The following is a 144,179-nucleotide window of genomic DNA, read 5'->3' as shown; positions in this document are numbered from 1 at the left end:
ATCAATCATCCTCCTTTTAGCATCTTTAAGCTCTGCAGAATATTCACCAGTTTGGAAGATAGCAGCCCTGAGATCATTAATTCTAGCTTTCCTTATGTCCTGATCCAGTCTGATCAAATATGCCTTGTCAGACTCAAGTTTGAATTCTAAAGCCTTATAACCTAGAAAGGTAGTTATAATCTTAGCAGAGTTCATCTCAACAATATCACCCTTGTGATCTCTGTACTTTGGAAGATATGTGTTGTCAGACTTTACAGAATAAAGCCTTTTCTGTCTCTAAATTTGAGACTTCAAATAGTTTGCAGCACTTTCTGTTATTCTGTCATTCACTTGAAGTAAAAATAAAACATGTTCCAGTTCTTCAAAATACTTCAGTGGAATAGAATTTTCCCTTATGTGGTAAACCCTACCATCTGTGATGAAGTATAACAAGATGTGTTCTTTCAAGTAGGTATGGTAAACCATCTGTACAGATTCTAGTTGATTCAATCTTTCAAGAGTTGCGCCAACACCTAGTTCACTTAAGGAAGTTGGATCATTGGTTGTGTTATGTACTCTTCTTTCATCAACACTACCCAATCCAGATTTATCTCTTGCTTCCTTTCCAGTAACTACTCTTGCTTCAAAACCACTTGCAGCAGTATTTAAAGGTTGAGTCTGTTTGGCTTTGGTGAAACCTGGTAGGAGTAACTTTGAGGATTCAACATGAGCAATGTCAGAGGTTTCCTCTGCTTTATCTTCTGATATCAAGTCAACTTGAGCTATGTCAGAGGTTACTTGCTTCTTTGTAATATCAGAACTAACTAAATCTTGACTCTGAACAACTTGAGCCATGTCAGAGGTTGTCTTAGAAATCTTTCTTGAAGTCAGAGTAAGATCAGTATCTTCAACAGTAATTTCTTCATCCACAGGAGGCACATAAACCTATATAGGTTCACCAAATTTTTCTTTTCCTTTAGACCTTCGATCTATCTGCAATTGTGATTTAGCCTTGGTTGCCTCAAGATTTGTCCTTTCTCTTATCACAATGCCTTTGACCTTAGGAAGTTTCTTTTTACCAACAGAAGCTTCAGATTTAGAATTGACTTTTTCTGACTTAAGTCTAGCTTCTTCTTCCAATAGACTCTCAAAGTCCATCCCTGGATTTTCTTTCAAAAATAACTGTCTTGAAATTTCTTCATCAAGATCCAAAAGTTCATCAGAACTTATTCTTTTACCAGTATCAGAACTTGTTCTATGACTTGTAGTTCCAGCTTTTTTTGATGAGAGACTACTACCTTGACCATGACCTCCACCCATTCCAGAGTTTCCCTGGTCATCTTTTTCATCATCCTTCCCCTTCAGAGTCTTACCAGTTTTGCATTTGGACTTAAGTACCTTCTCCCCCTTTTTGGCATTAGCAGGTAAGAGAAGAGAGACAAGCAATTCCACTGAGGATTGGATTTCATCGAGTTGAGATTGCTGAGAAGCTTGATTTTTCAAAATTTCATCAATCTGAGATTGTTGCTTCTCCTGGGTCTTCTCAATGTAAGCAACTCTGTCAAAGGTAGGTTTGAAAAAGTTTTTTCTTGTTCAGCTTGACAAGTGTATCTTGCTGCATTAAGAGTTCTTGAACCCTGTTCAACTTGTCTTGAGTGACAGACTGTTGACCTTGAAGGTGCCTTGTAGTAAGTGCAGTAACTCTTAGCTGTGTCTTGAAATCATCATTAATTAGCATCTCATAAGCTTTTGCCAAGTGCTCAGCAAATTTTTTTCAGATGGAACAAAGGTAACTGTGTTCCACTCCTGTCCTCTAGGAGTTTCACTCCAAGGTACTGGTGCTTCCCCTGTAACAAACTTCTTGACTATCTCACTTTTGTGAATAGTTTGTTGAGGTCCATGTCCTGATGGACCACCTGTAGTAGCATCTTCATTTATAGCAGCATCACCAGTAGCATCAGTATTTGCAGCATCAGAACTTACAGAGTCAGCATCTTCTGATAAAAGAACAGTATGAGAAGCAATTGAGGCTTCAACATCATCCTCTAAGTGTTGATTTGCTTCCAAGTTCTTATCAACAGCCATAGTATGATGCTCACCTATAATCTGATCATCAACATCTAAATGTAAAGAAGGTGTTGTAGACAATTTTGGAGTTTCATTAGCATCAGTAATTGGTGTTGTTGATGGATTAATTGGAGTTGTTGGAGCTTCTAAGTAGAGAACCTCAGGCACAACATGGTTGTGAATATCAATTTCAGCACTTGTGCCTGGGTCTGCAGTAGATACTGGTTCATGTACAGGAGACACAGGTGGTGTAGATGCTTTATCTGTAGCAGTAGCTTCAGGAATTTCTGGCTCTTGTGAGATCAGAGATTCCTGATCTCCTTCCTTAGCTGCTGCTTGCTCATCATCTGAAACTGGCATGTAAGCTCTCTGTTTTTTTCTTTTCTTTGAAGATGGAGATTCCTTGGGAGTTTCAGCATAAGACATTCTTCTAAGCCTTTTGAGAAGCTTAGATCCCCCAATTCCAGTATCCTTCTGAGAAGGGACCTTCTCAACTTCTTTAAAAACAGGTTCTGATACAGAAACATGTTCCTCACTTTCTGACTCATCTCTCAGAACAATCCTCCTTCTCTTCTGTAGTGTCTGAGGTACAGTCTTTGTCCTCTTGGGATTGGAAGATGAAGGCTTCACAGTATGTGCTGATGATGAAGGTTGAGTTATATGTGAAGGTTTGAGATGTGTTCTGATAGAGGGTTGAGTAGGTTGAGGAGTCTGTGTGGTATGTCTTGATGGTTGTTGTGGTGTCTGGGCTGTGGTGGTGGGTTGAACATCAGGGTAAACAGATCTGTAGGTTAGAGGATCAGCATTTACCAAGATCTGTTTTACAGACTGAGGTATCTGTAAGGGTCTACCCACCTTTTTCTTAAGGTCAACATTTACCAAGTCATTAAAAGCCCGTTTTGCAAGTTTAAAGGGTGGAAATAAAGAACTGGATGGTTGAGGTTCATTAGTACAACAAAAAGTATATATAAGCTGACAGAATCTAGCAAAGTATACTACATTCCTATCCTCTGTCATCTTATCCCTTATAAAGCCTAGCACAACACTTGCAAAATCAAAATGAGTTTGGTGAATAACAGCATACCCGATGTGCTGACTCATAATAGGAATGGCATCAAAGTTGGAACACTTATTGCCGAATGCTTTAGTGATGCAGTCGAAGAAAAAACTCCATTCCTTTCTAATATGTGCTCTTTTCAACTGTCCAAGCTCGGGGAAACTCTTCTCATACCCCAAATTGGCCATGAGCTGCTGTAGAATGGGTTCCTCCGGTGTTGAGAAAACGCAGCCTTCTGGTAAGTGTAGAGCTTTACGAACTGCTCCTGGAGTTACCATACTCAACATCATTTATTTCGAAAATAAAGCTTGGAGTACCAGTAGCACCATCATTATCAAAATGCCCAGTCCGCCGGAATGTCAGGACTTGTTGGCTGGAAATGACTTGAGGCTGGGTTAATGCATACCCAATCTCACTGTGTGCTAGAAGATCTTGCACAAAGTGCAAATCAGATGGAGCTTCATCATGGTTTAAGATTGCAGCATAGTTGTTGGGTACAAACTTGGCTCCATCTATAATCAAATCCTTAGGTGCCATGACAAAAAAAAGGAGAAATAAGATTGCCTGTAAGGTGTTTGATAAAATGTCTGTAAGAAAAAAAACGTCAGGAGATGAGAGAGAATAGAAGTAAAGAAAGAGAGATAAAGTGTGAAAGTAAATAAAAGATTTTACAATCGTCTCTCTCTTTTACTTATACACGGTAGAAAAAGTAATCGTTGGACACCTGTCAGACATGCAGCAGTAAAGAATAATTAATAGGCAAGGGGAAAACAGTAATCATTACTTATCACATGCAGATTTTCAAGGAAAAACCGTTCCACTTACCAAGTAATCTCATTAATTAAGGTAGTTTAGTTTTAATTTAAAATTTAAACTGTTCCCACTTAAAAAAAATTATTTTTACTGCGAGACCAATATTCTGTATAAATACACTAAGTGAGAGAATGACCAAAAAAAATAAATCAAGTAAATAGGTACTGCCACGTCAGAATCAGAACTTGATTTATATCAGATATAAAAACGGTCATCAGAATATGGGTAAATCAGGATTTAAAAATGCATCAGAATTTCAAACAACTCAGAGACAAAATCTTACAAAAATATAAAATTTCATTAATATATTGAGAAAATACATTCATGAAATTGAAATTACAGCACAAAATTACAATATTATCCTAAGCTAAAAATCCTATTTCTTCTTCCTACTTTCAATAAAAAGAACAGTGAGACGAATGATTCGTTCCTGCTGTCGGTAAAGTTTGTATTCAACCCCCTTTTCTACAAACATATTGAGACCTAACATCCTTGATGAAAAAGAAACGGCTCATCCCATATATACCACTTCACTTCATATAGAAACTTCTTCCTTTAAGCATAAGATAAATCGGGAGGCATGATATTACTCACCAGGTAGTTCATAATGTCTGCAAACCACGGTTCTTCTTCTTGCACTCCAAACAGCTGCTCGTCGGGAAAAGATTCATTTATCAATGTCTTATCCAATGAAGTAACATTTTGATTTTCTAACCGTGAGAGATGATCAGTGACTTGATTTTCAGTTCCCTTTCTGTCCTTGATCTCTAGTTCAAATTCTTGAAGTAAAAGAACCCATCTAATCAATCTAGGCTTCGAGTCCTTCTTTGAGGCGAGATATTGAATTACAGCGTGATCAGTGAAAACTGTCACCTTAGTCCCAAGTAGATAAGATCGAAATTTCTCAAAACCATAGACAATAGCCAAAAGTTCTTTCTCCGTAGTAGTGTAATTTAGTTGAGTGCCATTTAGGGTCTTACTAGCATAGTAGACCACATGAAATATGCTATTATTCCTCTGTCCAAGAACTGCTCTAACTGCATAGTCACTTGCATCGCACATCATCTCAAAAGGTTCATTCCAATCAGGTGCAGTTATGACCGGTGCCGTGATTAAACTCTTCTTCAAAGTCTCAAAAGCTGCAAGGCACTCGTCATCAAACTTGAAATGAACATCTTTCTCTAGCAAACTGCACAATGGCTTTAAAATTTTCGAGAAGTCTTTGATGAAACGCCTATAGAAATCCGCATGACCAAGAAAACTGCGAATTCCTTTAACATAAATAGGTGGAGGCATATTCTCAATAACCCCCACCTTGGCCATGTCCACCTATAGACCCTTACTAGAAACCTTGTGCCCGAGAATAATGCCCTGTCGCACTATAAAGTGACAATTCTCCCAATTGAGAACCAGATTGGTCTCAACACACCTTTTGAGAACATGTCCAAGATTTTGCAAGCATTCATCAAAAGAATCGCCAAATACAGAGAAGTCGTCCATGAACACCTCCACATTCTGGCCAATCATATCAGAAAAGATGGTCATCATACATCTCTGAAATGTAGCTGGTGCACCATACAGACCAAAAGAAACTCGTCTGAAGACGAAAGTACCAAATGGACAAGTGAAGGTAGTTTTCTCTTGATCTTCTGGAGTGATACAAATCTGATTGTAACCCGAATAGCCTTCCAACAGACAGTAGTACTCATGACCAGCCAATCTATCGAGCATCTGGTCAATAAAGGGAAAAGGGAAGTGATCTTTCCTAGTGGCTTTGTTTAGCTTCCTGTAGTCCATGCAAACTCTCCACCCCGTGACTGTTCTAGTAGGAATAAGCTCATTCTTCTCATTTTCTACCATAGTAATACCACCTTTCTTTGGCACACATTGAACCAGACTTACCCATGAACTGTCAGAAATAGTGTAGATGATCCCTGCATGTAACGCCCCTAAATCCGGGGTCAGAGGATTTGGTCGTCACTATAAAACTTCAATCCAAATTAACCTGTTTAATCAAGAAATAAATGCCAGCGGAAGATATTTATCATTTATGACCCCAAACTAATCCAAGATCTTTTAAGGTTACAGTTCTAGAAACAAGATATCCAAATTCCACAAATAAATTTTCACATTGTTTTAAAACTCTTTTCAACAAATTCCAATTCAATACTAACCCGCTAGTATAACTTCGAAAAGAAGTATACTAGGCCCAACTATAAAATAACACAATTATAATATAATATAATACAAACAACTTTATACAATAGAACTTACACCAGTTCGCAACCTAGGACCAACCACCTTCCTAAAGTTTCTTCTTTGCTTCCTCGAATTACGCGGCTAAACAGCGCAAGTTAATCCTCACTGAAGGTTAAATTTGAAAACAGGAAAGTTTGAGCGAAAGAAATGCTCAGCAAGATCACTATACCATACATATGGTCGTTTTGATATAAAACCGACATCTGCATTAGAGCTGAACATTTTAAAATCATAGTTGCTGAATCAGAAATTTAGTTAAGGAATCCTAGAATTGATTCCTCCTCTGTATTCAAAATCCTTTTGATATTTTTGAGCGAAATACTTCAGCAATACTTTGAATCTTGACGAGAATAAAACTCGTAAAACTGTATTTACGGAAATATCGTAAACAACATCAACATGAAACAATGATTATGGAATGAATCATTAACTTTACTCAAAATAGAACTCTTGATATTAATACTCATGTTGTTGTCATATCAAATTAGATATCAATATGAGCTTTGATGCTCACAACATCTCATACTGAAGTCAACATTAATCATCTATACTAATACCACCTTTGATATTTAACAACAACCTAAATATCCACATCAAGTGGAAACTGAATCAAAATGGCATTTTACCTTTTATCCAGAACGGAAAACAGTTGATAAATCATTTATTCTATGAATATCAAAAATGATATGATAATTTAGATTGGGATCATTCTCCGACGGACGTACTATCACATGCTGATCAGCCCGTGTGATAGCACTGGTTCATGATTTGTAGAAACATGTCCCCAAAAACACGAGTACTCAAATAAAAAGGCAATATATTCGCCTGTGTCAAAAATTGTGTCATAATATTCCATATGACACTTAGAAATAGCTCTCCGCTAGACCATCCGTCCCGGTCACTTATGCAATTATGATCCGATCTTAAAACTTTTTATTGAGAGGGGTCATAATACTCGACACCCTTATAAATAATTTTATTTCCCCATTTACTTGGGTATGAATACTCACAACCAAATCATCTTTCTCAAAATCCAAAACATTTATAAATCCAGTAATTTGATAAGTAAAATCACTTAGCTATTCTGAACATAGAATAACAGAAGAGTACTTGCATAAACAGAATCATATTATTCAGCGATATGTAAAACATTTATCTATTCTAAACTGAGAATAGGGAAAGCAATACTTGCATGATAAGATTAAAAATAAATATCACTTGAATAATAAGTGATGATAGGGATACTTGCCTTTGGTTTTTAGCAGTTAGTCACACTCGCAATGACACATCTATCTTAGTCTGGCATCTCAAGGCATCAACGTCTTTTACTTCGCTAAATCTCTGGTCTGCTGCTCATGCAGTGCTGCAACCCAAGATTCCATACTATTCAATTCAACTCTTCATCTATTCCATCTGGTCCTGATCGTCTTCAAAGACTCGTATCCAAAATAAATTATGATCACCCCGAGGAGAATATCTGATGTCCGGAAAATATCTTCAGAAAAATCTGAGATTAATAGTGATAGATATATACACGTTGAGATGCCATGTGGAGTAATCAACACCGTTAACCTCCTTTTCTATGCCCCGAAAATAAATTAAAATGGAATATATGTTCCAAAAATTTTCTTCTCAAAACCTCGAAATATATATACCTATGCGTAGATATCGAATCGCTGATCGTTTATATATATAACAATTAAAATTTGGACAGACGGTTGAGGAGATATGAATTTTTGAAAATTAAAAGTATATAAATATACGATAGAGAGAAGAGACAGAAGAGGAAAGGGAGTACTCTGTTTACCAAAACTAACAAATGGGGAAAGGGAGTATAATGGGTGGCCGGGGTGCGTGGCACGTTTTTCTTTTTTTCTTTCTTTTTTTTTTCTTTTACCTAAAAATTAATACGACATTATTAAAATTAACCCAAAATTAATAAATAGCGTGGAATAATATTAAATCAAATAAATATAAAATCTATATCAAAATTTTCCAAAAATTATGAATATTTCAAAAATGAGAAAATATAAAATATTTGAAAATCCCACGATTTTATAAAAATAAAAGTCTGATTTTTGTAGGGTTTTACGTCCCGAGAGGGGCCCGGTCCAATAATTTTTATGAAACTGAAATATTTCTGAAATTCTCGGAATATTTAAAAACTAATAAAATAAAATTTCATAATTTTTAAAACATTTATAAATCGTGCGTCATATCTGCATTTTACGATTTAATGAACAAACATTATTACTTATTTAAATATAAGTTTAAATACTATATCCGATTTATAATTCTCGAAATATTGAAATACAAATAAAATATAAGTTTCATGATTTTTGAAATATTCTGGAATTTAATACTGAATTTACACTTATATATCGGATCCAAAAATAGATTACTTAGCCGATAAGTAACTATAAATTATGATACAATTTAATACCAGATTTGGATAATTATCAAAACCCAGCTTCTTATAAAACACGCTATGAGAAAATAATGTAAAAATATCTCGTCTCCCGAGAATACATGTTTTATTGATCTACCAAAATGATTATGGTATCAAAAATTTTGCGTCGGGACGCGCACAGGTCAAACCGTAGTCCGGATCGAAAAATTTAAAACACGGAAAATGTCCGGAATTATCGGATTAGGTTAGGAAGGAGTTTTCGGAAGAGTTTCGGGTTGTAAAAATGTAAAAACAGTTGAGGTTGGACGATTCCTGATTTTATAAAATAGTTTTATAAATACTAAGAAAATAATTATTAAATCTAAAAATCCTTATAAAATCATATAACAATCCAAAAATTACCAGAAAAATACCATAATTATCTATACTTTATTCTGGACATATTAAAATAAAATACTTACACTATATCACATATTAACACCCAAATATAAATATCAATCATCAGATAATTCACCAAAACTCCCATAATAATCACAAAAAAATTATTTATTAATAAAAATAATTGCATGATATTTCCCGGATATTACAAAATAATTCAATTTATCGATATCAATAAGATCGGCTTTCAATAACTTTTAAAAAAATAATACATTTAAATAAATATTTTCAAAAATTAATAAGGATCAATAGAACACCTAACAATTAGTACATTACCATTTAATTACACCAACTCGTCAAACAAGAATAAAATATCCACCATTTTATTCCTTTTAAATTATAAAATCACATAAGTATATTAAAATAAAAGTTATAATAATTCTGAAAAATACGGGATATCACACTGCATCTAGCCACTTAAGAATTTCCTTCTTCACTACTTCCTTCATAATTGGATTAAGTCTTCTTTGCTGCTCGACCGTAGTCTTGCTACTTTCCTCTAGCAGAATTTTATGCATGCAATAAGAATGGATGATTCCCTTGATATCTGCTATAGTCCAGCCAATTGCCGATTTGAACTCTCTCAGAATCCTCAGAAGCTTTTCCTCATCACTACCTGAAAGTTCAGATGCAATAATAACAGACAAAGTAGATGTATTACCTAAAAATGCATACCTCAAATGCTCGGGTAAAGGCTTAAGCTCGTGAGTGGGAGCTTCCTTAGTAGATGGCTTGAGGCGTTTAGGAGCTTTGTTCAATTCCTCCATTCCAAGAGATTCGAAAGGCATATCTATCTTCCTCTTCCAGGGAGAAGCATTCAAATACTGCAATTGTTCTTCACCTTCGTCATCTTCACTATCAGAATTCCCCAATAAGGCCTTCTCTAAGGCATCAGACCTTAGCAAACGATCGAGTTCAGAATTAACCACATTATCGACCACTTCCACCTTAAAACACTCCTCATTTTATGTAGGGAATTTCATGGCATTGAGCACATTAAAAGTCACATCCTGATCCATCACTCACATTGTAAGCTCACCTTTCTCCACATCTATCAAGGTTCGACCAGTAGCCAAGAAAGGTCTTCCCAAGATTATGAGAATCTTCTTATTCTCCTCGAAATCAAGAATTACAAAATCAGCAGGGAAAATGAGTTTATCCACCTTGACCAAGACATCCTCCACAATACCTCACGGATATATAATAGAACGATCGTCCAACTGCAAAGTCATGTATGTAGGCTTTGGATCAGGCAAGTCCAACTTTTTGAAGATTGACAATGGCATCAGATTGATGCTAGCTCCCAAGTCGCATAGACATTTATCAAATGACACATTTCCAATGGTGCGAGGAATAATGAAGCTTCCAGGATCTTTAAGCCTCGGAGGTAATTTTTGTTACAACACTGCATTTCTCCGTGAGAGCGACTGTCTCTAAATCATCTAGCTTCACTTTCCGAGAGAGAATACCTTTCATAAACTTTGCATAACTAGACATCTGCTCAAGAGCCTCAATGAAAGGTATGTTGATATGAAGTTTCTTGAACAGCTCCAGAAACTTCTAAAATTGCTTGTCCAGCTTTTTCTTCAGCAGCCTCTTAGGAAAAGGCGGTGGAGAATAGATCTGTTTCTCCCCTGTATTACCCTCAAGAGTGTGCTTAACAGTAGTCTTCCTTGGTTCCACTTCTACTTCCTGCTGCTCTACTTCTTTCTCAGCCTCAACTTCTTCAGTCAACACTTGAGTTTGTTCGGGATTCGCAACCTTTCCAAACCTTAAAGTGATTGTCTTTACCTGCTCCCTAGCTTCCCTCTTTCCTGGAACTTCAGTGTCACTATGTAGTGTACCAGGATGATGATTAAGTAAGGCATTGGCAATTTGCCCAATTTGATTTTTTAAGGTCTTAATAGAAACGGCTTGACTCTTGCATATAAGTTTCGACTCCCTTAATTCAGATTTTTCGTTGGCTTGTTGCAGCTGGAGTTGTTGTCTTGGTGCATATTGCGGTTGCTGAAAACCAGGGGGGTTATACTGCTTAGCTAGATACTGCTGATAAGGATGTTGAACCGCATTCTGAGTGTTGCTCCAACTGAAATTAGGATGATTGCGGTTGTTGGGATGATAAGTGGCTGGCACAGGTTGCTGCGAACACTGAAAGTTGCTCACGAACTGAGCTGATTCACTAGAAATTGTGCACTGATCAGTCTCATGGGCACCAGCACAAAGCTCACAGACACTAGCGATTTGATTAACTTCATAATTAGCCAGAGTGTCCACCTTCATCGTCAAATCCTTAAGTTGGGCAGCTGTAGCAGTTGCTGCATCCAACTCCAGTATTTCTGCTACCTTTCCCTGAGTCAGTCTCTGGGAAGGATTCTGGTACTCATTAGCAGCCATCAGTTCAATAAGTTCATAAACTTCATCGTAGCTTTTAGCCCACAAGGCTCCTCCTGATGCTGCATCAAGCATGGGTCTAGAAGTAGCACCCAATCCATTATAGAAACAGTTAATAATCATCCACTTAGGCATGCCATGGTGTGGGCACTTCCTTAGAATCTCCTTATATTAATCCCAAGCCTCACACAGAGATTCTCCAGTTTGCTGAGCAAACTGAGTAAGAGCATTCCTGATTGCAGTAGTCTTCGCCATAGGGAAGAATTTAGTGAGAAACTTTTGAGCAAGATCTTCCCAAGTGGTGATAGACCCTGCTGGTAGAGAATGTAACAAGCACTTAGCTTTGTGCCTCAGAGAGAATGGGAAGAGTCGCAGCTTGATAGCATCTTCAATCACATCATTAAATTTGAAAGTGTCGCAGATTTTGATGAAATCCCTGATGTGCATGTTGGGGTCTTCAATAGGAGAACCCCCAAACTGAACTGAGTTCTGTATCATCTGAATTGTGCTTGACTTAATCTCAAAAGTGTTAGCCCTGATGGCTGGCCTGATGATGCTTGACTGAATGTCATTGATCTTAGGCTGAGAATAGTCCATCAAAGCCTTTGGATCTTATGCTTGATCACCCATCTCTACTAAAGCTGGTTCCTCGACTTTCTCTTCTTCTTCTACCTTCTTTTCTTCCTCAAAACTTCTCTTCGAACCACCACAAGTTCTTCCTCGGCTTTATCCAATGTTCTCTTACGAGTACGTGAACGCGTATGCATTCACCCTCGCTAGAGTACCTGAAATAAGACAAGGAAACAAATAAGTAAAAATGTTCGAGTCAATGAACTTTAACGACCACTGATGCAAAGCACATAAACTATAAATTAACACTGCAGTCCCCGGCAGCGGCGCCAAAAACTTGTTAGTCACTAAACACGCGCTAATAATACACGCAAGTATACGAGTTCGCAAGTAGTATGGAATCTTTTCTAGTTCGTTCCCACGGAGACTGACTTTGGTTAACTATGTAATTTATGCACCTATGCACCGATGATATGGTTATTATTCAATGCTAAGACGATAACAAATAGAGGTTGTTTATTAACTAAGAATTAAACTAACAATTATAACTAAGAGAATAAGATTGGTTGAATTAATATATATAACAAACATAGGTATCTAACTTCATTAAATACTTCATTCAATAGCCTTATTGTTCTTAACTTTAGCATGCAATGGTGATGAAACTAATCAGATAACACGAAACTGCTAAATGCCAACTTTCGTTGCACGAATAACATACTACCAGACATCCATAAAAGAGATAGAATCTGAATAGACACCAATTATATTGAGACCCTATATGTTTATAGAATTTGACAACATACCGGTTTAAAGCACAAGTTATCTATCATGATTATACAGGGCAAGTAAGATGGGTAAAATTACCTACGAATCATGCATAACAATAACACATAAACCTATGCTAGCAAGGTAAGTTCTAAATCCTTAAATTCACTATCGCTTTATTAAGAATTAACACACTATCTTATAAGTTCGTGACGCTCATAAGACGAATACGCACAACCAATACTAGGTTATCATACACTAAGGCATCAAAACAATTTAACTAAAGAAATCTATAAATAAATCCGCTAGAACCCCACGATAACGATTAGCCCATAATCGGACTCATCATCAACATGGGTTCCGATGAAAATATGGTATAATAAACATAGTCTTTATACTTAAATAACAAAACCAAGTACAAAAAAAGAGTAAAGGTTCACAAGTAAGAAAACTAGCATCCAAATTACAACTTAGAATACAGATTCATAAGTAAAAACAAGATTTTCTTCGTCTTTATTGAATCCATGCTAAACAGTCTTCTTACGGCTCTTCTTGCGCTCTGGTACGTCTCTTCTATGAAAACGTTATTATTTAAATATATATAGCAGCCCTAATCAATCTAGAAGTCTCCTAATTAGAATTACATTGGAATCAGGATTCAAAATTTTTGCACTAGCGCGGGCACGCGCTATCACAGCGCGGGCGTGCTGTCATTCTGGAATCCTGGCATGGTCGCATGCTATCACAGCGCGGGCACGCCGTCCTTCTAGGGAAAACTCAGATTTCATCTTTTTCCTTGCTGCTTCGAGCCGGCTTTCCACGAGCTTTTATTCCAACACCACCTTGACACCAAATTAGCACTAAAACAATGTTAATTCACCTGATTACCTAGATAATGCCTGAAATGCAAAAATACTAGAAAATACATTAAAACACTTAACAACTTGAGTACAAATGCATCAATTCAAAGCTTATTAGAGCATAATAAAGTGTCATAAATGCCACTCATCAGTTTTTTCTTTTTTCTTTTTTCCAACTGCTCATCCTGCTCCATCTCGAGCTCATAGTTTTTTAAGATGCCATAGAGTCTTTCTAAAGTAAACTCTTTATACTCTTGAGAGTTTCTAAGAGAGACTGTCATAGGCTTCCATTCTTTTGGCAGAGATCTAAGGAATTTCAGGTTCGAATCTTTTGTTTGGTAGACTCTCCTATGCAGCTTCAGTGCATTTAGTAATTTTTGAAAGCTGCGAAAAATTTCACTTAGAGATTCACCTTCTTCAAAGTGAAAGTGCTCATATTATTGTATTAAGAGTTGCATCTTGTTTTCCCTCACTTGTTCAGTTCCATCACATATGATTTGAATAATATCCCAAATATCCTTGGTTATCTTACAGTTGATAACATTATCAAATATATCACCATCAAGACCATTGAACAGAATGTTCATGGCCTTCTTATCCTTATGAATTGCTTCAATATCTTCATCAGTCCATTCTGACCTTGGCTTTGGGATAGTCTGTTCATTACCAGTAGCATTCTCAACATCAGTTACTACCCTTCTAGGAACATGAGGACCATTTTCTATGCATCTTACATAGCTTTCATCTTGTAAGAGTAGATGAAGGTGCATCTTCACCTTCCACTGGTGATAGTTGTCTTTATCCAGAAAAAGGATCTTCACTCCAACATCCTTTCTGCTCATATTGTTAGTCTGTTTTTGAAAGAGATGTGTCCTAAGTCCAATCATGTATGATGATTTAGGAATAACTTTTATGTAATCTGTTTTGATTTCATTTATATTAATAAAATACTTGTTTTGTTTTTATTGCGGGCTTTATCTATTTTAAGTGTTTAAATAAGATATACCACAGTTTAGAGTAAAGCTTTTTATGGATTGTGATGAGATCAAATAATGAGACCTAAAAGATGATAACTCTAAACTTAAATAGTTCCTAGTCGTAAAATTACTAACTGGTAATTAATAATTCACAAAGATCGGTACATACTATGTTTTCTTCATTATGAAGGTCGTCTGTTCTCATAGACATTTGTGTGGTGACACTATAGCTAGTATGTAGGTGCTTATTATAGAATAAGTTCACTGAATATGACTCACACAGCTGAACAACTGATGAAGTTCACTCACGTGTCAGCAGTTGTTCACATAGTGATAGTTGTACAAGTATCATTAGACTTGAGGTCATCATAGTCATCTTATGTACACTGAACTATGCTTTGGTTTAGTTCTTAGTCTCCAGGGAAAATTATAAGGGCTCTACTGGGTATAGGAATTTGTACACGAAGATAGTGTATGATCAATAAAGGATTTACCCCTTCCAGTGAAGGAAGAGAATGTTCAATGCTGATCCACTTATGCTAGTTCAGGAATCTCTGGCCAGAGTGAATAATATTAGAAAGGAGTTTCTAATTTACATTAATTAGAACTAAGCATAGTGAATGGGAAATCATATGATTAAATAAGGTAGGCTTGACACAAGTTCCATGCCTTGTATTTAATCGTGACATTGCAGGGTAGAAGGAATTGATTGTACGGTAACTATTCACTGAATGGGTTCTTGGTATTCTAAGCAGTGAATTCGTATTATCCGGATAGTCGCGATATGCTGAGAAGTATTCCTCACGATGTAGAATAAATTTGATTAATTAATTAATCATATTTAATGAATTAGAGAATTTATATAAATAATGATAAAATAATTTTATTATTATTTATTTCTACTACCGGCTTAATATTGAACCTACAGGGTCACACCATAAAAGAAAATGATTTAATGGTGGAGGAATTAATTAATAATGGCTGATAATTATTTATTTATGTAATAAATAATTAATTGGCAAATTTAATAATTGATTAAATGAGATTTAATTGATTATAAATTAATTAAGAAAAAGTTCTTAATATTATTAATTAAGAATTTAATTTTTAGAAATTAAATCAAGTGAGAGAATTATTTTTAAAGTGTTTAGAAAAAGGATTAATAATTAAAAGGTGTTTTAATTATTAGTTAATTGGTTAATAAGAATAAAGGGTTAAGAATAATAATATTTTATGGGAAAATTTTCAGCTGAAAATTTTGCCTATAAATATACTATTATAAACCCTAATTTTGCCTCAACCTAAAAAAGTTAAGCAAACCCTAATTCTCCCACCCCTTCTTCCTCCATTATATTGATCTCTTGGTGGATACCTGTGGAGTACTTCACACTTGAGTAGCAGCTGCTAGGGATCTCCGCTCATCGTTCTTGGATCGCTTTTAAAGGTTAGAAATCGATCCCATATGATTTAATCACGATTTGTATGCCTTTATTTGGATTTTGTATCAAGAAAATTGTTTTACCATGCTTCTGTGATGTATAAATTCCTACAATCATGTGGATTTCTTTGAAGAACACTGTGAAGTTGTAAGCAATTCTATAGGCAAAGTGGTTATGAAAGGTTACAGGCATGGTAACATTTATGAAGCCAGACTTTCAACAAGTTCTGATGGTTCTGCAATCTGTCTGTTGAGTAGAGCATCAATTGAAGAAAGATGGAATTGGCACAAAAGACTCTCTCATTTAAACTTTAACAACATAAATGAGCTTGTAAAGAAAGATTTTGTGAGAGGTCTGTCAAAATCAGTATTTGCTTCTGAAGGCCTTTGTGATTCATGTTAAAAGGCAAAACAAAGAAAATCTTCTTTCAAGAGAAAAACCGAGTCATCAATTCTTGAGCCTTATCACCTACTGCATGTTGATCTATTTGGTCCAGTCAATGTCATGTCTATTGCAAAGAAGAAATATACTATGGTTATAGTGGATGAGTTCACAAGGTACATTTGGGTGTACTTCTTGCACAAGAAGAATGAAACTGCATCTATTCTAACTGATCATGTCAGACAGCTGGATAAGTTGGTCAAAGATTCGGTTAAAATTATAAGAAGTGATAATGGCACTGAATTCAAGAATTCAATCATGGATGAGTTCTGCAAAGAGTATGGAATCAAACAGGAATTTTCTGCACCTAGAACTCCACAGCAAAATGGAGTTGTAGAAAGAAAGTACATGACTCTCATTGAAGCTGCACGAAGTATGCTTGATGAAGCAAAGCTACCAAACTACTTTTGGGCTGAAGCTGTGCAGACTGCTTGTTTTACACATAATGCTACACTTATAAACAAGCATGGAAAAACACCATATGAGATGGTGAAGAAAAAGAAGCCAAATCTGAAATACTTTCATGTATTTGGTTGCAAGTGTTTTGTTCTTAAGACTCATCCTGAATAGCTGTCAAAATTTGATCTAAAAGCTTATGAAGGAATCTTTGTTGGATATCCACTTTCCACAAAAGCCTTCAGTGTCTACAATTTAAGAACAAGGGTTGTCATGGAATCTATCAATATATCTTTTGATGATAAGAAGATTACTGGACTTGAAGATTTCAATGATCACGATCAGCTGAGATTTGAAAAGGAAGACTTAAATTCTGATTCTGTAAATTCTGATGACTTGTACTCTGATTCTGTAAGTACTGATGTCATTGAATCTGTGGTAACAACTCCAAAGGAAAATGCACCTGTCCAAAGGGAGCAAGCTAAAGATCCTACCACATCTCAAGACTCTCAAGAAGCATCAGAACCTGTCACTGGCTCTTCAAGTTCTGATTCATCTAGTTCTGATGAGCCAAATTCTGATAATTCTGAAAACTCTGATACTTCAAATCCTAAAGGATCCAAGTCATATTCTGAAGTCTCAGAGAGCATAACTACAGGGGAGCATCAGAAAATGCTGATGGAGACAACATGGATCATGGGGGAGGATCCAGTTCTAGAAGTCAAATTCAATCTGCAAGAAAGTGGACCAAATCACATACACCTGACTTAATAATTGGAGATCCTGAAGCAGGTGTCAGAACTAGAACTGCAACATCAAATAAATGTCTCTATCATTCTTTTCTATCTCAGACTGAACCAAAGAAAGTGGAAGAAGCTCTTGAAGATGTTGATTGGGTGCAAGCAATGCAGGAAGAGTTAAATGAATTTGAAAGAAATAAAGTCTAGACCCTAGTGCCAAGACCAAAGAACAAATCAGTAGTTGGCACAAAATGGGTGTTCAGAAACAAAACTGACAGTGATGGCATAATAATAAGAAATAAAGCAAGGCTGGTTGTTAAGGGTTACTCTCAACAGGAGGGTATTAATTATGATGAAACATTTGCACCAGTTGCTAGAATAGAATCCATTAGAATCTTTTTGGCTTATGCTGCTCACAAAAAGTTTAAAGTCTTTCAAATGGATGTGAAAAGTACTTTTCTTAATGGAGAAGTGGAAGCTGCCAATTTCTTGGAGGCAGATTGGTTTCTTGGTTTAGTAAGAAACAGAAGTCAATTTCCACATCAACTGTAGAAGCAGAATATATTGCTGCAGGAAGCGGTTGTGCACATTTCTTTGGATGAAGAATCAGTTGCTAGATTATGGGTTAGAATTTTCTAAAATACCTATTTACTGTGATAATTAAAGTGCTATTGTTATGACAGGTAATCTAGTTCAACACTCAATGATAAAGCACATCAGCATTAGGTACCATTTCATAAGAGAACATATGATGGAAGGTACAGTGGAATTGCATTTTGTTCCAACAGATCAACAACTAGCAGATATCTTCACAAAACCACTATGTGAAGCTACATTTACAAGACTGGTAAATGAACTTGGAATGGTTTCAGGTTCTTTCTCTAAATCTGCTAAGTTTTTGTACTCATGCATCAGACTTTATGATCAGTGTTTACAGATTGTTTTACTTTCATATAATCTGTGCTTAAATTGAAATTCATTAAATGCTGATTGTTATCTGATGTGGATCTATAAACTCTGATAGTGTTTTGAATGTTCTGTGACTATTCAATCTAATGAGGATAACTGTGTTAGATGCTGACCTAGTAGTCTTTAATATACTAGACATCCCATGTTTGAATTAGTTATTTATGTGGAAACTCATTAACATAAGCAAATTCTGATTTTGAGCTTAGTCAAGTTTACTTTGTGTATCTTATTACTAAGTCACAAACTAGATTCTTGCTTCTTATCTATCAGATTCTGATGTCAGTAAATCTTAAGGATGAACTAAATGCTGATAAGCCTCACTTATCAAAAGAAAAGAAAATAAAATAAAAGTCATGTACTCCTTTAAGATCTAGAGAAAATAATGTGGAAGGGAAGACCCAAGTGCATTGCTGGTATTAAGTAATATGCATTAGAAAACCAAATAAATTTTTCTTGGTGACTTTTCACAATCTCTGATTACTGGAGAAATACTTTGATAATAGCATAAATTTTGATAAGCAGTCGTGACTCACTTACAATGAGAAGCCACTGTAAAAAGGAATTTCAAAAGATGCATAAAATGAGCACAAACAATTGAGGTGGACTCTTGCATAAATTTGTTCTCAAGTAGACTTCATGATTGATGACAGATTTTAAGCACTTTTCTTAGTTATGCCTTATTTCTAAGATGTACTGAAGTTTATCAGACTTTAATCTTTATCTGATATTCTGCTGAATGCACACACTTTCACTCCATATGAATGATGAAAATTACTGTGGTGATTAAGTTGTTTTTGAAAAACAGTTAAGTGTCAATTGCATAAGTTCTAAGGACAAGTTCTGATGGAAGTTCTGATGATTAAACTCTGAAGAAAACAAGTCAGTATTTGTATGAAGAATCACATAAAAAGATATTCACTTTTTTGAGTTCAAAAGCCATATTCTGATGACTGTTAAAATCTGATATAAGTTAAGTTCTGATATTAAATCCTGATGGAATCCTTGATGCTTACGTGGCATTATTCTTTCCTTGACTTATTTGTGGTAAAAACTGAAACAGTCATATTTAATCAAAATATAATTAGGTGAGATAAAAGCAGTCATAATCATTATGGGTTAGTGGTAAACGTGTCTGTCCTAAAAACTGCATGTCCACTGTTATTATTGCTTATTGTATGTGCCCATTAACTCCTACTTTAACTTTTTACTGACTGTTCACACGTTTCCAGGTGTAAAGTGTATCCCATGCTTCAAAAATATAACTGTTGAGTGGAGAGAGTATATATATGGGAGTTAAAAGATTTTTTAATCTTTTACTTACTTTTCTATTCTTAATCTCTTTTATTCTCTCTCTCTCTCTCTAATATTCTCTGAAGCGTTTTCTTACAGGACTTTTATCAAACACCTTGCAAACACTATCTTTCTCACTTAATTTCTTACAGAGATGGCACCAAAAGACTTGATTTTCAATGGAGCTAAGTTTGTTCCTAAAAATTGGTATAGGGAGACGAGGCATCATTATTTCTACTCTTAATCGTTAAATAGTCCCGAGTCCATTGGTATTCCGATGGCTATTTAAACCGACAATTCATGTCAGCCAAATCATCTTCCATTTTCTCACAAACTCACTCTTCCTCTTAATTCTCATCATTATTATTCTTCATAAACAAAAATGGTTCTTTTTAACTTGTTCATGAACTATGAAACTTTCAATGTAGAGTTGAGTTGTAATGACTGGCAACAGGAGTGGCATGTCACCGCCATTCCTGAAGAGATCTGGAACTCTATTCCACAAGAGGTTCACACAGACCTCTTGTTCTTTTCGATGAACTATCAGCTCCATCTTGATCAATTGGAAGAAGAAAGGAGAGAGGCTCTCCTTCAGCAAGAATGAATCATCCGTCGTGCAGTGCTCTTTGTCAGCAGCAGGAGGAACTAATCGATAGGTTTTCTTCTAGGACTAAGGCTGTTGATGTTAAACTTCTTAGACTAGGACTATCTTGTAATTTTTGCATGTTATCTATAAATTTCATGAAATGTACTTGTTTGATATATTAATGAAATTTCCTTTAATTGCAAGATTTAGTCTCTATTTCTCTCATATTATGTGAATGTTAATGTTCTAATTGTAATTTGTTAATCTTGACTTCATCTATTTGAACTATATCTTTTGATGAATGTTTTGATTAAAATTATAGTCAATAATAAATTATGATGATTTGAGACACAATTTAAGCACATGTTCATGCATCAGAACCTGTGACAGTTGGAGCTGAGAATGTTACTTCTCAGAAAGAAACTGCAGCTCAAAGTTCTGATACTTTAAAGAGGAAATCTGTAAGTTCTGAAGTTGCTAAAGCAACTCCTTCACTGGCAAGGAGACTAAAGAAAATGAGGACAGAAAGGTACAAGGCCAAGCCTATATCTGAGGATTCAACTGAAGCTGAGGAAGGGGATCAAGAATCTCTGATCTCATCAGAACCTATAGTAATTGAAGCTCTGCCATTCCCTACTCAAGCTCAGGATACTGTGTCAACACCTTCTGTCTCTTCTATTAAAGCTACAGATAATGCTGAAGAACAAGCTAAAACTTCTGAAATAGATGTTCACAATTTGAATATACCAAATGTTCTTTATCTGGAAGCTCCATCTACAGAAGCTCAGCCATTTACAGTCAACTCTCCAATTTTAAATGCTGAGATACCATCTACACCAACCACACCAGCTCTGGAGATAAATTCTGAAGCTCATAATTTAGATAATGTTATTCCTGAATCTCCAGTAGCATCATACACTATTGTGCTATCAGAACATAATGAGTCTTCCTCAAGTTCTGAAGACAGTATTTCTGTTGAGACTCAAGTTCCCATACTAGGCAAGGAAGCATTGGTGAAGAAATTTGTTGAAAAGGAAGCACCTATTTCTTTGGAGGATACACACAGAGGTGTGGAGTGGATCAAGAAGTGGAATGACACTGATTTCATTCCAAGCCCTAAAATTCTAACAGAGCATATTGCTAAAGATGATGAGTTGCTCACAAATACTGATTTCAAGACACAATTCAAGATCACTGCTCTATCTACCAAACATCTTCAAGGTCTACATTCTTCTACTCATGAAAAGGTTGATACACTAAAGGAACATGCTGATAAGCTAGATCTACAGCTTAAGCTTGACAAGAACAGATATGTCAGACCAACTCTTGAGAAAATTGAAGCCATTGAGAAGATTCAAGAGAAGCAACATGCCCAAATTGATGTGGTCCTGGCTAACCAAGCTTCTCAGAAAGCTCAAATGGATGAAATCCAATCTTCAGTTGAACTTCTTCTCTCTCTCTCTTACTTCCTGATGATTCCAAAAAGAGGGAGAAAGTAGTTAAGTCCAAATGCTCACCTACTCAAATACTGAAGAAAAAGAATGATAAAGGTGATGACCAGGGAAACTCTGATAAGAGCAGAGGTCAAGGAAAAGTTCAAGGAAAATCTTCTAAACTGAACAAGTCAAGTTCTGATGCTGTGAATGCTAAAAGTGAAAAGTCAAGTTCTGATAAACAAAGTCTGATGTCAAGTTCTGATATTCTGATTCAGTCAGGATCTAAAGACTCTCAGAAGTTTTTACAAACTCTGAAGCTAAAGGGGAAGCAAACTACTGTTTATTACAAAGATCCTAAAATCTAGACACTTGATGAGGAGATAGCTAGAAGATTATTTCTGAAACAAAATCCAGGAATGGATTTGGAAACTCTCAAGGAGGAAGAAGCTAGATTTGCAGCTGAGAAGAAAAATCTTAAGTCTAAAGCTTCTGATGCAAAGAAATCTCCAAGGCCTAAGGAAAAAGGCATTGTGATCAAGGAAAAGTCAAATTCTGAGACTTCAAAGTCCAAGACTAGATCACAAACTGAGATTGATCCTAAGTCAAAAGAAAAAGAAAAGGTTGGCGAACCTTTAAAGATTGATAAAAAGATAAGTTCTTCCGTTCCAGTCTATCAAACTATAATGCATGATGATGATTTGATAGAAGATAAAACTGTTCAAATTTTGAAGAGAAGAAAGACAATTGAAGAATCTAAAATAACCTCTGACATTGCTGAAGTTGTTCAGAATGAAGAACAGCAAGTTACAGAAGAAACAGCAAATTCTGATCAAGTTGATTTGGAAAAGATGACATTGCTGATAAGAAGAAGCTGTTATGGAAGAAAGCTACTCCAGTTGAACCAAAATCCAATCTTATGATAAATCAACTCGCAACATTTGGGTTGAGATCCAAGCAACCTAGAGATAGAGCTGGATAAGGTTCTGATGAAGAGAAGATACAAACAGGAGTAGAAGTTACTCTAAGAGATCCTTTCATGTTGACAGACAAACCATATGAATAAATCAAACAAAAGCACCTTGACAAAGTGTTGTCTGCTCAAATTGTGATAGATGCTCATGATAAGGATAATCTAAAGGAGAAATTAATTTTATTTCTCAATGATGGACTAACTTACAGACTAGATGATACTGATGTGCTAAAGAAGTCTTTCAGAGAGCTTCAACATATTCACTATCTTCTGGAAGTAAAATCTGATGTTACAAGAAGATGTTCAGAATACATTTTGAAGGCTATAAGAGATCTACTTAGAATCTCTGGTACAAAGACTTCTCAGTATATACCAATGATTACTGAAGGTGATGGAAGAGAAATTCCTATGTTGAAGAACTCTGCTAAGGTGGAAGTTATTCTGAAAGGAAGATGCTTATGTTATAATGAAAACTCTTCACATCCTAGAGTTATCAGACTTAGTGATGGATTTGAAAGAACATCAATTTAAGCTCTCAGAACAGCCATTTATCAAATTGGTGATAGTAAAGATGATGAACTGATGCAGGTCAAAGCACAGTTAGTTGAAGTTCTGAGAAAAGCTGAAGATTAGCTGGTAAAAAATTTTGTTAAGAATCATTATGGATTCATATTGATCCATTGATATTGGTAAAGCTACAAGGACTGTAAGTTGTAGTTAATAGTCTTATTAAACTCTTATTGCATTTGAACTTAAATGTTTTTGACATCATCAAATCTATTAACTTGTATAATTTTGCACAATTTACAAGTTGGGGGAGATTGTTAGATATATTTGAGATGTCATGTCTAATATGTTATATGTTTAGTTTTCAGATCTTAACAAACAGGAAATATCAGTACTTACTGAAATCAGTACTTACTGAAATCAGTACTTACTGGAAGTCAGAACTTAAGGATATCAAAACTTAGTTATCAGAAGATAAATATCAGAAGATAGATATTAGAACTTAAGTACGGGAGGACTTATAGTTAAGGAAGGAAGCTGATTTACAGGAAAGAAAATCGAGACTAATACAAAAGAAGATTTGCATGGAAAGAGTTAGAGGACTGAAAGAATTGTATAAGATATCTGATTGATATATTTTAGGAGACGGAATTATATTCCATATCAATTAGAAGTTATCTTGTAACTGTGTACTATATAAAAACAGACATACACTATATGTGTTATCATTATCGAGAAGATCATATATTGTAACCTAGCAGCTCTCGTGATATTTGTTCATCACTGAGAGAGAACAGTTCCATTGTAACAGAGTTTATTATATTGAATATATCTGTTTACTATACTTGTGTTCGAAATCGATTTGATTGTATTAAATAATGTATTCAACCCCCTTCTACAGTGTTATGTGACCTAACAGGTTATAAACACTAATTTCAAAATTCAAAAATTAAACTCAATTTTGAGCATGTTATTGAACTCCAAATCATTCATATAATATATCAAAATTATCAAGGAGAAAAGCTCTACAACATGCAATCATCAAATCATTCAAACAATTACTCGAACAAAAATTCATAATTTAAATCAAATTAATTCGAAAATAAATAAAAATATAGAAAATAAACCTTTGATTCTGCAGTTCTGAAACTTGAAGAATCTGATAATACTCCTTAAACTCTTCATTTTGATTACCAGAGCTTTCCAAACAGAAGTCACCAACACCTTGAATTGTTGGTTTGATTCTCAGAAAGTTTTATGAATATAAGTATTTTCTCTGTAAAATTATATAATTACTGGTTGCAAATGATTTTCTGTACAAAATAAAATACGGTAAGGGCTATTTATATTTACGGAAAATTAGTACCCCGTTGGATCATTCCGAATATAAAATAGTACGTTTATTTATAAAAACAGAACCAAACGGTACCGGTTTTCGAGATAATTATCCAAATTTGTACAATTTGTATTGCGGTCTTGGTCTCAGCACCTGGTTAGACGCATTACGAGGTGATAATTATAATAGTTTAATAAAAAGATCCTGTTTATCGAAAATATGAGTTTTATTGATTTACCGAAACGAATTTTGTATCGAAAATATTACGCCGGGACCCGCACAGGACAAACCGTACGCCGAATCGAAAAAGTCAAAACATGGAAAATACTCTGAATATTACAATTAGGTTAGGAAGGAGTTCTCAGAAGAGTTTCGGGTTATAAAAACATAAAAACAGGTGAAGTCGGCTGGATCCTGATTATGCAAAATAGTTTATAAATACTCGGAAAAAGAATTTATTAAATCCGTAAATTTCCTATAAAATCATAAATCAACATAAAAATAAATAGGAAGATATGACAATTATCTATATTTTATTTTGGACATATAAAAATTAAAATACTCAATTTATATTATTTTTTAAACATCCAATCACATATACCACCTAACACATAATTTACGAAATAAATACTGAACATGCATAATATTTATTTATTCGTAAAAATAATTACATGATACATCCCGGATATTACAGCTTAGTTTCAGAGTTTTGCCAAAATATAGCTCGTAAGGAGTCTTTTGTTTTATAGGTCACAGCAAAACCCGATTAAGAATATGGCAAACGGTTGACATAGCTTCGGCCATAAATATTTAGGTCAACGATATTCATTTAGCATTGTGCTAGCCATTTCTTGGAGTGTTCTATTTTTCCGTTCAACTACTCCGTTGGATTGAGGAGTGTATGGAGCGGAAAAATTATGTTTGATGCCATGTTCATCACAAAAGTTGGTGAAACTAGAATTCTCAAATTCTTTACCATGATCAGTCCTTATATAGGCTATGGTTTTATTTTGTTGATTTTGAATCCTTTTACATAAAGATGAGAAGGATTCAAAAGCATCACTTTTGGCTTTGAGAAATTCAGTCCATGTAAATCGTGAATAATCATCCACAACTACCAACGTATATGAGCAACCTCCGAGACTTTGTATTGAAACCAGACCAATAAGATCCATATGTAATAGTTCGAGAGGTCTCGAGGTAGATACCATAAACTTTGTTTTGTGAGAAGCTCGAATTTGTTTACCAACTTCGCAAGCTTCAGAAGTATGATCTTTATGATAGTTTAGTTTTGGTATACCTCGGACATGGTCTTTAGTTGATATATTTTTTATCAACTTCATGTTGGCATGTCCTAATCTTCGATGTCATAGCCATGGATCATCATTTATAGTGATTAGGCACACGTTCACTTGCTTGCTCATGTCACATGTATAAACATATTTATTTCTGGGGCAAGTTGTAACAACCCAAATCCGGGGTCAAGATTTGGTGTCACTAAACAATCTTTACATAAAATAAAAGAATATTCAATTAACCCCTTAAATCCGGATCGTTTACAGGTTATGGTATGAAACAAGAATCTAACCTTCTACAACTCACAACAACTAGAATACAAGTGTAAATACCTTTGTACTAACGCTCTTGTCATATTCTTCTAACTTCTTCAACCTCTCGCAGCGAAGATTTCTCTAACTTCTGCTGTCTGTCAAAGTTATTCACTTTTATCCTTATCTGTTTCTGGCAGAAATAAGAATTTACAAAGCAAGAGTGAGCAAAAAATGCCCAACAAGTATATAATTTGTGTTTCAAGCATTAGTACCAAAAGAAAACTTCCGGACAAAATCTTAAAGCAATTTTAAACTATTTTATTTATTTGAGTGAGTGAGCGAATAAACGTTGGCCGTCACCAGCCTTCGATTATAAATCTAAAAGTGACAAGCGATTCCCAGATTCATCTCCTGAATCAGGGTTTTATCCGGTTTTGGGATCATAAAACCTTTCGAGAGAGAGTGCCATTAATGGCGATCAACAACAAATTAGACTGGATACTAGTTCGCATCTATATCCTGCTGATCAGTCAGGATACAGTGCAGATTTATACCTACCTGTATAGATCCAGTCGGGTCCCCAGGCACTACGGCCCATCTCAAGGCACCAGTTATGTTTCGGTCCTTAGGATTAAGTAAAACTTAATCCCCAAAGTATCACTATCCATCCCGTGGAGTATTTTGATATCAAATCATTTTGAATTCAAAACATCCCAATTCAGGGTTCGCAAATAACCCGAAAAAATGGGTATTTGCTCAAAAGAGCAATCGAATTATAGAAAAAATAATGAAAGGAACATGCATAATTAGAGTAATTGCAGCGAAATATAAAACATTTAACTATTCTGAACTTAGAATAGGAACGAGGAAATAATTGCATTATTTAAAAGAAAGTTCGGGAATACTTGCAGTATTTAAAAGAAAAATCAAGAATACTTGCCTCAATAAGCTTTAACCGCTATTACTGGTTGACTTTGGTTCGACTTGATCGTTCGGCTTTATCGTCAAACTACTATCTCATTTTGGATACGATCCCGACATTCAGGTTCTTCGATTGGAACTTCATTGATCTCAACGTCTAATCACTAGATCATTCCTAGTCCAACGTAAAATCTCGGGTCTTCCGACTAGGACCGTGAACAACCGAGGAAAAGAAGAACAAGGAAGGAGAGCAGAGTTCGAGAAGAAAGAAAGAGAAGAGAGGAAAGAGTTGTGAGAGAGAGAAGAGAATTGAGAGAGGTTAAGGAGAGAGATTGATGTAGAGAGATGGGATAAAAACTGGAGCATGAATTTGGGGAAAAAGAGGATAAACACAGTCATGTTTATCCGATTTTTTTATTCGTATCTTTTGTTTTCCCGAACCCAAATTTATTCCATATTTCGCGATTAAACGAATAATTATGTGGGTAAAATAACCTGGAAATTTATGAGGACAACCGAACATCCTCGGGAATAATTTAAAATTGATATTATAAAATTCTCAAAATTTTTAAATCACGAAAATAGTCTTAAATGTTGTATTTCTCCCGAAGTTAATAAAATATAAATTTCAAAATTTTAGGACAATTTTTTTGAAACGCAATTTATGCCCGTTTTTAACAATTAAACGAATCTAAGCGCGGGTGAAATTAATGCCTAAAATTTCCACAATAATTTTAAAATTCTTGAAACATTCAAAAGTTAATAAAATCAAATTTTCATGATTTTTGAAATATTTTGGAATTAAATACTGATTTTATGATTTAATAAAATCAAAAAAAATTATTTAAAATTCAATAATTGATGAAATATTGAAATCTAAATTTTATAAATTCCTACAAATAATAAATAAAATTATAAAGCAACAAAAATAATGTGATAAATACTTTTAGCATTTATAAGAATGAATATCAAATAAAATTACTTTAAAAATGAATTAAATTCATATAGCTCAATAATTAATTATAAAATTAACCTTCGCATCCAACAAATCACAAACAATTAATAATACCGCAACACATCACTGACAGAACCATCACATATCTTATTTATTTATTAGTTCAATAATTATATTTATATATCGGATCCAAAAATAGGTTACTTAGCCGCTAAGTAACTGAAAAGACGATACGATTTTAATATCAAATTTGGATAATTATCAAAACAGAGCTTCCTATAAAATAATTTATACGAAAATAAGATAATAATATCTCGTCTTTTGAGAATATGGATTCTTATCGATATATAAAATGATTTGCGTATCGAAAATTTCACACCGGGACTCGTACAGGTCAAACCATACCCCGGATCGAAAAATTCAAAACACGAAAAGTGTTCAGAATTATCAGATTAGGTTAGGAAGGAGTTTTCGGAAGAGTTTCAGGTTGTAAAAACGTAAAAACGATTGAAGTGGGACGATTTCTGATTCTAAAAATTAATTTTATAATTATGTAAAATAATCAATATTAATTCTATAAATCCTTATAAAATCATATGGTAATCCAAAAATTAACAGAAAAATACCAAAATTATCTATATTTAATTATGGATAATTAAAAATTAAAATATCTACATTTTTATCAGAAATAAACATCCAAACATTAATATCAATTATCAAATAATTCACCAAAATTCATATAATAATCACATAATAATTATTTATTGATAAAAATAATTACATAATATTTCCCAGACGTTACACAAGTGAGAACCAACTTTCCAAATTTATCTGATATAGAACAATGAGTAGTGTAGAAAATTACCTTGTAATCATTGTCGCGTAATTGACTAATGGAGAGAAGATTGTACTTTAACCCGGTGACCAATTGAACATCAAAAATTTTAACTTTCCCATTTCCGATATCTTCGATGCTCACAATGTTTCCTTTACTACTATCACCAAATATTACGCTCCCCGCAATAACCTTTTTAATGTTGTTCAAGAGTGACTTATTACCGGTCATATATCTTGAACATCCACTATCAAGGTACCATATATCTTGTTTCGCGGCAAGACAAACCTACATACATCATTATTTAAATTTATAGGTACCCCTTTGTCTTGAGGGTCCTGGGGTTAGTACATCATATATAACATATGATTTATGAAAGAATCTAGGCATGGTATAATTATCATTAGGCATATAAATATTTCTAGATGTATAAGGCCTAGATTGAGGTTGATAATACCTAGAACTATCATGAAATCTTGGTGGAGCATGATAAACATTATATCTATTATTAGCATGGTAAGTAGCATAAGCATTTCTACTAAGAGGTTGTTGTCTTCTAAATGCATTACCATTTACATGATATTGTGTGTTTCTAGTTTGAAATATAGTTTGTTGATGAGACCATTGTTGCCTTGGATTCTTATATTCCATATTTTTGTGAGGCACATGTTTATCATTTTTCTTGTATGATTCCTTGCGAATCCATACATGCTTCCCCTTAATTTCACCATTCTTGAATTTGCAATATTGAATGGTATGTCCCATTTTATTGCAATAAGAACATTTACAAGATGGTGTTCGGGTGAAGTCTTTATTGGTGATACAAATCTCTGAGTATTTCCTTTAGAAGGAGAATTCTTATTATATCCCAAACCTTCATGATTATATGAGGTTTTTGTATGCACCATTTGATCCAACATCTTATTGCCTTTTGTAAATCTTTGAATGACTTCTTCAAGATTTTCATTTTCTTTCTTTAAGGCATCAATCTTGTTGTTAAGGATTATTTCTTGATCCTTAACTTGAGCTATGAGTTTGAAATTTTCTTCTTTTAACCTTAGAGCTTCATCTTTAAACTTATTGGTTTTCAATAGCTCATTTTTTTATCGAGATTGTCTTTATAATATGTTTCTTTATCTTGAACATTTGATTCATTTAGAATCTTTAAGTTCAATAGATCAACGTGAAGTTTACAAATATTATCATTCAATTATATCTTCTCACGTCCCATCTATTTGTCTTTGAGAATTAATGATATATTCTCCGTTTCAAGATTAAGTATATTTTCTTGAAGTTTATTTACCTAAATCTTGATGAGATGGTTTTGATCTTTTAGAGATGTAATCTCATTCTCATCTTGGACTTTTGAGTCCATCATCCGAGTATATTCATTATTTTGAGTATGATGAATTTCCTCAATTTTTATCTTCTCGGACCATAATAAGTGAAACCTTTGTTCAACATCTTTATATTTATTCTTATAACTTACTCCAAGTTCAATTAAATAATGCTTATTCATATCTAAAAGAGATAAATTAGATTCATCTAATAAAGATTTAATTGAGACATAGTTAGATGTTACCTCTTGATTTGAAGAGGAGATTTCCGTTGAGGTAGTTTCATCTCCGAGAGCCATTAAGCATAGATTTTCCACTTCTTCACTTGCTTCTGGAGCTTCTTCATCGTCACTTAGATCCCAACCATTTTCGGCCACGAGACTTGGTCCCTTTGAAATTTTAGGACATTCTCTTTTATAATGACCGGGTTGTTTACACTCGAAACACACGTCTTGTGTTTCTTCCGGTGATGGATCTTTAGGTTTTGGAGGAGTGTAAACAGGATGTTTTATGGAGGCATTGGCATTACTATAGATATTTATATTTTGACTGCCTTTGCCTTTATTGTAGCTCATTGACGGATAATTATTCTTATAGTTGGAAGAATTATTTTGAGAATAATTTGGCCTTCCGTTAGAGTTAAAAACTCTTTGTTAATTATTTGATTTTAGGAAGCCTTCTCCGTATCTTTGAGTTTTGCTTTGAAGCACACGACGAAGTTGTCTCGTGACTAGAGCAATTTCACCCTCATCGAGATTTTGGAGTTCTTCGTTTAACTCCTCGTCGTTTTCATCTTCATCAATTAATATGGCCTTTAGAGCCATATTTTTCTTTTTATCCTCCACTTTTGGAGCAACCTTTTCCGGAATTTTATCTTCTTCGTAAGCACGAAGATTTCTGAATAGGTTATCAATCTTATAATCATTTAAGTTGTGCATCTCTTTTATAGTAGTGACTTTAACCTTCCAACTAGGAGGTAGAGATTTGAGTACTCTTCTATTCTTTTCATTTTGAGTATAATTCTTTCCAAGTTGAGATAACTCATCAATAATACGAGTAAATCTTGTTTCCATATCGATGATATTTTCTCCTTATTGGAGTTTAAAGTTCTCGTATTCTTGGATCAATGTATCCATTCGAGAATCTTTTATATCGATGGTTCCTTCATAGTTTACCACTACTTTGTTCCACATCTCTTGTGCCGACTTGAAATTATTTACTCTTTTATATTCTTTTTCTGCAAGTGCACTTGTGAGAATATTTTCCGCCTTTGCGGCTATATTCATTGTGGCATCTTCCTTTAAGTTGTATTCACTAACCTTCTTTTTGACGATGATGTCATCGATGGTTTTGGTAGGAATGCGAACACCATCTTCGATAGCCATCCAAACTTTGACTCCTTGAGATCTAGCATATATGTGAAAACTTATTTTCTATGTTGCAAAGTTGGTGCCATCAAATAGAGGAGGTCTTGAGCTAGAGAGACCTTCACCACATCCAACGGGATTAATATACGCCATTCCGGATCACTTTTTGTTGTGTCTGTAAATATGCAAATCACTTAACAAACACGTTAAAAACACTGCTCTGATACCAATTGTAAGGTCCCGTAAGAAGGCTATTTTAAGCTAGAAGGGGGGTTGAATAGCTTAATTACCAATTTAAGAATTGTTGTGGCATTTTAAAATAATTTATCCCTTTTTAAAACTTTATCGAGTGGTTATACAGTTTATATGTGCAGAAAATAAAGTGCAAGGAAAGAAAATACCACATGATGATTTTATCCTGGTACACAATGGCGCAACCTCTAATAGATTCGCTCACCCCTAATCCAGTCCCCGAGCTCCTCTCCCGGACTCGGGATTTTCCCTTATAATAAACTTGCTCCTTTAGTAGGCGGAGAAGCCTTTACACCCTTACAAGTATTTATCTTGGTGCGTAACACAAGGGTCACCACCTCAAAATAAATGTAATACCTACACAACTTATCTTAGACAATAACTCCCCGCTATTTCTTCAAAGTCGATGTAGAACCTTTGTGTGGACTTGGCTTCCTTAGCTTTTGTCGGTCTTGGATTTTAGTAATCCGGTCTTGGGTCTTTCCTCTTCCTCACGATGCGAAGACTACTAACTCCCCGTTAGTACATCTAGGACTTGGGTCTTGGAACGAGAATCACCTCACGTCACTTTACCTCACTAAAAAACTAATATGACAATCCACGAAACAAACCAAGTATAGAAAATATGGTTTGAACTAGTATGTTACTGTACTAGCTCACAAATAGTATAATATTCAAATAAGAATATTAAAACTGAATAATAATACTTGACTTAAGATAATAAATGGTAGTCCAAGTATTTTTATAATTACTCCTTTATAGATTTAATGAAGTTGTGGAGTAATATGAGAAGTCTTTTATATAAAGCACTTATAGCTTATGACTTCTTTAGTATTCTTCTTCTTTCGATTACGTATTTATAAATCGAAGAATACTTTAGTTACAATCTCGGAATTGTAACTTATCCTTTTCGCTCGTAGGCTTAAGGATTTTAGTATACTTATGTTTTGACGATTATGTAGTCAAAGTATACTTTTAACTTCAAGCACTTGTATAAGTTTTATGAGTCTTAGCCATGATCCAAATAAGGGAAGTGCAAGTAATTGGCGTAAGATTGTGCTTTTAAAGTTTAGAAGAATAATTATGAGTAGTTTATGTATATCAAATAAGAACCCCACGGAACACTAAAAGATGTTAGAAGGGGCTTATACGATATGTCTCATAATTGTTTATATATACGATATGTGTTAGCCAAGATCCAATTAAAGAGCGTGAAATTAATTGGCTAACTCGTGGATTTGATTCGTCTTTAAATAACGGATGATTACGAAGTGTTTATAGATCGAGTTATAATCCTCCGGAACACTAAAGATGTTAGAAGTGATTAAACTATACTTCGCAATATTTTATGTGCATGATATTTGTTAGCCAAGATCCAATTAAATAGCATGAAAATAATTGGCTAACTCATGAACTTAATCCGTTTTGATATTTGATAAATTACGAAGAGTTTATAGATCGAGTTATAATCCCCCGGAACACTAAAGATGTATGAAGGGATTAAACTATGCTTCCTAAATATTTTATGTGCACGAATATTTGTTAGCCAAGATCCAATTAAAGAGCGTGAAAATAATTGGCTAACTCATGAACGTGTGTCAAATTTAAATCTCACTCTTGGAGATTAAGTATTTATCTTTATAGATCTTCTTGATGAAATGATTTTTTTTAAGATCAAGTACTTATTCGAATTCCGAGTTCAAATCTTAGTTCTCTTTTCCCTTGAGAACTTTCTTTATAAGAGATATTGTATTAGAGCTTAAGATGAAGTAGAGAAGTTAAATACAAAGCTCAAATAAAAAGAACTCAAATAAGAAGCTAAAAGTTACCACTTTTAAAGAACGGTCGGAAAAGTTCGCCGGAGGTTCGGCCGAATTTTGGCACTTTGGTCGAACTTGGGCAGCCCTTCGGGAGGCCGGAAAGTGGTAATGGATGAGCTCACTTGGTGGGATAAATCTTGGTTGGGTGAAGCTAAGCTTGGGTTTCAAAAACCTTGTATATATGTAAGTATATAGAAGAGAGAAGGTTTTTGAGAAGAAGTGTGTGTATAGAATTGAAAGAGATGAGAAGAGAGATACTTCTTAAAAAAATCCCAGAAACTTTGTGGCTCTTTATATTGAAGAAAATGGGTTGGGGTGGGGGGGTTTATTTATAGGAGAAGTTGGGTGGATTGAATGGTGGAGATTTGAGGAAAGTGGATAGTGGATGGTGTATGCCACTTGGATTGATGACATGGAAAGCAAAGTGTGTTTCTTTGCAACTTTCCATATGAGATAAACAACTTTATGGGTTCAAAATCTCAGCTGATATATTTGAATAAATATATATTTTCCTTTTCTTTTAATCATTGTTCAATCACTTAATTAAGGATTAAACACCATTAATCATGACCACCTTGAAAACTCATCAATAAATACCATAAAAAATATGATAATTACTTAAATAATATAAAATAATGTCCTGAAAGTTTTGGTCAACTTAGTCAATGGTAACTATGTCAAACATGGTCAACTGTGGGACCAACTACCTCGATTTTTGTGCCCGGACAAAAATTCTCTGAATGCTACGAAATTTTTATCATACTTCGAAAATACCATTTAAGTGATCCATACCAAATTTCAAACCATTATAGCATGTTGAGGTATTTTATCTAAAATAAAATTGTTCTTGTCAGCCATTCTTCCAAGTGAAAATATCATTGGTCTTGAAATAAAGGAGATGGATGTTTTGACCAAAGTTTTGACTTGAATAAATACTTAAAATATATTTCATAATATATAAAATATATTTGGATGATAGGAAATGTGTTTTAGTATTTTTGAATAATTTTCTCCGAGAAATGTTGATTTTACGAACCGCAAGAAAATTACTGTAAGTATATAGAAATGATTTGAAGAACTGGATATAAATATTCCAACCATTAATAAACTTTGAATAAAAACTCTTTTGATATATGTAGAGATATATTTTGGAGTGAAGAGTTAAATAATTTTGATATAGTACGAGACCTCTAAAGAATATTTCTGATATATTCCTTATTCGAGCTTGTTGCCATATTCCTATTGCAATACAGATCTAAGAAATATAATATCTTGATGTTTCTTTTTTGATCATATTGCCTTAGAGATATTTTCAATAAAGATATAGTTTTGATATTTTGCAAAAATGGAATATCTCTTTTATCTATTTAAAAGACATGATTTTGCTAGTTTTACTTTTTCACTTCGATTTGGATCAATTAAATTCATGTCCTAATGGAGAGGATTTAAGTGTACTTAATTTTATGTTTAATCGTACAAATACCAAAATAAATAATATATCGAAGATATCCTTTCAGATGGAGAATCAGGAATTGATGTGTGAATCATGTCCACATCTAAAGAATTTGTGGGTGAGTTTTGTGTGTGAGGTGCTTCTATTGTAAGAGATTTTGGTTGTGACTCCACATTTACAGGAGCCATATCAAGCTAACTTTGAGAAGGTGATATAACTGAGTCTTTGACTGCAGTTTGCACAGTGTGTGCACCTTGTGCATCCCCAAGTATTTTAGATTTCTTCTTTCTTGTGTAAGTTTAGGGTGAGTCTGTGTCCCTAACCCTCTTGGCATGTGCTCTTGGTTGAGAGCTTGTATCAATAGTGACATCCTTTTGGGAGGATGAAACTAGTAAAGAGCTAGAATCCTTATTAAGCACTACATTTTGTTGGGAAACTGCAGTGTGGCTAGGCTGGGTTACACACACCTCTCCCTCCTTTTCCTTAGGGTTTCTTTTAAGTTCACAATGTCCCTCGCCAGGCTTACTTCCCTTCACATTCCCCTATTTGATTTTGGTAATTTTTGAAACTAGTCCCTTTTGAGAGGAACTAGAGTGGGGTCTTTGAGACTTGGATTTGGAAATTCAAGAGTGTTATTTTCAGGCAATTTAAAGTATTTTTCAACAGCATCACAGTTAATACAGTGTTCCTTACCTTTAAGAGTGAATGTAATGGTTTTATCCTTGGAGTTAAACACCACAGTAGTCCAAATCTCCTTAACAACTTCACAGTAGATGATTGGAGACTCAAGCATAGCATAATCCAGTTTGCAGCTTTGAATGAAGTCCATCATTTTGTGATAGTCCTCAGATGCAGGAATTTGCTTGTTCACCAAAGCTACGAAGTTGTTCTTTTCATAGAAATACCCAGTTTGAGACATGATTTTGACTACAGGTGTCATTGCTGTGATTGAAAGTAGTTGCAGAAAAAAGAGTTTTTGATTTGGAGATGAAGAGAGTTAGAGAAATTGCTAGAGAAAGATAAAAGTAAAAATGAAAACGAGATTGGCTTTCATACTATCTCAAAAATAAACAATTAAAAATTAAAAGTAAAAATAAAGTAACCAATCAAAAGAGCCCAAAATAGCCGTTTAAAAATAAAGAAAACTGTCAAAATTCTAATGATTATCCATGAATGTATACTTACAGGCTTTAAGTAAATTCGACGGATAATGCCTAGAATTAACGGCTAAGATTGAGAGCAATTCGACGAATAATGATTAAAAGTACCCAAAATGATATTTGATATTTCAATGGATGATACATTGAAATTCAACGGATATTCATTTTCAACGGATAATGAACATCTGTCCAGATGTAAATTCTGACTTAGCTAAAATTTCATCTTTGACAAGAAACATCAAATTTTATTCTGGTTGTATTTCAATTTGCTTAGACATCAAAATAGATTAAGAGTAATTAATCATACCTAACTCACTTACCAACCTAGTAAAGGTGGATTCATCAAGTGGCTTGGTGAAGATGTCTGCAAGTTACTTCTCACTTAGAACAAAATGAAGTTCCACAGTACCATTCATGATATGCTCTCTAATGAAGTGGTTCTTGATATCAATGTGTTTAGTCCTTGAATGTTGTACTGGATTTTCAGTAATTACAATGACACTTGTGTTATCATAAAAAATAGGAATCTTATTCACCTGTTGACCATAGTCCAACAGTTGATTTTTCATCCATAAAATATGTGCACAACAACTATTTCAGTCTCTACTTCTACAGCCGAGGCTGAATATATTACAACCTGCATAATTTACATCTGAATAACCAGTTAGATCAAAACCAGAATCTCTAGGATACCAAATGCTTAGTTTTGGTGTTCCTTTGCGATATCCGAAAATTCTTTTAATAGCTACTAAATGAGATTCTCTAGGATCAACCTGAAATCTAGCACAAAGACAAATAGAAAATATTATATCTGGCCTAATGGCTGTTAAATATAAAAGTGAGCCAATCATGCCTCTATAGCTTAAAATATCCATAGACTTTTCAGTAGTGTTTACTTCTAGTTTAGTTGTAGTGGTCATGGGATTTTTTGTAGATGTGCAATCCATTAAGTTAAACTTCTTTAAAAGATCATAAATATATATGGTTTGACTAATGAACATTCCATCACTAACTTGCTTAACTTATAAACCAAGAAAGTAGGTTAGTTCTCCCATCATGTTCATTTCATATTTACTTTGCATCAATTTGGCAAACCTTTTACAAAGTTTCTCATTTGTAGAGCCAAATATATTATCATCTACATAAATTTAAACAAGTATACTAGAGCCATTAACATTTCTAAAGAATAAAGTTTTATCAACAGTAACTCTTGTGAATCTAAGAGAAACTTTGGCAAGATGTCATACCAGCTTTCAAAAGATAATAGACATATTCTGGAAAGTTGGGGTCTTAAAAACCAGGAGGCTGACTGACATAAACTTCCTCCTCTAATTCTCCATTCAGAAAGGCACTTTTAACATCCATTTTATAGACTTTGAAATTGGCATGGGCTGCATAGGCTAGAAAAATTCTGATGGCTTTAAGTCTTGCAACATGAGCAAATGTCTCATCAAAATATATTCCTTCTTGTTGATATTAGCCCTTAACAACCAATCTAGCTTTGTTCCTGACTACTATGCCATTTTCATCCATTTTATTTCTGAATACCCACTTGGCGTCAATAGTATTCTTTCCTTTAGGCTTGGGTACCAGCTTCCAAACTTTAGTCCTTTCAAATTGGTTTAGCTCCTCCTGCATAGCTAAAACCCAATCAGGATCCAACAGAGCTTCTTCTATCTTTTTAGGCTCTTTATGTAATAGAAAGCTGCTGTAAATTGTAAATACATTCTTCTTGAGTTATTTTTCTTATTTGCACTCTTGAAGATGCATCACCAATAATTAGCTCATATGGGTGATCTCTAGTCCATTTTCTCTGTTGGGGTAGATTAGCTCTAGATGAAGAGGCCTCATAGTTGTCTTGATATGTGACTGAGTTTTGATTAGAAGAAACTCCCCCTGAGTTTGTAGATCTTTGACTTGAAGTTGGGGTTCTTTCTGACTGTGATCTGTATTGGCCTTCAACTCCTATTGATGGCTCAATGGATGTTTATCTTTGCCATTCGACGGATGATGTAGATTGTCTTTCAACAGATGATGTACTTGGTCTTTCGATGGATGTTGAATCATGTGCTTCATTTATTGTAGATTTTTCTGCATTATCTTTAGATATTGTCTCTCGATCACTTTCACCATCACTATCATCACAAATCATCTCAACATTGTCAAATTTGAGGCTTTCATGGAAATCTCCATCTTGCAGTCCTTCAATCTTTTTATCATCAAACACAACATGTACAGATTCCATAACAATATTGGTTCTGAGATTATAGACTCTGTATGCTTTTCCAACTGCATATCCAACAAAAATGCCTTCATCTGCTTTGGCATCAAACTTTCCATTCTGATCAGTTTGATTCCTTAAGATATAGCATTTACAGCCAAAGACATGAAGAAAGTTTAATGTTGGCTTCCCATTCTTGAATAATTGGTAGGGTGTCTTACATTTTGCTTGATTAACCAAAGAGATATTCTGAGTGTAGCATGCAGTATTTACAGCTTCTGCCCAAAAGTATGTTGGTAACTTTGACTCTTCTAGCATTGTTCTAGCAGCTTCAATAAGAGATCTGTTCTTCCTTTCCACCACTCCATTTTATTGCGGGGTTCTTGCTGCTGAAAACTCATGCATGATCCCATTTTCTTCACAAAATAATCTTATCAGAGAATTCTTGAACTCAGTTCCATTGTCACTCCTGATTCTTCAAACCTTGAAGTCAGGATGATTGTTGACTTGCCTTATGTGATTGATGATGATTTCACTAGCTTCATCTTTGGATTTGAGAAAAATGTCCAAGAGAACTTTGAGAAATCATCCACAATTACTAGGCAATATCTTTTCTTTGAGATGGACAACCCATTGACTGGTCCAAATAGATCCATGTGTAGTAGTTGTAAATGTTCTTCAATTGTTGAATAAAGCTTCTTTTTGAATGATGCCTTGATCTGCTTTCCTTTTTGACATGCATCACACAATCCATCCTTTGAGAATTCCACTTGAGGAATGCCTCTTACCAAATCTTTCCTGACTAATTCATTCAGAGGCTTGAAATTAAGATGGGATAGCTTCTTGTGTCATAGCCAACTTTCATCTTGACTTGCCTTGCTAAAGAGACAAGTGACATATTCTGCATTTAATGAGTTGAAGTCAGCTAGATACACATTTCCTTTTCTCACACCAGTGAGAACCACTTTGTTGCTTTCTTATTGGTCACAACACAAGCATTAGAATTAAATGTTACTCAGTTGCCCTTGTCACAAAGCTGGCTGATACTCAACAGATTATGCTTGAGTCCATCCACTAGGGCAACTTCCTCAATGATGATATTTTCTTTTGAAATCAAGTCATATCACACAGTATAACCCTTGCTGTCATCTCCAAAAGTGATACTTGGGCCAACTCTCTCCTTAAACTCAGTGAGCAGGGTAGAATCTCCAGTCATGTGCCTTGAACACCCACTATCTAAATACCAAAGATTCTTTCTGTTTCCCTGCACACAACAAAATCAAACTAAGTTGATTTTGGTACCCAAGTTTCCATGGGTCCTATTTTGTTAGCCTTTTCTTAGTTTCTTAGGCTTGTCTTCATTGACTTAGGTATCTGAGATTCATCCTTAGTCAATTGAGTAGATCCTTTAAAACCATTCATCATTATAGAATTATCATGCACAGGTTGATTAAAATGGAAAGGCATATTCTGTGCAAACATGTTATTCAAGTAAGGCATGCTAAATGGCATTTGTGGCATACAGAATGCAGCATAGTAAGGATTTTGTGCAAATGGCATATTAGCAAATTATGCATTCAAATTATGTGCGGGCATAACATTTACAGGCATTATAGGCATGTTAGGAAATAAAGAAGGTGCAGATATGGGTGTAGGCATAGCAAGTTTACAATTAACTGACTAATGATTAACACTACCACATTTCACATAGATTTTCTAGGTGCATATTTATCAGGTGTGTAGTTGTTATGTTTGTTAATTCCTACTTTTCCATTCCTATTGTTTTTCCTTTTAGATTCTACTTTAACTTCTATTTTCTCCAATTTATCATTCAATTTCTTGATTGACAGATGCCCTACATTGACTATCTTGTTCTTTTTCAGTTGACTTGTTTCTCTTGGAACAAAGTTCTTGAAAACTGATCCGTATTTCTTATTTAACTTAGCTAGCTGGGATTTGCTAACTGGCTTTTTTTCACTCAACGGATATGGTTCCTTGTCTTTTGATGGATAATTCTTTTGATCATTCGACGGATAACATTCATCATCCGTCGAATCCACATATGTTGAAAGTCCTTTTTCCAAGTTGGGATTCAGTTTTTCTTTGCTCTTTTCCAGGCTTTATCATAGAAGGATTCTATTCCTTGAACTTTAGTAATTTGAGCATGAACATCTCTAGATGATTTCCATGCCTTAATTACTTCATGTTCTCGTTCAAGTTACTTTCTTAAAATATCCTATTTTTTAAGGATTCAGTTAGTTCATCTTTGGCAATCTTGCACTCTATTTTCAGTTTTTCAAACTCAACAAATTGAGTTTCTAACACATTGTTTCTTTCACTTAAAAAAATTGTTCTATTTAACTTTAGTTTTTTCTTTAGTGAGAGACTTGAGTGTAACTCGCAGATGATATAATTCAGTAGACATGTCATTTATATCATCACTACACTCAGCTTTAGATAAATATGCTAGATTAGTGGTGATTACCTGATTACTAGATGAACTGACTTATGTTTCATCTGATTTGGCCATAAGTGCTAGATTGACATAGCTTGTATCATCATCGCCCTCTAATCCATCAACAACCCAGTCATTTTCCTGAGTTAGAAAAGCCTTTTCCTTTTGTTTGAGCAATTCAAAGTATTTCCTTTTGTAATCCACAGACTCAAACTTCTTTCTATCAGAATCAAGATTTCTGCATTCATTTGCAAAATGACCACTCAAGCCACACTTGAAACATTTAAATTGTGACTTGTCAACCATGTTTCTGTTTGGCTTGGATGCTCCAAAATTCTTCTTGAATTTAAGCTTGGAAAATCTCCTGGATAGAAAAGCCAGATGATCATCTATGTTATCCATGCCATCTTGACTAAGATGGTCTTCATGTTCAGCTACTAGCCCTTTTCCCTTCCCTTCACAAACTCTAGGGTTTGGTGCAGATTCCACAACTTCAACCTTTATTTCCTTCTCTTTCTCTCAGCAACCAATACAATGGATCCTTCTTTCTTCTTTTCTCCGGCTTTGCATCCTGCTCTATTTCAAGCTCATAGGTCTTTAGAATCCCATACAATATATCTAATATAAATTCCTTGTAATCTTGAGAGTTTCTTAGTGAGACTGCTATAGGCTTCCATTTATTTGGTAGAGATCTAAGAAACTTGAGGTTTGAGTCCTTTGTCTGATAGACTCTTCCATGCAACTTTAAAGCATTCAGCGGCTTTTGAAATCTACTGAAAATGACTATGAGTGACTCACTTTCTTCACTATAAAAATGCTCATATTGTTGAATTAAGAGTTGCATTTTGTTTTCCCTTACTTGCTCAGTTCCATCACATATAACTTGAATTGTATCCCAAACCTCTTTAGCAGTATTACAGTTTATGATGTTTTCAAACATGTCACCATCAACACCATTAAACAAAATGTTCATGGCCATCTTATCCTTATGAACTTGTTCAATATCTGGATCAGACCATGATGCTCTAGGATTTGGAATAGACGGCTCATTTCCTGTAGCAGCTCTTATAAAGACATGAGGACATTTCTCAATACAGTCCACATATTCTTAATCTTGAGAGAGGAGATGAAGGTGCGTCTTCACCTTCCAATGGTGATAGTTGTCTTCATCCAAAAATAAAATCTTTACTCCAACATCTTTTATGCTCATCTTGTTAGTGGTTGTGATCTTTAAACTCTTTGTTCTTCAAGAGCTTGCTCTGATACCAATTGTAATTCCCAAACAATCTAACAAAGAATTACAGAAAGGGGGGTTGAATGTAATTCTGGCTACTTTTTAATTTTAAGAACCGTTCTACCTTGAATATATAACTGTGTTTGATTTAACCAAGGTGCGGAATGAAAGTTTTAAAGAAATCAAACACAAAGTAATCAAATACAAGTATTTAAAAACTTTCTGGTTGATTGAACTTTTCCTCCAGAGATATATATAAATTTGAGAACTCTGTGATGCAAGATTTCCACACAGCTGCTTATAAGTTGAACTTGCAAAGAACAGAGAAATTCATTACAGATATATCCTTTTCTATTTCTATGGTAATTGCTTTCTAAATTCGTTAAAGTTCTACTTACTACCTATTAGTCCCTAACAATAAAACAAGAATTACAGAAGGGGGGTTGAATGGAATTCTTGAAACTTTTTCTGAATTATAAAATGTTCTAACTCAAAATATATATGTGAGTGTTTTGATTTGTAAAGTGCAAAATGATAAATTAAAATGAATCAAAACACAAAGTAATAAAAACACAAATCTTTAAAACTTTTTGGTGGATTTGAATGTATCCACCAGATATATATATATATATATATATATCGAGATAACCCTGTGAAGCTTGAATAGCTCACAGCTGCTTTCAAATAAGATTAACTAAACTTACAGAGAAATGCTAAAGGATACAGCTTACAATTGTTTCTCTGAGAAAATGTATTGCTTAGTCTTATTGTTGTTCTACTTGCTACTTCTTGGTTTATATATCACCAAGATTACACAGTAATAAGACAAGATAATAAAATAAAACCTATCAAGTCTAATACTATGCTGCTTCATTGCTCTGTTCCAGCATTTTTGAAAATCTTTATAATAGCATGGAAATAGTAATGCTTCTTTGTTCTCAAAACCCAGTTGAATAGGTTGCCACATTCCTTTTGCAAACACTCGACGCATGTGACTCTGTTGTCACTGTCAACAGATGTTTGAATTGATCATCCGTCGGGTACATGATCATCCGTCGGGTTCATGATCATCCGTCGGGTTGCCTTGTTGATCATCCGTCGGGTAGCTTTGTTGATCATCCGTCAGGTAGCTATTTGGCACTTGACTTTATTTCATTTATGCAGAATTACAAGACATCATCTATTTACAATTAATCAACCTATTCTGCATATCTACTTAAAGTCAACATGACTTATATGCTACTACAAAGTCTATACAAAGGTGTTTCAAGAAATATGCTACATGACTTATTGTTACATAAGCTACTCACTCGATGGATGCCAAATTATCATCCGTCGGGACTATATTGAGTTATCCGTCGGGACTATATTTGATTATCTGTCGAGTGCTACATAATTCACTAAGTTGAATCTACTAAGGTGTTTTGTTAATGAAATCATCAAGTTCACAACGTATTCCCAACAATCTCCCCCAATTTATGCCTACTAGAGTTGTAGTCATAAATTAAGAGAAACTTGATGTAACAAAACACTCTAAAAATACAAATTTAAAAGATAGTAGATAGAACTAAAAAGTGCTGCAACAATCACTTGAAAAATTTACAAAGCAAAGTGTACAAATATTTGCTCACAGTCTTTTTCAGGGTGCTCCTCTAGCCTGAGCAGATTGATCTATTTCCTTGATGATCTGGATCTCTTTCCAAGCTTTCTATTGTTTTCTTCTATCTGATTTTGGAGTTGTCTGTGGAATTCAAGTTCATCAGATTCTGAGAGATTTAGCATTCCTTGCATTTCCAAAAGAGTCTCATTGCTAGAGATGCTCAACTGGTCTTTTAATATGAAAAATCTTTTAACTCCTTTATCATCCATGAATTCCATCAGCCAGTAGGGCCTTAGATGCACTCTACTTCCAGTGTAAGGAATAATTAGAGTCTTTGGGAGTGCATTTTTGGCTCTAATACTCCTCAGTTCTTCAATCCTCTTTAGAACTAGTCTTCTAGCTGTCACATTGAATCTAAAGTTCTTCTTGAAGGATGAATAAACTTTTATCAGCACATATTGGCTTTCTTAAAGGATCCTGTGAAGTGGCCATTGTATCTCTTTTCCTCCCTTGTACTTGAATACTAACCTTTCAGGTAGATTCCTGTAAGCATCAATCCCTCTAACTTCTTCCAGTTCATCAAGATAGAGGCTTAGATCTGAGAATTCCTTGATGTCACAGATGTACATAATATCTCCCTTTTTGACTTTGGTTTGAACTTTGGTTAGGGACTTGGATCTAAGAGTTTAGGGCTTACTTTCTTGACCGCTCTTGTCTTTATCTTCTTTGGCTTCATGAAGTGAGGTAGATTGAGTTCAGGAATTGGTAGACTATCCTGGTCTATTGGCTCATCCTTTGGAATGATAGGTTCACCATGGAAATTCTTGGATGGATCTATCTTGAATTCTTCATGTGCCACAGAGGGCATGGATGTTTGAGTTAATGTAGAGGTAGACTTTTTGGGAAACTGATCTTCCAAATCCTTTTCATCAAAGTTCACTTTCCTCTTTGCATGAAGTTTGTATCTGATCCTTTTTCTCTGTTGTGATTCTTCTTGCATTTTCAGCTCCTTAGATTCAGTGGTTTCAGATGATTGTTCAGGAATTTGTTGTGTAGGTTTCACAGCTTGCAGCTTGGCCAAGATAGCAGCTTGCTTCTTCTTTTGTTTGACCTTTTTAGCATGTAGAGCAGCTTGCTTCTTTTTTTGCTTCAATCTTGCCTTTTCTTCTCTTTTTGCTTCAGCAAATTGAGGGTGTCCAGCCACTACACAAATTTCCTTTCCAATCCTGAAAACCTTAGCAATTCTTCTTTTCAATGCTGAATCAGCTGGATCCTTCTAGAATGCAATAGATCTTGACAACAATTTCTTCTCATCGGGCTTTGGTGGCTCATACACTGTGTCCAAATGATTCTTTAGAGAAGATTTTGAATAGTTCACCTTTCGCTTTAAGATTAGTTCAGCCTTTGGAGATTTGATGCAGGATGGCTGGCCTCTTTACAGATTATACATGCTCATATCATTCACAGAGATTTTCCTGACTTGAGAGTGATGAATGGCTGATTGTTCTGGATTTTTTGTTAGACCAAACCTCTTTCGAATATCCTCATCAATCTTCTCCCAGTTGATTGGACTCAACTGCTTCTTTTCAGCTGCTCTCAATATGGTTGTTGCTTCATTAATCAGATCAATGTAGTCTTTAGTTGGTGGCTTAGTGAAAGCAACTGTAGGCACAATTACTTTGCTAACTTGAATATTAAGTTGTGTCTCCCCCTCACTTGAGCCTTTCTCCCCCTTTTTGTTATCATCAAGTTGTTGTTAGATTTTTAAACGCAGCGGGGTGTGGAAAAACACTTTTACACTCACAAAATCCAAATAAAAGCATATAAATCGTGAATAAAAATTCGAGGGATCGAATCTAACCTTTAAAAATAATTCGGAGACAACGATCAGAGATCCTTAGTAGTTGCTCCTCAAGTGTGAAGCACTCCACCGGTATCCACCAAGAAAACGACTTTTAGGAGGAGGAGGAGGTGGAGAGAATTTGGTTTTCTGAAACTTTTGGGTTTCTGGGGTTTGATGTGGTTTCGAATAAAAATAGGGTCTATAATAGTGTATTTATAGGCAAAATTTTCAGCTGAAATTTTCCCATAAATATTATTATTATTATCCCATTTATTATTCTCATTAATAATTAAAACACCTTTTAATTATTAATCCTTTTTCTAAACACTTTAGAAATAATTCTCTCTCTTGATTTAATTTCCAAAATTTAAATCCTTTAATTAATAATATTAAGAACTTTTCTTAATTAATTTATAATCAATTAAATCTCATTTAATCAATTATTAAATTTGCCAATTAATTATTTATTTCACAAATAAATAATTATTAGCCATTATTAATTAATTCCTCCACCATAAAATCATTCTCTTTTTATGGTGTGACCCTGTAGGTTCAATATTAAGCCGGTAGTAGAAATAAATAATAATAAAACTATTTTATCATTATTTATATAAATTCTCTAATTTATTAAATATGATTAATTAATTAATCACATTTATTCTACATCGTGAGTGATGCTTCTCAACATATCGCGACTATCTGGATAATATGAATTCACTGCTTAGAATACCAAGAACCTGTCAGTGAATAGTTACCGTACAATAAACTCCTTCTACCCTACAATGTCCGGATTAAATACAAGGCATGGATCTCGTGTCAAGCCTATCTAATTCAATCACTTGCTTACCATTTACTATGCGTATTTCTATGCAAATTAGAAACTCCTTTCTAATTCCATTCACTCTGGCCAGAGATTCCTGAACTAGCATAAGTGGATCAGCCTTGAACATTCGCTTCCTTCACTGGAAGGGGTAGATCCTTTATTGATCATACACTATCTTCGTGTACAAATTCCTATACCCAGAAGAGCCCTAATAATTGTCCCTGGAGACTAAGAACTAAACCAAAGCATAGTTCAGTGTACACAAGATGACTATGATGACCTCAAGTCTAAGGATACTTGTACAACTATCACTAGGTGAACAACTGCTGACACGTGAGTGAACTCCATCAGTTGTTCAGCTGTGCGAGTCATGTTCAGTGAACTTATTCTATAATAAGCACCTACATACTAGCTATAGTGTCACCACACAAATGTCTATGAGAACAGACATCCTTCATAATGAAACAAGCATAGTATGTACCGATCTTTGCGGATTATTAATTACCAGTTAGTAATCCTATGACCAGGAACTATTTAAGTTTAGAGTTATCATCTTTTTAGGTCTCACTATTATGATCTCATCATAATCCATAAAAAGCTTTACTCTAAACTATGGTATATCTTATTTAAACACTTAAATAGATAGAGCCCGTAATAAAAACAAAACAAGTCTTTATTAATATCAATGAAATCAAAACAGATTACATAAAAGTTATTCCTAAATCCTAATTCACGATTGGACTTAGGACATATTCCTTTCAATCTCCCACTTGTACTAAAGCCAATCACTCTGGTATCTAATACCCATCTTGACGATCAAAGTGACTTTCATAAAGTAGCTTTGTGAGTGGGTCTGCTATGTTGTTATGTGTGTCAACTCTATTTCAATACAATACAAGAAATGTTATCGCGCTCCCACTAACCCTTTTGTAGACGCATGGTTCATCCACGTTTTTGATAAAATCAAACTCTTTGATTGTCTCATATGGTTCGCAGCAGCTTACACACTAGGTTTTCATTTCCCTTGGAAAGAAAACCATCTGGCTATTTGCCAGATCTCATAGTCGTAGTAAGCAGCAATCGCAAGCAAAATCTGAACAGATTTTAACAGGGCTACAGGTAAAAGGTTTCATCAAAGTCAATCCATTGCCTTTGTTTGAATCCTTTTGCCAAAAGCCTGGCCTTAAAGGTCTCCACCAGGCCATCTGCTATAATCTATCTTTTGTATACCGTATACATAGATTCCATTCTGGATTTCATGGCACTATGCCATTTCTCTGAGTCAACACTACTCATAGCCTCATTATAGGTTACAGGGTCGTCATCATTAATGATTGACAACTCATTGTCATTCTCAATGACAAGGCCATATTACCTCTCAGGTTGGCGAGACACTCTCCCTGATCTATGAATGGGCTGTTCCACAAAAGGTTGTTCAGTCAGAACAGGTGTTTCCACTCGATCTGTAGTAGTTTGTGCTTCTTAAACTTCATTAAGTTCAATTTTGCTCCCACTGTTTCCTTCAAGGATAAACTCCTTTTCCAAGAAGGTAGCATGTCTGGAGACAAACACCCGATGATCGGTGTAAAAGTAATACCCTAAAGTCTCTTTAGGATATCCCACAAAACTACATTTTCCGGATCGATATTCCAGCTTATCTGGGTCAACTTACTTGACATAAGCTGGACATCCCCAAATCTTAACGTGTTTAAGACTCGGTTTCCTTTCTTTCCATATCTCATACGAAGTTTGAGGAACAGATTTTGGAAAGCACCTTATTCAGTAAATATGCTGAGGTTTCCAATGCATAACCCCATAGGAATACTGGAAGATTTGCATAGCTCATCATGGACCGAACTATGTCTAACAAAGTTCGATTTCTCCTTTCAGATACCAATCTGGAGGAGTCCACTGGGAGACTATACCATTTACTTTGAGATAATCTAGAAACACTCCATTAAAGTATTCACCACCTCGATCTGATCGAAGAGTTATAATACTATGTTTGGTTGTTTCTCCACTTCATACTTATATTCTTTGAACCTTTCAAAGGCCTCAGACTTGTGTTTCATCAAACACATATCTGAATCCAGATCTATCATCTATGAAAGTAATGAAGTATGAAAATCCACCCATGGCTTGCTTAGACATTGGTCCACATACATCTGTGTGTACCATTCCTAGCAAATTTGCAGTCCTCTCTCCATATCTACTAAATGGAGACTGCAGTGCCACAATAAAGTGAGATTTTCATCATCCCTTTTCTTTTATTAGTTTGTTCAATCTGAAGTAAATTATGTCACATATATACAGACCATTATTTAAAGTACCACGTCCATAAAGAATATTATCTCTAAGAATAGAACATTCATTATTCTCAATAATAAATGAAAATCCAGCCAAGTCTAACATGGAAATAATATTCCTCACAATCGAGGGAATAAAATAACAATTATTTCAAATAATAGTCTTGCCCGTAGGCATATGTAAATGAAATGATTCTACATCTTCAGCAGCAACTCTTGCTCCATTTCCATCAGTAGAATCACCTCCTCTTCCTCAAGAGTCCTACTTCTCCTTGGTCCCTGCAACAAATTGCAGATATGAGAACCACAGGCGGTATCTAATACCCAAGTAGAAATGACATATTCACTTCTATCATGAACATACCTGAATCAGAAGCGGTAGTCTCACTACCCTTCTTCTTCAATTCTGCAAGGTAAACCTTGTAGTTCCTCTTCCAGTGCCCCACCTTGTTACAGTGAAAGCAAACAACTTTGCTCTCGGGGTCTTCAGCTTTTGGTGGAACCGGCATTTTTTCACCTACTTTCTTCTTCTTGGAAGAGTTCCTCTTCCTTTTCTTAGGATTGGAACCTTCACCAATTAGAAGAACAGAACTCTTCTTAGGGGAAAAATTTGATTCCGCAGTCTTCAACATGTTGTGGAGTTCAGGCAGGCTGACATCCAACTTATTCATGTGAAAATTCATAACAAACTGCGAGAACGAACTCGGAAGCGATTGCAAGACCAAGTCTTGGCTCAGCTCCCCATCCATGGCAAAACCAAGTTGTCCAAGACGTTTAATCAAATTGATCATCTTAAGTACATGGTCATTTACAGATGATCCCTCAGACATCCTACAACCGAACAACTCCTTCAATATCTCATATTGAGCTATCCTCCCTGCCACATCATACAACTCTTGTAGATGCATGAGGATAGTGTGAGCATCCATATACTCTTGTTGCTTCTATAGCTCAATGTTCATGGAAGCTAGCATGATGCATTGAGCAACATTTGCATCATCTATCCACTTACGATACACAACATGTTCATCATTATGTGCATCACTAGCAGGTTCAGTAGGCTTAGGTGAGTCAATCACGTATTCCAGCTTCTCAATCCTGAGAACAATTATCAAGTTTCGAAGCCAATCAGCATAATTAGGACCAGTCAATTTGTGAGCATCCAGTATGCTCCTGAGTGATAGTGCAGAAGATATAATGTATATTGTAAATCTGTAAATGATAAACACATAACAACACTTAGCAAATATTCGATTTCATTTTAAAACACTATATGAATCGGGTCTTTATTCATAAGTGGCTCCCACTAGTTTTCCTAATTTATTCAACCCCCTACGTGAAAAATTAAGCATTCATAATGCTAGTGGGAATAGGGATCCTACATTCCATTACACAACCTCGGCTGTGGCACGAAACGCCATGTAATGTTCAATAGGCAGACAACTCTTGTCAATTACATCTAATGTTATTCCCTAATCAAACTTTAGCCTCTTAAATAATTGAGTCACGGCTGTGGCACGACAAACTCAATATTCTAAGTCAAGTCTAACCCAACATTCCGTACAATTGAATCAGTCCCCAAAGGCCCACGGCTGTGGCACGTAACGACCTTTAGATTCTTATTCAATGTACACATCTCTATGTAATAGACAAGTATTTCTTATTTCGAAATCAAAGCCCTCGGCTGTGGCACAAAACGACAATGATTCAAAAATAAGAACTACTTTCTACCATGTTGGAAGGTTATGACCGACACAAGCCCGTTGTATCATTGGCCAATTACTACTTGATATTATTTAATTTTAGAGGGATTATATTACATTACAATCATAATCATATTATAAAGAAATTCTTCCTTTTAAATTAAATATTTCAAATCAATAATCAATAATCAGATGATTCCCAGATCGGGTGGAGCATTGTCAAGAGGCGTCAATAACCCTTTCTTACAGATAGAAATCTGTTGTTGACAGAATCATCCTTTCTCTCATATCGAAAATTCATATTCAATTACGTGTTTCATAAACACAAGAATCTCATGATTGTATTCATAATATTGTTATTAAGGTTATGAAATAATTTCACTATACTAGGTTGTCTAACAAACGCCTTATGTTCATTTAAGTTCACCTAAATCTATCATCGCATGATAAACTGAGCATATATCACATATATCAACATGAATAAACATCAAGGTAGGCATGTTAAATCATCTAGCACATTAGTCTAAGCATTACACATCTCTATGTATCACATGAAGCATTTAAAAGCAATTAAAACAGTCAAAACCAGCTTTAAAACACTTCATGGAAATATAAACAGTTCAAAACTTTTATATAAACTAAAATTGATCACTCCATTAGATCCGTCTCGGAAAAACGAATCCAACGGTATATTGCACGCCCAAAACGGAGTTACGAAACTCCCAGAAAATCAATTTTAATATCAACAGACGGGCTGTAACGCATTACAGGAACGCGTTACAAGCCCTGTAACGCATTCCGGTGATGCGTTACACCCCTTTTCAGCCATTAAAGGGTGTAACGCATTCCGCGAATGTGCCACAGGTGTGTAACGCATTCCCGGAATGCGTTACACCCCTATAATTTTTTTTTTTTAATTTTCAGTAGCCGACTTCTTTTTCCTTCTCGAAAAACGTGCGTGACAGCTGTTGACAGTCGTGCAGAACAGACAGCATACAACACAGACATAACAGCAGTACAGCTTTGCAGATGTATTCTTTTACAATAACAATACAAACAATTCATATATATATATATAATTATTTAATTACGAATTTAATTGCAAGAATTTCAAAAATTCATAATAAAAAATCTATACATCATAAAATTATGAAAAAAATACCCAGACGATCTACAACACTTGTAGAACCCAGATCAACATTCAAAATTATTCTGAGAAATGATTTCTCATCAGGCAAAATTAATCCATAATATAACTTGTAAAAATCATAATTAATTCATACAAGCACATAAAATTCTGAAATTTTTACCACAGATCTATATGCATACAACCTACGCTCTGATACCATTGTTGGATTTTTAAACACAGAGGGGCATGGAAAAACACTTTTACACTCACAAAATCCAAATAAAAGCATATAAATCGTGAATAAAAATTCGAGGGATCGAATCTAACCTTTAAAAATAATTCGGAGACAATGATCAGAGATCCTTAGCAGTTGCTCCTCAAGTGTGAAGCACTCCACCGGTATCCACCAAGAAAACGACTTTTAGGAGGAGGAGGTGGAGAGAATTGGTTTTCTGAAACTTTTGGGTTTCTGGGGTTTGATGTGGGTTCGAATAAAAATAGGGTCTATAATAGTGTATTTATAGGCAAAATTTTCAGCTGAAATTTTCCCATAAATATTATTATTATTATCCCATTTATTATTCTCATTAATAATTAAAACACATTTTAATTATTAATCCTTTTTCTAAACACTTTAGAAATAATTCTCTCTCTTGATTTAATTTCCAAAAATTAAATCCTTTAATTAATAATATTAAGAACTTTTCTTAATTAATTTATAATCAATTAAATCTCATTTAATCAATTATTAAATTTGCCAATTAATTATTTATTTCACAAATAAATAATTATTAGCCATTATTAATTAATTCCTCCACCATAAAATCATTCTCTTTTTATGGTGTGACCCTGTTGGTTCAATATTAAGCCGGTAGTAGAAATAAATAATAATAAAACTATTTTATCATTATTTATATAAATTCTCTAATTTATTAAATATGATTAATTAATTAATCACATTTATTCTACATCGTGAGTGATGCTTCTCAACATATCGCGACTATCCGGATAATATGAATTCACTGCTTAGAATACCAAGAACCTGTCAGTGAATAGTTGCCGTACAATAAACTCCTTCTACCCTACAATGTCCCGATTAAATACAAGGCATGGATCTCGTGTCAAGCCTATCTAATTCAATCACTTGCTTACCATTTACTATGCGTAGTTCTATGCAAATTAGAAACTCCTTTCTAATTTCATTCACTCTGGCCAGAGATTCCTGAACTAGCATAAGTGGATCACCCTTGAACATTCGCTTCCTTCACTGGAAGGGGTAGATCCTTTATTGATCATACACTATCTTCGTGTACAAATTCCTATACCCAGAAGAGCCCTAATAATTGTCCCTGGAGACTAAGAACTAAACCAAAGCATAGTTCAGTGTACACAAGATGACTATGATGACCTCAAGTCTAAGGATACTTGTACAACTATCACTAGGTGAACAACTGCTGACACGTGAGTGAACTCTATCAGTTGTTCAGCTGTACGAGTCATGTTCAGTGAACTTATTCTATAATAAGCACCTACATACTAGCTATAGTGTCACCACACAAATGTCTATGAGAACAGACATCCTTCATAATGAAGCAAGCATAGTATGTACCGATCTTTGCGGATTATTAATTACCAGTTAGTAATCCTATGACCATGAACTATTTAAGTTTAGAGTTATCATCTTTTTAGGTCTCACTATTATGATCTCATCATAATCCATAAAAAGCTTTACTCTAAACTATGGTATATCTTATTTAAACACTTAAATAGATAGAGCCCGTAATAAAAACAAAACAAGTCTTTATTAATATCAATGAAATCAAAACAGATTACATAAAAGTTATTCCTAAATCCTAATTCACGATTGGACTTAGGACATATTCCTTTCGGTTGTGTGGGTGGGAGTTGAGCAGCCACCAGCTGTTGGAGTAGTGCAGTCTGAGTTTCTTGATTGTTAAGTATCTTGGCCATTGACTTCTCTACAACAGATAATCTTAAGTCGATAGCCTCAACTTTCCTATTGAGATCAGCCTCCTTCCTTAGCTTTTGAATAGTTTCAGTCATGGTGGATGCAGGAAGTCTAGCATCCAACCTTTCTATGACATCTTACTTTACTTCAGAAATTTCTTGCTTGATTGCATCCACACTCTGACTGTGTTGGAGGGCTTGAATTTTATGCAGCTGGAGTGCTTCATGATGTGCTGTGAGTAGCTTCTTTGTGCTGGCATTGGAAGATGTCTGAATGGCTGTTTGGGTGTCATGAATTAGCTTGAATAGTGTTGATTGGAGATGTGAGTAGGAAAATTCTTTTGTTAGCATCCAGGCAGGAACATCTGCATCTCCCCCTATGCTCATGCTATCTTCCTCATCATCCCCAAAAGAAGTTTCATCCAGTTCAAAATCATTGTCAATGTTGGAAGGCATAGCAGTGATTGCATTATTTGCTCTTTTTAGAGATTGTGTAGTATGCACCAAGTTCAGCAATCTTTCAGCCTCCTCATTGCCCTGTACAGCTAGAGTTTGGTAAGCTGTAACAGGGTGAGTAAATATCTCAGCATCTAGGAAAATAGAATCTATAACAGCTTGATATTCTTGCTAAAATAGCCTTTCCCTTTCTGCATCATTGACATTTATTAACTCACTTGCAATGGTTTCCATCCTTATCACTCCTGTACCTGCATTTCTCTCATGATCTCTCTTTTATTGCATCAAGGTCTCACCTTGGCTCCCCACCCTCACACCCTCACCTTCACCATCTAAGGTGGGACTCCTCACACTCACTTTTGCCAGTCCTGAAGAAATGGACTGCATTGGATCACTCTTTTCCTCTCCTTTTTCCTGGGAGCAACCCAGACTCTCACTCATTTCACTCCCTTCCCTCAATCCTAGGAGTGATTGCACTACTACTAAGTCTTCTGCACTTGTAATAATTGATGAAAGTTGAAGCTGTGCAGAGACACTCGATACATAAGGAATATCCGTCGGGTTAGCAGTTTGACTATCCGACGGATAACTGCTGTTAAGCTTATCCGTCGGGATACAATCACTACTCGACGGATGAACAATATCCATCGAGTGAGTATAAATGAATGAGTTTTGAGTGGAAACTATTGTGGACTCTGTGCAGATTTGAAAGGATATCTTCGATATATTATTTATTTTGGTATTTGTACGATTAAATATAAAATTTAAGTACACTTAGATCCTCTCCATTAGGACATGATTTTAATTGATCCAGATCAAAGTCAAATAGTCAAACCAGCTAAATTATTTTCAAAGACTATTTATAAAAAGAGACATTCCATTATTCTAAAAACAATCAAAATTATATTTTATGGAATATATCTCTAAGGCAATTTGATCAAATAAGAAATATCAAGTTATGATATTTTTTAGATTACAGTTGCAACATCAATAAGGCAACAAACTCGAATAAGGAATATATCAGAAATATTCTTTAGAGATCTCGTGCTAAATCAAAAATGTTTTACTCTTCGCTCCAAAATATATCTCTACATATAATCAAAAGAGTTTTTATCTAAAGATTATTAATATTCATGATTGGAATATTAAAATCTAGTTCTGCAACTCAGTTCTGTATATTTACAGTAAATTTCTTCCGGTTCGTAAAATCAGCATCTCTCGGAGAAAATTATTCAAAAATACTCAAACACATTTCCTATCCTCTAAATATATCTCACATATTAGGAAATATATTCTAAGTATTTATACAAGTCAAAAACTTTGGTCAAAAGATCCATCTCCTTTATTTTAAGACCAATGGTATTTTTAATCGGAAGAAAGACTAACAGAACAGTTTTATTTTTAGATAAAATACTTCCACATGCTAGAATGATTTGAAATTTGATATGAATCATTTAAATGGTATTTTCTAAGTATGGTAAAAAATTTGTAGCATTCAGAGAATTTTTGTCTGGGCACAAAAATCGAGGCAGTTGGTCCCACAGTTGACCACGTTTGACCTAGTTACCGTTGACTAAAGTTGACCAAACTTTGCAGGACATCATTTTATAATATTTAGATAATTATCACATTTTTTATGATATTTATTTAAGAGTTTTTGGGGTGGTCATAATTAATGGTGCTTAATCCTTAATTAAAGTGATTAAAGAATGATTAAAAGAAAAGGAAAATATATATTTAATATATATATTTCAGCTGGGATTTGAATGAATACTAGCTTGTATTTCCTTCCCACTTGCAAAGAAACACAACCTACTTGTCATGTCATCAATCCATGTGATACATTCCATCCACCATCCATTCCTTCTCAAATCTCAACCATTTATTCCACACAATTTCCTCTATAAATAAACCCCACCCCAACCCATTTCAACTAAGCTAAAGAGCCAAATACTTGCTGGGAATTTTTCAAGAAGTGCCTCTATTCATCACTTTCAAATTCTATACACACACTTCTTCTCAAAAACCTTCTATCTCTTAAATATATACACATATACTTAAGGTTTTTGATATCCAAGCTTAGCTTCACCCAACCAAGCTTGTTCCCACCAAGTGAGCTTATCTACCACCACTTTCCAGCCTCCCAAAGGGCTGCCCAAGTTCGTTCATAGTGCCAAAATCCGGCCGAACCTCCGGCGAATTTTTCCGGCAAACTTTTCCGTCCGTTTTCCGAAAGTGGTGAGTTTTTAGCTTCTTCTTTGGTTTTCTTTATTTTGAGCTTTGTACTTAATTTCTCTACTTCATCTCAAGCTCTAATACAAGATCTCCTATAAAGAAGGTTCTCTAAGAAAAGAGAACGAAGATTCGAACTCGGAATTCGAATAAGTACTTGATCTTCAAACCGAAGCTCTAAATGAAGAAGATCTATAATATACAAGTACTTAAATCTCTAAATAACTCCTCACGAGTGAGATTTCATAAATCTCTAAATAACTCCTCACGAGTGAGATTTCATATTTGACATCACGAGTTGGTCAATTACGTGCACTTCATTTATCTCGACCTTGACCAACATATTTCGTGAATATAGTATCATTACGAAAGGTATCGTCTTATAACCCCTTCTAGCATCTTCAGTGTTCCAGGGGATTGTAAGTCGATCAATAGTGATCTTCGTAATTTTGTCAAATATAAGAGACGGATTAAATCACACGAGTTTGCCAATTACTCACACTTCTATTATTTGGATCTTGGCCAACACATAGTTCGTGTATATAGTCAAATTACGAAAGATATCGTATAATCCCCTTCTAGCACCTTAGTGTTCCGTGGGGTTTTTATTCGATATATATTAACTTCGTAATAATTTTTCTAAGCTTCAAAGGTGGATTTAATCACACGAGTTGACCAATTACTTTGCACTTCATTTATCTCGATCTTGGTCAACGCATAGTTCGTGTATATAGTATCATTACGAAAGGTATCACTTATAACCCCTTCTAGCATCTTCAGTGTTCTGGGGGATTATAAGTCGATCAATATTAAACTTCGTAATCATCCACCTAAACTTCAAAAGCACAAATTCAAAGCCAATTACTCGCACTTCTATTATTTGGATCTTGGCTAAGAATCATAGAACATACAAAATTGCTTGAAGTTAAAAGTATACTTTGACCGCCTAATCGTCAAATCATAAGTATAGTAAATCCATAAGCCTAAGAGCTTAAAAGGATAGGTACAATTCCGAGATTGTAACCAAAGTATTCTTCGATTCATAAATACATAATCGAAAGAAGAAGAATACAAACGAAGTCGTAAGCTATGGTGCTTATACATATATATACAAGACTTCGTATTACTCCCATAAACATATATTTTACGGAGTAATCATACGTATACTTGACATATAAATATATATTCCGAGTTAAGTATACGTGTTGAGCTTGAAGATCAAAAGAAGTCATAATCCTTATTGATTATACATATAAAGGACTTCTTATATTACTCCGATTAACACATAATCCATAAAGACGGAGTAATCAAAAGTATACTTGATATAACATTTTATATCTCAAGTCAAGTATACATATAGAGTATTAATATTCTTATTTGAATATTATACCATCTTTGGGCTAGTACCGTAACATACTAGTTCAACACATATTTTCTCTATACTTTGTGTTTTGTGGATTGTCTTATTAGTTTCGCAGTGAGGTGAGGTGACGTGAGGTGATCTTCGTTCTAAGACCCAAGTCTCATACGCACTAGCGGGGAGTTAGTGGTATTTGCACCGTGAAGAAGAGGAAAGACCCAAGACCGGATACTAAGATCCAAGACCGGTGAAAGCTAAGGAAGCCAAGTCCACACAAGGCATCTACATCAACTTTGAAGAGATAGTGGGGAGTTATTGTCTAAGATAAGTTGTGTAGGAACTACATTTATTTTGAGGTGGTGACCCTTGTGTTACGCACCAAGATAAATATTTGTAAGGGTGTAAAGGCTTCTCCGCCTACTAAAGGAGCGAGTTTATATTAAGGGAAAATCCCGAGTCCGGGAGAGGAGCTCGGGGACTGGAGTAGGGGTGAGCGGATCTATTAGAGGTTGCGCCATCGCGAACCAGGATAAAATCGCCGTGTGGTATTTTCTTTTCTTGCACTTTATTTTCCGCACATATAAACTTTATAGCCACTCGGTAAAGTTTTTAAAACGCCATAATAATTTTTAAATTGGTAATTAAGCTATTCAACCCCCCCCCCTTCTAGCTTAACATAGCCCTCATACGGGACCTAACAATTGGTATCAGAGCAGTGCTTTTTAACGTGTTTGTTAAGTGATTTGCAGATTTACAGGCATAACAAAAAAGTGGTCCAAATGGCGTATATCAATCCCATTGATTGTGGTGAAGGATTGTCAAGCTCACGACCTCCTCTGTTCGATGGCACCAACTTTGCAACATGGAAAACTAGATTTCGCATTTATGCAAGATCTCAAGGAGTCAAAGTTTGGATGGCTATCGAAGACGGTGTTCACATACCTACCAAAATTGTTGATGACATCCTCATCGAAAAGAAGGTTAGTGAATACAATCTCGAGGAAGAAGCCACAATGAATATAGCCGTCAAGGCGGAAATGGTTCTCACAAGTGCACTTGCGGAAAAAGAATACAAAAGAGTAAATAATTGCAAGTCGGCACAAGAGATGTGGAATAAATTAGTGGTAACCTATGAAGGAACCACTGATATAAAAGATTCTCAGATGGAAACATTGATCCAAGATTATAAGAACTTTAAACTCCAAGAAGGAGAAAATATCATCGACATGGAAACAAGATTTACTCGTATAATCAATGAATTATCTCAATTTGGAAAGAATTATACTGAAAATGAAAAGAATAGAAGAGTGCTTAAATCTCTACCTCCAAGTTGGAAAGTCAAAGTTACTACTATAAAAGAGATGCACAATCTAAATGAGTATAAGATTGATAACCTCTTCGGAAATCTTCGAGCTTACTAAGAAGATAATATTCCGGAAAAGGTTGCTCCAAAAGTGGAGGACAAAAAGAAAAATATGGCACTAAAGGCCATATTAATAGATGAAGATAAAAACGACGAGGAGTTAAATGAGGAACTTCAAAATCTCAATGAGAGTGAAATTGCTCTTCTCACGAGACAACTCCGTCGTTTGCTTCAAAGCAAAGCTCAAAGATACAGAAAGGGCTTCCTTAAATCAAATAATCAACAAAGAATTTTAACTCTAACGGAAGGCCTAATTACCCCCAAAATTATTCCTCCAACAATAAGAATAATTTTCCGTCAATGAGCTACAACAAAGGCAAAGGCAATCAAAATATGAATACCTATAGTAATGCCAATGTCTCTACTACTCATCCCGTTTACATTCCTCCAAAACCAAAAGATGCATCTCCAGAGGAAACACAAGATGTGTGTTTGGAGTGTAAACAACCCGGTCACTATAAAAGAGAATGTCCTAAACTCTCAAAGGGACGAAGTCTCGTGGCTGAAAATGGTTGGGATTTGAGTGAAGATGAAGAAGCTCCGGAAGCTAGTGAAGAAGTGGTGAATATATGCTTGATGGCTCTCAGAGAAGAAACTACATCTAGGGAAGTCTCCTCTACAAATGAAGAGGTGACATCTAACTACGTCTCAATTAAGTCATTATTAGATGAATCTAATTTATCACTTATGGATATGAATAAGCATGATTTAATTGGACTTGTGGTAGAATATAAAAGTAAATACAAAGATGTTGATCAAAGGCTTCACTTAGTATGGTCCGAGAAAATGAAAATAGAAGAAATATATTATACTCAAAATAAAGAGTATACTCGGATGATGGACTCAAGAGTCCAAGATGAAAAAGAGATTACATCTCTAAAAGATGAAAACCATCTCATCAAGGTTGAAGTGAATAAACTTCAAAAAAATATAATCAACCTTGACACAGAGAATATATCACTAATCCTCAAGGAGGAAGAGATGGTACGTGAAAAGGTTCAATTGAATGAAAATATATGTGAACTTCACGTTGATTATTTGAACCTAAAGATTCAAATGGAATCAAGTGTTCAAAATAAAGAAACATCTTCTAAAGACAATCTTGATAAAGAAAATGAGCTAATAAAGATCAATGAGCTTACAATTGAAGCTCAAAAGTTGAAAGAAGAAAATTACAAGCTCATAGCTCAAATTAAGGATCAAGAAATAATTCTTAACAACAAGATTGATGCCTTACAAAAAGATAATGAAAGTCTTGAAAATGCTCTTCAAAGATTTAAAAAAAGGCAATAAAATGTTGGATCAAATGGTGCATACAAAAACCTCATACAATCATGAATGTTTAGGATATAATAAGAATTCTCCTCCTAAAAATAACATTCGAAGATTTGTATCACCAACTAAGACTTCACCCGAATCACCATCGTATAAATGTTCCTATTGTAACAAGATTGGACATACTGTTCAATATTGTAAATTCAAGAATGGTGAAATTAAGGGGAAGCATGTATGGATACGCAAGGAGTCATACAAGAAAGATGATAAGCGTGTGCCTTACAAAAATATGAAATATATAGATCAAAGGCAACAAAGGTCTCATCAACCTAATACGTTTCCAAGAAGAAGCAACCAACATCATGTCAACCATAATGATTATGCACTTAAAAGGCAACAATTTCTTAGATATGCATATCATCATGATAATAACATATATAATGCTTATCATGCTCAATCTAAATTCTATGGTACATCTAGAAATTACCCAACTAGGAATTATGTACTTAGAAAGGTTCATGTTTCTAAGGAAGATAATAACATGCCTAGCTATGCTTATCATCATACAAATGCTTTTTATGATGTACTAACCCCAGGACCCTCAAGAGGGGTACCTATAAATTTAATTAACTTGTTTTATAGGTTTGTCTTGCCGCGAAACAAGATTTATGGTACCTTGATAGTGGGTGTTCAAGATACATGACCGGCAACAAGTCACTCTTGAACAACATTAAAAAGGTTACTGCGGGGAGCGTAACATTTGGAGATAATAGCAAAGGAAACATTATCGGCATCGGGGATATCAGAAATGGAAAGGTTAGAATTTCTGACGTAAAACTAGTCACCGGACTAAGGTACAATCTTCTCTCCATTAGTCAACTATGCGACAATGAATACAAGGTAATCTTCTATACTACTCATTGTTCAATTTTAGATAAATCCGGAAAATTGGTTCTCACTTGCCCCAGAAATAAAAATGTTTATATATGCGACATGAGCAAGCAAGTGAGCGTATGCCTAATCACTATAAATGATGATCCATGGCTATGGCATCGAAGATTAGGACATGCCAACATGAAGTTAATAAAAAATTTATCAACTAAAGACCATGTACGAGGTATACCAAAGTTAAACTATCAAAAAGATCATACTTGTGAAGCTTACGAAATAGGAAAACAAATTCGAGCCTCTCACAGAGCAAAATTTATGGTATCTACCTCAAGACCTCTCGAGTTATTACATATGGATCTTATTGGTCCGGTTCCTATACAAAGTCTCGGAGGTTGTTCATATACGTTGGTAATCGTAGATGATTATTCACGATTTACATGGACGGAATTTCTCAAAGCCAAAAGCAATGCTTTTGAATCCTTTTCCTCTTTATGCAAAAGGATTCAAAATCAACAAAATACGACCATAGTCTATATAAGAACTGATCATGGTAAAGAATTTGAGAATTCCAGTTTTACCAACTTTTGTGATGAACATGGCATCACATATAATTTTTTCGCTCCATATACCCCACAATCAAATGGAGTTGTTGAAAGGAAAAATAGAACACTCCAAGAAATGGCTAGCACAATGCTATCGTCGACCAAAATATTTTTGGGCCGAGGCCATGTCGACGGCTTGCCATATTCTTAATCGGGTTTTTTTACGACCTATAAAACAAAAGACTCCTTACGAGCTCTATTTTGGAAAAACTCCAAAGTTAAGCTACTTTCGAGTATTCGGAAGCAAATGCTTCATATTAAATTCAAAAGAATACCTTACAAAATTTGATCCTAAGTCAGACGAAGGTATATTTCTTGGATACTCGAATAATAGTAAAGCTTACCGAGTGTTTAATCTAAAGTCTCTTGTGGTGGAAGAATCAATGAATGTAGCATTTGATGAAAATAAACCACATGCGAAATATAAAGATCTTGTTGATCAAGAAAATGTCGAGAAAGATGATATTGAAATTATCATTCGATAATTTGAGAATATGGATCTCGGGAGTCCTATCAATAAGTATCCATTAGAAATAGACGAAAAAGAGGATGAACTACCCAAAGCCATTCCTACTATAAGAAGTCATCCACTTGAAAATGTTCTTGGAGACTTAAGGAAGGGAGTTCAAACGTGGTCAAAAGTTCAAAATGTTATGAATCATCTTAGCTTTTTATCTCAAATAGAACCTAAGACCGCTAAAGAGGCTTTATTAGACGAGGATCGGATCTCTGCAATGCAAGAGGAACTACTCCAATTTACTAGAAGTAAAGTTTGGGAACTTGTCCCAAAGCCTCGTGATACCTCTATAATTGGCACCAAATGGGTATTTCGAAATAAATTAGATGAAAATGGAACGGTAGTTCGAAATAAAGCGAGATTAGTCACACAAGGATATACCCAAATGGAAGGCATAGACTTTGATGAAACATATGCTCCGGAAGCAAGAATAGAAGCAATAAGAATGCTACTAGCCTATGCATGTCATAAAAATATCAAAGTATATCAAATGGATGTGAAATCTGCATTCTTAAACGGGATATTAGAAGAAGAAGTATATGTCAAACAACCTCCCGGTTTTGAAGATGCAAACCATCCAGATTACGTCTATAAATTATATAAAGCCCTATATGGGTTAAAACAAGCTCCAAGAGCTTGGTATGAAAGGTTGAGCAAGTTTCTCTTAGAAAATAAATTTAGAATGGGAACAGCCGATAAAACCTTATTTACGAGGCAAGAAAATGATGATATATTGCTCGTACAAATTTACGTAGATGACATCATCTTTGGTTCAACAAATGATGCACTATGCAAAGAATTCTCGGAAAATATGAGTAAAGAATTTGAGATGAGTATGATGGGAGAATTAAACTTCTTTTTAGGATTGCAAATAAGGCAATCAGATGAAAGCATCCATATCTCTCAATCAAAATATTGTAAAGAGATGTTGAAATAGTTCGAAATGGAAAATGCCAAACCCATCTCTACTCCTATGTCTACATCCGATAAATTAACGGAAGATCCAAAAGGAATTCCTGTAGACATAAAGAAATATCGAGGAATGATAGGTAGCTTGCTCTATATCACTGCAAGTCATCCCGATATTCAATATAGTGTTTGTAAGTGTGCTAGATTTCAAGTCGCACCAAAAGAATCTCACTTATCAGCAGTAAAAAGGATATTGAGATATCTTAAAGGAACCACTGATGTTGGTCTTTGGTATCCTAAGGGTATAACATTTGACTTAGTATTTTTTATGATTCAGACTATGTCGGGCATTTAGTTGATAGAAAAAGTACTAGTGGTACGTGTCAGTTTCTCGGTGGATGCCTAGTTTTTTGGTTTTCAAAGAAACAAAACTCCGTATCCATCTCAACTACAGAAGCTAAATATATAGCAGCTGCAAAGTGTTGTGCTCAAATATTATGGATGAAGCAAACACTGGCTGACGATAATATAAAATTTGAAGTGATCTCAATATTATGTAATAATACGAGTGCTATTGATCTTAGCAAAAATCCCGTATTATACTCAAGATCAAAACATATAGATGTGAGACATCACTTTTTACGTGATCATGTCAATAAAGGCGACATAAAAATGACTCATATAGATCTGAGTTCAATCTCACTGACATATTCACAAAACCATTGAATTCCGAAAGATTCACTAAACTCCGCTTGGATTAAGGAATGTTAGAATCAATAAAATAGATAGACAATTGTATTTTTATCTATCTGTTTAGTTATTTAAGCCTATCTCATGAATAGGATATTTTCTCGATCGAGTTATTGAGTCTCATAAATTCAGATTTGTCAATAAAGAAATTTATTGATCAGATTTATTGAGATCTTATATAGCTTTGATTAACCGAGAAAATAAACTGTGCAAGTAATTATATAAATTACAATTGAGATTTATAAAGGCTAAATATATATATATATATTATTATTTGGGTATATCAAAAATCTATTTCCAAAATATATATACAAATAAATATTTGTTTTGGATTAAATGTTATTTGTTAATCCAGCCCGAACAATATTCATGGCCAAAATGTTTTATAAAAACCTAAAATCCTATCTATATATTTATATAAAACCCCAGCCCAGAATTTTATTTAGCCCAGTTTTTATAAGCCCACAAAATTAAAATGATTTAATCGTGGCCATTGATCATTTGCTTAGATCAATCTAAGCCGTCCATTTCGGTTAATATAAAATCGAACACACTGTTTGCACAGTGCATTCGTCTTCTCCCCTAATCCCTAACCCCATCTCACTTGTTCTCCGCCTCTTTCTTCTCTCTGTAGACCCTAGATCAATTTCATCGTTTTCTTTCAAAAATTCGATGAATATAAACAGATACTATGCTTATTTCTTATATCTCATCGTTTATAACATACGATTGATGATTAATCTTGTTTGGGTTGGAAAAACAAATGATTTTGATGATAAAAAACCGATGATTTCTATATGAATCCATCGAGAATCATCAAATCAAACAATCAAATCATGTTTATATACATATATACTTTCATTTTTGATTCGATTATAACTGATTTGATGAACCCTAACCAGTTAATTGAGACAATATGCAGGAGAAGAACGGAATTGAGCCTACAATCAAACAGAAATGAAGAAAAAGGAGTGCATGCGGTGTTTTGGAAGTTGACTCAGTCCGCGACTGAGTCAACCACGTAAGACCTGTAAGCCAGGCCAGGCTACAGGCTCAGGTATGAACAAATCGAACCCTAACAGTGTGCTACTGATTTAGTTCTTGTGAAATCGAAGAGTTGAAGCTTCTGTGATTGAAATATATGAAGATATATGTGCTATTTGCGGAGATTATTTGAATGATATGATTAATTCTTTACGAAATCGACTTGGTTTATCAATTGATTATACGAGTTCATAAACTGAGATATTTATTTATGGTTTTTGAGGAATTTCTTGAAATATGTTTCAATTCTGGTATGAACAAAACGTTATTTATGATAATATTTGATAAAATCAAGTCAATTATGTCTGATTAATCAAAATTGATGTATGTTGGATATTTGTGAAATTTGTTCCTAAAAACTGCCTTGTTTTGATTTAAAGATAACTCCCTGTGAAATATAAGTGAAAAATCAAACTCAGACAAGTATTTAAGCATATGGGTTCTTAATCTGAAGTATATGTGATCTTAATCTGAGATATGTGTATGAATGTGGTTAATATTTGTCACTGATTTGAGTAAACCTCCAGTTAATAGTCACTTGGTGGGATCAATACTAAAAGCTGTTTATTAGTATGTCTGTGATCAAAATTGAAGTATATATCTAGTATGTGAACTTTTGACTGACTCTGGTTTTGTGTCATCTGGGATAAATCAAATTCAGTATAAGTGTTTAAATATATGTGATCATAAATTAATATATATATATATGCGTACCATGTATAATTGTATTTTAGGTATGTCACTGTTTTGACCATAATAAAACTCCAAGTGTGATTTATTAGGTGAAATCAAGACTACAGTTGATTATGTGCTAATTGTGATAAAAATTTATACATGTGAATTTCTAGTGAATTACTATACAAAATGTATCTTGAGTTAACTGTTGTTCTGAGTATAACAGTCCTGAATGAAATGTCTTTAGATATGAACTGATTTGATATAATCTGATTAAAGTGTGAACTTTTCTTGATAGAATCTGATTCAGTGAATAAGATGCATAAATATTGCTTTATATTGTATGATCCAAAGAACTATGTGGTCTTATTGAAACAGATCTTTTAATTCTCTTAATCAAAATAACTCAGGCTTGATAATACTCAATAATGGGATAAAGTCATCAACTTGTTATTTATGAATGCTTACTGATCCATGGCTGAGTTAATATTTATGAGAAATTAAGTGTTTAACAGTGTATCATGTATCTGGACTCATTGTATCATATCAGTATCTACTTGAATCAATCTACAAGGTGTCATGTGCTTATGATCTTTTAAAATCTGTGCACTTAATTGATCTGTCAGATTTAATTTGAATTCAAAATATGATATACTTCCTGATTCATTGAATTTCTGTGTACTTCAATCTTCATCTTTATCTGTGATATATATGTACTCTTGTACACTATGATTGATTACACTGTGATGATTTACTGTAGATTAATGTATGAATTTAAAGGTTTAATGCAAGAAATGAAAACACAAGCACACACTTCCCTCACATAAAGACCTGGCAGGGGAGCCTTTAGCACCTCTGTATCTGGATCACTGCTGTGATTAATGGCCACTTAGAGATCTTAGGAAGAACACTCTAAAATGCCATGAAGAAATTATGTTTAAATCTGACTTAGTGTTTATTCTGTGTAATTATGTGATATTAATTGCTATCTGAATTAAATGGAATTACACATGTAATATGTGACGCCCTCCAAACCCGAGGTCTAGATTTGGGGGTCACTAGCCACTAAACTAAAATAAAATAATCACAGCGGAATAATATAATAAATATGACCCCTTTACCTGCACTGGATCGATCACAGGTTATAGTATGGAATAGGCACTAATACAAACCAAGTGTTATTACAAACCATAAGTCTAATTAGTTTTACAAATTATTCAAATTTTATTACAAACCTCTAGACTTATTCAAGCGTCCCAAAACAGTCTACCTGGAAGACACACCCAACTATCTACAAGCACTTGACTTCTGATCAAACCTGGATCTCAAGTCTGCTCTAGCTTAGCTGAAAGATTAGATTGATAAACAAGTATGAGCGAAAGAAATGCTCAGCAAGCAGTATAAAATGTGCTTGAAATGATAAACCACATTCTGATAATAATTGAACAACGGGATAAAATCAGTAATATTTGATCAATAAAAAAAGCTTCATAAGCTATCAACAATAAACGATAATTTTTTTATTGGACTCTAACTCCGACGGACGTACTATCACATGTTAATCAGCCCGTGTGATAGCACAAGGTCATGATTCATAGAAACATGTCCCCAAAACATGAGTACTAAATTAAAAAGGTAATATACCTGCCTGTGGCAAAAATGGTGTCATAATATTTCATATAACACATAGAAATAGCCATCCGCTGGACCGTCCGTCCCGGTCACTTACGTATTCATCCAATCCATAAAACATTTTGATCAAAGGAGTCGAATCAAAGGACATCATTAACCATATAACTCCCCATTCTTCATGGTCCAGAGTTATCTCAACAATCGATGGCGAAATAACTAGAACAATTAGTTATTCGCTAATCTCAATTCAATGTTCCACTGTATAGAATAATTTATAGCGAAATATAAAACGTTTATCTATTCTGAACTTAGATTAGTATGGAAATTGAAAGAATAAAGTTCAGAGTCAATATCAATTGAATGATAAATGAAGATATAGGTACTTGCATAATATGATTCGAAATAACCGTCACTTGAACAATAAGTGAAGTTAGGGGTACTTGCCTGGTATGCTCAATAACCTCTTACTATAACTCTGCTTATAGTTGTTGGCTACTATCTCCGTCTAACACTTACTGCACTCCTTGTTACTTGATTCTATAAATAAAAGGACTATCTTAATTGACAGAACTAAACTCAATCGACGTAACTATACGTCTTGACATCTACCCGGTCGTTTTTAACTAAGCATGGCATTTTAAACTGTAAATAGATAGCATACATATCACGTAACACATAATCATGGCATTTGTATAACACGTAATCATATATTTCATATAACACATAAGTTAGATCATTAAAAGATACGTTTCAGTGCTTTCAGAATGAAAATCAGGTCAATATTAGCATTTATCGATCAAATACCGACTCAAACTGATACACAAATCAAATGACATTGCAATACAACAGAAATTAGGTCTCAAAAGTATTTTTATTGGAAGCGCAATATTTTTCTGAGTCTGTACGCGTTCATTTCGTATTAAACGGACGAATGGTTTATTTATTATGAATAAAATAAGAAATAAATAGATTTAAATCAATTAATAATAATATTAATTGATTTTTAAATACCAAAATATAATTTTTTTAAAACCTTAAAATAATTTTTAGGAATTATTTGAATTATTTATAAATAATTTACATTTATTTAACTATTTATAAATAAAATTAATTGATTAATTGATTTTTAATCAATTAATTAAATTCATAAATAATTAACTAAAATAAATTATAAATAATTAAATCAAATTGTATTTTTGAAAATAATTAAAGAAAATAATTTTTGGAATTTAGAATAATTAAGAAAATAATTTTTAGTATATAAAATAATTATTAAATGATTTTTAGAAATAAAATAAATGATTTTTAAAAATAAGCAAATGAATTTTGAAATAAAAAGTAAAAAAAAATTACCAGAAACAGATTTATAAAACAGGGGAAGGAGTTTGAAGATCGAAGGGTGGCTGGGGTAGGGGACGACCGGAGTTCAGGATGAACTCAGCCGGAAACTGGGAATAAACCCAGAATCCGGCGAGCTGCCGGAATCCGGCGTCTCCCAAAATCCAACCCATACGATACCTTTCGACCCGATTTTTGCTCCCAACACTTCTACGCTTCATTCGAACCCTGAATACCAACACCACCACCTCCTGACATCCCCAGAACCCGATTTCCGGTCAAAACCCCATAGAAACCGGTGAAAAGCTCCGGTTTCCGATCAAAACACCCAAAACACTGAATCCTTAACCAAAAATTACAATACATATCTCAATTTGAAGCTAATTAATCGTACAACAGGTTCACTAAATCAAAAACAATCACCAATCAATCATACCTTCGAAAAATCGACTTAAAAATTCAAGAATATTCAATAATTCGACTTCAACACTCCGGGAATCAAACAACACATATTTATAATCAAAACGACTGGAAAACATCATCTAAAGCTATCTGTAATATCAGAATCAATCAAAAATCAACACAACTCAAGAACGATTTCAAGAACAAAACTAAAAAAATCGATTTTACAGAATACTCACCCTCAATTCGTGATTTTGGTACCAAAAGAACGGGCTCGAAACAAGGATTATTTTGGTTACAAGAGCATCAACAGAGGATTCCAAGAACTCCCAATATCATCGATTCTTTGTGATGAACACAATTATACCCCCAAATTTTGTTCTTGCCTAATTCTATTTTCTGAATTTTTAATAAAATAATCATGTTCAGCTATTTATATTAAATCTGAAATTATATCCCCAAAATAAATTAAGGGTGTTTTTATCCCTTAATTATAATAATTTGGGCCCCAAAATAATAATTACGGGGAATAATTTTAAAAACGATAAAATACAAAATTAATATCAAAATTCCCCGAAAATTGTGAATAATTCAAAGATAAGAAAATAAAGGGTATTTGAAATACGAATAATTTTATAAAAATAAAAACATCGATTTTGTGGGGTTTGACGTCCCGGTGGGGTCCCGATCCTTTGATTTTTGAAAAACAGAAACGATCCCTAAATTACCAAAAAATCCCGAAAATACGTAAAATACATTCAAATACGCATAAAATCAAATAAAACAGGTATCTTGGTAAAGACGCTAATAAATACGCGTCCCGATTGCAGATAAGTTCATATAATTGCAGTTTAAACCTATTTTAATCAATTGAGAATTTTTCTAGCCCGCACAGAGATACGCATAACAGTTATAACATCTCATATCATGGCAAGAATTACTTTAAACACATAATAATTATTTATTTAACATATAATATTCACATAATTTTCCCGATTATTACATAATATAAATGCATCAGCTGTGTTAAATGTGATATTACTCTCATAAATTCCTTATCATTTAACATAATCTACCTATAGATATAAATGCATTATTCTGTATTAAAAACAAAAAGGTTATTCCATTAATATCTGTGAAAAGGTGCTGCACTTTTTGCATATTCAGGACAGCCATCTGAACACTCTTAAATGCACAATTTGTCATCTTACTAGAAGTCTATGTTGCACTTCACCTTTATGTCACACACTTTCCCAAAATCTGTGTACTATGTACTTAAAATAGTATTAAAAAGTATAATCAGACACTTCTGTCACTATTTTCCTATAACTGATATAAATATATCTTGTCCTAGAATAACTAAGTAAATACCTAGGATTTGGACTTATGTGACACAGCATGCTTTAGCAAACTGCACTTAATGATAAACACTGTTCATGAACAGTAAAAGTGACTTTGAAATGAAATTATTTTCTAAATTGTTCTTGGATTTTGTGCAATGTGCATGCATATATACTTGTTACTTGCTGCATTCACAAACACTCAAACACTTAGAAAAAAGTTATCTTCTTTACTTTACAAGTCATGAATCCAAATGCAATGCCATATTATCCCGGACCTAGACCAGCCATCACCAATCCATATCTACTTCAAGATATGGAAAATAAACAGTTTATTCACCACAAAAATTCTGCCTTCAAAACTGTAAACACTTCCCAGTCCAGAAACCCTAACCAGAGAGTCCTGTCCAAAAACCCTAGAAAAGGATTTAGAAATCACACCATTCCATTTTATCAAAGCAGAAAATTCCAGATCCCAAATGCTCAAAACCCTAGACCCTCTAAGCCTTTTCAAGCTAGAGTATACACCAGGAAATCAAACTTCAGAAATGAACCAAACACAAAAACAAACACAAACAGTTCCAAACCCCCTCCTCCAGACCTTGCAAACCCTTCCAACTCAAAGAAATACCTAGACCTTGTCCAAAATGTCCAGCCTGGCATTTGTGTGAATCTGACTGGTGAAGTTGAGAAGATAATCAGATCTGCTAAATGGGATGGGTTAGTCTTTCATTTGTGTAGATAGTATTTCATACATCTGATCGGTGAATTCTATTGCAACATGAATATCATTAAGGGAGTAGATGGTTTGCTGTATTTTACTACAACTATGAACAAGAAGGTTATTTGCATTGATAACAAGAGTCTAAATAGAGCTTTGCATTTACCTTTACACCTATGTGAAGTTCCTTGTCATGATATTTACTCATTGTTTGTCTTTAACAAAGCTGAGTATGAGTTAATGTTGGGTGTCCTCTGTGAATCTGATGTGCCTTTAGGGTTGTGTGATGTTAACTGTGGTATCCATTTTAAGCATTTTAAAGGGGTATTTCAACACTTAGCTTTAATAATTAGGGCCAATGTGCTATCTAAGCCTAATCAAAGCAAGTATTTTGACTTTTATGATGTAAAACTCATTTACCTCCTTTATAATAACAAGATAAACTTCAGCATATTCTATGTAATCTTGTTAAACATGATAAATGCTAATCTGGTAGGATATATGCCCCATGGTCTTCTCATTACATCCTTCTTTCTGATGTGTAATGTTCACCTTCCTGAAAAATTTGCTAACATGGGTGATTCTCATATCACCAAAGACCATATTAGACCTTAGATTTCACTTAAAACTTGTGAACCTCAAGAGGTTGAACCTACTTGTTAGTCCCTTAACAATATAGCAAGAATTACAGAAGGGGGGTTGAATGGAATTCTTGAACCTTTTTCTTAAAATAAAAATGTTCAAACTCGAATATAAATATAAGTGTATTGATTAGCACAATGCGGAATAAAAACTTAAGTGAATCAAAACACAAGTAATTAAAAACAAGAGTCTTTAAAAACTTTATGGTGGATTTAAATAATTCCACCAGAGATATATATTATATCGAGAGAACTCTGTGTGCAAGAATGCTCACAGCTGCTTGCAAAATATGAACTACTGAGAATACAGAGAAATGCTAATAATTCTGCTTACAAATGTTTCTCACTTTTTGTATCTCAGATCTTGGTTTCTATTTGCTACTTCTTGGTTTATATATTACCAAGATTACAAAGTCAAAAGACAGGATCATTGTAAAAACTATCGGGTCTAATGCTTTGTTACTTTGTTCTCTATTACCCAGTTAATAGGCTTCCTCATTCCATTTGCATACACTTCGACGCATGTGACCCGTTGTCACTGTCAACTGATATTTGAATTATTTATCCGTTGAGTACATGATCATCCGTCGACTTTATGAGCATTCGTTGATGGCTTCATTGATCATCCGTCGACTGCTATATTAAACATCCGTTGATAGCTATTTGATCATCCGTCGATGGCTTTGTTAATCATCCGTCGGTAGCTATTTTGGCACTTGACTTCAATTCATTTATGCAGAATTACAAGACATCATCTATGTACAATTAATCAACCTATTCTGCATATCTAGTTAAAGTCAACATGACTTATATGCTACTACAGAATTTATACAAAGGTGTATGCAGAAATGTGCTACAGTCTCATTATTACATAAGCTACTCACTCGATGGATAATAAGTCATCATCCGTCGGGACTATAATGATTTATCCGCCGGGACTATAATCCTTATCCGTCGAGTGCTACATTATTTCACTAAGTAAAATCTACTTAGGTGTTTTGTTTGTGTAATCATCAAGTACACAACATATGCACAACAATCTCCCTCAATTTATGTCTACTGGAATTGTAGCCATAAATTAAGAGATACTTGATGATAACAAAACACCCTAATCATACAGCTTTAAAGAAAAGTAGATAATACTGAAAAGTGCTTCAATTAATCAAAATGTACAAAGTTTATCTCACAGTCATTTTTAAGATGCACCTCTAGCCTGAGCAGATTTTTCTAGTTTCTTGAAGGTCTAGATCTTCTTCCAAGCTTTCTGTTATTTTCATCAATTTGATTTTGGAGCTGCCTGTGGAATTTCAGTTCATCAGGTTCGGAGAGATTTAGCCTTTCTTGCATTTCCAAGAGAGTCTTATTGCTGGAGATGCTCAATTGGTCTTCTAATCTGAAGAATCTTCTCACCCCTTTGTCATCTATGAACTCCATCAGCCAATAGGGTCTTAGATGCACTCTTCTCCCTGTGTATGGGATGATAAGAGTCTTTGGGAGTGCATTTTTGGCTCTAACACTCCTTAGTTCTTCAATCTTCTTCAATACTAGTCTTCTTGTAGTGATATTGAACCCAAAGTTCTTCTTGAAGGATAAATAAACTTTAATCAATACAGCTTGGCTCTCTTGAAGAATCCTGTGAAGTGGCCATTGAATCTCTTTTCCTCCTTTTTACTTGAACACTAACCTTTCAGGTAGGTTCCTGTATGCATCAATACTTCTTACTTCATCTAGTTCATCCAGATAGAGGTTTAGATCAGAAAATTCTTTGATGTTACACAAGTACAAGTATTCTCCCTTATTGACTTTGGGCTGAGCTTTAACTACAGACTTGGATTTTAGAGGTGACAGCTTCACTTTCTTGACTGCTCTTGACTTTGTCCTTTTTGGCTTGCTAAGGATTGGTAGATTGAAGTCTGGAATTGGTATGTTCTCCCATTCTATTGGCTCATCATTGGGCACAATAGGTTCACCATGAATATTGCTGTAGGGATCCACCACCTTTATGTCTTCAAATACCACAGAGGGCTTTGATGCTAGAGTTGTAGCTGGTGTGGATTCCTTAGGAAATTGATCTTCCAATTCCTTGTCAACAATATCCAGTTTCCTTTTAGTTCTTTTAGCCAATTGCTTCTTTCTTAGAGATTTCTTCTGTTCTTCAACTTGCTTCCTTGATTCAGTTGCTTCAGATGGTTGAGAGAGAATTCGTTGTGATGAATTTACAGCATGTAGCTTGGCCAAGATGGCAATCTGCTCTCTCTTTTGTTTAGCCTTTTTAGCATCTAGAGCAGCCTGCTTCTTCTCCTGCTTCAATCTAGCTTTTTCTTCTCTCTTTGCTTGAGCAAATTGAGGGTGTCCAGCCACCACATAAATTTCTTTCCCATTTCTGAAAATCTTAGCAATCCTCCTTTTAGAAACTGAATCAGCTGGATCTTTATAGAAGACAATTGATCTTGACAGAAGCTTCTTCTCATTAGGCTTGGGTGTCTCATATCACTACTAGAAATAGTGCATACGACATCGGTGCTTAGACATCGGTACATAATGCACTTGATGTTAAAAGAATTTTTAACATCAGTTTTCAATTAATCGATGTTGAATGAGAATATTGACATCAGTTTCTTATACTAACCGTTGTCTATGTTCACAAATAAAAAACTATCAAATCCATATTTTTAACTTTGACATCGGTCATTTTTACAACCCGTTGTCTATGGCCAATTTTTTAAAATTTGAAATTAACTTGTCAATTTTTCCCGGTATCAGTAAACAAATTCCCCCCCCCCTTTTACCAAAAAAATTGTTTCCCCCTTTTACTTATTTTATTTCCCTATTTACAGATCTATTTCCCATTCCCTCTTTTTACTCACAACCCCGCTCTCTCTCTCAAACATCTACGACGAAAACTCTCTCTCTCTATCTCTCTCCCTCTCCCCCTCCCTCTCTCTCAAACACTCTGACTCTCTCCCTCGCCTCTCTGCTCTTTTCCTTTCTCACCTAACTCTCTCCCTCGCCTCTGTGCTCTTTCTCTCATTTCTCACCACTCCCTCTCAAAACCCTAATTTATAACTAGTACAAAATCGAAAATGAAATTGGACCTAATCAAGCACCAAATCGAGTTTCAAATTGGTAAGATTAGACTTAAATAGTAGCTTTGGAGCTTGAAAGGAGCCCTATATCGTTGGATTAAGTTTCAGTTTCAAAATTGGTTTGGTAAATTTTAATATTATTATATATATAGTTGGTTAAGTTGGATGTTTCTCCCCGTCTTTCTCTCTTGTTCCATTTTTCTATGTTTCACTTTTTCTCTTGGTTCTATTTTGTAGATTTCCCTATTCGCATTATTAATGTTAAGTTTGGCTAGGTTGTTATAGGGAGCTCTATTCAACAAGTTAGCAAGGATAAATCTATGTTGGTAAGGTGTTCTAACTTTTTATGTGTGAATCTAACTTTTTTGAGGAAAGACGTCCAACTCTTATGTTTGTTTTTTGAGTATGTTGTGTGTATTTTGATTGAATTTTAGTGCTTCTGTAGGGGGTGTCAGTTAAGCACACGTGCATACAGATACGTAAATTTAAGGCTCTATATATGCGTATGATGTTTTCTATGCTACTACATATTAGAGTGCCTAAAACCTGTTAGGGATGACTGGTTATTGTTGATAGATCAAAAAAGTTCACTTCCATAAAATATCATTTAATTAAAGATGGTACCATAATTATTGTTAATTTAACCTCAATAATAAATATTAGGAGAACAGGTCTATGTTGGATAGTAAACCTTTAGCTATCTACCTCATCTATTCAATTCAACATACCTCGTGCAATAAGTTCTTAAGAATGTTTGATGAGTCCTGTAATAAATTTATGATAGGCTTAAAGCTTTGGCCTGTATTGTTCATGAAAATATCCCAAAAAGCTCTTGCCTGCACAATGAGTTTCCTAATTGTGAAACTTCAAATTTACATCTAAATGTTAAATTGTTGGAAGGAGTTTTCGTCCAGTGAATGCTATTGCATCTATTATTAGACGACGTTCATATTAGATCTCTTTATTTGTAGTACTGATGGAGTTCTATATCGTAGAAAATTTACATAATCTCTTCTCTCCTTTGCTTTTGTTGCGATATATGCTAAAATATTTCATCTATGACAAGTCTCTGGTGACTGCGGAGGGATTTATATTTGTTCGCATATATGTACTGAAGTTTCATTTCGAGTCTCTTATTAGTTTTATCTGTTTCTTTAGTACCTTCTCAGAGTTCCAGTCAAATGAAGTGGATGATCTGAAGCCAGCCATTGACAAATTTCTAAAACTTCAAGATGATTTAGCACACACGAGACTAATTATGCAGTCCCTAACAGACATAAGTTTGCTGAGAACATCAGATACTAACAACACAAGTACAGTCAAGGAAGTGTTAGATTTAGCGATTGAAAGAAAGAAGAACGCAAAATTATGGGTGAAGTCGGCTGTGGCATCTGATCTTCTCCCGCTGTCCAACTCTACTAAATCTACAGCTGCTACAGAAACAAATAAATCATGTATATCATGTTGTGCAACTAAGCCAAAAGCCCCCCATATTTACCCAAAGCAGAAGAAGAACGATGAAATGTCACTAATGTTAGCGGTAAATAAGGAGGATCAGATGGATTGGGCGAGAGGAAGTAGTCACAATGCCAGTAATGATCTAGCTGCTTCTCTGCAGGATGAATGTCAGAGATGGTTTTTGGGTTGTGCGGAGAAATACTTGGACGAGGTAGAAGCTAAGGCCTCTTCAACTCGATCTGATAGGAGAGTTGTCGCAATAATGTTCAATTCACATTCTAAAAAGTTTGTTGGAATTCTGCTTCAAACTTTGAATATGGCAGATGGCGTCGACTTTGAATATATCAAACTTTGCCAACAGGGACAGCTTACTTTGGCTAGAAAGTAAGCCAGTTGATGCAATGAGCAGAGCATCGGGTTTGGATAACCATGGCGTTGTAGGTCTCCAACGCCAAATTTTGAAAGGCAAGAACTTTTAACTTATTCAGAATGAATGTATTTCTGGTATTGCTGAAATAACTTTTTGCCATCCGAAATTGATTGTTGCATGCTGTTCAAACAGAACAAGATGAGGGGCTAGAGAAATTGGAGGAGACTATAATAAGTACCAAGCATATTACACTGACAATAAATGAAGAACTCAACTTGCACACAAGATTAATTGTATGTCTTTGGTTCTAGGATATAATTCTTTACTTTTTGTAAAGCAATGATACTGAAGCTAATATGTATTTTATTATTATGCTTTACAGGATAACTTGGACGAACATGTCAATGTCACAAACTCCCCCGTTTGAAGGTCATTATCGTTAACTGACAATTTTCAGAAGCTTATGTCTCTAACATTTATTGACTTTCTATTTGCCTTTTTTCAGAGGATGTTACTCCAATCCCCACTGATAGCACTCGCAGAAACGGTGGTCGAAGAGGAAGGAGGCTGCGAGTTTCTGGTACAGCAGCACAAAGCAAGTTGCTTTTAGTACTTAAAAATTAGTATAATATGAGTTGGCTAATGGAATGCTTGTATTTCATTTGAAATGTATGTATAGTATGGTATGAGTAATATTTTGGTATTAGACTTGTAATTTGGATGAGTACCTTTATATTTCTGTTTGGATGTTTTTATTGGGATGTTGCATTGTTTTGGTTCCCTATGGCTGTAGGATGGCATGCAATTTACAGAACATTAACATCACAATGGTACATGTAAATCGATGTAAAAAATGTACAAAAGACATCATAAAAAATAATATTAAATGAAAAAGAACTAAAAAAACCGATGTGAAATAGTCATTTGACATCGGTTCTGAAAAAAACTCAATATATTTTAAGTCAAATAACATCGGTTTGAGAAATTGGCTGATGTTAAACAAAAAGATTTAACATCGGTTTCGTGAATAACACCCATGTCTTATCCATCATTTTACATCAGGGGGCTAATTTAACCGATGTCTGATCAAATATTTAACATCGGGCAACTAATCTAACCGATGTCTGATCAAGCATTTCACATCGGTTTGTTCGAAAGAATTTTAATAAATGGCTTTTAGAGCTTGTAGGTTTCATGTTTTAATGGATAAATACCTCATAATATACTCATATTCACCTACAAATACTGTAATATAAGCTAAAATTTGTTGCAAATACATCACATTTAATCTTAAAACCGATGTATAGCACTGTAACAGACATCGGCTGTTAACCGATGTTAAAGGCTGGTGACATTTAACATCACACGCGAATACATCGGTTCAGATTTTTTTTAACATCGGTTCTGAACCGATGTCTGATCCCATATTTCTAGTAGTGTATACAATGTCCAAGGGGTTCTTCAAGGATGATTTTGAGTAGTTTGCCCTTGGTTTAAGAATCATTTCAGCTTTTGGAGACTTGATGCAGGAAGATTGTCCTCTTTCCAGATAGTTCATGCTCATCTCATTCACACTAATTTGCTTGACTTGAGAGTGATGGATGGCTGACTTAACTGGCTCCTTGACAAGTTCAAACTTTTTCTGTATCTCCTCATCAATCTTCTTCCAGTTGACCAAACTCAACTGTTCTTTCTCAGCAACTTTCAAGTTAGCTGCTGCTGCTTGAATCAGATCTATACCATCTGCAACTGGTGGCTTTGAGACAGTAATTGAAGGCACAATTACTTTACTTATTTGTATCTGAAGTTTCTCCCCCTAACTTGGTCCTTTCTCCCCCATTTTGTTATCATCAAGTTGAGGAGTCAAGCCTTGTGCTTTAGCCAGTTGCATTAGAAGACTGGTCTGAGACTGTTGATTTTGAAGAATGGTGGCCACAGAGTTTTCAATAATTTGAACTCTGTCCTCCAATTTGGCCAGCTTCTTTTCAGCATCTGATTCTCTTCTCAGTTTCAAGAGCAGATCATGCATGGTACAATAGGGCATTATTGAATCCAGCTTCTCAGAATTGTAAGTCTTCAAGTCAGCTATATCCTTTTTGAGTTCATCCACACTCAGATTCTGTCTTAATTGTTGTAGCTTCATGAGATGTAGAAAATCTATGTGGGCTTGAAGAATAGCCTTGATACCAGCATTTGAGGTGTTCTAAATGGCCTTTTGAATAGACATGATTTGTTTGACTAAGGATACATTGAATTCTCCTGGTGTAGACTCCTTTGTCAATGCCCATTCAGGTAGATTTGGAATGGAACTTGGGCCTTCATCTCCCCCTAAGTTCATGCTTCCATCAAATGAAACAGAGTCATCATCATTAGAATTTACTCCAAATTCTTCAGATGGCTCACCAGCTGTAGAGATTCTGAAGTATGTACTAGATTTAAAGTCTTCACTGCCTCCCCATTGCCCTGAGCAGCCAACAGTTGATAGGCTGACACAGGATGAGTAAAAGTGTCAACATCCAAGAAAATTTTATCAATTACAGCTTTGTAATGTTGTTGAAATTATCTTTCCTTTTCTGCATCATCCACAATCATTGACTCATGAGCAATGGCTGGATCCACCCTTATATCCTCTGGACCTGCTTTTCTCTCATGTTCTCTCTTTTGTTGCATCAGGGTCTCACCCTGGCTCCCCACCCTCACACCCTCACCTTCACCTACTAAGGTGGGACTCCTCTCACTCCCTTTTGCCAATCCTGAAGAAATGGATTGCAGATTTTCACTCATTTCCTCTCCTTTTGCCTGGGAGCAACCCAGCCTCTCACTCAAGACACTCTGCTCTCTCAATCCTAAGAGTGACTGTACAACCACCAAATCTTCTGCACTTGAAATAATTGAAGTTTGAAGTTGTGCAGAGATACTCGACGGATGAGTGATATCCATCGAGTGAGTGGTTTTGCTATCTGACGGATAACTGCTGTTAGGCTTATCCATCGGGATACAATCACTACTCGACGAATGAGCAATATCCGTCGAGAGAGTAGAAATGAATGAGGTGGGAAGAGAAACTATTGTTGACTCTGTGCTGATTGAAGAAATTTTAGGCACAGATGACACAACAGTTTCTGAAAGAATTGGCAAGTGAGCCAACAAATCATCTAAAAGATGATGCTCACTTGCACTAGATTTTGGCTTCCCCAACAGAGTTAAAGAAGGGGAATCAGGAATTGATGTGTTTATCATATCCACATCCAGAGAATTTATTGGTGAGTATGGTGTTTGAGGTGCTTCTATAACTAGAGATTTTGGCTGTGACTCCACATTTAATGGAGCCACATCAAACTGAACTTGAGAAGGTGCAGTGACTGTGTCTTTAGCACCAGTTTGCACTGTGAGTGTATCATGTGCATCCCCAAAGGTTTTAGATTTCTTCTTTCTTGTATAAGTTTGGGGTGAGCTTGTGTTCCTAACCCTCTTGGCCTGTGCTCTTGGTTGAGAGCTTTGTTCAATAACTACATCCTTTTGGGAGGATGTAGCTAGAAGTGAGCTTTTATCCTTTTTAAGCACTACAGTTTGTTGGGAAACTACAGTGTGGCTAGGCTGGGATTCACTCAACTCTCTAACCTTATTCTTGGGGTTTCTTTTATGTTCACCCATTCCCTCACCTAACTTACCCTCCTTCACACTCCCCTCTTTGGCTTTGGTGGATTTTTCAACTGGCATCTTTTGAGAGATACCAGAGGGGGTTTTCTTTGATTTGGATTTGGAAATAGTAGTAGGTTTGGCAGCTTTGGTAGGCAACTGTTTGGTCATTGGTACAGTTGCCATAGCTACTCCTGAACTCAAAGAAATTGAGGAGGTTGGAATAGTTATAGGGATGGATGAACTTACCTCACTTACCTGAGGTGCCTGCATTACAGGAAAGTAGAACATTGGCACATCCTTGTGATGATTGGCCCTGTTCAAATCTGTAATGAGCCTTCTCTATTGAACCCAACAATCCAGTTTGTTGTTGGGGTTCTCAAGCACAATCTCTTCACAGAGGTGGTTAGCCAATAACATAAGAAATCTAGCATAATACACATTCTTACCTCTTTTAGCTAACTCACCTAATCTAAAGCCTAACTCAAATAAGACAAGGTCACTGAAATTATAAAATTTATCTGTAACTAGCATATATAGCATGTTGAGCATGAAAATATTCACTGAATCAAAATTACTGATCTTTCTAGAGAAAACCTTTGTAACTACATCACACAAGAAACTCCACTCCTTCCTAAGACCCATTCTCCTAATATCACTCAGTTTAGAAGTAGGAAGTGCATAGTGCATGTAATTAAGCATATTTATGATATCAGTGTCATTGTGTGGTGAAGTTATATTGTTATCAGGAATTTTGAAACATGCTTTTATCACATCACTATTGATACAAAATTCTTTACCTTTGATGGTTAGAGTGATGGTCTTGTCAGTGGAGTTGTACGTAGTAGTGGCCACATCTCTTCAACAACTTCACAGAAGATTGTGGGTGATTTCAGCATGGCATAATTGAGCTTGCAATCCTTCACAAAGTCCATCATCTTGTGATAGTCATCCGATTGCTGAATACCCTTGTTAACTAATGAAGTGAAATTGTTCTTCTCATAAATGAACCCAGTTTGAGACATAATCTTTACAACAGGTGCCATTGTTAGAGAATAAAAGCTTGAAGAGAAAGAGAGTAAGTGCTTGAGAGAGAATGAAATTAGAGCAGTTGAATTTGAGAATGATAAAAGAAAACAATTGCAATGAAATAAGCTTTTATACTATCTCAAAAATAACTGATAAAAATAATAAAGTAAAATAAATTAACCAATAGAAATTGCCTAAAATAGCCGTTTAAAAATAAACTGTAAAAATTCCACCCATTATCCATCGTGTAATGCTTACAAACTGTAAGTATACTCGATGGATAATGTACAGGGAATTAATGGCTGAGATTAAGACAATTCGACGGATGAGGATAAACTGTTATCCGTCGAGACATAAAATATTCCAGAAAAGTAATTGATTTTTATTAGCAAATTGTTTGTCGACGGATGACCAAACTCGATGGATAAGGGTCATCCGTCGAGATGTAAATTTTGACTTAGCTAAAATTTCATCCAGGACTGAAAAATCAATTAAATTTCTGGCTGCATATCAACTTGCAAAATAACTCAGATAGATTTAAGAGTAATTAAGCATACCTAACTCACTTACCAATCTTGAAAAGGTGGATTCATCTAGTGGCTTGGTAAAGATATCTGCAAGTTGCTTCTCACTGGGAACAAAATGTAGCTCCACAGTACCATTCATTATATGTTCCCTTATGAAATGGTACTTGATATCTATGTGCTTTGTCCTTGAATGTTGCACTGAATTTTCAGTGATGGCAATTGCACTTGTGTTATCACAGAAAATTGGAATCCTCTCAACTTGCAAACCATAGTCCAACAATTGATTTCTCATCCATAAAATTTGTGCACAGCAACTTCCAGCAGCAATATATTCAGCTTCAGCTGTAGAAGTAGAAACTGAATTTTGCTTTTTACTGAACCAGGACATAAGCTTGTTTCCTAGAAATTGACAGGTTCATGTTGTACTCTTTCTATCAATTCTACAACCTGCATAATCTGCATCTGAATAACCAGTTAGATCAAAACCAGAATCTCTAGGGTACCAAATGCCAAGGTTTGGTGTTCCCTTGAGATATCTGAAAATTCTCTTAATAGCTATTAAGTGAGATTCTCTAGGATCAGCCTGAAATCTAGCACATAAACAAGTAGCAAACATTATATCTGGCCTACTAGCTGTTAAGTACAGAAGTGAGCCAACCATACCTCTATAACTTGAAATATCCACAGACTTTTCAGTAGTGTTTAATTCAAGCTTAGTTGCTGTGGCCATGGGAGTTTTTGCAGATGTGCAATCCATTAGATCAAACTTCTTTAAAATATCAAAAATATATTTAGTTTGACTAATGAATATTCCATCACTAACTTTCTTAACTTATAAACCAAGAAAGTAAGTTAGTTCTCCCATCATACTCATTTCATACTTACTTTGCATCAATTTGGCAAACTTTTTGTTAAGTTTCTCATCTGTAGAGCCAAAAATAATATCATCTACATAAATTTGAACAAGTATACTAGAGCCATTAACATTCCTGAAAAATAAAGTTTTATCTACAATACCTCTTGTGAAGTGATTTTCCAACAGGAACTTTGATAAAGTGTCATACCAGGCTCTAGGTGCTTGCTTCAGTCCATAGAGTGCTTTCAAAAGATAGTAGACATGATTTGGAAAATTTGGGTCTTCAAAACCAGGAGGCTGACTTACATAAACTTCCTCCTCCAAATCTCCATTTAGAAAAGCACTCTTGACATCCATTTGATAGACCTTGAAATTGGCATGGGCTGCATAGGCTAAGAAAATTCTGATGGCTTCAAGTCTTGCAACAGGAGCAAAGGTTTCATCAAAATCTATTCCTTCTTGTTGACAATAGCCCTTATCAACCAATCTAGCTTTGTTCCTGACTACTATGCAATTTTCATCCATCTTGTTTCTGAATACCCATTTGGTGTCTATTGGATTCTTTCCTTTAGGCTTGGGTACCAGCTTCCATACTTTATTCCTTTCAAATTGGTTTAGCTCCTCCTGCATAGCTAAAATCCAATCAAGATCCAACAGAGTTTCTTCTACCTTCTTTGGTTCTTCCTTAGATAGGAAGCTGCTATATAGACATTCTTCTTGAGTTGCTCTCCTTGTTTGAACTCTAGAAGAAACATCACCAATGATGAGCTCAAAGGGATGATCTTTTGTCCATTTCCTTTATTGAGGTAGATTAGCTCTAGATGAAGAGACCTCATTGTTATCTTGATGTGTGATTGAGTTTTGACTATTTGAAACTCCCCCTGAGTTTGTAGGTCTTTGATTTGAGAAAGGAGAACTTTCTATTGGTGATCTGTCTTGACTTCCTGCTCCTTTTGATAACCAGACGGATGGTGAATTTTGAGTACATACGGATGAAGTAGGTTGTCTCCCGACGGATAATGCAGATTGCCTTCCGACGGATGAAGCATTGTGCAACTCGATAGATGTTGAGTTTTGTGCTTCACTGGTGGCAGATTTATCTGCATTATCATTAGATACATTCTCTTGATCACTTTCATAATCACTGTCATCACTAACCATATCCATATTGTCAAATTTGAGGCTCTCATGGTAATCTCCATCTTTCAGTCCTTCAATCTTTTTATCATCAAACACAATATGTATTGATTCCACAACAATGTTGGTTCTTAGATTATAGACTCTATATGCTTTACCAACAGCATATCCAACAAAAATTCCTTCATCTGTTTTAACATCAAACTTCCCATTTTGATCAGTTTGATTTCTCAGAATATAGCATTTGCAGCCAAAGACATGAAGAAGGTTTAGAGTTGGCTTCTTGTTCTTGAACAATTGATAGGGAGTCATGCATCTTGCTTGATTAACCATAGAAATATTCTGAGTGTAGCATGCAGTATTTACAGCTTCAGCCCAGAAATATGTAGACAGTTTAGATTCTTCAAGCATTGTCCTTTCAGCTTTAATGAGTGATCTGTTCTTCCTTTCCACTACTCCATTCTGTTGTGGAGTCCTTGCTGCTGAAAACTCATGCAGAATCCCATTTATCTCACAAAATGCTCTCATGACTGAATTCTTGAACTCAGTTCCATTGTCACTCCTGATTCTTCTAACATTGAAATCAGGATGATTATTGACTTGCCTTGTGTGATTGATGATGATTTCACTAGCCTCGTCTTTGGACTTTAGGAAATATGTCCAAGAGAACTTTGAGAAATCATCTACAATTACTAGGAAAAATCTTTTCCTTGAGATGGACAATACATTGACTGGTCCAAACAAATCCATGTGAAGCAGTTGCAAAGGCTCTTCAATTGTTGAATCAAGTTTCTTCCTGAATGATGTTTTAATTTGCTTCCCTTTTTGGCAGGCATCACACAGTCCACCCTTTGAAAACTCCACTAAAGGAATGCCTTTTACTAGTTCTTTCTTTACCAGCTCATTCATGGTCTTGAAGTTTAAATGGGATAGCTTCTTGTGCCATAGCCAACTTTCATCTTGACTTGCTTTACTGAGAAGACAAGTTACAGATTCTGCATTGGATGAGTTGAAATCAGCTAGGTACACATTTCCTTTTCTCGCACCAGTGAGAACCACTTTGTTGCTTCTTTTATTAATCACAACACAGGCTTCTGAGTTGAAGGTTACTGAATTGCCTTTGTCACAAAGCTGGCTGATACTCAACAAATTGTGTTTGAGACCATCCACTAAGGTAACCTCCTCAATGATGACATTGTCCTTTGAAATAAAGCCATATCCCACAGTATAACCCTTGTTGTCATCTCCAAAAGTAATACTTGGGCTAGCTCTTTTCTTGAACTCTGTAAGAAGGGTAGAATCACCAGTCATGTGTCTTGAACAACTACTATCAAAGTACCAAAGATTCTTTCTGTTTCCCTGCACACATCAAAATTAAATCAAGTTGATTTTGGTACCCAAGTTTCCTTGGGTCCTGCCTTGTTAGCTTTCTTTTTCTGTTTCTTAGGCCTTATTTCATTTTTGACTTAGGAATTTCAGATTCATTCTTAGTCATTTGAGTTGGGCCTTTGAAACCATTTATTGCAACAGAATTATCATGCATACTATGACTAACAGGAAATGGCATGATATGGGTAAATATGTTATTCCAGTAAGGCATGCTAAATGGCATTTGTGGTATACTGTATACAGCATAATAAGGATTAGGTGCAAATGGCATATTAGCAAATTGTGCATTCATGTTCTGTGTAGACATAGCATTAACAGGCATGGGAGGCATGGCATTCATGTTAGGAAATTGAGGTTGCACAGACATGGAAGTAGGCATGACAGATTTGCAATTAACAGACAGATGATTTACACTACCACATTTGACACAGATTCTTCTGGGGAGCATATTTATCATATGTGTAGTTATTGTGTTTGTTAATCCCTACTTTACCATTCCTATTGTTTTTCCTTTTAGTCTCTGTTTTTACCTCAATCTTTTCAAGTTTGTCACTTAACTGTTTGACAGTCATTTGACCAACATTAGCCTTTTTTTCTTTCTTAACTTGACTTGACTCTCCTGAAACAAAATTCTTGGAAACAGACCCATACTTCTCATTCAGCTTAACTAGTTTGGCTCTGCTAATGTGCTTGCTCACACCCGACGGATGAGGATTTTCATCATTCGACGGATAACACTTTTTGTTATCCGCCGGATAGTCCTCATCATCCATCGAGTCTATATCTGTTAGCAGACCATCTACCAAATTAGGTTCTAGTTTCTCTTTGTTCTTTTTCCAGGCTTCATCACAGAAAGACTCGATTCCTTGAACTTTGGTGATTTGAGCATGGACATCCCTGGATGTTTTCCATGCTTTAATCACTTCTTGTTCACGCTCGAGCTGCTTCTTTAAAATTTCTTCCTTTTTCAAGGACTCAGTTAATTCCTCCTTAGAAATCTTACACTCAATTCTTAATTTCTCAAAATCAATAAACTGACTCAAGCACATTATTCCTCTCACTTAAAAACAAATTATTTTCTTTGATTTTAGCATTTTCTTTAGTAAGAGACTTAAGTGTAACACGCAAATGATATAACTCTGTAGACATGTCATTAATGGCATCATTACACTCAGCTTTAGATAAATGTGCAAGGTTTGTAGTAATTACCTGATTGCTTGAGGAACTTATCTCTGTTTCATCAGACTTGGCCATTAGGGCTAGATTGACATAGCTGTCATCTTCATTCAGACCATCTGCTGCCCAGTCATTTTCTTGTGTAATAAAAGCCCTTTCCTTTTGCTTGAGTAGATCAAAATATTTTTGCTTATAATCCACAGACTCAAACTTTTTCTTACTGGAATCTGACTTCCTACATTCACTGGCAAAATGCCCTGCCAAGCCATATTTGAAACATTTGAATTTTGACTTATCAACCATGTTTCTATTTGGATTGACTGCTCCAAAGTTCTTCTTGAACTTGAGTTTGGCAAATCTCCTGGAAAGAAATGCTAGGTGCTCATCAATGTCCTCCATGTCATCTTGGCTCAATGAATCTTCACTTTCTACTGCAAGCCCCTTGCCCTTGTTCTCACAGACCTTTGAAGTTGATTCAACAGCTTCCATCTTCACTTCCTTCTCCTTTTCCAACTTAGCAACTAGTACAATGGATCCTCCTTTCTTCTTTCCTCTCTCCATCCTTTCATCCTGCTCTATTTCAAGCTCATAGGTTTTTAGGATGCCATACAGTCTCTCCAAAGTAAACTCCTTATAATCTTGTGAGTTTCTTAATGAGACTGTCATTGGTTTCCATTCCTTTGGAAAAGATCTAAAGAATTTCAGATTAGAGTCTTTAGTCTGATAGACCCTTCCATGCAATTTGAGAGCATTTAGTAGTTTTTGAAACCTACTAAAAATATCAGTGAGTGACTCACTTTCCTCATTATGAAAATGCTCATATTGTTGAATCAAGAGTTGTATCTTATTTTCTCTAACTTGCTCAGTGCCATCACAGATTATCTGTATAGTATCCCAAACTTCCTTGGCAGTTTTGCAGTTGATAATATTGTCAAACATGTCTGCATTAACTCCATTAAAAAGAATATTCATGGCCTTTTTATCCTTCCTGACTTGTTCAATGTCAGGGTCAGACCATTCATGCCTTTGCTTGGGGACTGATGGCTCGTTTCCTGTTGCAGCTCTCATTGGAACATAAGGGCCTCTTTCTATGCAGTCCACATAGGCCTCATCTTGAGAAAGCATATGAAAATGCATCTTTACCTTCCAATGATGGTAATTATCTTTATCTAGAAAAGGAATCTTGACTCCAACATCCTTCTTGTTCATCTTGCTGAATTGTTTTGATTTTAAACTCCTTATAAGTTAAGAGCTTGCTCTGATACCAATTGTTAGTCCCTTAACAATATAGCAAGAATTACAGAAGGGGGGTTGAATGGAATTCTTGAACCTTTTTCTTAAAATAAGAATGTTCAAACTCGAATATAAATATAAGTGTATTAATTAGCACAATACGGAATAAAAACTTAAGTAATTAAAAACAAGAGTCTTTAAATACTTTCTGGTGGATTTAAATAATTCCACCAGAGATATATATTATATCGAGAGAACTCTGTGTGCAAGACTGCTCACAGCTGCTTACAAAATATGAACTACTGAGAATACAGAGAAATGCTAATAATTCTGCTTACAAATGTTTCTCACTTTTTGTATCTCGGATCTTGGTTTCTATTTTCTACTTCTTGGTTTATATATTACCAAGATTACAAAGTCAAAAGACAGGATCATTGTAAAAACTATTGGGTCTAATGCTTTGTTACTTTGTTCTCTATTACCCAGTTAATAGGCTTCCTCATTCCATTTGCATACACTTCGATGCATGTGACCAGTTGTCACTGTCAACTGATATTTGAATTTTTTAACCGTTGAGTACATGATCATCCATCGACTTTATGATCATCCGTTGATGGCTTCATTGATCATCCGTCGACTGCTATATTAAACATCCGTTGATAGCTATTTGATCATCCGTCGATGGCTTTGTTAATCATCCGTCAGTAGCTATTTTGGCACTTGACTTTAATTCATTTATGCAGAATTACAAGACATCATCTATGTACAATTAATCAACCTATTCTGCATATCTAGTTAAAGTCAACATGACTTATATGCTACTACAGAATTTATACAAAGGTGTATGCAGAAATGTGCTACAGTCTCATTATTACATAAGCTACTCACTCGATGGATAATAAGTCATCATCCGTCGGGACTATAATGATTTATCCGTCGGGACTATAATCCTTATCCGTCGAGTGCTACATTATTTCACTAAGTAAAATCTACTTAGGTGTTTTGTTTGTGTAATCATCAAGTACACAACATATGCACAACACTACTGTACTTCCTCCAGTACTTAGAGAAGAAGACATCTTCCTCTCAAATTATGAGTCTGTGAGAGTCATGTTTAGTGAGCTTAAAACTGAACTTAAAAAGGTTAAAACAGAAAATAAGGAGATTAAGGAAAAGGTGACTTACCTAGAAAGTGTGACTATATCCTGTAAGAATAGGATTTCCTATTTAGAGAATCTAGCTGGATCAAACCTAGGGGAACCTAGTTTGACTGACCTAGAGATGGTGAACTCATTCCAAGTTCCAGTCTCAAATGACTTAGATATGGTTCAGGAATTAGAGGATATAGGCATGGATGCTAGAGGACCCCCCATTGAACTCTTACCTGATTTGATTCATGTTTGTGATGTGGATGGAAATGTGATTGGATGATCTGTGTTTGCTGAACTTGAAGTGGTGTGTGATTCTGTGCTACTTAACTCTGCTGATCTGATGTTAACTTTTGTATCTTTAACTTTGTTTGTAATGAATGGAACTAGTTGTTGAACTTGTAACTTTCTGGAGTGTATGCATTCTTTTTGCTATGTAATGTTAAGACAGGTGCAAATGTGTGTTCTCTTTAATCAGTGAACCACACTGATTGAAATGGAACATTTTTGGTTTCTTGTGAATATAAAATTTGCATTATGTTACATTCTCTTGCAGTACTGTATTTATGCCTTTATGGATCACTAATATGCATCTACAGGTACTGTGGTCAAGTTACTAAATGGTTGTACTGATAATTTTAAAGAAATGATTTCAGTTTGCTAATAATTGAGTTAGTTAAACAGTTTGATATCTTAGAAGTACAACTGTTGTTATTCCCAGTGGACTAACAATGAGATTTACAGAAGGGGGGTTGAATGTAAATCTCAAAACTTTTTCAAGTTTTGAGCAGTTTCTAAGGCTAAGTGTTTGAGTGATCAAATGTGTGTGAATTGCTTGAAGCTGATGCAGACAGATATATATTCAAACACAAATGAAATGAGCACAAAGAACTTAAAAATTTTTCTGGTGGATTTGTTGTTCCACCAGAGATGTGTTATTTCAGAAAATCTGCGATTCAAAGAATTAAATCACAGCTGCTTCCTAGTACAAACTAGATGATTTTCTCTTTTGATATTTCTAAACAGCTCAGGAAAATTCATATTTAATTACTAGCTGCTACTTGGTTTATATATCACCAAGTTTACAAGTGAAGACAAACTGTAAAATACAATTGAAAAGATTCTTCACATGTTTCTTCTTCATTTCTCTATCTAATGCAATCTAGGATAATCTGTAAATCTTTGAATACTTCCTTGTTTGCATCAGAATGGAAATGCTGCATTTTCTTGATTCCTCCTAGAGGCTTCCACATTCCAGTATGTCTCTGTCAACCCATGTGCCTCTGTTAGCTTGTGAATTGTCACTATCAACTGCTAATGAACTAAGCATCCGTTGAAGCTTTCATCCGTTGATGCCTTATCCGTTGAGGCTTTATCCGTTGAAGCTTTATCCGTTGATGCATTATCAGTTGAAGTCTTTATCCGTTGAAGCACTTATCCGTTGATGGATATTATCCGTTGAAGCAATAGAGACATCCGTTGAAGCTTTGTTTCTTATCCGTTGAAGGTCTTCAATATCCGTTGACACTTCTTCACTTATACAAAATTACAAGGCATGATATATTTACAATTAGCCCTCCTATTTGTACATCCATTAGTAGTCAACATGACTGATTATTTCCTAACAACATCTAAGAATTACAGCTTGAAACCAGAGAGTGAAATGTGCTACAATACTAAACTTATTGCTAAGTAAAGCTACTCCTTCAACGGATAGCCAAGATGGTCTTATCCGTTGAGGCTACAAACACTAGATTTCTACTTAACTGTTTTGCTTAACTTATCATCAAACTAATACACATATTCCTAACAATCTCCCCCTATTTATGTCTACTAGAACTGTAGGCATAAATTTGGGTTTAGCTTGATGATAACAAAACACTTAACAAATATATAAACTGTAACAAAGTAGAAATTCAAAAGTGCTACAAAAATGTATATGCTGAGATGGAATTGAAGAATTACATTGTGTCCAAGGGTGCTCCTTTAGCCTGAGCAAATTACTTTCTTTTCCTTTGATCCCTGGTTTTCTTTCCTACCCTCCTGTCATTCTCCTCTATTTGAAGTTGAAGTTGTCTGTAGAATTCAGCTTCATCTTCTTCATTGATATCTAACTTAGATTGCATATCCTTGAGAGTTTCATTACTGGAAATCTTTAGCTGATCTTCAATTCTGAAAAATCTTCTGACTCCTTTGTTGTCTCTGAACTCCATCAACCAATGAGGTGATTTGTGAATTGTAATTCCTCTTTCTTGAATGAGTAAAGTTCTAGGCAAAGCATTGGGCTCCCTCCAAGTTTTCCTTATGTTGGCAATCTTGTTGAGAATCTCAGTCTTGGCAGTCCTGGTAAAGCCAGAATCCCTTTGTATGGCTGAGTAGACTCTAATCAAGGTAGAGTAGCCTTCATTCAGAATTCTGTGAAGAGGCCATGTTCTTTCCCCAGCTCCTTTATATTTGAACACTAGTCTTTCTGGTAGCTGTCTGTAGGCAGCTATTCCCCTTATTTCCTCCAGCTCATCCAGATAGAGTTCAATGTCTGAAAATTCTTTTATGTCACAGATGTGAAAATAATCATCTTTAGAGGTTTGAGGTTTAGGCTTAGACTTCTGTGTGAATTTGATTGAGGCTTTAGAGGGTGTTGATTTGATTCTTCTTTTCTGCTTCTTTGATGGTGGAGAAGAGGTTAGGAAGGTGGGCAATTAGATCGTGTCCCAATCAATTGGTTCCTCCTTGGGAATGATTGTTTCACCATGAATGTTCATGAAGGGGTCAGGTACAATTGGTTCAGGAATAGAGGGTAGTGGTTTGGATATTGATTGGGTTTCTTCAGTCTTATCTGCCTTCTTTCTCTTTGCATTGACCTTCTTTCTTTTCCCTTTCTGCCATTCTTCCTTACTTCTTTCCTCCATCTCAGTACCAACCATGTCCCCCATAGCTTCATCTTCACCTTTGTCTTCAATTTCTTTCTGTTCTTCAGTCTGACTTGACTTTAGCTGTTTTTCAAGCTTTGCTTGTGCTCTTTTATCGGCCTTTAGCTATTTGGCTTCTTCCTTCAACCTTTTGGTTTCTTCCCTCTTGGCTATTGAGAATATGGGATGTCCTTGCATCACACATATGCTCTTTCCCTCTCTGAAGATAATAGCCATGTTTCTCCTTACAGCCTCATCCATGGTCTCTTTGAGATATGCAATACTTCTACCTAAAAGCTTGTCCTCATCAGCTTTTGGAAGAGGAAAATCCACCTCTTTTAGAGGATTCTTTGTAGAGTCCTTATTGGATCTGTTGTTGGGCTTGAGAACCATAGGTTGCAGATCTTTGGAAGAAGTTTCTCCATCCTTATGCCTCCCTACTGGCTTGAGTTCCACAATAATTAATTCCACTTTTGTGCTATGCTTCACAGATTGTGATTGAGAAGTTGTAGAACCAAATATTAGTTGCATCTTTTCATCAATCTTCTTCCTTTGCTCTTTGACTTGCAATTCAGCTGCTGCTATCTGGATTAGATCAATTCCATCTAGCTTTCCTTTGACTTGAATAGTTGGAGAAGTTGTGATGACAGGAACTAGCACTTGAGAAATTTGAACTGTTGTAGATGGCTCTCCTTCCCCTTCCCCTTTATTCTCCCCCTTTTTGTTATCATCAAGGGTCGGGGTCAAGCCTTGTTCTTGTGCCAGCTGCATGAGTAGATTTGTTTGAGTTTGTTGATTCTGAAGGATGGTGACCATAGAGTCTTCAATGATTTGAACCCTATCTTCCAATCTGGCCAGCCTCTTGTCAGCATCAGATGCTTTCCTCAGTCTCCCCAACAAATCTTGCAAAGTACCATAGGGTATAAGTGAATCCAATTTCTCAGCATTGTAGGATTTCAGATCAGCAATGTCCAGCTTGAGCTCATCCACACTTAGATTTTGCTGGTAGTGCTGCAACTGCAAGAGATGCAGAGATTCCAGATGAGCTTGAAGAATTGCCTTGGTACCAGCATCCTGAGTCTCCTGAAGGGCCTGCTGAATTGTCATGACTTGTCTGACCAAAGTGACACCAAACTCTCCTGGTGTTGATGGTTTTGCCCATGCCCATGCAGGAAGATCAGGAACAGAACTTGGGCCTACTACTCCCCCTAAGTTCATGCTCTCATTCAAAGAATTAGAGTCATCATCATTAGAATTTACTCCAAATTCTTCAGATGGCTCACCAGCTTGAGAAGGCAGCCTGACAGCAGCTTTATCTCTGAGAAGAGATTCTGAAGTGTGTACAATGTGTAGTGTCTTTTCTGCCTCCATATTGCCTTGTGCAGCCAATAATTGATAGGCTGAAACAGGGTGAGTAAAAGTGTCAGCATCCAAGGAAATGTTATCAATGACAGCTTTGGAAAGTTGCTGAAATTGTCTTCCCTTGTCTGCATCATCCACTTTCATTAACTCACTAGCAATGGCTGGATTCACCCTTATAGCTTCTGTACCTGCCTTTCTCTCAATTTCTCTCTGTTCTTGCATTAGGGGCTCCCCCTGGCTCACACACACCCTCACACCCTCACCTTCACCTTCTAAGGTGGCACTCCTCTCACTCACTTTTGCCATGCTGGAAGAAATAGCATGCATTTGGTGACTCTCAACCTCTTCTTTTGCCTGGGAGCAACCCAGCCTCTCACTCAAAAGATCACTCCCTTCCCTCAAACCTAAAAGTGATTGTACAGTTGCCATGTCCTCTACAGTTGGAATTGTTTCTGTTAAGTGTGTAGAGACCATCAACGGATAGGGAGTATCCGTTGAAGTAGAAACTGATGGTATCAACGGATAACTGCTGTTAAGCTTATCCGTTGAAGAACAACCACTTGTCAACGGATGAGAGATATCCGTTGAGGAAGGAAAAGATGTAGATATAGAAAGTGACATAATTGTGGAATCTGTGTGGATTGATTTTAAGTGAGGTGACACAGATTCTGCAACTACATCTGAAATAATTGGCTGATGATCCAACAAATCATCTAAAAGATGATGATCACCAGGTTTTGAGTGGGGCTCCTCCCTGAGTTTTAATGAGGGAGAATCAGGAATTGATGTAAATATCATATCCACATCCAGAGAGGGTGTTGGAAAGTTTGATGAATGGTGTGTTTCTATATTGAGAGAATGGGGCTGTGATTCCACATTTGCTGGAATCACATCAAGCTGAATTTGAGAAGGCACAGATACTGGTGGATGTATCTGTGCTGTGTGTGTCCCTTGTGTGGAAACTAGGGTTTTGGCCTTCTTCTTCCTTGAAAAGGCTTTAAATGGTGAATGTGTGGCTTCAGTGTCCCTCCCTCTTTTGTTCTGTGTCCCTGGTTGGGGACTATTTTCAATAGTTACATCCTTTTGGGAGGATGCAACTAGGGATGTGCTGGACTCCTTTTGAACCACCACAGTCTTTTGAGAGACTGTGGCTTGGCTGGTTTGGATACCACTCAACTCTCCCACCTTATCCTGGGGGGCTTTTTGATGTTCACCCCTCCCCTCACCACTCACACCCTGTTCACTCCCTTCAGGGTTTATGGTAGTTGTTACAACTGTTGTCTTTTGAGAAACAACAGAGGTAGGTTTCTTTGACTTGACTTTGGAAACTTTAGATTTGGTGGCTTTGGTAGGAGCCTGTTTGGACAAAGACACAGGTTCCATAGCCACACTAGAAGGTAAAGAAACATTGGGGTTGGAAATAGTAGGAGTTATAGAAATATTTACCTCACTTACCTGTGGTGCATTCATGATTGGCAAGTATACCAATGGCACCTGGCTGTTGAGGTTCATTCTCAAAGGTCTGCAAGGACCCTTTTCTCTTGTGCCCAGCATTTGAGTTTATTATTCTCATTGGATATAACCAAACCTTCAGCAACATGGTTAGCCAATAACATAAAGAATCTAGCATAGTAGATGTTATGTGGTCTATTAGCTTTGCTACCTAATCTGGAACCTAATTCTAGCATAACACAGTTGCTAAAATTAAAGTACCTATCAGAAACTAGCAGATAGAGCATATTAACAAGAGATGAAGTGATAGCATCAAAATTGCTAATCTTCCCAGAGAAAACCTTAATAAAGGCATCTCCAAGAAAACTCCATTCTTTCCTAAGGCATTTCCTTCTAATACTACCTAAACTAGCAGAATCAAAAGCATAGCCTATGGAATCTAGCATAGCAGAGATATCTTTATCAGTGTGTGGTGTCATGGCATTATTCTCAGGCAACTTAAAGCAAGATTGTATATCATCACAATTAATGCAATAGTCCTTACCTTTGAGAGAGAAGGCAATAGTCATATCTGTGGAGTTGAACTCTGCAGTTGTCCAAATCTCCTAAATCACCTCACAGTAGATGGTTGGGGCTTCCAGCATTGCATAGCTTAGTTTGCAGTTTTTGATGAAGTCCATTATCTTGTGATAATCAGAATGGGCTTCATTCTTTTCAAACAAGGCTATGAAATTATTCTTTTCATAAACAAATCCTGTTTGAGACATAATTTTGACTACTGGTGCCATTGTTGTGAGTAGAGGTTGCAGAGAAAAACTTGAGAATTTAGAGAGAAAGAGAATAAGAATTGCAAGAAAGCGTAAAGTGAGAATAAGAGTTCAATTGGGCTTTTATACTTTCTTGAATTAAAACGTAAATAAAATGATTGAATGATAATTTTAAGTAAGTTACAGCCGTTCGAGAATAAATAAAACTGTAGAAATTCTGAAAACTACCTTAAATACAATTACATACAACACTGTATATCTGTATCAACGGTTGAGTAAAAGAATCAACGGCTGAGACTCACTTATAGTAACTGACGTGACACTTCAACGGATAAGGGAAATAGTTATCCGTTGATGAACAACACCATTTTATCCGTTGAAGGATAAAATTACCAGAAATGTATTTGTCTTTCAACAGATAATGAACATCCGTTGATAGAACAATTTTGGCTTTCAACGGATAGAGAATATTCGTTGATAGGATAAGTCATAATTAAAGCCAACTTTGATCTTGTAGCAAATTTCATTTCAGGCTTCAAGACAGATTATATAGATGACATAGATTATGAATAATTAAGCATACCTAACTCACTTACTAATCTTGTGAATGTTGATTCATCAAGTGGCTTGGTAAATATGTCTGCAAACTGCTTTTCACTTGGAACAAAATGAAGTTCCACTGTACCTTTCATCACATGTTCCCTAATAAAGTGGTACTTGATATCAATGTGCTTGGTTCTTGAGTGCTGCACTGGATTTTCAGTAATGGCAATGGCACTTGTGTTGTCACAGAATATTGGAACTTTGTCAACAGTCAGACCATAGTCAAATAGTTGATTCCTCATCCATAGTATCTGTGCACAGCAACTACCAGCAGCAATGTACTCAGCTTCAGCTGTTGATGTGGAAACAGAATTCTGCTTCTTGCTGAACCATGATACAAGCTTGTTCCCTAGAAATTGACAGGTGCCTGTTGTGCTTTTCCTGTCTATTTTGCAACTTGCATAATCTGCATCTGAGTAGCCAATTAGATCAAAACCAGACTCTCTAGGGTACCAAATTCCTAGATTTGGAGTCCCCTTGAGATATCTGAAAATTCTTTTAATAGCCACTAAGTGAGATTCTTTAGGGTCAGCTTGAAATCTAGCACAGAGACATGTAGAAAACATTATATCAGGTCTACTAGCAGTTAAATATAAAAGTGAGCCAACCATGCCTCTATAACTTGTAATATCCACAGACTTTTCAGCCTTGTTTAACTCAAGCTTAGTGGCAGTGGTCATGGGAGTTTTTGCAGGTGAACAATCCATTAAGTCAAACTTCTTTAAAAGATCATAAATATATTTAGTTTGACTAATGAAAATTCCACCATTAACTTGTTTAACTTGTAAACCAAGAAAGTTAGTTAGCTCTCCCATCATGCTCATTTCATATTTACTTTGCATTAATTTAGCAAACTTTTTACAAAGCTTATCATCTGTAGATCCAAATATAATATCATCTACATAAATTTGTACAAGTATCTTAGAGCCATTAACATTTCTAAAGAAGAGAGTTTTGTCAACAGTACCTCTTGTGAAGTGATTATCTAGAAGGAACTTTGACAAAGTCTCATTCCAGGCTCTAGGTGCTTGCTTTAGTCCATAGAGTGCTTTCAACAGATAATACACATAGTCTGGAAAATTTGGATCTTCAAAACCTGGAGGTTGGCTTACATAAACTTCTTCCTCCAATTCCCCATTTAGAAATGCACTCTTGACATCCATTTGATAGACTTTGAAATTGGCATTAGCTGCATAGGCTAGAAAGATTCTGATGGCTTCAAGTCTGGCAACTGGAGCAAATGTTTCATCAAAATCTATTCCCTCTTGTTGAGAATAGCCTTTAGCAACCAATCTGGCTTTATTCCTTATGACAATGCCATTTTCATCCATCTTGTTTCTGAATACCCATTTTATGTCAATAGAACTCTTGTTCTTTGGCTTGGGTACCAGCTTCCATACTTTGTTCCTCTCAAATTGGTTTAGCTCCTCTTGCATTGCTAAAATCCAATCTGGATCCAATAGAGCTTCTTCCACTCTCTTAGGTTCCTCCTGTGATAGAAAGCTACTATACAGACATTCATCTTGAGTAGCCCTTCTAGTTTGTACTTTTGATGTAGCATCACCAATAATCAGTTCAAAAGGGTGATTCTTGGTCCATTTCCTTTGAGGTGGTAGATTAGCCCTAGATGAGGTTGCCTCAGTATTGTCATGATGTGAGATAGAATGTTGATTTGTTGAAACTCCCCCTGAGTTGCTGATCCTTTGAAAGGAATTGGGAGCTCTATCAACTGATGAAGTGAATTGATTATCCGTTGACAGACTGTGATCAACGGATGCTTCATTATGAACTTCAACGGATGATGCACTTTGTCTTTCAACGGATGCTACATCGCTTCTTTCAATGGAGGCTGAATTATGACTTTCAACGGATGCAGCATTCTGTGCATTATCCAAAGGCAGATTCTGAATTCTTCTTAAGATGCCTTCTTCATCATTCTCTTCTTCACTATCATCACAGTATATCTCAATGTTGTCAAATTTGAGTCCTTCATGATGTCCCTCATCTGTTAGTCCATCAATCTTTTTATCATCAAACACAACATGTACAGATTCCATGACAATGTTGGTTCTTAGATTGTAGACCCTATATGATTTTCTAGCAGAATAACCAACAAATATTCCTTCATCAGCCTTTGCATCAAACTTCCCTTTGTGATCAGATTGATTCCTTAAGATGTAGCATTTGCAACCAAAGACATGTAGAAAGTTTAAAGTTGGTTTTCTTCTCTTGAATAATTGATAGGGAGTCATGCATTTTGCCTGATTGATTAGAGAAATATTCTGAGTGTAACATGCACAGTTAACAGCCTCAGCCCAAAAATAAGTTGGGAGTTTTGACTCTTCAAGCATTGTCCTTGCAGCTTCAATTAGTGATCTGTTCTTCCTTTCCACCACACCATTTTGTTGTGGAGTTCTTGGAGCTGAGAACTCATGCATGATCCCACTTTCTTCACAGAACAACTTCATGGTTGAATTCTTGAACTCAGTTCCATTGTCACTCCTAATATTCCTTACTTTGAAATCAGGATGATTGTTGACTTGCTTGATATGATTGATGATGATTTCACTAGCTTCATCCTTTGATCCAAGAAAATAAACCCATGAAAACTTTGAGAAATCATCTACAATCACTAGGCAGTATCTTTTCCTTGAAATTGACAATACATTGACTGGTCCAAAAAGATCCATGTGTAGAAGTTGTAGTGGTTCATCAATTGCAGATTCAAGCTTCTTACTGAATGATACTTTCTTTTGCTTTCCTTTCTGACAGGCATCACACAGTCCATCCCTTGTGAATTCCACTAGAGGCATTCCTCTAACTAAGTCCTTTTTGACTAGATCATTCATTGTCTTGAAATTCAAATGGGACAGCTTCTTGTGCCATAGCCAACTTTCAACTGGACTTGCTTTGCTGAGAAGACAAGTTATGGATTCTGCATCTGTAGAGTTGAAATCAGCTAAGTACACATTCCCTTTTCTAACTCCAGTTAGAACCACTTTATTGTCCTTTTTACTTATGACAATACAGGCTTCAGAATTGAAGGAAACAGTATTCCCTCTGTCACATAGTTGACTGATGCTCAATAAATTGTGTTTGAGACCATCAACCAATGCAACTTCATCAATGATGACATTTTCTTTTGAAATTGAGCCATATCCCATAGTGAATCCTTTGCTGTCATCTCCAAAGGTTATGCTAGGGCCAGCTCTCTCCTTAAACTCTGTGAGCAGGGTGAAATCTCCTGTCATGTGTCTTGAACAACCACTGTCCAAGTACCATAGATTCCTTCTTTGTCCCTGCACACAACAAAATCAATCAAGTTGATTTTGGTACCCAAGTTTTCTTGGGTCCAGCCTTGTTAGTCTTTTTCCTAGACTTCATTCCTCCTGCATCTTTTGACTTAGGTAACTTTGGGTCAACCTTGGTCTCAGATGTGGTTGGTTGAAGTGTAGGGTTAGTCACAGAATCATTTAACACATTTGATTGAATTTGATAAGGCATAGGTTGTGCAAACATATTATTCCACATAGGCATATTGTATGGCATTTGAGGCATACTAAATGCAGTAAAATAAGGATTGTTAATATATGGCATATTTGCAAAATGTGCATGGGGATTCTGGTGAGACATAACAGGCATAGCATGCAGAGGTGACATAGACATGTTAGGCATGGAGGGATTTGAAGGCATGGGAGCATTTTTAACAGATTTGCAATTATCAGATAGGTGATTAACACTTTTACAATGCACACAGCTTTTTCTAGGAGCATACCTATCAGGTGTGTAATTGTTATGTTTATTAATCCTTACCTTCCCATTTCTTTTAGATTTTCTTTTAGTTTCCTTCTTATCCTCAACCAACTTAAGCCTATCTTTTAGCTGATCTAAAGTCATGTGTCCTATATTCACCTTACTGACATCTCTGGATGTGCTAGCTCCTTCTTTGACAAAGTTCTTGAGAGTTGAATCATTCTTTTTATTGAGGATTTTATTTTTAAAAGAACTTGCCTGTTTTAATTGATGAGCCTTCAACGGATGCTCCTTTTCTTCCTTCAACGGATAACTTTCATCATCCGTTGATTCCACATCCGTTGACAATCCATCAATTAATTCTAACTCCTTTTTGTTTTTCTTCCAGGCATCCTCACAGAATGATTCAATTCCCTGAACCTTTGCAATCTGAACACTAACATCCCTAGATGTTTTCCAGGCCTTGATTACCTCTTGCTCACTTTCTAACTGTGTAGAAAGAATTTCTACTTTCTTAACAGCTTTTGCTAGTTCACTCTCAACAGTCAAGCATTTAAGTTTTATCTTTTCAAGCTCAATTACCTGATCCTCTAACACAGCATTCCTATCACTTAAAAACACATTATTCTCCTTGATCCTAGTGTTTTCTTTTGCTAGTGATTTAAGGGAAATACGCAAATGATATAATTCATTGGTCATATCATTTATGGCTTCATTGCATTCATGTTTAGAAAGCTGAGAGAGATCAGTAGTAATTACCTGGTTGCTTGATGAACTAGTTTCATTTTCATCAGAATTAGCCATCAGGGCTAGGTTGACATATTCCACATCATCATCTTCATTTACCCCATCTGCTGCCCAATCATCTTGAGTGAGAAAAGCTCTTTCCTTTTGTTTGAGCAAATCAAAATACTTCTTTTTGTAATCAACTTGCTCAAATTTCTTTTTCTCAGAATTTGGCTTCCTACACTCACTTGTAAAGTGTCCACTAATGCCACAGTTGTAACATTTGAACTTTGATTTGAACTTTGATTTGTCCACCATGTTTTTGTTTGGCTTAGTGAACTTTATGTTTTTTCTGAACTTCATTTTTACAAACCTCCTGGACAGAAAGGCCAAATGTTCTTCAATATCATCAGATTCATCCTGACTGGAATTGTCTTCATCCTCAGCAACTTGCTCTTTACCCTTGCTTGATTCTGATTTGCTTGTGCCAATTTTGAGACTTGGCATTATCTTCTCCTCATTCCTGGCTTCCATCTTCTCACTGTCAGCTACAAGAGCAACTGTTCCTCCTTTTCTCTTTCCCTTTTCCAACAGCTCATCCTGCTCCATTTCAAGTTCATAAGTCTTCAGAATTCCATATAGTCTTTCAAGTGTGAAGTTCTTATAATCTTGAGAATTTCTCAAAGAGACAGTCATGGGCTTCCATTCCTTTGGCAGAGACCTAAGAAATTTTAAGTTGGAATCCTTGACTTGGTACACTCTACCATACAGCTTCAATCCATTCAACAGTTTCTGAAACCTGTTGAAGGTATCATTTAATGATTCACCTTCTTCAAAGTGAAAATATTCATACTGTTGAATAAGAAGCTGCATCTTGTTCTCTCTGACCTGCTCAGTACCTTCACAGATGATTTGTACAGTATCCCAAACTTCCTTTGCAGTTTGGCTATTGATGACATTGTCAAACATATCTTGATCTAAGCCATTAAACAAAATGTTCATAGCTCTCTTATCCTTGCGGATTTCTTCCATGTCTTCAATAGTCCATTCTGCTTTTGGCTTGGGAATGGACTGTCCAACTGCAACTGTTACAGTAGCAGCTGTGGCTACTTTGTGAGGGATGTGAGGACCATTTTCAATACAGTTGATGTAGCTTTCATCTTGAGAAAGAAGATGTAAATGCATCTTCACTTTCCAGTGATGATAATTATCTTTTTCCAGGACTGGAATCTTTACACCAATATCCTTCCTACTCATGATGGTAGCAGGAGGATTCTTCTGTGCACTCATGATGTTAGCAGAATAGATCTTTAAACTCTTTGTATGTTAAGAGCTTGCTCTGATACCAATTGTTATTCCCAGTGGACTAACAATGAGATTTACAGAAGGGGGTTGAATGTAAATCTCAAAACTTTTTCAAGTTTTGAGCAGTTTCTAAGGCTAAGTGTTTGAGTGATCAAATGTGTGTGAATTGCTTGAAGCTGATGCAGACAGATATATATTCAAACACAAATGAAATGAGCACAAAGAACTTAAAAACTTTTCTGGTGGATTTGTTGTTCCACCAGAGATGTGTTATTTCAGAAAATCTGTGATTCAAAGAATTAAATCACAGCTGCTTCCTAGTACAAACTAGATGATTTTCTCTTTTGATATTTCTAAACAGCTCAGGAAAATTCATATTTAATTACTAGCTTCTACTTGGTTTATATATCACCAAGTTTACAAGTGAAGACAAACTGTAAAATACAATTGAAAAGATTCTTCACATGTTTCTTCTTCATTTCTCTATCTAATGCAATCTAGGATAATTTGTAAATCTTTGAATACTTCCTTGTTTGCATCAGAATGGAAATGCTGCATTTTCTTGATTCCTCCTAGAGGCTTCCACATTCCAGTATGTCTCTGTCAACCCATGTGCCTCTGTTAGCTTGTGAATTGTCACTATCAACTGCTAATGAACTAAGCATCCGTTGAAGCTTTCATCCGTTGATGCCTTATCCGTTGAGGCTTTATCCGTTGAAGCTTTATCCGTTGATGCATTATCAGTTGAAGTCTTTATCCGTTGAAGCATTTATCCGTTGATGGATATTATCCGTTGAAGCAATAGAGACATCCGTTGAAGCTTTGTTTCTTATCCGTTGAAGGTCTTCAATATCCGTTGACACTTCTTCACTTATACAAAATTACAAGGCATGAAATATTTACAATTAGCCCTCCTATTTGTACATCCATTAGTAGTCAACATGACTGATTATTTCCTAACAACATCTAAGAATTACAGCTTGAAACCAGAGAGTGAAATGTGCTACAATACTAAACTTATTGCTAAGTAAAGCTACTCCTTCAACGGATAGCCAAGATGGTCTTATCCGTTGAGGCTACAAACACTAGATTTCTACTTAAGTGTTTTGCTTAACTTATCATCAAACTAATACACATATTCCTAACAACTGCCTTGTTTATATCTGACTAGTCTACTAACCAGTTGTATTCAGTCCACTAGTTCAAAGAATATATATGGATTAGCAACTATGTATACTAATCATTTTTGCAGATTAACAAGTTCATTTCTCAAAAACTCACACAGTGCACAAACAAAATGCAAAAGAAGTGTATTTGATAACTACACACTCACACACATCACTCAGGTATGAAAGTTACACACTGTTGGACTTATTCTAATTGTATTGTAATTATCATTTATTTAACTTATAACATGATAAGTTAGAATCATATTAGAACAATTTGAATGTAAACAGTCGGTTCCTTAGATTGTAGTAGTATTTATCCCATGTAAACTGCAAGAATGGTTATGAGTTTTAGATAAAAAGCACTGCAGTAGCATGTATTAGTCTTCTGGATCTGTAAACAATACAAAACATAGAATGTATTAGGCTCTCTCATGTGTAACAATTTCTAGTGCAATACTGTACTCTGTATTATTTCTGTGCAACTCGAAAGGGTCAGACGTACTTCTACTCAATCATCATGCATACAACTAAACTGGTATATGTTTGATAAATAGGTTTATGTTTGATAATTCAAGTTTAAAATGATTTGCGTAAAACACGTTTGTATTTTCAGTCAAACTCTTTTTGTGATTGCTTAAAACGAAACTAAGGTTTTAAAGTATGCTTTAATCAAGGTTTAAAATCACAAGATAACATGCAGTTAAACTCAGTTAAGGTCTACAAAGTCTGATATATATATTGGGTAATTCTTTAACAAGCTATGCATGAAAAATTCGAATCACAAGACTAGTTTAAAAGGTATAAGTTCGTAAATGGTTTCTTATACAAAGAAGTTACTTCTTTAAACTAAACTGCAGTTAGCCTGTTTTAGCAAGAGTCTTAAAAATCCAAAATTATGCATGCAACAAAGCCAAATAAAATGTGTACAAATGAATTACACTTAACATGTTTTAAGGTCTATAAAACTATCATTGTTTGATTCAAGCTATGTATGCCTAAAATCTCACATGCTTAAATCAGAAACTGACCTGCATGAATGAAACTGAAAACCATTAAGAAACTACTTGCACTTATTCCATGTTTTAACATGATCATATTGTTTCTAAATTGGGATTCACCTACTTTTTGTTATCTTCCAAATAAAAGGGGAAGAGAATTTAAAGTGTTCTATTGTAAACTAAAGGGAAATAAAAAGGGAAAAGAGTACTTAAATGAATTTAGCCCCCTCAATTTTTCAAATGCATGATTTTGCTAGATAATCACTATGCTTCAATATTTCTGAAATATCTAACAAGGTTTTGCAGGATTTATCCTAAGAGAGGAATCAAGTTGTCCCTTAAACTGTATGTGCAAAAATATTTTAAAACTCATGCATACACCAAGGGGAAGCACACACTTGAAAATTTTAAATTTTATGTTTGTTTGGCAAATACCAAAAAGGGGAAGATTGAAAGGATATCTTCGATATATTATTTATTTTGGTATTTGTACGATTAAACATAAAATTTAAGTACACTTAGATCCTCTCCATTAGGACATGATTTTAATTGATCCAGATCAAAGTCAAATAGTCAAACCAGCTAAATTATTTTCAAAGACTATTTATAAAAAGAGACATTCCATTATTCTAAAAATAATCAAAATTATATTTTATGGAATATATCTCTAAGGCAATTTGATCAAATAAGAAATATCAAGTTATGATATTTTTTAGATTACAGTTGCAACATCAATAAGGCAACAAACTCGAATAAGGAATATATCAGAAATATTCTTTAGAGATCTCGTGCTAAATCAAAAATGGTTTACTCTTCGCTCCAAAATATATCTCTACATATAATCAAAAGAGTTTTATCCAAAGATTATTAATATTCATGATTGGAATAGTAAAATCCAGTTCTGCAACTCAGTTCTGTATACTTACAGTAATTTTCTTTCGGTTCGTAAAATCAGCATCTCTCGGAGAAAATCATTCAAAAATACTCAAATACATTTCCTATCCTCCAAATATATCTCACATATTAGGAAATATATTCTAAGTATTTATACAAGTCAAAACTTTGGTCAAAAGATCCATCTCCTTTACTTTAAGACCAATGGTATTTTTACTCGGAAGAAAGACTAACAGAACAGTTTTATTTTTTGATAAAATACTTCAACATGCTATAATGACTTGAAATTTAATATGGATCATTTAAATGGTATTTTCTAAGTATGGTAAAAATTTCGTAGCATTCAGAGAATTTTTGTCCGGGCACAAAAATTGAGGTAGTTGGTCCCATAGTTGACCACGTTTGACCTAGTTACCATTGACTAAAGTTGACCAAACTTTGCAGGACATCATTTTATAATATTTAGATAATTATCATATTTTTTATGATATTTATTTAAGAGTTTTTGGGGTGGTCATAATTAATGGTGCTTAATCCTTAATTAAAGTGATTAAAGAATGATTAAAAGAAAAGGAACATATATATTTAATATATATTTCAGTTGGGATTTGAATGAATACTACCTTGTGTTTCCTTCCCACTTGCAAAGAAACACAACCTACTTGCCATGTCATCAATCCATGTGACACTCCATCCACCATCCATTCCTTCTCAAATCTCAACCATTCATTCCACCCAATTTCCTCTATAAATAAACCCCCACCCCAACCCATTTCAACTAAGCTAAAGAGCCAAATACTTGCTGTGAATTTTTCAAGAAGTGCCTCTCTTCATCTCTTTCAAATTCTATACACACAATTCTTCTCAAAAACCTTCTCTCTCTTAAATATATACACATATACTTAAAGTTTTTGATATCCAAGCTTAGCTTCACCCAACCAAGCTTGTTCCCACCAAGTGAGCTCATCCACCACCACTTTCCAGCCTCCCGAAGGGCTGCCCAAGTTCGTCCATAGTGCCAAAATCCGGCCGAACCTCCGGCGAATTTTTCCGGCGAACTTTTCTGACCGTTTTCCAAAAGTGGTGAGTTTTTAGCATCTTCTTTTTTTTCTTTATTTTGAGATTTGTACTTAATTTCTCTACTTCATCTCAAGCTCTAATACAAGATCTCCTATAAAGAAGGTTCTCTAAGAAAAGAGAACAAAGATTCGAACTCGGAATTCGAATAAGTATTTGATCTTCAAACCGAAGCTCTAAACGAAGAAGATCTATAATATACAAGTACTTAAATCTCTAAATAACTCCTCACGAGTGATATTTCATAAATCTCTAAATAACTCCTCACGAGTGAGATTTCATATTTGACATCACGAGTTGGTCAATTACTTGCACTTCATTTATCTCGACCTTGACCAACATATTTCGTGAATATAGTATCATTATGAAAGGTATCGTCTTATAACCCCTTCTAGCATCTTCAGTGTTCCGGGGGATTGTAAGTCGATCAATAGTGATCTTCATAATTTTCTCAAATATAAGAGACGGATTAAATCACACGAGTTGGCCAATTACTCGCACTTCTATTATTTGGATCTTCGCCAACGCATAGTTCGTGTATATAGTCCAATTACGAAAGATATCGTATAATCCCCTTCTAGCACCTTAGTGTTCTGTGGGGTTTTTATTCGATATATATTAACTTCGTAATCATTCGTCTAAGCTTCAAAGGTGGATTTAATCACACGAGTTCACCAATTACTTTGCACTTCATTTATCTCGATCTTGGTCAACGCATAGTTCGTGTATATAGTATCATTACGAAAGGTATCACTTATAACCCCTTCTAGCATCTTCAGTGTCCCGGGGGATTATAAGTCGATCAATAGTAAATTTCGTAATCATCCACCTAAACTTCAAAAGCACAAATTCAAAGCCAATTACTCGCACTTCTATTATTTGGATCTTGGCTAAGAATCATAGAACATATAAAGTTGCTTGAAGTTAAAAGTATAATTTGACCGCATAATCGTCAAATCATAAGTATACTAAATCCATAAGCCTAAGAGCTTAAAAGGATAGGTACAATTCCGAGATTGTAACCAAAGTATTCTTCGATCCATAAATACATAATCGAAAGAAGAAGAATACAAACGAAGTTGTAAGCTATAGTGCTTATATATATATATATAAGACTTCGTATTACTCCCATAAACATATATTTTACGGAGTAATCATATGTATACTTGACATATAAATATATATTTCGAGTTAAGTATACGTGTTGAGCTTGAACGTCAAAAAAAGTCATAATCCTTATTGATTATACATATAAAGGACTTCTTATATTACTCCGATTAACACATAATCCATAAAGACGGAGTAATCAAAAGTATACTTGATATAACATTTTATATCTCAAGTCAAGTATACATATAGAGTATTAATATTCTTATTTGAATATTATACCATCTTTGGGCTAGTACCGTAACATACTAGTTCAACATATATTTTCTCTATACTTTGTGTTTTGTGGATTGTCTTATTAGTTTCACAGTGAGGTGAGGTGACGTGAGGTGATCTTCGTTCTAAGACCCAAGTCTCATACGCACTAGCGGGGAGTTAGTGGTATTTGCACCGTGAAGAAGAGGAAAGACCCAAGATCGGATACTAAGATCCGAGACCGGTGAAAGCTAAGGAAGCCAAGTCCACACAAGGGATCTACATCAACGTTGAAGAGATAGCGGGGAGTTATTGTCTAAGATAAGTTGTGTAGGAACTACATTTATTTTGAGGTGGTGACCCTTGTGTTACGCACCAAGATAAATATTTGTAAGGGTGTAAAGGCTTCTCCGCCTACTAAAGGAGCGAGTTTATATTAAGGGAAAATTCCGAGTCCGGGAGAGGAGCTCGGGGACTGGAGTAGGGGTGAGCGGATCTATTAGAGGTTGCGCCATCGCGAACCAGGATAAAATCGCCGTATGGTATTTTCTTTTCTTGCACTTTATTTTCCGCACATATAAACTGCATAACCACTCGGTAAAGTTTTTAAAACGCCATAATAATTTTTAAATTGGTAATTAAGCTATTCAACCCCCCCCCCCTTCTAGCTTAACATAGCCCTCATACGGGACCTAACAAGATTGATGAAAATTTTGGCACAGATGTCTCAACAGTTTCAGAAAGAAATGGCAAGTGAGCCAACAAATCATCTAGAAGATGATGCTCACTTTCTTGGATTTTTGGCTTCTCCAAGAGAGTTAAAGATGGAGAATTTGGAAGTGATGTGTTTATCATGTCAATATCCAAAGAGTGTGTGGGAGAATTTGGTGTTTCAGGTGCTTCTATTATTAGAGATTTTGGCTGTGACTCCACATTTATTGGAGCCACATCAACCTGACTTTGAGAAGGTGCAGTGACTGTGTCTTTAGCACCGGTTTGCACAGTGTGTGAACCCTGTGCATCCCCAAGTATCTTTGATTTCTTCTTTCTTGTGTAAGTTTGGGGTGAGCTTGTGTCCCTTACCCTTTTGGCCTGTGCTCTTGGCTGAGAGCTTGTTTCAATGGTAACATCCTTTTGGGAGGATGAAACCAGTAATGAGCTAATGTCCTTATTAAGCACTGCAGTTTGTTGGGAAACTGCAGTGTGGCTAGGCTGGAAAACAATCACCTCTCCAACCTTATCCTTAGGGTTTCTTTGATGTTCACCATGTCCCTCACCTTTCTTACCCACCTTTACACTCCTCTCTTTTGGTTTGGATGATTTTACAACTGGCATCTTTTGAGAGACACCAGAGGGGGCTTTCTTTGTCTTTATTTTTGAAATTTTGGATTTGCTAGCTTGGGTAGGCAACTGTTGGGTCAATGACACAGTTGCCATAGCTACACTAGAATGGAAAGAAGTTTGTGAGGCTGAAAGAGTAGAGACAGTTGAAATTACCTCACTTACCTGAGGTGCCTCCATAACTGGAAAATAAAAGAGTGGCACCTCTTTGTGGTGGTTTGCTATGTTTAAATCTGCAATGATTCTTCTCCCTTGAACCCAACAATCTAATTTGTTGGTTGGGTTCTCAAGCACAATATCCTCAGAGAGGTGGTTAGCAAGCATCATTAAAAATCTAGCATATTAAACATTTTTACCCCTCTTATTTAGCTCCCCTAACTTAAACCCCAACTCAAATATGACAGATCACTAAAGTTGAAAAATTTATCAGTTACTAGCATATAAAGTATGTTGAGCATAGAGATATTAACTGAATCAAAATTGCTAATTTTACTAGAAAATACTTTAGTAACTACCTCATACAGATAACTACATTCCTTTCTAAGACCCAACCTCCTAATTTCACTTAATTTAGAAGTGGAGAGTGCATAGCCCATGGATTTAAGCATATTAACAATGTCAGTGTCTGTGTGTGGAGAAGTTACAGTATTATCAGGAATTTTGAAACATGCTTTAACAATATCACTATTAACACATAATTCCTTACCTTTAATAGTGAAAGTGATGGTCTTGTCGGTTGAGTTGTACACTGCAGTTGTCCACATTTCTTCAATAACCTCACAGTAAATGGTTGGTGATTCCAGCTTGGCATAGTTGAGTTTGCAGTTCTTCATAAAATCCATCATTTTGTGGTACTCTCCAGACTGTTGAATCCCCTTGTTCACTAGAGCAGTGAAGTTGTTCTTCTCATAGATAAAGCCAGTTTGAGACATGATTTTGACGACTGGTGCCATTGTTAGAGAGTAAAAACTTGCAGAGAGAGAGATGATAATTGCTTTTGATAAAGAAAGAAGTTAGAGCAGATGAATTGAGAATGATAAAAGAACATAAATGAGAGTGAATTAAGCTTCTATACTATCTCAAAAATAACTATCAAAAATAATAAAGTAAAATAAAATGACCAATAAAAGTTGCCCAAAATAGTCGTTTAAAAACTAAACTGTAAAAATTCCATCAATTATCCATCGTGTTATGCTTACACACTGTAAGTAAACTCGATGAATAATGTTCAGAAAATTAACGGCTAGGATTAAGACAATTCGACGGATGAGGATAAACAGTTATCCGTCGAGGTATAAAATATTCCAAAAAAATAATTGATTTTATTAACAAATTGCATTCTGACGGATGATCAAACTCGATGGATAATGATCATCCATCGGGATGTAAATTTTGACTTAGTCAAAATTTCATCCAACACTGAAAAATCAATTAAATTTATGGTTGCTTTACAACTTGCAAAATGTCTGAAAAGATTCAAGAGTAATTAGGCATACCTAGCTCACTTACCAACCTTAAAAAGGTGGATTCATCGAGTGGCTTGGTAAATATATCTGCAAGCTATTTTTCACTTGGAACAAAATGTAGTTCCACAGTACCATTCATTACATGTTCTCTTATGAAGTGGTACTTGATGTCTATGTGCTTTGTTCTTGAATGCTGTACTGGATTTTCAGTGATGGCAATTGCACTAGTGTTATCATATAAAATAGAAATTCTTTCCACTTGCAGACCATAGTCTAGCAATTGGTTTTTCATCCACAAAATTTTTGCACAGCAACTGCCAGCAGCTATATATTCAGCTTCAGCTGTAGAAGTAGAAACTGAATTTTGTTTTTTACTGAACCATGACACAAGCTTGTTTCCTAGAAATTGACAGGTTTCTGTTGTACTTTTTCAGTCAATTCTACAACCTGCATAATCTGCATCTGAATAACCAGCTAGATCAAAACCAGAATCTCTAGGGTACCAAATGCCAAGTTTTGGTGTTCCCTTGAGATATCTGAAAATTCTCTTAATAGCTACTAAGTGAGATTCTCTAGAATCAGCCTGAAATCTTGCACAGAGACAGGTAGCAAACATTATATCTGGTCTACCTGTTAAGTACAGATTTGAGCCAACCATGACCTTATAACTTGAAATATCCACAGACTTTTCAGTAGTGTTTAATTCAAGCTTAGTTGCAGTGGCCATGGGAGTTTTTGCAGATGTGCAATCCATTAGATCAAACTTCTTTAACATATCATAAATGTATTTAGTTCGACTAATGAATATTCCATCATTAACTTGCTTAACTTGCAAACCAAGAAAGTAAGTTAGTTCTCCCATCATGCTCATTTCATACTTACTTTGCATCAATTTGGAAAACTTTTTGCAAAGTTTCTCATCTGTAGAGCCAAAAATAATGTCATTTACATAAATTTGAACAAGTATACTAGAGCCATTAACATTTCTACAGAATAAAGTTTTGTCAACAGTACCTCTTGTGAAATGATTTTCTATGAGAAACTTTGACAAAGTGTCATACCAGGCTCTAAGTGCTTGCTTCAGTCCATAAAGTGCTTTCAAAAGATAGTAGACATATTCTGGAAAATTTGGATCTTCAAAACCAGGAGGCTGACTGGCATAGACTTCCTACTCCAAATCTCCATTCAGAAAGGCACTTTTGACATCCATTTGATAGACCTTGAAATTGGCATGGGCTGCATAGGCTAAGAAGATTCGGATGGCTTCAAGTCTTGTAATAGGAGAAAAGGTTTCATCAAAATCTATTCCTTCTTGTTGATAATAGCCCTTAGCAACCAATCTAGCTTTGTTCCTGACTACTATTCCATTTTCATCCATCTTATTTCTGAATACCCATTTTGTGTCTATTGGATTCTTTCCTTTAGGCTTAGGTACCAGCTTCCAGACATTGTTACTTTTAAATTGGTTTAGCTTCTCCTGCATAGCTAAAATCCAATCAGGATCCAACAAAGCTTCTTCTACCTTCTTTGGTTCTTCCTTAGAGAGGAAGCTGCTATATAGACATTCTTCTTGAGTTTCTCTCCTTGTTTGAACTCAAAAAGATACATCACCAATGATGAGCTCAAAGGGGTGATCCTTTGTCCATTTTCTTTGTTGAGGTAGATTAGCTCTGGATGAAGAGGCCTCATTGTTGTCTTGATGTGTGATTGAGTTTTGATTAGTAGAAACTCCCCCGAGTTTGTGAATCTATGTTTTGAGAAAGGGAAATTTTTTGTAAGTGTTTATTCTGACTTTCAGCTCCTTTTGATGACCCGACGGAGGGTAAATTTTGAGTACCGACGGATGAAGCTAGTTATCTCCCGACGGATAAAGCAAATTGTCTCCCGACGGATGAAGCATTTTGCAACTCGATAGATGTTGAATTTTGAGCTTCATTGGTAGTAGATTTTTCTGCATTATCCTTTGATAATGTTTCTTGATCACTTTCATCATCACTGTCATCACTAACCATCTCCACGTTGTCAAATTTAAGGCTCTCATGGTAATCTCCATCTTGTAGTCCTTCAATCTTTTTATCATCAAACACAACATGTATTGATTCCACAATAATGTTGGTTCTCATATTGTAGACTCTGTATGCTTTACCAACAGCATATCCAACAAAAATTCCTTCATCTGCTTTAGCATCAAATTTCCCATTCTGATCAGTTTGATTTCTCAAGATATAACATTTGCATCCAAAGAAATGAAGAAAGTTTAGAGTTGGCTTCTTATTCTTGAACAATTGGTAGGGAGTTATGCATTTTGCTTGATTAACCAGAGAAATATTCTGAGTGTAGCATGCAGTATTTACAGCTTCAGCCTAAAAATATGTTGGTAACTTAGATTCTTCAAGCATTGTCCTTGTAGCTTCAATAAGTGATCTATTCTTCTTTTCTACTACTCCATTTTGTTGTGGAGTTCTTGCTGTTGAAAACTCATGCAAAATCCCATTGTCTTCACAAAATGCTCTCATGACAGAATTCTTGAACTCAGTTCCATTGTCACTCCTGATTCTTCTAACTTTGAAATCAGGATAATTGTTGACTTGCCTTATGTGATTGATGATGATTTCACTAGCCTCATCTTTAGACTTAAGGAAATCTGTCCAAGAGAACTTTGAGAAATCATCTACAATTACTAGGCAAAATCTTTTTCTAGAGATGGACAACACATTGACTGGTCCAAACAAATCCATGTACAGCAGTTGCAAAGGTTCTTCAATTGTTGAATCAAGCTTCTTTCTGAATGATGTTTTGATCTGTTTACCCTTTTGGCAAGCATCACACAGTCCATCCTTAGAAAACTCCACTTGAGGAATACCTCTAACCAGTTCTTTCTTTACAAGCTCATTCATGGTCTTGAAGTTTAGATGGGATAGCTTCTTGTGCCATAGCCAACTTTTATCTTGACTTGCTTTACTGAGATGACAAGTAACAGATTCTGCATTTGATGAGTTGAAGTCATCTAGGTACACATTTCCTTTTCTCACTCCAGTGAGAACCACTTTGTTGCTCCTTTTGTTTGTCACAACACAGGCTTCTGAGTTGAAGGTTACTGAATTGCCTTTATCACAAAGCTGGCTGATACTCAACAAATTGTGCTTGAGACCATCCACTAAAGCAACCTCCTCAATGATGACATTGTCTTTTGAAATCAAGCCATATCCCACAATAACCCTTGTTGTCATCTCCAAAAGTAATACTTGGGTCAGCTCTCTCCTTGAACTCTGTGAGCAGGGTAGAATCACCAGTCATGTGTCTTGAACAACCACTATCCAAGTACCACAGATTCTCTATTTTTCCCTGTATACATTAAAATCAAATCAAGTTGATTTTGGTACCCAAGTTTCCTTGGGTCCTGCCTTGTTAGCTTTCCTCTTCTGTTTCTTAGGTTTGATCTCATTTGACTTGGGGATATCAGATTCATCCTTAGTCATCTGAGTTGGACCTTTGAAACCATTCATTAAAACAAAATTATCATGCACATTTTAATTAACAGGAAATGGCATGCTATTAGCAAACATGTTATTCCAGTAGGGCGTGCTAAATGGCTTTTGAGGCATACTAAATGCAGCATAATAAGGATTAGGTGCAAATGGCATATTAGCAAATTGTGCATTCATATTCTGTGTAGACATAGCATTCATAGGCATAGAAGGCATGGCATTCATATTGGGAAAAGGGGATGGTACAGACATAGGAGTAGGCATGACAAGTTCGCAATTAACAGACAAATGATTAGCACTACTACACTTAACACATATTTTTCTAGGAGCATATTTATCAGGTGTGTAGTTGCTATGTTTGTTAATCCCTACTTTCCATTTTCTATTGTTTTTCCTTTTAGCCTCTGTTTTAACCTCAATCTTTTCTAGTCTGTCATTCAATTGCTTGATAGACAGATGACCAACGTTCACTTTCTTCTCCTTCTTTACTTGACTAGATTCTCCTGAAATGAAGTTTTTGGAAACTGATCCATATTTTTCATTTAATTTGGCAAGTTTGGCTTTACTTAGAGGTTTTCTCACAGCCGACGGATAAGGATTTATGTCACTCGACGGATAATCCTTTTGGTTATCCGATGGATAATGTAACGCCCACCAGACTCGGGGTATAAGTCTGGGGGTTACTAGCTAATCTCTAAAATCTTTACAATCTGATTAACAAATAATAAAGAAATGAAACTAAACCCCTTTAACATTAACCGGGATCTTTTTTAGGTTGAAGTATGAAAACAAGAACCACTAACTACTTTAACCAAGTTTAAAATCTCACAAACTCTCTTTATTACAAACCATTGTCTAATTCATTTTAAACTAAATTCAGTTTTTATTCAAACACACACACTATCTATCAACACTCCACCTGTTCGGGCAACTCAAAGCTTTCTTCCTGGATTGGGATCAACACCTTGGGTATGAGAGGATCCCGAGGCTTGACCCGCTTCTTTACCACTCGAGTCCTGATGGGTTTTATATTCCTTCTTAACTGAAAACAATAAGGTGAATAACAACAAAAGGGGTGAGCCAAAAATTTCTCAACAAGTCCACAAAATATAAACAGTGTTAAAGCAATTTAAATGAATCCGTAACCCAGGTATATCTGCAAAGATATAACCCCACGAGAATAGAAAGAATGCCATTACTGGCGAATACAAACGAACTAAACTGGACTCAAGTTCACAGCTATATCCTGCTGATCAGTCAGGATACAGTGCAGATCTATATCTCACTATATAGATCTCGTCGGGCACCCAGGCACTACGGCCCATCTCAAGGATCCGGTTATGTCCCGGTCCTTAGGATTAAATAAACTTAATCCCCAAAGTAGTATTATCCAGTCCCTGAAATAGCAACTGGAACAATCGGTATGCCTTGATATATTCTAATCACCAAAATATATCAATGATTGTGAATAACCATTGGAATATAATTAATGAAGAGAATAATTCAAGAATCGAACAGAAATATGAACAAAAGAAAAAGAGTATAAGCGTAATAGGAATTTGAAATGAATATTACTATTCTGAAAGTAGAATAGGGGAGAAACTTGCCTTCTGCGCGACTCACTGCAATTAAATCACCTACTCGACCTGCCTTGCTGGCTTAGCTTCTGTTAGCAAAATAGATTCGTTAAGTCATTTTGTACTTCAATTGCATCTGGAATCGACTTCATTTCGTTCCTAACATCTACCCATGCGCTTATGACTGACTCGTATATTGCATATATAAGTAAGACTCAGTTAACCACATAATACACATAAGCACATAAGCACATAATCAATTTTAGAGTTAGAATAATTTTAAGAATCAAAATCGACTCGCTGATTGCTCCGCTGGTTGCCATCTGCTTCATTTCCCATTTTTCCGGAATTTTTCGGACTCGTCTCGACACGCATTTCGACTGATTATCAAGCAATTAATAAAGTCAACTAATTTCTAGAAGAAATTAGGTCTTCATATTATTTTTAATGAAAAGAATTCATTTTTCTGAGTCAAATGGTTTTCGTTTCGCTCAAATCGGACTAACGGTCTAATTAATATCAATTAAACACTGATAATCCAATTTATTATTCAATATAAATAATTATTACAATTTTTTAAAACCTAAAATAATTATTTAAGAAAAATCCAAATCAACAATAATTTTTCTATAATTTTTGGAGTTAAAATGAATATGTTATGATTTATCGAAAGCTATTTGATTAATTATCGAAATAATTAATCATTTTTAAATAATTAATAAATAAATAACTAATAAATAATTAATAAGTAATTATTTAATAATTTAAAATAATTAATTCCTAATTATTAGGATTAATCACAATTTATCACAAATATTTTAAACTTATCATTACTTATTTGATTAGATCGATTATTTATAAATAAATAATCGATACACTCAGCTGATACGATCAATATTGAATAAATAAACTATTATTCGAATAATAATTTAACTCAACGATCCACTACTCGTATTTCTACGAGTTATTCGCATTCCTCGCATAATTATCGAAACATTACGGTTATTATTACAATTTATACGATTTAAATTAACTATCTGAATTTAATTATTCGCTACGAATAATTATTACGATATTTTACAAATAATTAACTATCTTCCAAATAATAATAATAATAATAATAATCGAACTTATCGTTCAAATACCCGTATAATTACAAGTTCATCGTTTATTCCCCTAATTATCGAATCTTTTCTCGTATTATTCGATAAATTTTAATCTTTAATTATTAATTATTAAATATTAAATAATAAATAGATAAATGATTAAATAAATAATTACATACTTAATTAAATCACTAAATTCGAATTTATAAATTAAGAAAATAATTTAGGAATTATTAATAATAATTTTCAGAACTTAAATCTAATTTTTATTATTAGATTTATAGAATTAATAAAACTGATTTTATAATTAAAATAAAAATAAAAAAAATAAAATAAATTGCAGAAACATTTGTCAGAAACCTGAATCTGACAGAAATGGATCAAACCCGGGTATTTTACATGGGTCAAACGGGTCATGAAGAACACAACCGGGTCGACCTTGAAGGTCCACCGGTTTCTGGAAATTTTCCAGATTCGGGAAGCCTTCGGCCGGACTCCGGCAAGGTCCGTTCATGGCCAAAAACACACCCTTCCACTTCGTTTTTGATCCCAAATCCTTCCCTGTATCATTCTAAATTCAATTCTGATCAAAACATGACCATAACATCACCGGAACTTCATCTCCGGTGATCTGCAATCCACAACTCCGGCCAAAGTACGATTTTGCTAACCTAAACTTAAACCCCTATGTTCTATACATCAAAATGAAGCTTAGGACATACAGAATCTATTCACAACATCAAATAGATACCAAAAATCATCATATAGTTCACAAATTCGTTCAACTCGAATTACAAATGGGTCAAACCTATTGAACTTGTCCTAACTATCCTGAACTGTAAAAATCATGTAAAAATACTTAAAATTCACTACTCAACGAGACAAAACTATACCTATCAGTTTCATAATCCAAATATCAGTAAATCAAACATACCCAAATCAAAACGGGTATGAACCCTAAAATTCGAATCGATCAAAATCGTAAATAACACATGAAATTGATGATGAATATAGTTTGTACTAACACATATAAACATATATCAATCAACAAGAACATCCAAAAATTTCCAGAATTCAAAACCCCAAATATGTTCATGAAACCCAGAATCGAGTTTGAGTTTCATACCTTTTTGATTTGTTTTGATGATAAAATTGAACAGAGCTTGAAAAACTATGAAGATTGAGCACAAACATGACCCCTTTTGGTTACCAGAATCGATCAAAATCATCGATTGATTCTCGAACTCAAGAACCCTAGTTTTAGAGAATTTTGTGTATTTTTGCATATTTTTAATGATTAATTATAGTTAATTATTAAAAATTAGGCTATTTATAGTGTGAAAAATAATACTCCTAAATAAAATTAAGGGGCTAATTATACATCTAATAAAAATATTTGGCCCTAATTTTCATAATTTTTTGGGTATTAAAATTTAATTTATAAATATTTTATATATACAATATATATGCCAAAATTTCCCAAAATTTGTGAATATTGCAAAAATACAAAGAAATGGTATAAATAAAAGTCCTATAATTTTATAAAAAAAATGTGATTTTTGTGGGGTTTTTAACACCCAGTGGGGCCCGGAAATGTCATTTTTCGCAAAACGAGAAAATTTATAAAATATCTAGATATTCAGAATAATGCGATGGTAAAAGCCGTTTGATGAAAAATAAGGCCCATTATTTTATTTGAGATACTGGCTTTAAAATCATGGTTTGGGTCGTAAAACGTTTGAAATGAAACTTATGAATACGAAATAAAACATTTGGAAAATACTTTAAAATACAGAAATGACACGGAATACACGTAACAATTAGGGTTTAACAGATAATCACACATAAATGACACATTAACACACCTTATTTATTATAAATATAATATAATACATAAGTAAATTTCCCAGCCGTTACATTCTTCCCCCCTTAATAGGGTTCTATCCTCAGAATCTTCTACGAAAACAAATGAGGGTATTTCTCTAACATTTCACTTTCAAGTTCCCAGGTTGATTCTTCAACCATAGGATTTCTCCACAACACTCGTACTAAATATACAGACTTATTTCTCAATACTTTCTCTCGCCGATCTAAAATTCTTACTGGCTGTTCTACAAAAGACAAATCAGGTTGGATATCTATCGGTTCATATTCTATTACATGCCTAGAATCAAGATTATATCGCTTAAGCATCGACACGTGAAACACATTGTGAATATGTTGCATATGAGGCGGTAATGCTAATTCGTATGCAACGTTTCCCACTTTCTTCAAAATTTCAAACGGTCCAACGTATCGTGGCTTCAATTTACCCTTATTGCCAAATCTGGTCAATCCTTTCCATGGCGATATTTTGAGTAATACGTTTTCTCCTTCCTGATAGTCCATATCCTTTTTTGCCTTGTCTGTATGTTTGTGTTGCCTGTTTTGTGCTGCATTGAGTCGTTTTCGAATGAGTTCAATCTTTTCTTTAGTTTGTTGAATTAATTCTGGACCCAAAATCTTGCGTTCTCCAACTTCATCCCAATGTACTGGTGATCTGCATTTTCTCCTGTATAATGCTTCATACGGTGGCATTCTAATGCTTGCGTGATAGCTGTTATTATAAGAAAATTCCACCAAAGGTAAATGCTCATCCCAACTGCTTTCGAAATCAATCGTATAAACTCGTAGCATGTCTTCAATCATTTGGATAGTTCTTTCACTTTGCCCATCGGTTTGCGGATGATAATCGGTACTCATGTTTAATTTAGTTCCAAGACATTCTTGAAATTATCTCTAAAATCTTGAGTTGAAACGAGGATATCGATCAGACACGGTAGATATTGGAACTCCATGCGCATCACAATTTCCTTGAGATATATGTGCACTAGCTTGTCGAGCGAACATCTTTCATTAATCGGTAGAAAATGTGCCGACTTCGTGAGTCTATCAATGATTACCCATATCGCATCATGATTTTCCCTAGTCCTCGGTAGTCCTACTACGAAATCCATCGCTAGATATTCCCATTTCCATTCTGGAATGTCTAATTGTTGTAATAATCCGCTCGGACGTTGATGTTCCACTTTAACTCGCTGGCATGTGTAGCATTTACTTACCCATTCTGCTATTTCCTTCTTCATGTTCGGCCACCAAAAGTTTTCCTTCAGATCGCGATACATTTTTGTGCTTCCTGGATGAATAGAATACTTTGAACTGTGCGCATCTCGTAATATTTCTTCTTTTAATTCTGCCACATTAGGGATCCAGATTCTCGATGCAAAGCGTAAAATTCCTTCATTATCTTTCTGAGTTGTGATCTCTTCTCCCGTTAGGTCGTCATCTTGACCCATCATTTCTTCTTGACAGCGGCGAATCTTCTCTAGCAACTCCGGTTGGAAAGTCATAGCGTAGATAGCTTCTACAGATTCATTGGGAATACGAATCTTGATTTCCAATTTATCGAATTCCTTGGTTAATTCTTCGCATGAAGTTAACCAATTCAATCTTTCTTTTCTGCTCAGCGCATCTGCTACAATATTTGCTTTCCCTGGATGATAATTGATCGTGACATCGTAATCTTTAATCAATTCCAGCCATCGACGTTGTCGCATGTTCAGCTCCCTTTGCGTAAAGATATACTTCAGACTTTTATGATCCGTGTTAGATTTCGCATTTTTCACCGTAGAGATAATGTCTCCAAAGTTTCAATGCAAATACAATCGCTGCCAATTCCAGGTCATGAGTGGGATATTTCTGTTCATGAGGTTTAAATTGTCTCGAAGCATATGCGATGATGTTACCGTGCTGCATCAATACACATCCTAGACCACGATACGAAGTGTCGCTGTAAATGACGAAATTCCCTTGCTCGTCGGGCAATACTAGTACCGGTGCGTTTACTAACCGATTCTTCAACTCTTGGAAACTTTCTTCACATTTATCATTCCATACAAACTTTTCACTTTTTCGAGTCAACTTTGACAAATCTTCGATAATACCCTGTCAATCCCAAGAAACTTCGAACTTCTGTCGGTGTCTTTGGTCGTTCCCAATTTAATACAGCTTCAATCTTCACTGGATCGACTTAGATGCCTTCTCTACTGATGATATGCCCTAGAAATTGTACTTCCCTTAACCAGAATTCACATTTTAAGAATTTCGCGTACAGTTGCTCTTTCCTCAGAATTTCCAAAGCTATCCTCAAGTGTTCTACATGCTCTTCTTCCATCTTGAAATAAATCAAGATGTCATCAATAAATACAATCACGAATTTGTCCAAATATTTCTGGAATACCCTGTTCATTAAATCCATGAATGCAGTTGGCGCATTTGTCAAACCGAATGCCATTACCAAAAACTCATAATGCCCATATCTCGTGCGAAACGCAGTCTTTGGAATATCTTCAGCTTTAATCTTCAATTGATGATAGCCTGATCGCAAATCTATTTTCGAAAACCATGCAGCTCCTTTTAGCTGATCAAATAAATTGTCAATTATCGGTAAAGGATACTTGTTCTTGATAGTGAGCTTATTCAACTCCCGATAGTCGATGCATAATCGCATGCTGCCGTCCTTCTTCTTCACGAATAACACCGGTGCACCCCATGGGGATACACTAGGTCGTATGATGCCTCGGTCTAGAAGATCTTGCAGTTGCATTGACAATTCCTTCATCTCGACTGGAGCCATGCGATATGGAGCTTTCGAAACTGGTTATGTACCTGGTGCTAGATCAATCGTGAACTCGATTTCTCGATCTGGCGGTAACCCTGGAAGCTCGTCTGGAAAGACGTCCGGAAATTCACACACAACTGGAATGTCTTCTATTTTAGGACTTCCTTTTTCAGTATCTAAGACGTAAGCTACGTACACTTCACAACCTTGTCGAAGCAATCGTTTAGTCTGCATCACGGTGAGAAATTTCTTCCGCTATTTCTCGCCCTTAAATATTACCGTTGCATTTTTCGCAGTTCGCAATTTGACTTTCTTATTCGCGCAATCTATCTGAGCATTATGACATGCTAACCAATCCATTCCCAAAATGATATCAAATTCTCCTAGCTTAAAAGGAATTAAGTCTACAGAAAAATGATGTCCAACTATTTATATATCACATGCAGGACACACGCGATCCACTGGAACTTGGTCGTCATTCGCTAATTTTATAATTAACGTCTTGCCCAACCATTTGATTTCGCAATGTAATTTATCAAGAAATTCTTCAGAAATAAATGAATGGGTAGCTCCAGAATCAATTAATACTTTTGAATTTATGAAGTTCACCAAAAGCGTACCTGCGATCACACTTGAACTATGCACTGCTTCTTTCATTGTCATGTTAAAAGTCCTTGCTTTGGGTTGATTCGGCGGCGGTGGCGAAGGTAATGCCAATACTTTCAGAATACTGGCTGCCATTGCTGGTCCTTTACAATTCCTAGCGATATGCCCTTTCTTTCCGCATTGGTAGCAAGTGATTTCTGTTGTTTTTCCTGTTGAACATTCATTAGAATAGTGCCCTTTCTGCTTGCATTTGAAACATGTCACATCTGTTTTAATACATACACCGGTATGCTTGCGTCCACAAGTTTTGCAATACGGCACTGGAATCTTAACAATTCTCTGCTGCTTGGAGGCTTGGAAACGATTACCTGCTTTTTGTGTACCTTGTCCTATCCTTTTAAAATTTAAATTTGCCCGGGCTTGAAATCCCGGCTTCCTGTTGGAACGGTCTTGGAAACTTCCCTGTCCTCTGTCTCATTGAGATCTTTCACTTTCTCCTTCGATGATTAAAGCTTTCTGGACTATGGCGGTATATGTGGTTAATTCAAAAACTGCAACCTGTCCACGGATCCACGGTCGTAATCTCTCTTGAAACCTCTGAACTCGTTTCTCTTTAGTGTCAACCTGTTCTGGGACGAACCTAGCCAACTCATTAAATTTGGCTTCATACTCTGTCACGGACATACTTCCCTGCTTCAGTTCCAAAAACATTATCTGCATCTGATTTCTCACGTAGTGAGGAAAATGCTTTTTTAAAAACAACTCTTTGAACCTATCCCAAGTAATAACATCTTCACCCTCCAAAGCCTTTTTAGATTCCCACCAATAATTTGCCTCTCCCTTCAACAAGTAACTAGCAAAATCAGTCTTCTGGTCCTCACATATCTTCACTAGTGCAAACGCTTTCTCTATTTCTTTTAACCAGGTGGTGGCTTTAATAGGATCAGTAGACCCGTCAAATTCTGGAGGTTTAACTGCCAGAAACTGCTTAAAAGTAACAACAGGTAATACTGGTGGTAATTGAGGCTCAGGACGAGGTGGTTGCTATAACGTTTGTTGTTGGATTTGTTGTTGTTGATGTTGCATCTGCTGTTGCATCATTACCATCCGTTGTTGCATCAGATGGAATATTTGGTTCATGGTCTCATTAGTCTGACCTTCGGAATTGCTGTTAGAGGTCTCAGCCCTAGTCTTTCTTTTTGGTGCCATCTTCTTCTGATAATAAAATAAGTGAATAAACAATTGACAGTAGGTAAGAAAACAATTTATCCTGTATTAACAATATGCTTTAAATAAAAATAAAAAAAATAGTTGCTCAATATAAAAACTAGAAATGTAAGCAATTAAATAAAATGATTGTTCCCCTTTTTTTCTCAGGATATTTCTTTTCTTTTTCAACAGGAATTATAATATTGAAAGCTGGAAAAACAATAAAGTGAAAGTATATGTTGTAAAACTGTAGAAACTAAAATTTAAATAAAAGAAATTTGAAAAAGTTCAGTTTTATATATGACACCAGCCTCAGGTGTAAATGCTTGATACAAAAAGTCTCGCTCTGCTGGTAATCACCGCGGCTACAAGTTATACTACCACTACATGTCAAACTACAACTACAGGTTAAACTACTAGTACACACGTACACACTACTCACTAGGTTATACTATGCTGCCTCTATATACATCTGTACCCTGGAGTCACTGTCTCAAACTGTCACTGTCTCAAAACCCAGGCGGAATACGGCTAAGCTCATCCCTAAGTGCCTGGACCAAGGTCTGTGCCAAGCGGAATATCCTGTAAAACTCTGCGAAAGAAGGTGGTCCCTCATGAGTCAAATCATCAAGCTCCCAAGTGGCACTCATCAACACTGACTGCAATCGCTGTCTCATATAATAATCCGGCTGTAGGGCCGCTAACGGTCCTCTGTCCCTCTGATCAAACAGATGCATAATCTCTCGACATTGTGCCCGCCAATACTCCATATCATCCCTCATAACTCTATACTCATGGTATGGTACCATATATGGCTGAGCAACCTGACCTACTGTAACACCCCCAAATCCGGGGTCGGGGATCCGGGTTGTCATGAGTTCCATTTCCCTAAATAACACCCAATCTTAATAATTAATCAACTATTCTGTACTGTGACCCCACCATAAACACACACACCACAAGTTATGGTCTCAGAGATGAATATCCAAAAATAATCACAAGTCGTTTTATTCCACAATTATATGCCAATACACCTTAAAGGGGTTTCTGAATAAATTTACATTTCTTTGCCATTATTACAATTCATAAATATACATAAATCTCGTTCATCAATAGTTGAAAACCTAGCCTATTGGTAGCTCCGACCTCAGCTACGGCGGCATCAACGCTTCCAGAAAACTGCGGAACATTTTCTAACCGCTTGCGAATTAGAAGCTTGGTCCTGTTCATCTTGTCTAGCTGATGTTGTGTGATGAAAGAAGAAAGAAAGGGTGAGCAACAAGCCCACCAAAATAATATGTATAATGATTTACAATATATGAGCATTCTCATAGTACTCACGAAAGTCTTGGTCAAGAAGAAATGAACCAAGTTTGATATCTTACCGCGACCAAGTCGCAAAATATTCAGTATATATGTACATATATACTTTTCACAATCTTTGAAATCCTCTGACATGTATAATATACACAGAGTTCCCATTTATAACTGTATAAAATATCGTTGCAAGGTGATCTCATATATCTAACCTTGACTCAACATTTTTCCGAAAATCTTTGACATGCACAAGATAATCATTTACTAGATATAAGTTTTAAAGATGAAGTTACAAGATACTCCAATATACTTATATCCGAATACTACTTGAACTACCACCGTTCAAGTTATAATCAGTTTCAAAAGTTCATCACCCAGATGAACTACAAGACAAGATTTGAATAGATTAAATCTTTGAAGTATTATTGAATGAAATGAAGTTATGAGATACTTCATTAAGTCCCAATATATATATCTGCATATATATCTCTTTATACATTTCCTGAAAACCTATATCATGTAAAGTATGAATAGAGTTTGTAACATCCAATGAATTTTTGGAAAGGAAAAGAATTGTGGCATAAACCCAATATCTTGCTAATCAGGCAAAGATACCAATAAGTAACCTTTTCTACTAGTAGATGGATGAATTCCCCACTGGTCATCACCCTGGTCGCAATAGGACCTTATGCTGGACTGCCACTCAGCCACTTACGCATTTGATGGACTCCCACTGAGCCACTTACACTATCATGGACGCCCACTGAGCTCATGTTGCTTATGCCGACTCGATAGATGGACTTACTTCCCGAACGTTGGGTAAGTAATCAATTCATTTACCAAAACCGCAACCTTGTTGCGAATATAAAATACACCACAGAGCCGGATCCCTCTGGTTTTGAGCGACTATTTAAATCCCCTTTAAAAAGAAAGATCTTAAATATATAAAAATGAGTTTTGGGATCCGCTCTAACTTTTAAAAATCATTTTAAAGACTCGAAAACACTTTAAAGAGTGTTTGGAGTAATGTTAATTTAATAAAGTAAATCAATCCCAATATATTAGAAAATATCTGAATATTATCATTTAAATAATATTCCCTTAAATAATAATCTTTATACAAATAATTGAAGTAGAAGTAATAAAACTTATACTTGAAATGAGTATTAAATACCCAAAGATATACTTATACGAAAGTACTATCTTTATTTGAATAATCAAAGATAAGTTTGATTATCGACACCTTATTCTTTAATAAAAAAAAGTATATATCTCAGCAAATAATCGGAGTCATAGTTCCTCAAATGAATATTCAAATAATATTCATTAAATAATATAAACTGAGTCATAAGCCCTTGAATGAATATTCGAAATAATATTCATTAAATAAAATAAAAGGAGTCATAAGTTCTCGAATGAATATTCAAAATAATATTCATTAAATAATATAAACTTATCGAATAAACCTTATTCGATTAATAGTTTTAAAAACTATTTATATATATATATATATATTATACTCGGGAGCCTCGCTTCCCGGTTTTAGAAAAAGTTCACCTTTTGCTCCCCTATACTAAGGGTATACGCAAATACCGCTTATCTCTAGCATAGGTATTATGCAACTAATAAGCATTTGAACCAACAGATTTGTAAATCAAGAATATGAAATAGGCATGCATATATAACATATCACATGCTACAATATATCGCAAGAATTTGCTAATAACAAATATGCATTTATCACAAGATCATGCATATACACATATACATCACAACAACAGTTATACGGGTAGAAAACTTGCCTGAGCGACTGGGGGTTACAAATGGCTCGGGACGAGTCTGGTAACCTATAAACAACATATAAGCTGGAATTAAACCAAAGTCACTTGTAAATCTATACTTTAACCAAATTAGACTCTAACGCTCGCTTCGCGCTTACTGATTCTCTTAAGTCGCTCGAGTACCCTCGGCTCCACCACTTTTAATAAATTAACCATTACGAGTTTTAAGGTGATTCTTTCGCGAGTGTCTTACCAACTGCCTATTACACTTTACATAAATGTTTCATACTCCAATTAGTCCTTTAAGGTCTTTACCTATGTTTCAAAGTAAGGCGAGGGGTAATGGTTCGGTCGCGAAACGCCGTTACTTAAAACGGTCGTTTCTCCTAAACCGTACATCGAAATCAAACGAACCACATATCAAAACGAAGCTCGTAACATGAACTATCTAATCATGGAAATGGTCAAAACCTAGCAGGGAGTTCGCGGGTCCTAATGTTATGAATAAAAGCAGTCTAAAGTAAATCGGACATTACGACGGCTATGTTTACGCGATTTCCCAAATTTAAAACACTCCAATTTACATCAATCCAACTACCAATCACTAACAACTCAAAATATACATCAAAGCTACTGATTTTAGTCATAATAAGCTCAAGGATCTCAATCCAATCATATATTATAACATCTCCAAATTCAACTAATACTACTTAACAATTAAGCTCGAATCATGCTTATCATTCAATTTACTACTCATCCATCCAAACCATCTCCAAACTTCAACATTCAAACTTATTACTAAAGGGTGAGAAGATTTATACCTTTCTTGGAGGGTGGAAAGTTACTAGGGAGCCTCAAAGAACCTTGATCTATCCTTATATAACCTTAATCTTGCAAAAGAAATCAAGAAACACAAAGTTAAAATTTGAAAACACTATTCACCCTAATCTTTGGTGAATTAATTAGCTATGAATCCATTTGAATCAAGAGCTTAAAATCATACCCAAGCTAAGTTATGAAATGTAGAATCCATAAAAACAAACCATGGAATTTATGCTTGAGTGGAGCTTGGACTTTGGATTTTCTTCCTTGCTTTTTCCTTGAAAGCCGAGAGCAAGATGAAAATGGGGAGAGTTTTTGTGTTTTTTTGTGATTTGTTTTGATTTTGCCTTGGTTGGTTGATTTTGTTTTTGATTAATTACCTTTTTACCCATGAAAATTTGTGTGGTTATTAATCAACCACACCTCCTTCCCTTATGTCATGCTTATGTCACCTTTCCTATGTCATCTTGTTACACTTGTCTTCCTCTTGTTGGTGTGATGACATCATCATCCACCAACCCCTTGATTAACTCCTAATTACTTGGCTAATGACCGCTGATCTGTTATGCGGTTCGCTTAACTTTCGTTTTCATTTATCGTTTGAGGGATCATACTCGGGATCTTATTACTTAGGTTTCCTTAACCTTTCTCAATACATTATATTCCTTTTATGATCCTCTCTTATAATCCTTGAATTTAAATCATTTTTATCATGTTACCTTATACTCAATTCTTTCGACATCTGGTGGATTTTTGGGAAAAAATCAAAGTGTTCGGATTTGGATTCTGACGATCTTTACATACACTTATATACCACATAGAGTACTAATAATATCCCAGAAGATCAATAAAAGAACCCCTTCATAGTGTGGCATGAAAAGTTTTCTTAATCAGCAAAACACTATTCATAAGGGTTTCAAAAATTCCAAAAATTGGGGTTATTACACCTATTAACTCCTGTGAAGGAACCTTCGCTATACCTGCACCCTGATGTGGTAATCCTAACTGTAGATCCACATCATGCTCTCCCATCCCCTCGACTGGAATCATTTGAAATACATCCGGCTCTGGGGCATGCACTGGTATAGGAGGTAACAATGGTGGTGGTGGTAACTCCTGCTCAATACCTGGTATAAACTGATGCTGAACTGGTAAAGGAACCATTGGCTCAAAGAACTCAAAGGGATCAAACATCTCTAAGGGGTCATGAACTATCCCCTGTACTGGTGGTACCGGCTCCTGTGACAATGGTGGTGGAGGTGGTAGAGGAGGAAACATGTACTCAGATACTGGAGGTATAACTGGTGCTGCTGGCCCGGTAACCGTCCTCCCGGAAGATGCAGAATAACCAGAAGATGCCATCTGATAATATACCAAAGAAAAGAAAAGGTCACTAGACAATCCTAAGATTTATACTTCTCTATTCTAATCTGACCTACATCATAACACTATTCTTCCTATTTGACTATCTCTATCCTATGTGATCTCCCTATCTTATCTTAATCCTAATGTTCTTTTTTTCAGGGACCAAACCTACAGCTCTGATGCCAAACTGTAACGCCCTCCAGACCCGGGGTATAAGTCTGGGGGTTACTAGCTAATCTCCAAAATCTTTACAATCTGATTAACAAATAATAAAGAAATGAAACTAAACCCCTTTAACATTAACCAGGATCTTTTTTAGGTTGAAGTATGAAAACAAGAACCACTAACTACTTTATTACAAAACCAAGTTTAAAATCTCAAAAACTCTCTTTATTACAAACTATTGTCTAATTCATTTTAAACTAAGTTCAGTTTTTATTCAAACACACACACTATCTATCAACACTCCACCTGTTCGGGCAACTCAAAGCTTTCTTCCTGGATTGGGATCAACACCTTGGGTATGAGAGGATCCCGAGGCTTGACCCGCTTCTTTACCACTCGAGTCCTGATGGGTTTCATATTCCTTCTTAACTGAAAATAATAAGGTGAATAACAACAAAAGGGGTGAGCCAAAAATTACTCAACAAGTCCACAAAATATAAACAGTGTTAAAGTAATTTAAATAAATCCGTAACCCAGGTATATCTGCAAAGATATAACCCCACGAGAATAGAAAGAAGGCCATTACTGGCGAATACAAACGAACTAAACTGGACTCAAGTTCGCAGCTATATCCTGCTGATCAGTCAGGATACAGTGCAGATCTATATCTCACTATATAGATCCCGTCGGGCACCCAGGCACTACGGCCCATCTCAAGGATCCGGTTATGTCCCGGTCCTTAGGATTAAGTAAACTTAATACCCAAAGTAGTATTATCAAGTCCCTGGAATAGCAATCGGAACAATCGGTATGCCTTGATATATTCTAATCACTAGAATATATCAATGATTGTGAATAACCATTGGAATATAAACAATGAATTCAAATGAAGAGAATAATTCAAGAATCGAACTAAAATATGAACAAAAGAAAAAGAGTACAAGCGTAATAGGAATTTGAAATGAATATTACTATTCTGAAAGTAGAATAGGGGAGAAACTTACCTTCTGCGTGACTCACTGCAATTAAATCACCTACTCGACCTGCCTTGCTGGCTTAGCTTCTGTTAGCAAAATAGAGTGGTTAAGTCATTTTGTACTTCAATTGCATCTGGAATCAACTTCATTTCATTCCTAACATCTACCCATGCGCTTATGACTGACTCGTATATTGCATATATAAGTAAGACTCGATTAACCACATAATACACATAAGCACATAATCAATTTTAGAGTTAGAATAATTTTAAGAATCAAAATCGACTCGCTGATTACTCCGCTGGTTGCCATCTGCTTCATTTCCCATTTTTCCGGAATTTTTCGGACTCGTCTCGACACGTATTTCGACTGATTATCAAGCAATTAATAAAGTCAACTAATTTCTAGAAGAAATTAGGTCTTCATATTATTTTTAATGAAAAGAATTCATTTTTCTGAGTCAAATGGTTTTCGTTTCGCTCAAATCGGACTAACGGTCTAATTAATATCAATTAAACACTGATAATCCAATTTATTATTCAATATAAATAATTATTACAAAATTTTAAATCCTAAACTAATTATTTAAGAAAAATCCAAGTCAACAATAATTTTTCTATAATTTTTGGAGTTAAAATGAATATGTTATGATTTATCGAAAGTTATTTGATTAATTATCGAAATAATTAATCATTTTTAAATAATTAATAAATAAATAACTAATAAATAAATAATTAATAAGTAATTATTTAATAATTTAAAATAATTAATTCCTAATTATTAGGATTAATCACAATTTATCATAAATATTTTAAACTTATCATTACTTATTTGATTAGATCGATTATTTATAAATAAATAATCGATACACTCAGCTGATACGAACAATATTGAATAAATAAGCTATTATTCGAATCAGAATTTAACTCAACGATCTACTACTCGTATTTCTACGAGTTATTTGCATTCCTCGCATAATTATCGAAACATTACGGTTATTATTACAATTTATACGATTTAAATTAACTATCTGAATTTAATTATTCGCTACGAATAATTATTACGATATTTTACAAATAATTAAATATCGTCCATATAATAATAATAATCATAATAATCGAACTTATCGTTCAAATACCCGTATAATTACCAGTTAATCGTTTATTCCCCTAATTATCGAATCTTTTCTCGTATTATTCGATAAATTTTAATCTTTAATTATTAATTATTAACTATTAAATAATAAATAAATAAATAGATAAATGATTAAATAAATAATTACATACTTAATTAAATCACTAAATTCGAATTTATAAATTAAGAAAATAATTTAGGAATTATTAATAATAATTTTCAGAACTTAAATCTAATTTTTATTATTAGATTTATAGAATTAATAAAACTGATTTTATAATTAAAATAAAAATAAAAATAAAATAAATTGTAGAAACATTTGTCAGAAACCAGAATCTGATAGAAATGGATCAAACCCGGGTATTTTACACGGGTCAAACGGGTCATGAAGAACACAACCGGGTCGACCTTGAAGGTCCACCGGTTTCTGGAAATTTTCCAGATTTCGGCAGCCTTCGGCCGGACTCCGGCAAGGTCCGTTCATGGCCAAAAACACACCCTTCCACTTCGTTTTTGATCCCAAATCCTTCCCTGTATCATTCAAAATTCAATTCTGATCAAAACATGACCATAACATCACCGGAACTTCATCTCCGGTGATCTGCAATCCACAACTCCGGCCAAAGTACGATTTTGCTAACCTGAACTTAAACCCCTATGTTCTATACATCAAAATGAAGCTTAGGACATACAGAATCTATTCACAACATCAAATAGAACCAAAAATCATCATATAGTTCACAAATTCGTTCAACCCGAATTACAAACGGGTCAAACCTATTAAACTCGTCCTAACTATCCTGAACTGTAAAAATCATGTAAAAATACTTAAAATTCACTACTCAACGAGACAAAACTATACCTATCAGTTTCATAATCCAAATATCAGTAAATCAAACATACCCAAATCAAAACGGGTATGAACCCTAAAATTCGAATCGATCAAAATCTTAAATAACACATGAAATTGATGATGAATATAGCTTGTACTAACACATATAAACATATATCAATCAACAAGAACATCCAAAAATTTCCAGAATTCAAAACCCCAAATATGTTCATGAAATCCAGAATCGAGTTTGAGTTTCATACCTTTTTGATTTGTTTTGATGATAAAATTGAACAGAGCTTGAAAAACTATGAAGATTGAGCACAAACACGACCCCTTTTGGTTACCAGAATCGATCAAAATTACCGTTTGATTCTCGAACTCAAGAACCCTAGTTTCAGAGAATTTTGTGTAATTTTGCATATTTTTAATGATTAATTATAGTTAATTATTAAAAATTAGGCTATTTATAGTGTGAAAAATAATAATCCTAAATAAAATTAAGGGGCTAATTATACATCTAATAAAAATATTTGGCCCTAATTTTCATAATTTTTTGGGTATTAAAATTTAAAATATAAATATTTTATATATACAATATATATGCCAAAATTTCCCAAAATTTGTGAATATTGCAAAAATACAAAGAAATGGTATAAATAAAAGTCCTATAATTTTATAAAAATAAAAATGTGATTTTTGTGGGGTTTTTAACATCGAATGGGGCCCGGAAAAGTCATTTTTCGCAAAACGAGAAAATTTATAAAATATCTAGCTGTTCAGAATAATGCGATGGTAAAAGCCGTTTGATGAAAAATAAGGCCCATTATTTTATTTGAGATACTGGCTTTAAAATCATAGTTTGGGTCGTAAAATGTTTGAAATGAAACCTATGAATACGAAATAAAACATCTGGAAAATACTTTAAAATACAGAAATGACACAGAATACACGTAACACGTAACAATTAGGGTTTAACAGATAATCACACATAAATGACACATTAACACACCTTATTTATTATAAATATAATATAATACAGACATAAATTTCCTAGTCGTTACAGATAACTCTCATCATCCGTCGAGTCTACATCTGTTAGCAATCCTTCAACCAAATTGGATTTCAGCTACTCCTTATTCTTCTTCCTGGCTGCATCACAAAAGGACTCAATGCCTTGAACTTTGGTGATTTGAGCATGAACATCTCTAGATGTTTTCCATGCCTTAATCACCTCCTGTTCTCGTTCAAGCTGCTTCTTCAAAATCTCTTCTTTCTACAAGGACTCGGTTAATTCATCCTTAGCAATCTTACACTCAATTTTCAATTTTTCAAATTCAATAAACTGAGACTCTAGCACATTATTGCTCTCACTAAAAACAAATTGTTTTCTTTGATTTTAGCATTTTCCTTAGTGAGAGACTTAAGTGTAACACGCAAATGATATAATCTATAGACATGTCATTTATTGCATCATTACACTCAGCTTTAGATAAATGTGCAAGGTTAGTGGTGATTACCTGATTACTTGAAGAACTTGTCTCTGTTTCATCAGACAAGGCCATTAGGGCTAGATTGACATAGCTGACATCCTCATCCTAATCCAGACCATCTAATGCCCAATCATTTTCTTGTGTAATGAAAGCCCTTTGCTTTTGTTTGAGCAACTCAAAATATTTCTGTTTATAATCCACAGGCTCAAACTTCTTCTTGCTGGAATCTGACTTCTACACTCACTGGCAAAGTGCCCTGCCAAGCCACATTTGAAACATTTGAATTTTGATTTATCCACCATATTTCTATTTAGCTTAGCTTCTCCAAAGTTCTTCTTGAACTTGAGCTTGGAAAATCTTCTGGAAAGAAATGCTAGATGTTCATCAATGTCATCCATATCATCTTGGCTCAAAGAATCTTCATTTTCTACTACTTTCCCCTTGCCCTTCTTTTCACAGACCTTTGAAGTAGACTCAACAACTTCTATCTTCATTTCCTTCTCTTTCTCTAACTCAGCAACCAGTGCAATGGACCCTCCTTTCTTATTTCATTTCTCCATCCTCTCATCTTGCTCCATTTCAAGCTCATAAGTTTTCAGGATGCCATACAGTCTCTCCAAAGTAAACTCCTTATAATCTTGAGAGTTTCTCAATGAGACTGTCATTGGTTTCCATTCCTTTAGAAGAGATATAAGGAACTTAAGATTGGATTCTTTTGTCTGATAGACTCTTCCATGCAACTTCAGAGCATTTAGTAGTTTTTGAAATCTACTAAAAATGTCAGTGAGAGACTCACTATCTTCACAATGAAAGTGCTCATATTGCTGAATTAGCAGCTGCATCTTATTTTCCCTAACTTGTTCAGTGCCATCACAGATAATCTGAATTGTATCCCAAATCTCCTTGGCAGTTTTGCAATTGATGATGTTGTCAAACATGTCACCATCAACTCCATTGAACAGAATATTCATGGCCTTCTTGTCTTTCCTGACTTGTTCAATATCAGGATCTGACCATTCATGCCTTGACTTAGGAACTGATGGCTCATTTCTAGTTGCAGCTCTCATTGGTACATGAGGGCCTCTCTCTATGCAATCCATATAGGCCTCATCTTGAGAAAGTAAATGAAGATGCATCTTTACCTTCCAGTGATGGTAATTATCTTTGTCCAGAAAAGGAATCTTGACTTCAACGTCCTTCTTGTTCATCTTGATGTTTGTTGTGATCTTTAAACTCTTTGTTCTTCAAGAGCTTGTTCTGATACCAATTGTTAGTCCCTAACAATAAAACAAGAATTACAAAAGGGGGGTTGAATGGAATTCTTGAAACTTTTTCTGAATTATAAAATGTTCTAACTCAATATATATATATGTGAGTATTTTGATTTGCAAAGTGCGGAATGATAAAATAAAATGAGTCAAAACACAAAGTAATAAAAACACAAGTCTTTAAAACTTTCTGGTGGATTTGAATGTATCCACTAGATATATATATATATACCGATCTTTTTCTGCAATGTTGTTCTAGGTCGGAGTTCATTTGGATAGGTCTCGCTTTTGTTGGTATTTCCTTTTCATCAAAATCTTTTTCATAAGGTAAATCAATCATATGTTGTTTTCTATGCCAAAAAGCATTTGGTAAGTCAGAACAGAGTTCTACTTCTATTTGTTTTAGTAATTTTAAGATTTTTTCTTTGATAAAGTGGTCTTGTAATTGCTTCTCAATCTTGTGAGAGGAAAGGTCTTGTTTTAGATGGGATAATTGTATCTGTTTTCCTTGTATTAAGGCATTTATCTCGTTATTATATATAGAATATGCCTTTATTGTATTGAGGTTCCTTGTTTTGGGTTTTTCAAGAAATGGGAAGGTAAATTTGGTGTTATGGGTTTTGAAAGTAATACCTTCGTAGGTGACAGTATAGGGGGTTATTAAATTGAAGAAAGGTGTACCTAATATGACAAGATGATGTATTCCTTTAACTAGGAGAAAAGATGTCTTAATTTGGAAGGTTTTATTATTGATAGAGGCATCAACCTTACTAACTACATTGAGGTTTGAGTTATTAGCGGCGGTTGATCTTTCGTTGGTATGTTGATGGAATCTTCTTGGTATTATTTCTTCTTTAATGCAATTCAAATCTGCTCCTGTATCGAATAAAGCAATGGTATCTAAGATGAAGTCATCTGAGAAGACAACTTTGACTTTTATGAGATATTTTCGGTAGGTAACTTGTCTTAATTCATATAAGAAATCTTCATCTTGATCAGGAGTATTGTTTAAACTGCTTAATTGTTTTTGTTCAGTATTTTTCTCTTCTACTTCACGAACTAGAAGGACATTTAAAGCTTCAGAATCTATCTTCTGCTGCTCTTTAAGGATTTTTAATTCTTCTTTGATTTCCTTAATTTCTTTGTGTAGGTCTTGTATTGTTGGAATGGATTTTTGGTTGGGTTTTTGCTTTTTTAATATTGTGGTCAAGTCATATGTCGTTTTTGTTGATGGGAAAATAGAAGGTTTTTGTTCTGGTTTGGGTTCAATTGGTCGTTGGAGTAATTTTTCTAAGAGCTCTTTTCTTATTTAGGGATCAGTTATCTTCTCTATGATTTCGAGAGAATGTTCTTCACTTACGGTTAGGACGTTGATGCGTCTGTCTTCAGAGGAGGAAATATGAGAGGAAGATGAGCTTGTTGCAATCTCATCTATTTGAAGAGGTTGATCATTTCCAGACATTTCAGATGTCTCAGAGTCGGAAGATTCAAGGAGTAAAGCCGAGATTTTGTTAGATAAGCTTTTTTCTATGTTTAACTCTTGTATTTTCCTATTAAGTCTGTAGAATCTAGATATATGTCCCTTTTTTCCACATTTGTAACAAGTTATATCTTTATTGGTTGGTTTAGTAATCTATTTTTGTTGAAAGGTTTTTTATTGTAGGAAGGTTTATTGTTATTATTAGAGGAAGGTTTATTATAGAACGGTTCTATTGATTTTTTGTAGAAATGTTTAGACTTTATGAAAGACCTTTTCTGATAAGGTCTTTGATATGGCTTGCATTCACCATCACATTTTAGTTTTGAATAGCTTTTGTTGGGATTATAGTCAAATTGTTGACAGAAAGTCCCTAATTCCTTCTTTGTTCTTTTCATTTCCCATTTGAGATGTCTTTGGAGTTTTAAATCTTGACAAATCTTTAGGCCTTCTTGTTGTGTTTGGCTTATGAGTTGGCCATATGTCAGGTTTTTGTAAGGTATCGGGCTTCCGTGTTCAGTTATTAAAGAGGTTCTAACTCTTTCACCGAGTAAGGTTGGAAGTCCGGCTAAGAATTTTTCTTTCCAATTTACATGGTTCGGGTCTTCTCTGAGCATGACTCAGGTGAGGAAAGTAGTTTTATATCTTTGGAAATCACTAAGTTTTTTACATTTGAGATTATATAAAAGCTCAGCATTTTTATCTCTCAGGTGAGAAGGGTCACCAATGAAGTGGTGTGTTATGACTAGAATGAGTTGTGCAACTGCTCCTTAGATAGGGTTTCCTTGTTCATCTAAAATGGGTTTTCCCTCTTCATCTTCCCTAATGGAATTTAGGATTTCAAGATGATTTTCAGGGGTAAGGTGATAGTCCCACCAACCTTTTAATTGGCCAGAGAACCCTGCTATGAGTAATTCGGCTATAGCTTTGTCTGGGGTTCCTATTTGGGTTGTATAAGCATTAGCTGCCATGGTCATTTGTTGTAAATGATTTAGAATATTATATTCAGACATTCCATCTATATTCCATTCATAAACAGATGATGCATTGAATTTAGACTGGGTTAAAATTTCAGGTCTATTTTCAACTCCAATGTCCGGGGCTGTGAATTTTGGAATCATTTGTCGGAGGTCATGAACCTGGGGTATGAAAGCATCTTCATCTGAGTCATGATGTATGACATTTAGTTGTTTAGATGAAACACTGTCAGCAGCTATTTGGGTTGTGGAAGAGGAAGCCTCAAGTCTGCTAAGATGGTCTTTGATGGCTTTAACGAATTCTGGTCTATTTGTTTGAATTTATTGTTGGCTTTGTCTAGAAACTTGGTATGGCTTAAATATGGGTTCTTGATTATTAATACTTTTGGGTAAATCTATTGTTTTTTGAATCCGGTCTTCTATCCAGTTTAGTTGACTTCCTATGCTATTTAGGTGGGTGTTTGTGTAATTAACAGCAAGGATTGTATTCCTAGTATTTTTTAGTACGTCATCATCTGGTCTTTTGATGGGGTGTGCCTCGATTTTTTCACTATGAACTGTTAGTGTGACATTTCTAAAAGGTGGGTGGTGTGATTTTATAGTTCCGCTGGTTGTTTCCCATTGTTTTTGTTTTTGGCTCATGCTTCGAGTGATGGCGTTTAGGTAATTTGTGAATGGAAAAAATAAGTTTTGGTCAGAGGAGTAAATTTCCATCCAATCAAAGAATATCATTTGGATTTTGTTTTGGTTAAGAAATTCATAATAAATTCTTGAATTTATGTCTTTTGTTCTTTGAAGTTGGTAAAAAACCAATTTCTTTTTTCAGTGTTTTGGGGAGAGTAGAACTCTTCACGGAGAAAAGTTTTATTGATTTGGAACTCTATTTCAATTACATTTAGTTCACTTGGCATTCCCATATTCACAGTTATAGCAGAGAAGGTTGGGGATGTTGGTGAGGAAGGGGAAACCGTGTTTTGGTTTGGTGGTAATTGACTTTGTTTATAGAATGGGTGAGGTATATTGGAAGAATAATCTACACCACTCATAGAGGTATTGGGTATATCTGATGTAGAGTATCTTGGTTTTGAGGTAGTGTTAATGATAGAAGGGATTTGAGAAATCTTTTCTAAGGTTCTTGAGGAAGCATCGGAATATCGAGAACTAATAAAAGAGGTTCGGGATGATCGATCAAATGCAAGAGTGACTCTTCCATTATCATCTAGGTGAACTTGGTGTATTTGTGTGTTTGGTTCTAATCTTTCTGATAATCTAGGGCGAGCTACTCCTTCTAAAACCCATTCAGTGGGAAGGGAAATGTCCTGCCATTTTATGGATCAAGGAATAACTGTTTTAGACCTTGAAAGGTCAGTTTGGAGAAGGATGGTTTCTCCTTTGACGAAAGTATTTTTATGCCCATCATCTCCAATGGACATTATTGCTTTGTAATGAATTCGAAAGATTAAAGCCACTGGAATTGATCCTTCTAACATTTTATAGTTGTGAGTTTTAACTTGGAGTGTCATGCTATGGATAACATTCTTGTCTTTAAGAGAAATGGATAAATTTGGATAACAACTAAAAGAGATGGGTCCGTTGCATAGACTTGATTCTATGGAACTTAACAGAGAGTCATTGAAATCAAGGAATCTAGCATCTCTTAAAATGGCTAGTATTGAGGTGTCTAATCCTTCTTTGGTTAAGGGCTTAATTCCGACTTGGACTGAACCTATATAGATGTAATTGTATGATTTTGCTAGTTTTTCTAGGGAACTTTTGGTGAGAAGGTGAATTGTTTCGAATGATTTTGATAGGTGTATGTCCCTTTCTTCGGTTTTGATGGAAGAACTTGAACTATACCATTTTGTATCATAAACTTGGCTTTTGGGGATTTTTGGGATGTCCCAACGCTCTATTGCTTTTTGGAGGTTTTCGACGTTGGTTTCGGCACTATATGTAATATTTCTTGAATCTAACGTACTAGTGGAAGAGTTTGAAAGAGATGTAGTTCTGCAGAATACAGAATCCATGTTCTAAGATCAAAAAAGACGTAGGCTAAGCTTTCGCTTACAATCCTAGAAAAAACGGGTTTACTGCCTCCTATGGACTTATTGACTTTGTTTATAGAATGGGAGAGTAATATAAAATCTCATCTAGTTTTGATAGGAACCCCAGAAAGGGAGTTGTATTATTGTTGTCTACTGTATCTCTGTTCTCAGTTCTTAAACTTTTGTAGTTAAGCCTTTGCCGAGTCATTTTACCTAGTTTATCGGTTATAAGTCCATAGGAGGCAGTAAACCCGTTTTTCTAGATACTTGGCAGAAAGTTTTAAGGTGTTTGAAATGTTGTTCAATAGTTTCTGAAAAAACTAGAACATCATCAATATATACTATACAGAATGTAGAATAGTCATTGAATATGTCATTCATAATTCTTTGGAATTCGCTAGGGGCAGTTTTGATTCCAAATGGAAGGACATTTCATTCATACTGTCCGAATGGGACCGTAAAAGTGGTTTTATATCTATCTTTTGGGTGGATTTGAATCTGCCAAAATCCTGATTTTAAATCAAATTTGGAGAATATTATCGAAGATCTTAATTTTTATAAAAGGTCTTTTTTATTAGGTATAGGGTATCGTACCCATCTTAAGGCTTTATTTAGAGGCTTATAAATGATAACTAGCCTTGGTGTCCCTCTCTCAATTTCAGCATTTTTGTTTACATAAAAAGCTGCACAGGACCACGGGGATCTAGATTTTGATATGATTCCTTTGGATTCGAGATCGGTGATCTCTTTTCTGCAATGTTGTTCTAGGTCGGAGTTCATTTGGATAGGTCTCGCTTTTGTTGGTATTTCCTTTTCATCAAAATCTTTTTCATAAGGTAAATCAATCATATGTTGTTTTCTATGCCAAAAAGCATTTGGTAAGTCAGAACAGAGTTCTACTTCTATTTGTTTTAGTAATTTTAAGATTTTTTCTTTGATAAAGTGGTCTTGTAATTGCTTCTCAATCTTGTGAGAGGAAAGGTCTTGTTTTAGATGGGATAATTGTATCTGTTTTCCTTGTATTAAGGCATTTATCTCGTTATTATATATAGAATATGCCTTTATTGTATTGAGGTTCCTTGTTTTGGGTTTTTCAAGAAATGGGAAGGTAAATTTGGTGTTATGGGTTTTGAAAGTAATACCTTCGTAGGTGACAGTATAGGGGGTTATTAAATTGAAGAAAGGTGTACCTAATATGACAAGATGATGTATTCCTTTAACTAGGAGAAAAGATGTCTTAATTTGGAAGGTTTTATTATTGATAGAGGCATCAACCTTACTAACTACATTGAGGTTTGAGTTATTAGCGGCGGTTAATCTTTCGTTGGTATGTTGATGGAATCTTCTTGGTATTATTTCTTCTTTAATGCAATTCAAATCTGCTCCTGTATCGAATAAAGCAATGGTATCTAAGATGAAGTCATCTGAGAAGACAACTTTGACTTTTATGAGATATTTTCGGTAGGTAACTTGTCTTAATTCATATAAGAAATCTTCATCTTGATCAGGAGTATTGTTTAAACTGCTTAATTGTTTTTGTTCAGTATTTTTCTCTTCTACTTCATAAACTAGAAGGACATTTAAAGCTTCAGAATCTATCTTCTGCTGCTCTTTAAGGATTTTTAATTCTTCTTTGATTTCCTTAATTTCTTTGTGTAGGTCTTGTATTGTTGGAACGGATTTTTGGTTGGGTTTTTGCTTTTTTAATATTATGGTCAAGTCATATGTCGTTTTTGTTGATGGGAGAATAGAAGGTTTTTGTTCTGGTTTGGGTTCAATTGGTCGTTGGAGTAATTTTTCTAAGAGCTCTTTTCTTATTTAGGGATCAGTTATCTTCTCTATGATTTCGAGAGAATGTTCTTCACTTCCGGTTAGGACGTTGATGCGTCTGTCTTCAGAGGAGGAATTATGAGAGGAAGATGAGCTTGTTGCAATCTCATCTATTTGAAGAGGTTGATCATTTCCAGACATGTCAGATGTCTCAGAGTCGGAAGATTCAAGGAGTAAAGCCGAGATTTTGTTTGATAAGCTTTTTTCTATGTTTAACTCTTGTATTTTCCTATTAAGTCTGTAGAATCTAGATATATGTCCCTTTTTTCCACATTTGTAACAAGTTATATCTTTATTGGTTGGTTTAGTAATCTATTTTTGTTGAAAGGTTTTTTGTTGTAGGAAGTTTATTGTTATTATTAGAGGAAGGTTTATTATAGAACGGTTCTATTGATTTTTTGTAGAAATGTTTAGACTTTGTGAAAGACCTTTTCTGATAAGGTCTTTGATATGGCTTGCATTCACCATCACATTTTAGTTTTGAATAGCTTTTGTTGGGATTATAGTCAAATTGTTGACAGAAAGTCCCTAATTCCTTCTTTGTTCTTTTCATTTCCCATTTGAGATGTCTTTGGAGTTTTAAATCTTGACAAATCTTTAGGCCTTCTTGTTGTGTTTGGCTTATGAGTTGGCCATATGTCAGGTTTTTGTAAGGTATCGGGCTTCCGTGTTCAGTTATTAAAGAGGTTCTAACTCTTTCACCGAGTAAGGTTGGAAGTCCGGCTAAGAATTTTTCTTTCCAATTTGCATGGTTCGGGTCTTCTCTGAGCATGACTCAGGTGAGGAAAGTAGTTTTATATCTTTGGAAATCACTAAGTTTTTTACATTTGAGATTATATAAAAGCTCAGCATTTTTATCTCTCATGTGAGAAGGGTCACCAATGAAGTGGTGTGTTATGACTAGAATGAGTTGTGCAACTGCTCCTTGGATAGGGTTTCCTTGTTCATCTAAAATGGGTTTTCCCTCTTCATCTTCCCTAATGGAATTTAGGATTTCAAGATGATTTTCAGGGGTAAGGTGATAGTCCCACCAACCTTTTAATTGGCCAGAGAACCCTGCTATGAGTAATTCGGCTATAGCTTTGTCTGGGGTTCCTATTTGGGTTGTATAAGCATTAGCTGCCATGGTCATTTGTTGTAAATGATTTAGAATATTATATTCAGACATTCCATCTATATTCCATTCATAAACAGATGACGCATTGAATTTAGACTGGGTTAAAATTTCAGGTCTATTTTCAACTCCAATGTCCGGGGCTGTGAATTTTGGAATCATTTGTCGGAGGTCATGAACCTGGGGTATGAAAGCATCTTCATCTGAGTCATGATGTATGACATTTAGTTGTTTAGATGAAACATTGTCAGCAGCTATTTGGGTTGTGGAAGAGGAAGCCTCAAGTCTGCTAAGATGGTCTTTGATGGCTTTAACGAATTCTGGTCTATTTGTTTGAATTTATTGTTGGCTTTGTCTAGAAACTTGGTATGGCTTAAATATGGGTTCTTGATTATTAATACTTTTGGGTAAATCTATTGTTTTTTGAATCCGGTCTTCTATCCAGTATAGTTGACTTCCTATGCTATTTAGGTGGGTGTTTGTGTAATTAACAGCAAGGATTGTATTCCTAGTATTTTTTAGTACGTCATCATCTGGTCTTTTGATGGGGTGTGCCTCGATTTTTTCACTATGAACTGTTAGTGTGACATTTCTAAAAGGTGGGTGATGTGATTTTATAGTTCCGCTGGTTGTTTCCCATTGTTTTTGTTTTTGGCTCATGCTTCGAGTGATGGCGTTTAGGTAATTTGTGAATGGAAAAAATAAGTTTTGGTCAGAGGAGTAAATTTCCATCCAATCAAAGAATATCATTTGGATTTTGTTTTGGTTAAGAAATTCATAATAAATTCTTGAATTTATGTCTTTTGTTCTTTGAAGTTGGTAAAAAACCAATTTCTTTTTTCAGTGTTTTGGGGAGAGTAGAACTCTTTACGGAGAAAAGTTTTATTGATTTGGAACTCTATTTCAATTACATTTAGTTCATTTGGCATTCCCATATTCACAGTTATAGCAGAGAAGGTTGGGGATGTTGGTGAGGAAGGGGAAACCGTGTTTTGGTTTGGTGGTAATTGACTTTGTTTATAGAATGGGTGAGGTATATTGGAAGAATAATCTACACCACTCATAGAGGTATTGGGTATATCTGATGTAGAGTATCTTGGTTTTGAGGTAGTGTTAATGATAGAAGGGATTTGAGAAATCTTTTCTAAGGTTCTTGAGGAAGCATCGGAATATCGAGAACTAATAAAAGAGGTTCGGGATGATCGATCAAATGCAAGAGTGACTCTTCCATTATCATCTAGGTGAACTTGGTGTATTTGTGTGTTTGGTTCTAATCTTTCCGATAATCTAGGGCGAGCTACTCCTTCTAAAACCCATTCAGTGGTAAGGGAAATGTCCTGCCATTTTATGGATCGAGGAATAACTGTTTTAGACCTTGAAAGGTCAGTTTGGAGAAGGATGGTTTCTCCTTTGACGAAAGTATTTTTATGCCCATCATCTCCAATGGACATTATTGCTTTGTAATGAATTCGAAAGATTAAAGCCACTAGAATTGATCCTTCTAACATTTTATAGTTGTGAGTTTTAACTTGGAGTGTCATGCTATGGATAACATTCCTGTCTTTAAGAGAAATGGATAAATTTGGATAACAACTAAAAGAGATGGGTCCGTTGCATAGACTTGATTCTATGGAACTTAACAGAGAGTCATTGAAATCAAGGAATCTAGCATCTCTTAAAATGGCTAGTATTGAGGTGTCTAATCCTTTTTTGGTTAAGGGCTTAATTCCGACTTGGACTGAACCTATATAGATGTAATTGTATGATTTTGCTAGTTTTTCTAGGGAACTTTTGGTGAGAAGGTGAATTGTTTCGAATGATTTTGATAGGTGTATGTCCCTTTCTTCGGTTTTGATGGAAGAACTTGAACTATACCATTTTGTATCATAAACTTGGCTTTTGGGGATTTTTGGGATGTCCCAACGCTCTATTGCTTTTTAGAGGTTTTCGACGTTGGTTTCGGCACTATGTGTAATATTTCTTGAATCTAACGTACTAGTGGAAGAGTTTGAAAGAGATGTAGTTCTGCAGAATACAGAATCCATGTTCTAAGATCAAAAAAGACGTAGGCTAAGCTTTCGCTTACAATCCTAGAAAAAATGGGTTTACTGCCTCCTATGGACTTATTGACTTTGTTTATAGAATGGGAGAGTAATATAAAATCTCATCTAGTTTTGATAGGAACCCCAGAAAGGGAGTTGTATTATTGTTGTCTACTGTATCTCTGTTCTCAGTTCTTAAACTTTTGTAGTTAAGCCTTTGCCGAGTCGTTTTACCTAGTTTATCGGTTATAAGTCCATAGGAGGCAGTAAACCCGTTTTTCTAGATACTTGGCAGAAAGTTTTAAGGTGTTTGAAATGTTGTTCAATAGTTTCTGAAAAAACTAGAACATCATCAATATATACTATACAGAATGTAGAATAGTCATTGAATATGTCATTCATAATTCTTTGGAATTCGCTAGGGGCAGTTTTGATTCCAAATGGAAGGACATTTCATTCATACTGTCCGAATGGGACCGTAAAAGCGGTTTTATATCTATCTTTTGGGTGGATTTGAATCTGCCAAAATCCTGATTTTAAATCAAATTTGGAGAATATTATCGAAGATCTTAATTTTTATAAAAGGTCTTTTTTATTAGGTATAGGGTATCGTACCCATCTTAAGGCTTTATTTAGAGGCTTATAAATGATAACTAGCCTTGGTGTCCCTCTCTCAATTTCAGCATTTTTGTTTACATAGAAAGCTGCACAGGACCACGGGGATCTAGATTTTGATATGATTCCTTTGGATTCGAGATCGGTGATCTCTTTTCTGCAATGTTGTTCTAGGTCGGAGTTCATTTGGATAGGTCTCGCTTTTGTT

The 144,179-nt window shown here is 35.1% G+C and overlaps 1 non-coding gene across 1 annotated transcript; it reads left to right on the top strand.

Annotated features, from left to right (window-relative positions):
• The first annotated feature begins 11,547 nt into the window (after positions 1–11,547).
• LOC141670109 (small nucleolar RNA R71) lies at positions 11,548–11,654 on the top strand. Its single transcript, XR_012554355.1, has one exon. It is a non-coding gene; the product is annotated as a small nucleolar RNA R71 (small nucleolar RNA).
• The last annotated feature ends 132,525 nt before the right edge of the window (positions 11,655–144,179 follow it).

This window comes from Apium graveolens, chromosome 6 (genome assembly GCF_009905375.1).
Source record: "Apium graveolens cultivar Ventura chromosome 6, ASM990537v1, whole genome shotgun sequence".
NCBI classification, from domain to species: Eukaryota; Viridiplantae; Streptophyta; class Magnoliopsida; order Apiales; family Apiaceae; genus Apium; species Apium graveolens.
Note: the sequence above shows the minus strand (reverse complement) of the source record. Positions and strands in the feature narration are given on the sequence as shown.